Source organism: Prinia subflava, chromosome 4, assembly GCF_021018805.1.
Source record: "Prinia subflava isolate CZ2003 ecotype Zambia chromosome 4, Cam_Psub_1.2, whole genome shotgun sequence".
Lineage (NCBI taxonomy): Eukaryota > Metazoa > Chordata > Aves > Passeriformes > Cisticolidae > Prinia > Prinia subflava.
The window spans coordinates 25,808,333-25,943,600 of NC_086250.1; the positions used below are offsets into that span (position 1 = coordinate 25,808,333).

The 135,268-nt window shown below is 44.7% G+C and overlaps 20 protein-coding genes, 1 long non-coding RNA gene and 1 pseudogene across 26 annotated transcripts; 6 read left to right on the plus strand and 16 right to left on the minus strand.

Moving 5' to 3' along the window:
* Positions 1–2,856: 2,856 nt before the first annotated feature.
* Positions 2,857–3,789, plus strand: LOC134549973 (histone H1.10). The gene has a single exon (XM_063396157.1). It carries the CDS (start codon positions 2,895–2,897, stop codon positions 3,558–3,560), a length of 666 nt encoding a protein of 221 aa, XP_063252227.1. The 5' UTR covers positions 2,857–2,894; the 3' UTR covers positions 3,561–3,789.
* Positions 3,498–5,611, minus strand: LOC134549988 (histone H2B 1/2/3/4/6). The gene has a single exon (XM_063396176.1). The coding sequence runs from the start codon at positions 5,574–5,576 to the stop codon at positions 5,196–5,198; it is 381 nt and encodes a 126-aa protein (XP_063252246.1). The 5' UTR covers positions 5,577–5,611; the 3' UTR covers positions 3,498–5,195.
* Positions 5,612–5,806: 195 nt separating this feature from the next.
* Positions 5,807–6,590, plus strand: LOC134549975 (histone H2A type 2-C-like). The gene is made up of 2 exons (XM_063396159.1): positions 5,807–5,927; positions 6,015–6,590. Exons 1-2 carry the CDS (start codon positions 5,903–5,905, stop codon positions 6,290–6,292), a joined length of 303 nt encoding a protein of 100 aa, XP_063252229.1. The 5' UTR covers positions 5,807–5,902; the 3' UTR covers positions 6,293–6,590.
* A 5,199-nt stretch (positions 6,591–11,789) lies between these two features.
* Positions 11,790–12,333, plus strand: LOC134549996 (histone H4). The gene has a single exon (XM_063396186.1). It carries the CDS (start codon positions 11,960–11,962, stop codon positions 12,269–12,271), a length of 312 nt encoding a protein of 103 aa, XP_063252256.1. The 5' UTR covers positions 11,790–11,959; the 3' UTR covers positions 12,272–12,333.
* Positions 12,041–13,741, minus strand: LOC134549979 (histone H3). 2 transcript variants are annotated; one of them, XM_063396163.1, is made up of 2 exons: positions 12,524–13,741; positions 12,041–12,174 (listed from the first exon to the last, which is right to left on the minus strand). In XM_063396163.1, the coding sequence occupies exon 1, from the start codon at positions 13,495–13,497 to the stop codon at positions 13,087–13,089; it is 411 nt and encodes a 136-aa protein (XP_063252233.1). In that variant the 5' UTR covers positions 13,498–13,741; the 3' UTR covers positions 12,041–12,174; positions 12,524–13,086. The 2 variants fall into 2 exon arrangements, with proteins under 2 accessions (XP_063252233.1, XP_063252234.1); XM_063396164.1 differs by lacking the exon at positions 12,041–12,174 and having other exon boundaries at positions 12,406–12,637; positions 12,955–13,741.
* Positions 13,742–15,554: 1,813 nt separating this feature from the next.
* On the minus strand, positions 15,555–17,169 carry LOC134549994 (histone H4). Its single transcript, XM_063396183.1, has one exon. The coding sequence runs from the start codon at positions 15,956–15,958 to the stop codon at positions 15,647–15,649; it is 312 nt and encodes a 103-aa protein (XP_063252253.1). The 5' UTR covers positions 15,959–17,169; the 3' UTR covers positions 15,555–15,646.
* Positions 17,170–18,955: 1,786 nt separating this feature from the next.
* Positions 18,956–27,372, minus strand: LOC134550001 (uncharacterized). 4 transcript variants are annotated; one of them, XR_010080228.1, is made up of 5 exons: positions 26,755–27,372; positions 26,148–26,223; positions 24,208–24,255; positions 22,636–22,850; positions 18,956–20,800 (listed from the first exon to the last, which is right to left on the minus strand). It is a non-coding gene; the product is annotated as an uncharacterized LOC134550001 (long non-coding RNA). The 4 variants fall into 4 exon arrangements; XR_010080227.1 differs by having other exon boundaries at positions 26,148–26,226; XR_010080229.1 differs by lacking the exon at positions 26,755–27,372 and adding an exon at positions 26,708–26,723 and having other exon boundaries at positions 26,148–26,226.
* A 348-nt stretch (positions 27,373–27,720) lies between these two features.
* Positions 27,721–28,485, minus strand: LOC134549983 (histone H2A-IV). Its single transcript, XM_063396171.1, has one exon. It carries the CDS (start codon positions 28,385–28,387, stop codon positions 27,998–28,000), a length of 390 nt encoding a protein of 129 aa, XP_063252241.1. The 5' UTR covers positions 28,388–28,485; the 3' UTR covers positions 27,721–27,997.
* Positions 28,486–28,622: 137 nt separating this feature from the next.
* Positions 28,623–29,229, plus strand: LOC134549987 (histone H2B 8). Its single transcript, XM_063396175.1, has one exon. It carries the CDS (start codon positions 28,746–28,748, stop codon positions 29,124–29,126), a length of 381 nt encoding a protein of 126 aa, XP_063252245.1. The 5' UTR covers positions 28,623–28,745; the 3' UTR covers positions 29,127–29,229.
* Positions 29,230–39,105: 9,876 nt separating this feature from the next.
* LOC134549999 (histone H4) lies at positions 39,106–39,908 on the plus strand. The gene has a single exon (XM_063396189.1). It carries the CDS (start codon positions 39,531–39,533, stop codon positions 39,840–39,842), a length of 312 nt encoding a protein of 103 aa, XP_063252259.1. The 5' UTR covers positions 39,106–39,530; the 3' UTR covers positions 39,843–39,908.
* LOC134549992 (histone H2B 7) lies at positions 39,909–40,506 on the minus strand. The gene has a single exon (XM_063396181.1). It carries the CDS (start codon positions 40,501–40,503, stop codon positions 40,123–40,125), a length of 381 nt encoding a protein of 126 aa, XP_063252251.1. The 5' UTR covers positions 40,504–40,506; the 3' UTR covers positions 39,909–40,122.
* An 85-nt stretch (positions 40,507–40,591) lies between these two features.
* On the minus strand, positions 40,592–41,981 carry LOC134549998 (histone H4). The gene has a single exon (XM_063396188.1). The coding sequence runs from the start codon at positions 41,271–41,273 to the stop codon at positions 40,962–40,964; it is 312 nt and encodes a 103-aa protein (XP_063252258.1). The 5' UTR covers positions 41,274–41,981; the 3' UTR covers positions 40,592–40,961.
* Positions 41,982–43,971: 1,990 nt separating this feature from the next.
* LOC134549978 (histone H2B 1/2/3/4/6-like) lies at positions 43,972–44,529 on the plus strand (annotated as a pseudogene).
* Positions 44,530–45,934: 1,405 nt separating this feature from the next.
* Positions 45,935–48,024, minus strand: LOC134549971 (histone H1). The gene has a single exon (XM_063396155.1). It carries the CDS (start codon positions 46,719–46,721, stop codon positions 46,002–46,004), a length of 720 nt encoding a protein of 239 aa, XP_063252225.1. The 5' UTR covers positions 46,722–48,024; the 3' UTR covers positions 45,935–46,001.
* Positions 48,025–48,483: 459 nt separating this feature from the next.
* LOC134549986 (histone H2A) lies at positions 48,484–49,262 on the minus strand. The gene has a single exon (XM_063396174.1). The coding sequence runs from the start codon at positions 49,195–49,197 to the stop codon at positions 48,808–48,810; it is 390 nt and encodes a 129-aa protein (XP_063252244.1). The 5' UTR covers positions 49,198–49,262; the 3' UTR covers positions 48,484–48,807.
* A 1,353-nt stretch (positions 49,263–50,615) lies between these two features.
* Positions 50,616–61,896, minus strand: WBP11 (WW domain binding protein 11). The gene is made up of 12 exons (XM_063396153.1): positions 61,767–61,896; positions 60,654–60,771; positions 59,828–59,859; positions 59,132–59,225; positions 58,542–58,738; positions 57,568–57,701; positions 56,654–56,853; positions 55,662–55,856; positions 55,055–55,156; positions 53,113–53,427; positions 52,347–52,529; positions 50,616–51,704 (listed from the first exon to the last, which is right to left on the minus strand). The coding sequence occupies exons 2-12, from the start codon at positions 60,715–60,717 to the stop codon at positions 51,271–51,273; spliced, it is 1,950 nt and encodes a 649-aa protein (XP_063252223.1). The 5' UTR covers positions 60,718–60,771; positions 61,767–61,896; the 3' UTR covers positions 50,616–51,270.
* A 3,068-nt stretch (positions 61,897–64,964) lies between these two features.
* On the minus strand, positions 64,965–66,591 carry SMCO3 (single-pass membrane protein with coiled-coil domains 3). Its single transcript, XM_063394897.1, has one exon. The coding sequence runs from the start codon at positions 66,494–66,496 to the stop codon at positions 65,819–65,821; it is 678 nt and encodes a 225-aa protein (XP_063250967.1). The 5' UTR covers positions 66,497–66,591; the 3' UTR covers positions 64,965–65,818.
* A 4,570-nt stretch (positions 66,592–71,161) lies between these two features.
* Positions 71,162–73,747, minus strand: ART4 (ADP-ribosyltransferase 4 (inactive) (Dombrock blood group)). Its single transcript, XM_063394989.1, is given in 6 exon segments — positions 71,162–71,199; positions 71,392–71,466; positions 72,315–72,370; positions 72,372–72,549; positions 72,552–73,032; positions 73,556–73,747. Coding segments are annotated over 6 exon segments (921 nt in total). The 5' UTR covers positions 73,649–73,747.
* Positions 73,748–75,980: 2,233 nt separating this feature from the next.
* On the minus strand, positions 75,981–81,277 carry LOC134550004 (osteocalcin-like). The gene is made up of 4 exons (XM_063396192.1): positions 81,120–81,277; positions 80,578–80,613; positions 78,659–78,728; positions 75,981–77,462 (listed from the first exon to the last, which is right to left on the minus strand). The coding sequence occupies exons 1-4, from the start codon at positions 81,184–81,186 to the stop codon at positions 77,333–77,335; spliced, it is 303 nt and encodes a 100-aa protein (XP_063252262.1). The 5' UTR covers positions 81,187–81,277; the 3' UTR covers positions 75,981–77,332.
* A 3,524-nt stretch (positions 81,278–84,801) lies between these two features.
* Positions 84,802–91,029, minus strand: MGP (matrix Gla protein). Its single transcript, XM_063396191.1, has 5 exons — positions 90,872–91,029; positions 88,103–88,254; positions 87,305–87,340; positions 86,063–86,138; positions 84,802–85,187 (listed from the first exon to the last, which is right to left on the minus strand). The coding sequence occupies exons 2-5, from the start codon at positions 88,161–88,163 to the stop codon at positions 85,049–85,051; spliced, it is 312 nt and encodes a 103-aa protein (XP_063252261.1). The 5' UTR covers positions 88,164–88,254; positions 90,872–91,029; the 3' UTR covers positions 84,802–85,048.
* Positions 91,030–105,890: 14,861 nt separating this feature from the next.
* ERP27 (endoplasmic reticulum protein 27) lies at positions 105,891–124,046 on the minus strand. Its single transcript, XM_063394898.1, has 7 exons — positions 123,806–124,046; positions 123,488–123,588; positions 120,751–120,888; positions 117,201–117,314; positions 114,047–114,172; positions 107,060–107,257; positions 105,891–106,399 (listed from the first exon to the last, which is right to left on the minus strand). Exons 1-7 carry the CDS (start codon positions 123,924–123,926, stop codon positions 106,355–106,357), a joined length of 843 nt encoding a protein of 280 aa, XP_063250968.1. The 5' UTR covers positions 123,927–124,046; the 3' UTR covers positions 105,891–106,354.
* Positions 124,047–124,624: 578 nt separating this feature from the next.
* Positions 124,625–134,207, minus strand: ARHGDIB (Rho GDP dissociation inhibitor beta). Of its 2 annotated transcripts, none has more exons than XM_063396193.1 (6): positions 133,937–134,207; positions 130,239–130,427; positions 129,568–129,651; positions 127,889–127,965; positions 126,360–126,423; positions 124,625–125,412 (listed from the first exon to the last, which is right to left on the minus strand). In XM_063396193.1, exons 2-6 carry the CDS (start codon positions 130,414–130,416, stop codon positions 125,213–125,215), a joined length of 603 nt encoding a protein of 200 aa, XP_063252263.1. In that variant the 5' UTR covers positions 130,417–130,427; positions 133,937–134,207; the 3' UTR covers positions 124,625–125,212. The 2 variants fall into 2 exon arrangements, with proteins under 2 accessions (XP_063252263.1, XP_063252264.1); XM_063396194.1 differs by lacking the exon at positions 133,937–134,207 and adding an exon at positions 130,543–130,696.
* Positions 134,208–135,268: the final 1,061 nt, after the last annotated feature.

The window sequence follows — 135,268 nt, forward strand, 5'->3', positions numbered from 1 at the left end:
TGCCAAGACTTCCAGTGTCTCAGGCTACTAGGAAGAAGCAAAGGACTTCAGAAGTGTAACTCAAAATAGGGGACAGGGCACACGAGGATTTACAGGGACACACCCACAACAAAAAGTGAGAGAAGTCCGACATTTTACTCTTGAAATACTTTAGATGACAACCCTCACAATCTTTTTCATATGCTTTCCGTACGAAAACAAAACAGAAGCAAAAAATCAAAGAAACCACAAAACCATCCAGAAGCGTTCCTGTGCCTTTAAAACTTATCGTAGAATACAGACAGCAATTCCTTACCTGCTGCATGTGGAATTCTAAGGACCGCGCTACTTAGGGGGCAAGATCTAAGATCTCCCATAACTTTCTATCTTGTGTCTTTATCTCTAACCTCGGTCTGTTCATGGAGGAAGGGAAGGAAACCTCTCCTCCTGTGATGGGCTGAGAACAGGTTTACTAAAAGCAAACTTGCCCAAATGTGTGAATGTGAGGGAGGTGCAAAGAGGATGCACCCCTGGGGCAACAGCTGCATTCTTGTAGGAGTGGCTACTCTCCACTGACAGTTGTTCCCAGTTTCTTGACCAGTTTCAAGTGTAATAAACCAACCACAGAGCTCTAACACCAAACTGTAAAAGCTTGCAGGTATTAAAGCACATTAACCATCGAGCAGTCTTTCATCTCCGAAGAATTTACATCACATTAAACAAACCTGGATAGATAACATTTCCCGGCTCCCTTCTCTATCATTTGCAGTCAGATTCTGCTTTATCTTTGTTCATTTAGACTGGAAAAGAGGCATAAAGCCCTCATCCTATCACAACCAACTACTCTTTTACCTCTCAAACATATTCATACTGTTCATACGACTTGCCACACAAAACTTCAAAATCTATGGCTACAGTGCACTTGGTCTAGTTGTTTATGTGGGATCAATATCATGTTCACGAGAAGTATGGCAGATTTCACAGCCCACTTCAATATGCCTTTCAGTCTCTTTTTTACTTGGGAGTACTGACAAGCCTAATTTTTTCCAATCTCTGATTTCCACTCCTCTCCTTCAAAGTATTTATTACGTCACCTGAATGCAAGCACAACTAAATAAAAATTGAAATAACAAAATAAAAATAGAAATAAAGGAGAATATGGAAGAGTCACAGTTTATTCTTTTCACTTGTAATTTTCATGTGTCTAATGTATCATCATCATCATTTTTATCATCATCGTCTGTCTCATTTAAATTAAAACTGCTGGCTATCAAGTATAACTTTTTTGTGCCTTCAACATTCACTGTATCAAAATACACATCAGGCCCTTTGTAACATATCTTATGTCATCTTAAATCTCAAATTTATCCAGTCTAGAAAAGATGTTCCTTTGTTGAAACAGCCCGCTGACATTTTGCATGACAAATTTTTACAGAGTACAATGTAGTAAAATATTAGGTTTGATCTTAACTTGTTCTTTAGAACCAAGGGGAAAAAAGCTGGCTGCTTTTTAATTAGAAACCAATCGAGGTTTTGTCTTCTGTTTTAATAAAAAAACTAACCCAAACTATTCATTGCAGTCCTTAAAAAATTAATTAATTTCTATTGTCACTTTACCAGAGTCTGTAATTAAGTGGCATTCTGATAATTAAAACTGATTCTGATTTATGAGGACTGTCTGAAAATTATTTCAATATTCTTAGGCTTGGGATAGAAACCTCAATAGCAAGTTTTTTCCTTTTCCTGTAAAGAAAAGAATTGAAACCTATGAAAAAAAAAAAAGAAAAAAAAAACAAAAAAACCATCCAAACCAACAAACAAAACACAAACCCACAACAGTCAGTGTCCAAGTATTTGTAAGGTATATTGAAACTGAAGCATTCTATTCATGAAGGCAAGATTTCCACAGTATTTAATTTATTGGATGATAACTGATGCTTCAGCTGGCTCCATAATTGTTTAAATAGCACATGATACATCCTAGTGCATACCTGTTAAACATTTTTCATCTCCAAGTTTGCCTCTGATGTTTGTAAGTCACAAATAATAGCATCCACAATTGTAACCGAGAAGGTGTTAAATTAACAGTTTATCTGGGATTTCTAGGCATTAACTAGGCATTAACAGCTTCATTTTAAAGACAAACTATTTGTAAAAATGTCAAAATCTTTCTATCCACTTATAGAACACCACACAAAAACCAAAACAAAACAACACAAAAAAAGCCAACAAAAAGAAGCATAGCACTAGCAAGTTCCAATCACTTTTCAATAGTATATATATTCCTCTGAAGGTCTCCTCCTTTCCCTAAACAAGAAAATATGTTGAAATACTGTATCCTTAATAGTTAAAGATATGGTTAAGAGAGCCGAATCTTTATCCATATTCAAAGCTCAGCCATGAAATTGTGTTACTTCCTTGTCTTTGAAATCAATTTACGACAAAAATACTCAAGCTGCTCACTCGATTTCTGTCCTAATCTGAAGAAAACCCCCCAAAGAGTAAGCCTGCATTATGGGGGAGACTTTTTACCTACGTGTTTTATTTTAATTTAGAAGGAAAAACAAAAGTTTGCCGTTCCCGGGGTCTCTCTGGCTTCACAACGCGGGGTTAAAAAGAGCTTTTCTCTCCCATCTGTGGTCCAAACAGCAAGAAACTTGCCCGAATGAAAGTCCACCGTCTTCTCCTCACTCTCCGAAGAAACTGGGGTGATTTTGCGGCCCTCGTTTTACGAAAAATATGAATTTATAACTCCGAAGAAACACAGACTCGGAGGAGGAAAAGCTCTTCCTGGCTAACAGTTAGGCGGGCTCTGCAAAGCACCAATCACAGATCACCGCTTCGCTATAAATTCAGGCATCGGGGTTACTGTAGCCCAATTACTTTCTTTTGATTAGGAAGAAGTCTCTGCAGCGATGTCGGAGACCGCTCCCGCCGCCGCTCCCGCCGTCGCGGCCCCTGGCGCCAAGGCCGCCGCCAAGAAGCCGAAGAAGGCGGCGAGCGGCTCCAAAGCCCGCAAGCCCGCGGGGCCCAGCGTCACCGAGCTGATCACCAAGGCCGTGTCCGCCTCCAAGGAGCGCAAGGGGCTCTCCCTGGCCGCGCTCAAGAAGGCGCTGGCCGCCGGCGGCTACGATGTGGAGAAGAACAACAGCCGCATCAAGCTGGGGCTCAAGAGCCTCGTCAGCAAGGGCACCCTGGTGCAGACCAAGGGCACCGGCGCCTCCGGCTCTTTCCGCCTCAGTAAGAAGCCCGGAGAAGTGAAGGAAAAAGCCCCCAAGAAGAGAACAGCTGCAGCTAAGCCCAAGAAGCCGGCGGCTAAGAAGCCCGCCAGCGCCGCCAAGAAGCCGAAGAAGGCAGCAGCGGTTAAGAAGAGCCCCAAGAAGGCGAAGAAGCCGGCAGCCACAGCGGCCAAGAAAGCGGCCAAGAGCCCAAAGAAGGCGACAAAGACTGCCAAGCCCAAAAAAGCGGCGGCAGCAGCCAAGAGCCCGGCTAAGGCGAAAGCGGTGAAGCCGAAAGCAGCCAAGCCCAAGGTCGCCAAGCCGAAAGCAGCCAAGGCAAAGAAGGCAGCTCCCAAGAAATGAAGTCTTGAAGTGGAAATACTTTTAAACCCAACGGCTCTTTTAAGAGCCACCCACTATTGTCCCCAAAAGGGCTGATACACTCCGTCACTGAGCTCCGTGCCTGCAACAGAGCCAATTGTTTACCCAGCTGTGTGGGACGTTCATCTGTGGAGTGGATGGGACGCTAAACTTCCGGCCGTGGTTTTACCTTCAGACTTGAAAAAATAAAAGTTTACCTTCCCTGCGAAAACGCTTGCTAAAGGCTGCTGGGGGTTTTTTGGTGATTTTTTTTTTGGTGGTTTTTGGGTTTTTTTGGTTTTTTGTTTTGTTTTTTTTTTGGGGGGGGGGGTGTTTTTTGGGGGTTTTTTGGGTTTGTTTGGGTTTTTTTTGGTGTGTTTTTTTTTGGTGGTGGTTGGGTTTTGTGTGGGTTTGTTTTGTTTTTTTTTTCTTTTTTTTTGAGTACCGCAAGTGGGCGTATATGTTAAAGGGACTGCTTAAGGGCGGGTACATTTCTGGGGCGCGGAGGTTCTTTTTGTTGCTCTAAATCTGTGCGATTCCTAACCGCACGGATGCGACTTGCCGCACCTCCTAGTGACCGTAGCAGGGCACTGTCAGCACGGCTCCGCTGCTTCCTTGGCAATGACCTTTCCGCTTGCCAGCGCTGTCGTGGGGCAGGTCTTGATTTCTGCGTGATTTGACCGACCTACTTTTTCGAGGAGGCGATTGCCGGGGCAGGAGGCGGATAGAAGTCTCCAGCGTTCCTCTTCCGCACCCTGCCGGGCTGGTGGCGGCGCGGCGGGAGCTCGGCCGGGCAGTTGTCCCGCACCCCGCGGGGGGAGCGCAGAGGCGGAGCGGCGCAGAGCTCCGCGCAGCACCGGGGCTGCCCGGCGCCGCCGGGGCCTGCCTGATGGGAGAAGCCGCAGCCGCTCATTGGGCCGCCGGGAAATTTAGAAAAGCCCGCGCTTCAGGGAAAGGAGGGGGAAGGGAAGGGGAGGGGAAAAGGGGGGAGCGGAAGGGGTGGAAAAAGGGAGAAACAGAGAGGAACACGGAGTGCAACCGGCGCTGGCTCGGAGCTTACCCGTGCTCCTGGGTCCCCGCGTTCCGTGAGATCTCATCACCTTAAAGCGTCTACCACATCTCAGGAGAGTTTTCCCTTCCCCTAGTCCTGCAGTCCCTGCCTTCTCATACAAGGCAGAATTTTTCAGCCTTAAGACAATTCCGAAACATACAAAAAGTAAAGAGAGTCGATTATTTTTTCCTCTGGCTTTTTAAAAAATATTAAATGTTTTTATTTTCTTGAAGCATGTTTGCTAATTACACTGTGAAACTCCTAACTTGGATGGAACAAATTAGCAAGTATTGTCTCGCATTTCTCCTGTAAAAAGACTCAATACTGTTTCCATTTATTGAAAACATATTTAAACGTTTAGATTTATGAATAGTGAGTGCATTTGAATTACCTTTAAGTAGTAAAATACTTAAGGATTTATTGCAACATGAAGTAGCCGATTAAATGTTTAAAATTCTATCTACTGTTTCCTAAATAAATTTTCATACCAAAGAAGACCGAGGCACTACCGTGTAAAAGCTCTTTTATAGAGTATGTGGGTGGCTCTTAAAAGAGCCTTTGGGTTAAAAGTGACGATCCGAGACGCCCTACTTGGAGCTGGTGTACTTGGTGACCGCCTTGGTGCCCTCGGACACGGCGTGCTTGGCCAGCTCGCCGGGCAGCAGCAGGCGCACGGCCGTCTGGATCTCCCGCGACGTGATGGTGGAGCGCTTGTTGTAGTGCGCCAGGCGCGACGCCTCGCCGGCGATGCGCTCGAAGATGTCGTTGACGAAGGAGTTCATGATGCCCATGGCCTTGGACGAGATGCCCGTGTCGGGGTGCACCTGCTTCAGCACCTTGTACACGTAGATGGAGTAGCTCTCCTTGCGGCTCTTCTTGCGCTTCTTGTCGCCCTTCTTCTGCGTCTTGGTGACCGCCTTCTTGGAGCCCTTCTTAGGCGCGGGGGCGGACTTGGCCGGTTCGGGCATTTTTGGAACACTTCTTCCGGCTGGGGAAAGTTCAGTGCACTGCACAGCGGCAGCGCTCGCTCTTTACAGAGACTCGTATGCAAATTTCAGGTATCAGCAGTGTACAATGCGATTGGGCCTCCCTGCAATGGGCGAGTCCTTGTCACCGATTGGTTCCAATACGATCCGTCTGCTCATTGGTTGTTTCCGCTGAGACTGGGTACAGCCAATCGGCGCCGGCGCATCCCGCCCAGGGAAGGGATAAAAGGGGAGGAGTGGTTGCGTCAGGGTGTTTGACTGGGCTCTCGGCTTTGTTTCGAAGTTGTGTATCGTCCAGTGCTTCCAGCATGTCCGGCCGCGGGAAACAGGGAGGTAAAGTCCGAGCTAAGGCCAAGTCGCGCTCGTCGCGGGCCGGGCTGCAGTTCCCTGTCGGTCGCGTTCATCGGCTTCTCCGAAAAGGTAACTACGCCGAGCGGGTGGGCGCCGGAGCTCCTGTCTACATGGCGGCCGTGCTGGAGTACCTGACGGCCGAGATCCTGGAGCTGGCGGGCAACGCCGCCCGCGACAACAAGAAGACGCGCATCATCCCCCGCCACCTGCAGCTCGCCATCCGCAACGACGAGGAGCTCAACAAGCTGCTGGGCAAGGTGACGATCGCGCAGGGCGGCGTGCTGCCCAACATCCAGGCCGTGCTGCTGCCCAAGAAGACTGAGAGCCATAAGGCTAAAAGCAAGTAAACTTGGCCGGCAAAGATGCTCTTTGTGCGACGTTACAAACCAAAGGCTCTTTTCAGAGCCACCCATTTCCTCAGAAAAGAGTTGTATTGCTTTCTTTACAAAGGGCTCTGGTGCTGATTTTTCAACAGTACTAGCTTGAACTGAAACTTGTGTTGCTGTGTTTTAAAACCTGGTTTCTACTCGAAACGACTTGATACATTTGTTTTCTAGTCCGTGCTTTTAAATCAGCGCTAATATTTTCGAACTTATTCGTTTAACTTTTCATTGTAACACTTAGTAAAGGATTGGTTCTTCGAGATTCTGCTCACCTTTTGATTTCACAGCTTACTTAGAGTGTTGAAGACGGGATGATGGCTAAAGCATAGGTGGGAGTGGCAAAAGCTGTGCAGCCTGAAGATAAACAGACCATCCTAAACCTCAGATGTACCTATATGCAACAATGAAAAAATGATTTTTTCATTCCCTTTAAAGGTCTTTACTTAAAAGATGGTGCGTTCCCTATGTGTCAAATTTATGTAGAAATAAAATGAGGAATGCCTTAGGGAAAAAAAGGATTTGATCTACATCTCTAGTTAGTCAGACCTACACTCTAAAGCAACAGTGTAACACTTTCATTCAGGAGCACCTTGTAGTGATAGTGTGTTCCCATTTTAAGTGCCATTTTCAAACTGTATAATTCTCTCACTATTCATTGCTACTCCTCTTGTTACATCAGTTAACACCGGACAATGTTGAGTCTTCTATATTATTGGCACAAATATCACCCAAGAGCACAACCTTAAATCTCTTCATATTAATTTTTAGAAATTGTGAGAAAAACTGGCTGGTTCCTCTTGCTAGGATATTCCCAGGAGCCTCATCTGATGGTCTGTAGCACACTGCATGGAGGTGATTGGCCTTATCTTTGCTGCACCTCTGCTCTTTCAGTTCCCTGGGGAGAAGAAGGAGTGCTCTGGGCTTGGGGTAATGCAATATTCCCACTGTGTCTCCTTGCCATCCCCAAGCCGTAGCTGAGGCTTTTTAGGCAGCATTGTGCCGTGCCTAAAGCGGGGCATCAGTGATCATTTGTGGAGAGAAACATAAAGAGAGCTGCTGGAGCACCACACTGATCTTTTATAGCAATGATATCTGTTTCTAAGGTTTTGTTTGTAAGTGGACACGTTTAGGGTTTTAGTGGTTTTATGATGCTGTTTTACTGTTCATCATTTGCTACAGCTAATTATCTCTTGGCCCTTACACTTCTATTTAAAAACTGCAATGGTAATTAAGATTTTATTTTAACATGCATGAGCCTTTTATACTTAGTCTCCAGAAGGGATTTCTACATATGTGTTTGTCAGGAAATTTCTCAGAAAAAAAATCTCAGAATGGTTGGGGTTGGAAGGGACCATTAAAGATCATCTGGTCTAAAGCCCCTGCTGTGGGCAGGGTCACATTTCACTAGCCCAGGCTGCTTAAAGCCCCATCCTGCCTGACTCTAGGGATGACATCCTCGAGAGATGGGACATCCACATTTTCTCAGGTCAGCCTTGTTTAATGTCGCACAAGCCTCCTTGCAAAAAATTATTTATGTCCAATCTAAGTGCAGCCTCTCTCAGTATAAAATCACTGTGCTTCCTCCTGTCCCTACAGGTCTGAAAAGAAGTCTTTCTGTATTCAAAGGCTGCTATAGTTTTTTCTCAGAATCTGCTTTTCCCTTGGCCAAACAACCACAACTCTCTCAGCCTTTCTTCATGGGAGAGGTGACCTAGCCTTCCAATAATTTTTGTGGCCCTCTCTGGACCTGCTCTGACAGATTCATGTCTTACACCAGAAGACCACAGAGTTGCATGCAGTGCTCCAGGTCAGTCTCAGGAGGACTGAGCAGAGCAGAAAAATGACCTTCCTCAATCTACTGTTCAGGATGCTTTGGATGCAGCCCACGTGAGGATGGGCTTTCTGGGCCCCAAGTGTGTATCTCTAGATCAAAGCTCTGGAATTCCAGAGAAAGGCCACGGGATAGAGGTATCTAAGTGGGAGTTGGCCTTCTCTGTGGACAACTCTTGTATGTGGATGTCATAGTTGGTAGCACAAGAGACCCCCATCCTCTGACTGTGGAGCTAAGTCCAGTATATCCCTCTAAATTCCTCTTGTCATCTGACCAGGAATTCATTATTTGCTTCAGAATTTCATTCCAAACAGTTATTAATTACACTCATTTGTCTTCTCACCTCAGTATCTGGAGTTTTGTCCTCTGTGATACTTAGATCCACTCCCTAACGCTCCCTAGATTTGTCTTAGCCAGTAGAGGTTTCATCAGTTGCTAACCTGGTGTTGCCATCAACAGAGATGAAGTGTCAAATGTAGAAGTCTGGTAAGTCAGATAATTATGTGGTAGGAGCGCTGGAAAATCTCCCAGTGTTAAAGACAGCTTTTAAGCAAATTCCAGTGGATGAAGAAATGCAGCTAAACAAGTTTTAAAAAGTGAATTTGTCTCATTTGCCTGCGCAAAAAGCAGTAGGAAAGAGGAAATCCATATCACATGGTACTTTAGTTGTGTCATTGGGTTCCAATGGACCTTCACTTTCTAAAGAATTGGTGACAAAAAAAAAAAAAAACCAAACAAAAACAAACAACAACAAAAAAACCCTGCAACTAAGGTCCCTCAAACACAGATCACAGTTATGCTTGGGGATAACTCAGTAGTGTCAGCCTATATATCAAAAGACTTAAAACTGCACAGTTAAAAATTCAAGAAGGTTTTCTATGGATTTTCATCTATATTGCTTGCAATGCTAAGAAAAATGTACCTATCAAACAGCTCTTATTGTAGTTTGCATATTTTACACCTATTATGACAGTTGTTGCAGATACAGATATCAATTTAAATTGCCACTTAAGCTCTCAAGAAAATTATGAGCAGCTTTGAAGTTGGTTATAATACACTGATACAAAGGGTTTTTTTACTAATTATGTACACTTGTGCAGTCATAGTGAGATATTTCCTTATTGTAATAAACAAATGCAATTTCCTTGTTATAGTTTAATGTGGAAGTGGGGCAACAGTCCTAATTAATGCACACTTGAAAAGCTACAGATTTTTATTTTAATTTTTTAACAGAGCTGAGTTTTGCAAAGATTTCCTTTCTCATTTAATCCCTAGTGCTGTGTTCAAATTCATGAGGGAAATGTAACTATAACATGTGGGTTGGACAATAAACTTTGATCCAAAAAAATGATCTCCAATAAACAATAGAAACAACTTTATTAGGGATTATATTCAGCAGCAAAATTTTCTTTCTTCTCTTTTCAAAATTATATTTTTGCCTAAGAAAATGCTCTGATCCATGAAAGAACTGAATATATCCCTAACAGACACACCTGTGAAACGTGTCTGTGCATTGTAGCAACACATAGGCAAGGCAGCCTTCTAGAAGTCATGATGTTAAATTATATCTAATATACTACACTTATTGAGGAAAGTGGTTTGCAGATGTTTTACTTACCTTAAACTACTGATCTCAGCCTCTCCAGCACCTATCTCTGGCAGAATGGAAAGGGATTTTCCCAGCCTTGCAGTGTTTATACCGCTGGAAGGAAAAGTTATACGGGGATCCTCACTCTACATTTAGTAAGTCTTGGGAATAAATTATTATTTTGACATACCAAAAGGTTTTGTATAATTTCTTTCAGCTTTCTTAAATAATCAGAATGTTGTTTATAACTGCCTCAGGAAACATAGCTAGATTCAGATTTTCAGATATAAAGAACAAAGCAGACTTTGTGGAGCCAAATGGGAATGTTAGGCACCAGCCTGGCAGGTCCACTAGTGACAAATCTTCCAGTTAGTCTATAAGTAGTCTTAGTTCATTCTGTACAATCAAAAAAGCAAACCTAATCTAAATTAAATATATATTTTCCTTCTTATACTCTACATATGAGTAGTAATTCTTTTAATTTGAAAGTAAAAGGAATTCACAGTGATACTTATACCAGATTTGTACCTTTTTGATGCCTGTAACTGGATACATGACTATCTCAATTGCATTTCCCCCTGAATTTAGGGAATATTTTATTCCCAGAAATATTTTTGAGATGTTGTCAAGGTTCATGACATCTGAACAATGAACACTAGCGAGACAGTTTTTATTCCAATAAGGAATCCAGAAAATTGAAGGCTACATGATATTAAGGAATAAACTTAAATAAATAACTGCACAAATTTTACAGGATATTAAAAAATTTATAGCAGTACGCATGTTTAAAAGACATAATATACTAATAATATAAAAATTGGCAACAGCCTTAGGCATATCAGTTTTATTCCATGCAAGTAATATTTAAAATCTTAAGAGAGTCAGTTTAGAAATACAGTCTCATGACTCTCCCAGTATTTATTCATTCACTTCACAAGTACAATCCAACATAATGTAAGCAGCATGTATGAGATGTTTCTCCAAAACTGTGAAAAACACGGCGAATTTTCTGGATTCCTTATTGGAATAAAAATTGTCTCGCTAGTGTTCATTGTTCAGATGTCATACAGGCAGTTGTTTGTGATATCCGTAGTGCTTTCTTTCGCTAGCTGGATCTCAGTGTACGGCAGCGGACGCTTCTTTCTGAAGCCGGGAGTGAGCCCAGGGCCCTGCGGCCAGCGCTGCCCCCGAGACCGCTCCGCGGGGCTGGGCCTGGCTGGACAGATGGTCCCTTCCGCCCTCAGACAGCCCCTCCGAACTGCCTTCTTGCAGGCTCCGGTCTTTCCCACCGGGGCGCGTCAGTGACGATTTTCTCTGACGGTCAGGGCCTCGCTCCCTGATCCCCTCTCACCGAGCCGCCGCAGCTCCGTGCGAACCCGAAAGCGCGGAATGCTCGGTGCCCAGACCCCAGGAGCACAAGGAGGAGGGGGCAGCTGTGGGAGTGTCCAGGTAGACAAAGAAAACGGGAAGGCGCCATGACCGAATTAAACAAAGACGGCGCTGCCTGGGAAAGGCCGGCTCGCCGCCAGCGGGAGGGGGAAGAGCGGCGGGGCGGGGCAGGAGCCCCAAGCGAGGCCCCACGTTGGCCAGATTTTGCCGCAGACCCGCGGGGAGGGGCGAGGAAGGGCGCCGCAGACCGAAAAGCGGGCTGAGGGGCGCAGGTTTCGCTCATGCTACTGATGGAGACTTAGCGCTGCCGTGGAACTGTCTCCAGCACAGACAGCAACGGTGGGGGCCCGCTAAAGCAGCAAAGGAACGCGTGGGCTGACAGCGGGCAAGGACAGCGTAGTGCAGCCTGACATTAACTGGGTTACAACCCGGTGCTTAAAAGACCAAGATTGTACATTCAATCCCTGTATGAGCCAGCCACTTAAGAATCGCGTTTGATGATCCTTCTGGGTCCTTTCCCGTCTCTCAGAATATTCTGTGATTCCATGACTGCGAGAAGGGCGGCACGAGCCCGGCCCCGCTCGGGAGAGGCGGAGCCGCCGCGCGCGTCCCAGAGACACGGCCGGGAAAGCGCCTCGGCAGCGTCTCGCGGGGAGCCCGTGAGGAGCCGCGCGGCAGGAGGGGGGGGTGGGGGAGCCGGGCGGAGACAGGGCGCGAGACCTCGCCTTTTGCTGCAGTCCTCAACCAGGTCGGACCGCCGGCAATATAGGGAGGCGCGCCAGAGCTGTTGAAGCATTGTGCTGCTTGTTGCGAAAGCGACAGTATGTCTGGTCGGGGCAAGGGCGGCAAGGGGCTAGGCAAGGGCGGCGCCAAGCGCCACCGCAAAGTGTTGCGCGACAACATCCAGGGCATCACCAAGCCGGCCATTCGCCGTCTGGCTCGGCGCGGCGGCGTTAAGCGCATCTCGGGGCTCATCTACGAGGAGACGCGCGGCGTGCTCAAGGTGTTCCTGGAGAACGTGATCCGCGACGCCGTCACCTACACGGAGCACGCCAAGAGGAAGACGGTTACGGCCATGGACGTGGTCTACGCGCTCAAGCGCCAGGGTCGCACCCTCTACGGCTTCGGCGGTTAAGCTTGGTTCCTGCTTCAGGTTAACATCTTTTGCAACACAAAGGCTCTTTTCAGAGCCACCCACCAATCTCAGATCAAGAGCTTGAAATTGTTGCTACTCTTAATATTACTTTGTCTTTGGGGTGGGAGGCACGCGGGAAGGGTTTTTGTTTTCCCTGGCTTCCTTAAAGGCTACAGCTGCTTAGCCCACGCATCCCGCCTTCCTTATTTCCCCATTCTCCTCCACACGGAGCACGACCCGCTCAATCCAGACCTTCTCTCCAAAAGGCTCTAAAAGGGACCGACGGGCGAGAAAAGGGGGGCGGTAGATCCGGGCCAGCTGCGATTGCCGTAGCCTCTCTCGCGGCACCGGTTTTACCACGGCAGCCTGGAAGTGGAAGGAAGCTCCTGAAATGGCGGCGCTCCTCTCTGCCACTCGGTGGGCGGGACAGAGCGGCAAGAAGAAACAACGAAGGGCACCCGTCAGCGCCCTGGCAACAGCACAGCAAAGACGCTGCGAGCCCTGTGCTCCACAGCCCGCCCGCCCCCGCCCTGTTTCTGAGGCTGCCTCTTAGCTAGGTACCGCTCTCACCCACGCTCCCCACAGCCCCTTACACCCTCCCAGCACCGGCACCTTTTAGACAGTGAACCCTCAGAGGGCGGCAGAGCTGGACAGCACGGAAGCCCCGCACTCCTCCCACTTACCCAGAGCTGGCACTGCCTCGGGCACGGGCTGCCCGTGCCTGCTACGTTAACACAGAGACAACAGCTCTCTCCGGTGGCCTTGTGGTGGCTCTTAAAAGAGCCTTTCGGTTTGAAGTTAGAAGGGCAAGAAACTCAGGCACGCTCGCCGCGGATGCGGCGGGCCAGCTGGATGTCTTTGGGCATGATGGTGACGCGCTTGGCGTGGATGGCACACAGGTTGGTGTCCTCGAAGAGCCCCACCAGGTAGGCCTCGCTGGCCTCCTGCAGCGCCATGACGGCCGAGCTCTGGAAGCGCAGGTCGGTCTTGAAGTCCTGCGCGATCTCGCGCACCAGGCGCTGGAAGGGCAGCTTGCGGATCAGCAGCTCCGTGGACTTCTGGTAGCGCCGGATCTCGCGCAGCGCCACCGTGCCGGGCCGGTAGCGGTGCGGCTTCTTGACGCCGCCCGTGGCCGGCGCGCTCTTGCGGGCAGCCTTGGTGGCCAGCTGCTTGCGGGGCGCCTTCCCGCCCGTCGACTTCCGCGCCGTCTGCTTCGTGCGCGCCATCCACACAAGCCTTGTAGCCCACAACACACGAGACTCAATAATTCACAACCTGCGCGAAAACAGCTCGCAGCTCGCTTTTATATCCGAGCGCTGCCTGCTGATTGGCTGATGGGAACGGCCGCGTTCAGGGAGGCGGATTGAAAATTCCGCGTTAACCCCGTCTTGCACTGAGCCATGCTTAAATATCTTACCCAAACCAGCCTTATTTTTTACTCCTCGCTTTCGTTCGAGCCGACATTTCTGCCACTTAACAACTTGCCTTAATTAATTAAATTACTGTACTACTTCAGGTGGGTGAAAATAAAACATAATTTTCATAGGACCACAGATAAGATATGGTGTTGGTAATGAGATTTACTTGCTGATAGCTTATTCTGTATATAACTGGGACCTTATATTACATCATCCTATATTCTTATGGAAGTAGTTTATAAAGAAATCGAGAGCTTTGTATGCATTCCGAAACGAAGACGCGAGTGGTGGGGTTTATTTCTGCTTTTTTATTGTTGTTGTTTTTGTTGTTGTTTTATTTTCTTTTGGTTTTGTTTTGCTTTGTTTTTCGTTTGTTTTGTTTGGTGTGGGTTTTGGAGGGATTGTCGTTTTCTTCACTTAAGGCTTGATATGTAATCACATCTCTTAAAAGACAAAGCCGTAAGTACCATTCGGAAACAACTTCGAAAAAATGAAATAGAAGAAATAGAATACAAGAAAAACTTCGGCAGATGTTGTTTCTCGTCTAACAAAAATGAAACAGTATAAGATTTATTTAGAAATATTTGGACTCGGAGAGGCTTCAGTTTTAACCCAATTAAATTCTCCGCTTTTTGGCCAATCGGCGGCGGGGAGGCGGGACCACCGTGCAAGATAAATGTGGCTCCCAGACGCAACTTGTAGCGTGCGCAACGCTGGTTGCAGTTAGGGTGTGCCATGGCGCGCACGAAGCAGACGGCGCGGAAGTCGACGGGCGGGAAGGCGCCCCGCAAGCAGCTGGCCACCAAGGCTGCCCGCAAGAGCGCGCCGGCCACGGGCGGCGTCAAGAAGCCGCACCGCTACCGGCCCGGCACGGTGGCGCTGCGCGAGATCCGGCGCTACCAGAAGTCCACGGAGCTGCTGATCCGCAAGCTGCCCTTCCAGCGCCTGGTGCGCGAGATCGCGCAGGACTTCAAGACCGACCTGCGCTTCCAGAGCTCGGCCGTCATGGCGCTGCAGGAGGCCAGCGAGGCCTACCTGGTGGGGCTCTTCGAGGACACCAACCTGTGTGCCATCCACGCCAAGCGCGTCACCATCATGCCCAAAGACATCCAGCTGGCCCGCCGCATCCGCGGTGAGCGTGCCTGAGTTTCTTGCCCTTCTAACTTCAAACCGAAAGGCTCTTTTAAGAGCCACCACAAGGCCACCGGAGAGAGCTGTTGTCTCTGTGTTAACGTAGCAGGCACGGGCAGCCCGTGCCCGAGGCAGTGCCAGCTCTGGGTAAGTGGGAGGAGTGCGGGGCTTCCGTGCTGTCCAGCTCTGCCGCCCTCTGAGGGTTCACTGTCTAAAAGGTGCCGGTGCTGGGAGGGTGTAAGGGGCTGTGGGGAGCGTGGGTGAGAGCGGTACCTAGCTAAGAGGCAGCCTCAGAAACAGGGCGGGGGCGGGCGGGCTGTGGAGCACAGGGCTCGCAGCGTCTTTGCTGTGCTGTTGCCAGGGCGCTGACGGGTGCCCTTCGTTGTTTCTTCTTGCCGCTCTGTCCCGCCCACCGAGTGGCAGAGAGGAGAGCGCCGCCATTTCAGGAGCTTCCTTCCCCTTCTAGGCTGCCGTGGTAAAACCGGTGCCGCGAGAGAGGCTACGGCAATCGCAGCTGGCCCGGATCTACCGCCCCCCTTTTCTCGCCCGTCGGTCCCTTTTAGAGCCTTTTGGAGAGAAGGTCTGGATTGAGCGGGTCGTGCTCCGTGTGGAGGAGAATGGGGAAATAAGGAAGGCGGGATGCGTGGGCTAAGCAGCTGTAGCCTTCAAGGAAGCCAGGGAAAACAAACCCTTCCCGCGTGCCTCCCACCCCAACGACAAATATTAAGAGTAGCAACAATTTCAAGCTCTTGATCTGAGATTGGTGGGTGGCTCTGAAAAGAGCCTTTGTGTTGCAAAAAATGTTAACCTGAAGCAGGAACCAAGCTTAACCGCCGAAGCCGTAGAGGGTGCGACCCTGGCGCTTGAGCGCGTAGACCACGTCCATGGCCGTAACCGTCTTCCTCTTGGCGTGCTCCGTGTAGGTGACGGCGTCGCGGATCACGTTCTCCAGGAACACCTTGAGCACGCCACGCGTCTCCTCGTAGATGAGCCCCGAGATGCGCTTGACGCCGCCGCGCCGAGCCAGACGGCGAATGGCCGGCTTGGTGATGCCCTGGATGTTGTCGCGCAACACTTTGCGGTGGCGCTTGGCGCCGCCCTTGCCTAGCCCCTTGCCGCCCTTACCCCGACCAGACATACTGTCGCTTTCGCAACAAGCAGCACAATGCTTCAAAAGCTCTGGCGCGCCTCCCTATATTGCCGGCGGTCCGACCTGGTTGAGGACTGCGCCGCGCCCTCGCCGGGGCGGGCTCGTTGCGCGCCCTTCCCCCCGCGGCCGGGTCTTGCGTGCTTTTGCTCCTATCGGGGCCGGCCCCGCTCCTGAGAGGCCAAACCCGGGTGGGGCCCGGGAGCGGACCCCGGGCGGGGTCATCCCGTGCCCGCCGTGCTCGGCCCGGCTGCCCGGCCCTGCCCGCGGGACTCTCGGTGCCGATAGGGAGCGGGACCCCAGCGGCCGCGGAGCTGCAGCAAAACCCGCCCTATGGTGGCGGCGGGGCCGGGAGAGCCGCGTTCCCCCCGCGCTCCGCCGGCCTGCCGCGCTGCAGCGCAGCCATCGAGCTGCGCCCCCACAGAGGCAGGGCAGGGGAGAGAGTGGGCGCCGCGGTCCCGCTTCTACGGTAAATGCACCCTTTTCTACTGAAGGCTGAGAAAGGGGGTAATGTCCTGGGATTTTTATTTTCCCCTTTGAAAAAGTTCCTTTGTTTTTGTTTTTTTTTTTTACTTTATTTTCCACTGTGAAGTGAAGTCTTGTTTGTCCCACATCGCTGACTTAATGATCACGTGGCTTCGTTGTGTTTATGGGACTGACTAATGAACTGATTTGTGTCTCTTACCGATGAACCCATGAAAAAATCTGCAGTACGTCTGTGCTTTTACAGATGTTGCAAGTGTTTGATCATTTTCATGGTCCTATTCTTTACTGAAACATAATAAAGCATTACTTTAGCCGTTTCTTTATTCACATTATGTTTCTTTTGCAACACAGAAATGGTGTGGACGTGTTATTTTCTGCTGGGTTGCCTATTGGCTCCATGAGTCCATGCTGCAGCAGTGAATCCTGAAAGCCTTCAAGCTTTACATGTGCACACCTACTTTAACTTTTTCTGTCTGAGTTATTCTTTAATTCATTACCATGAATTTGAAGGTATTTTTAATTTGTTCTGGAAGGATTGTCAAATAAATGCTATCCCATCCAGTTGCTATGTACCAACTTTCTTGGCAAGAGTTTTCCTCTGGTTATTTATACCTGTGTGCAGTGCACAGGTTTGGGGTTTTTTTGCTGGTCAGGTATTTCTCAGTTTGTTTGGTCCTCCCCATCTCTTTCCTATTTCCAGTGGGTGCCTATTGCTACATAATGCTTGAATGTGAAAAGGTTTTGCTTGGTAATTTTGCACACTTTTGCATCTGAGCTATCACAGTTTTGTTGTTGTTTTTGTTTGTCCTTTTTCACCACCTCTTCTCAAAAGTTCTCTTTCTCAGGGGAGATGATAATGGGGACTTTGAGATTTACTTTTCTCTCTCTGTAGACATTTTGCATCTATGTCAATACAGGTTATGCTTGGCCACCACTGTGATAGGTATTTTCATGTGTAGGCAGCCAGCCAGTGTTTACATCAGTTTATACCTATTGATATCAAATTATAAATAATTATAAAATTATTTATATTATTTATATCAAAGGTGTAGGAAATACATATTTATCTTTGCATATCAGCATTAATCATGCTTGTAGGACAGATGAAATTCTTCCAGTTGTTGTTGTCTAACCCCAGCCAGCAACCAAGAACCATGCAAACACTTGCTCATTCCTACACCAGTAGGACTGGGAAAGAATCAGAGGGTAAAAAGACAACTCGTGGGTTGAGATGAAGACAGTTTAATAGTAAAGAAAATCAAAACAAAGCATTCATTTACCACTTTTCATGGGCAGGCAGGTGTTCAGCCATCTCTGGGAGAGCAAGGCCCGAACACTGTCACACTTACTCAGGAAGACAAATGCCATCATTTCAAATGTCTTGCCCTTCCTCCTCCTTCCCCCCAGCTTTACACACTGAGCATCAAGTGATAAGGTCTGGAATATCGCTTTGAACAATTGTGGTTACCTGTCCTGTCTGTCTTCTCACAACCTCCCAGGCACCCCCAACTTCCTGAACCTGTTGTGGCAGCTCAAAAAGCAGAAAAGGCCTGGGCTCTGTGTTGAGCCCTGCTCAGCAATAACAGAAACATCACTGTTATCAAGTTATCAACCCTGTGCTCAGCACAAGTTCTAAACATAACCCCATACAAACCACTGCGAAGAAAATTAACTCCAACCCAGCCAAAACCAACACATTTAGAATTGTTGTCTTTGCACAGTATTCATCAGTACACTTACTCAAGGGAAAAACCCCAAATATTTATGTGCAGTCTTTTCCCTGCCATCACCACATTTATGGGTTACAATAAAGAAGTCAGTAAAATTTCAGCATAACTATAAAACATATTCTTCCCTGCTTCTTACTGCTCTCAGTATTTGATATCACACATCTTTTCCTTGGCAGTGGTGAGTGTGGCTTTCTCTCTATATATATTCAGATGACCTTTCTTGGTCTCTTCAGGACTCCTGTAAAAATTATTTTTCGCTTTTCATGTGGCACATTTGGGTTTATTTAGGTTATTTTTGGCACATCTTCTCTATACCTTTGCTTTAATTTCACCTCAAATGTATAGGTGCTAATTGCAGATTATTCAATTAAACAATTTAATTTTATTTATGACATTTAATGAGAATGCTTATCTGGGCTTGCAAAATGCCCGGTTCATCTCCTTCTCCCAGTGTTAACTGGTATTTTGTCAAAAAGTTGCAGTCTTTGAGAATCCCTTTCTTGATGCTTTTTAGTCCACTAGATCTCTTTATGTGGTGCTTATTGTGTAGTAAGTATTTTTTCCATTAAATTTAGCCTTTGCTTACTTGTCATATTTTCTCGATCTTCTCTGTATTAGATAATAAATAATTTTAACATAATCAAGTTTTTATCATTATCCAGGGTCCGTTACTTCTTAAGTATTCTTAAGACAAACTCCTATGAAGAACTACACCAGGTATCAGTGTTTTTTCTTCCTCAGCAATACCTTAGCTTCAAAGGAATAAACCCCACAGATTATTTAGAGTAAAATTTTATTGTGGTAAATTTTACATAGAATCATTGTAGATATGACAGCAATATACAAGTTCATAGAATAGATTCATGCATTACAGTGTGCTTGAGGAAATATTCTTTATTTCCTCTCATTTGTGGAAATATTCTGTATTCCATGGTTTTTGAAGTAATGCTTACCCAAATTTATCTTTTCCACACCAAGTAGCTAATATTCTTGTTCTAATTTTATCATACTTTTATTGTGTGTTACTTTTCTAACATCTGTGGGTATAAAGTAACAGTGTGTATATTACTGAAGTATTAGGACACTTCTAAAGATAGACAAAATTAAACCAAAAGGAAGACCAAACAACCCGTTTACAGGAACTCAAGCCTTTAAATGTTATGGCAAAGAAAAAAAGGAGTTCTAACAATCTGAATTCACTGAATTCTGAAATAACACTGAATTTCCTACATGATATCTTTTATTTTATGGCCAGTTTCATGTTTAATGGCCAATGTTCATCCTTTGCTCCTAGTGGTTCATCTACATGGATTATTTTTTTAATCAAAACCAACAAGTGAGTATAGGGACTACAAATTATCCATCTATCTATCCATCTGTATTTTTCTGTTAAGTAAGACGATAGGAGAAGAGCAAGGGCAAAGGCTTTTCCTGATCAGGCAGCATCAGCTGGAGAGGCCCTGAGCTATGTCTGTGGTGTGGGCAGGTAGTCAGGGCACACTGCAGGGCAGGAACGGGTTGCGTGATGGCAGGAATGAGTGAGAGAATGACTCCACTTCTTTGCTCACTCTAGGAGGGTCAGCAGATTTTAGCACTTCTCTTCCCCTCTGTATCTGCTTTCAATCTCTCACCCTGACATTCTTCTCAACACTCCTGTCCTTCCCAAAAGACAGCCTGGAGGAGGCTGTTGAAATAATGTGATTTTCAAATTTGTTTTCTCTTTAATGATCTGCTTTCCTTTTCAAGAAAGCTGTTAGCTGAGCTGAAGGAGTTACTGATCTCTCAGTGGATCTGCCAGCACATGTAATTTCACATCCTTAGGAGAATGAATATTAATTTCGAAAGTCTCAGTGGTATATTTTTAAAATCAGCTAAAAGCATCCTGATGGAAATAGTGAAAATTGGAGATAGATTTGGTTCATCTCCTAAAGCAAAAGCTTATGATAGTGCTACTTTATTTAGATTAAATATTTATGAGGGAAAGGAATATTTTTTTTCATCATCTCCCTAGGGAGATGAGCATCCCAGACACTGTCATATGAAATGTACAGCCCAGCTAAAAATAGAGATGGATTGTTGCCAAGAGTGATGATCAACATGACTAGGCATTACAGAAGTTGTCTAATTCCACGAAGAGGAAAAGAGAATATTTTTCAAAGTTGCATCACAAGCAAAATTAAGGCTTTGTGCGGCCTACTGACATGGAGACTCCAAGCTGTCAATCCCTGCACAGCCCACGATCCAAGATACCTAAGACAGGCTTGTCAGCATGGGCAGTGCTTATCCCCACACAATAAAGGAGAATCACACCTTTGGCACCTCAATATGCACCTAAATTACTGCCAGACTCTCTGAAGTTTGGTCATCTCGGTCCCAATTTTCATTCTTATTCACCTGGACTAATGTGATGACCCTGGGCCAGGGACTGACTGCCCCTGTGGGTCTGTCTGCCCCAGGGCACGGCAGGATTCCTTCCTGGCAGTGCGTCTGCCTCGAGGCTGGACCTGCAACAGCGCGCTCAAGGCCAGAGCAGGGACACTTAAGAGCTGCAGTCCTCCAGGTGGAAGTGGGACACCAGCATGGATCACCGAGGCTCCTGTCCAGTCACAGTCCATCCCTGACAGAGCATTAAAAAAATCGCATTAAAATAATATATGTACTTTTTACCTATGGTGCTTAAAGTGTTCCCTCTTTATGCATGGATGTATTTACGCAGAAATCCTCAGTAGTTCTTGCTGGTTATCCCCAAATTCAGAGACACAGACAGGGGACAACTTAGGGTCGAAATTAACAAACAAAAACCCCAAAACAAGACCACACAGGAGAAAGAAAGTTACCAAGTCATTTACAAGGTATTAACATTTTTTCACCCTTCTTCATTTTTCCGTGTAAGCATAGTAATTAAATATTAATCTTATTAACACTATCTGCTGCTGCTTCTATTCTGTATGAAAAACTTGTGGCTACCAGGTCCTTCAGCAATTAGCAGTCTACCCACACACACACACACACACACACACACACAGGATTAGAAACTAATGGGATCTTCACTGCCTATAGACATGTGGATTTGGACTTCTGGATTATAATGATTTGGGTGACCAAGTGGCAAATCCAACCCTCCTTTTGGTGAGGAACAAAATAAATCTTTGTTTTCCTGATATGCAACAGAGAACTTGCCATGACCTGTATAGCATAAACATCTTGGGCTCTCTGTCTCTAAGTGGTTTGGGTGTCATTAAATAACAGTAGACTTCAAATTTTTCATTTATTTAATTTTTTTGAACCATAGTTTTCAATTTCACTGCCTGTCCTCCCCTTGTACCTGATTCCTAACTCACTCTTCAGAACTCTTACCACCATTTTCCACTTTTACTGCACCTTCCAGTAGTTTGATGCTAATAAAAAAAATCTTCCCACATTTGAAAACCACAAATAAATAAACATGTTCAATGCTCAGAAGCACTACAAGGGAAATTAATTGAATGTCTAGAATCATCATCAGAAGAACATAGAATAAAACAGGATTTTGTATCTTTGTACCATTGTAGCATTGTGTGAAATAGTTCCACCCAGTACAGTGTGCACATTTCTGACCTCTAAATAAATAAACCATTGCAAGAGGTAAAGAAATTTCTGATAAAAGTGATAAAGGTGATTTCAAGCTTAAAATGGCTTTTCTACTAAGCACACTTTCAGAACAATGACCACTATTGATTGAAGATGTTCTTGCTTACCTTTACTACTTAGAAGGTCAGTGGTTAAATCTATCAAACTTAGTGAAGTCTGATCTAATCATAAAATTAGTTACAACCAAAAGGTTACTGATATCAGAAATGCTGTCTAAATTTCAAAGGCAGTTTTCTTAAATAAATGGATCCTTATTCCATAGGCTTTTTTCAAACCAGAGAGACGAAAGATGATGAAAGAAGAAATTGGTGCCACCCCTCTCCTCACAGAAATCAATTCTGGACTACACAGCTGCTTGCACAAGTCCTAACACTGGTGGTAAATAGTTCCTAAACTGATCCATTTAATTACAAGGATCAAGTTTTGCTTTCCATAGGATAAAAACAAACAAACCAACCATACAAATCCCATCCCCAAAAAACACCAGTCCCAAACAAAAAACTCACTCTACCCTTCCACCCACACACACATCCCCGACAAAACACAAAGCCAACAAAAAAAATATTTGCACTCAAAAAAGCTCCTATTTGAGTGCTTAATCACTGCTTTTTCCCTGGGTTTCCAAGTTGCTAGCATCCTGGTTTGTACTGGTATTCTCACGATTCTCTCAGAAACTACTATTGAAAGCCATAGAGGAATCCCATGACAGGAAAAACGGGTAGCTTCTACAGAGAGAGGACTTGTTTTCTATTTGAAAGCCCTCCCTACACAAGAAAAGATGTATCATTTGTATGCAGAGTGTAGAGGCCTGAAACAATCAACCTCTCAAAGATGTGATACACAGAGGTGCCTCCTGGAGAGGAAAGGATGTTTGCGTGTGCCTCGTTACAGTGGCGAGGCCGTTTCTGTACCGCGCAGCCATGCATCGCTTTCTAGGACACAACGGACAACGGCAGGGGAGGCGTGTAATGATCACGGGCTCCTGAGAGAAGTATTTTGTCATGTAGGATGGTCCACTGCTCTCTCAGCTTTGAAGCCTGCAGAACCAAAAGAATATTTTTCTAAGCAAGCTGGAACATCTCAAGTGCTCCTTGGGTTGTTTTGGTTTTGTAGAGGGTTGTTTAGGGTTTCATTTGTTGTTTTTGTTTGGCTGTTGGGGTTTTTTTTCCCCTTAGCCTAGGCAGCAGCCACAGTATAAAAATAAACGACAGTCAAAAATCACAAACAAGCAGTTGGTAAGAGGAACACTACAAGCATGCAAACCACACGCTGGTTGTAAGAGCAGTCAGAGCGAGATGCTCGCGGCGTCGTCCAGCAGATTAATCTTCTCTGACTGCGGATTAAGGAAAGGAAAATGACTCGGGAGCGCGGGTGGTGGGGGACGGAAAGCGGTGGTAGGGAAGGGAACCACAGCGAGACAGAGGAAGGCCGGGGGAGGGAGAAGAAGAAGGAGAGAGAGAGGGAGGGAGCTCTTTCCCGGGCAGGATTGGTTGGAAATTGCTGCAGCCCAGGCGGGTGGTGCCTCGGGCCCCGCTCCCCGCCGGGCTATGGAGCCAGGCGCGTTACGGCCTGGCGGGGAATGCTCCCGGGCCATGGAGCCTCCCCCTCGCTCCGCTGGGCCACGGGAATGACAGGGATGGCACAAAGGGAAAGACACACAAGGGTTTAGCTACGGTTCATGGCAATCCGCTTTTTTGTTTGTATCAGACACGCTCAAAGCATTTTTTGTGACCCGCAAACAAACGCAGTTTTCTGCTGCGTTTCCATAGCTGTAGAAGCTGCAATTGGCTTCCACTTTCACATAAATTACCTGAGCGTCAACATCAATGCCTTCAAAACTGAATGGAGACAAGCGAATTTCTTACCTGTTTATCAAAGTCTAAACTGATCTTGTGCTATGTATTTTAGAGAAATAAACAGTAACTTTTTATTTTAAAAGTACTTCTGGTGTCTAAGCAGATCTGGCTTTAAGTGTTTAAGAAAAATAAATTACTAATGGTATTATTCAAATTCTTTAGTATAGAATAACACCATAACTCTAAGATGTTTCAACTGTATTTTTTTCTGGTATGCTATGTAAGGTCGCAGAAAGATACTAAAGAAAATAAAAATTTGAGTGAAAGAATTTGAGAGTAATTCAATAAAAGGTCTGTAAAAGCTTAACCTTTGCCTAGACTATGTGATGCAAATTTTCATTTAAGTTTTACAAGGAAGAGCCTGGAGCATCGTGGGGATAGAACTAGTAAATTCAAGTCACATTTGGTCTAGGTAAATACTCTAGCTTGCCTACGTTATTGATAAAATTTCTAACCTAAAGCGAATTCTCATGAAACAACAATGAAAAAAAAGAAATTAAAATCACATCTTCCTCTAAGACTTTGGAAGGCTGCTTACTACCAAGAAAGTTGGAACAGTATTTCTCTCCTATCCTCAATCAGGTCACTAGAGAAAAATCAAGCATAGATAGTAGTTTTATAAAACAGACTAAAAACTCAAACAAAAAAAACCCTCAAAACCAAACCAGCAAAAACACTAAACCAAAACAACATGAATAAGATTTTTGGAAGGAAATGAATATCCAAAATTTTTTTTTTTTTTTTTTTTTTTTTTTTTTTTTTTTTTTTTTTTTTTTCATTCTATGGTTACTAAGACAAAGCCTAATAGCAATGTTCTTTTATAACGTCACTTTTTTAAAAACTTGATTCTCGGCAGCCTTCAGAATTTTTCTGCAACTGAGCATAGTTTGATTTTGGTTTTGTTTGGGGGTTGTTTTGTTGTTGTTGTTTTTTAATATTTTCTTGCACATTATCTCTCTTGGATTTATAGATAAACAAAAAGTGATCTTAGGAGGAAGCATTCTGAGAGACTGCACTGCCTATGCTATGGTTAGTACTTTACAGCATAGGGATATATTTTGTGTGGACTTCAACGTTCAAAAGTAAATTAGGGTCACATGATATTAAATTTTTATTTCATGACCAAAAGCACCTGTGATGTCCTTAAATCTAAAGCCTTCTTCCTTTTTGAGAATTTAGGTTGGCTGGAGAGATGAAATTAAATTTGGGAAAGGAAATTCCACATCTGCAAGAAAATAAAATATTGTGTTTTCTAAAAACCACCACTTTTAACTCTCATTTGTCTCATACTTAAAGAAGTCATATAATACATTTCTCTCTTCAATGTCAATATATAAAATCCTTTTATTTAACTGTGGTACGCAGACAGAGAATGTGTTCATTTACAATAAACAGTTACTCAAGGTAAAAGGACATACTGCCTCTCTACATTTAATTGTGAATGACTGGTCAGGAGAAACACGGATATGCAGCAATTGTACAAAAACGTTCCAGGCATAATATAGCTGAAGAAAAAGAGGATTTAAAATACAGAATTCATCAATTCTCCTGTACAAACAAAAATATACTTAAACCTATCATGAAAATCCTGTTGGTGGTATAGAGAAGGCAACAATATTTAAAAATCTCTATATAAGGAAACTGAGCTCATTACATCAGCTGTCTTAAGGAGGAAACATGGCTAGAAAGGAAGAGAATGAAATTGTGAACTTAATGAATTACAATACCGAACTTAACGAGTTTTTAGTGAGGAACATAATAGAAAAACAAACCAAACACTAGATTGCAATCTACCTATATATTATTTGAAAACTGTTAAAATACGTGTTTTCAAATGATTTTTGAAACATCAGCAAGGGAGAAAATAAGAAAAAAAAAAAGCAACAAAACCAAAACAAGCAATTTCCAAGAGAAGCAGAAATTAAGTGCTGAAGTGCCTGAGAAAAAAGTATGAACATTACTCTTCAGAAGAAATGTTCTCTCCTCACACCGTGTTTTCAAGGGCAAAAATGAAACCCGGGAGGCCTCTGCTTCAGGATTTTCGAGTGGCCCAATCAGAACCTTGTACAAATCAATTACCTTCTCCAGGCCCACGTAATCTCGTCCTTCTCTACTAAATATACACCAATAGAAGGTTATTTTGCCAAATATGCAAATTACAGCAAAATTGAGATTATGAAACAACCGAAAAAAAATCCTGAAATGTTTTAAACCTAATTCTAGCCTCAAATTTCAGAATGGTTACTAATAAAGTCCTACAGCTACTGCTGTTTCAAAGTCCAGCTCTGAATGGTAGATGATTAATATCTAATGCAAATTCTTGTAGCAGAACAGAAATTATCTTCAAAAGGAGAAAAAAATAAGTCCTCTGCCTATTTAGGGAAAGAAAAGGAAAATAAAAGGTAAATAAAAGCCAAAATAACAAACAAACAAACAAGGAAAAGAACTCATCCTGAAAATTTTTTAAGAATCATATACCGCTTAGAAACAGACCGGCGACTCTCATCTTGTTTCCAAGCCAGATTTCAGCCAGGCACTCCCACGTTATCTCCCTCTGCTTGAAAAACATTTCCCATTAACACAACGCCCCAGTGACTCACTCACCGCCTCATGAGGCGGAATAGCAAGGAAAAAAAAAAGAAAGAGAGAGAAAGAGAGAGCGAGAAAGAGAGAGAAAGAGAGAGAAAGAGAGAGAAAGAGAGAGAGAGAGAGAGAGAGAGAGAAAGAGAAAGAGAGAGAGAGAGAAAGAGAGAGAAAGAGAGAGAGAGAGAGAGAAAGAGAGAAAGAGAGAAAGAGAGAAAGAGAGAAAGAGAGAAAGAGAGAAAGAGAATATAATAAAGGGGAAAAAAAAAAAAAACCGGGTTTTCCTCGCCTTAGTTCTCAAGGGACGGTTTTAAAGAACAAAGAAAACACCCTCCCCAGCCCTTAGGCAGCCTCATTCGGAGGCTCCACGCGTTGCAGTCCTGCCTTCCCTTCGGGCAGTTTCTTCTTCCGTATAAAACATTACTGAGCGAAAAACAAACTAAAGTGTCATTTACCTACATCTGTTCTAACAAAGGAGGGAACGCGGCCCCCCAAAATTAACCTGTTCAGAGGAGAGGAGAGAGGAGCTGTCGCTGTCTCCCATCACTGCGGCCACCACGAGGCACCAATGGCCTGGAAGCTCCTCCCTGTAAATCCCGGTCCCTCGTATGTTGTCGTGATTTACAAGCCCCTGACAACCCAAGAAGAGGGCTGCAGTGCCTGGCGTTTCCAAAGACCACAACTTTCATATCACCGCGGCCATGCTCCCCTTCTCAGGGTGCAAGGGGTTCCTACAGTTAAGCAGGCCCAGGCAGTCGTAGGGACCAAGGGCCCCAAAAACCACAACTAAGGCTACCAAATCCAAAAAAGTGGTACCGAAGAGCTCAGCGAAGCCAAAGGCAACAGGAGACCACACTGTATAAATAAAGGAAACTGCTAGAAAAACGCCAAGAGCACTTTTAAACACCACCCATTCTGCCAGGATCAATGAGAAAGAATGAAAACATCATTCCAAGGCCGGACTAGTACATCATGACTCCCTTCCCCATGTATATGTGACTTTCCCTAGTGCTTCTGCATGAACTCACACCCGAGCCAGTTCTGCAACCAACATCACCATCACCCATCACTCAATTCAGAACACCTTTTAGAAATCCTTCTAAACTGCACTCCAGGGAAGTACTTACGGTTTTCTCACTATTCCATGACAGCTCTAAATTGCAAATAAGGAAAAAAAAGCAGAGAAAGCAGCAAACCGCAGCAACCACTATGCACAAGGCAGTGGGATCCTCCTCACAGCCGCAGCGCAGGCACAGCCACGGCGCGCAGGGAGGGGGGCCCCGATCCCCCGCCGCTCGACAGCCCCGCGCTCCAGCCCCATTGGCCGCCGGCGGCCCCGAGCCCGCCCCGTCCTTCCTCGCCTGGGGCGAGCGGCGTCTCACCCCCGCGGAACCCACCGGGAGGGAGGCAGCGAGCGCACCCTTGCACAGTTCGCATCTCTTAAACCATACTGCGGTGACCGAGTGAGTTAGTTGCAACCGCTACCTTTTATTTTTTTTTCAAAAGGGAAAACTGACGCATTCTTACATAAGTACTATGACTTTCAAGGTTAAGAAAATAGGCAGAAAGCTACAGATCAGGAAAGTAGACTCTAGAGACATAACATTTTGGACGCTTCTCCGGAAGATTTCAAGTTTCTGGGTATATTAACATAGCATGTATTCCAAAGGTCAAGCGTTCCGGCTCTTTCTAGGAAGATGTGGGTGGCTCTGAAAAGAGCCTTTAGGTTGTTTGTCGGAAGATATTTACTTGGCTTTAGCCTTGTGGCTGTCGGTCTTCTTGGGCAGCAACACGGCCTGGATGTTGGGCAGCACGCCGCCCTGCGCGATCGTCACCTTGCCCAGCAGCTTGTTGAGCTCCTCGTCGTTGCGGATGGCGAGCTGCAGGTGGCGGGGGATGATGCGCGTCTTCTTGTTGTCGCGGGCGGCGTTGCCCGCCAGCTCCAGGATCTCGGCCGTCAGGTACTCCAGCACGGCCGCCAGGTACACGGGCGCGCCGGCGCCCACGCGCTCCGCGTAGTTGCCCTTGCGCAGCAGGCGGTGCACGCGGCCCACGGGGAACTGCAGCCCGGCCCGCGACGAGCGCGACTTGGCCTTGGCACGCGCCTTCCCGCCCTGCTTCCCGCGCCCGGACATGGCTCAGAATGCAAAGGAATGGAGCCAAGCAAGTCAAAAAGCTACGTAACTTTAAATTTGGCGCAGTAAGAATAAATGTACCTAAACCTTTAACTCTCCCTTTTTATACCTTCCTGTAGAGGTTGGCTTGGACTTCTGATTGGTAGAGGCAAGGATTGTGAACTTACCCAATGGGAATGCAGATGAGGAAGTTGACCAATGGAAGACGCAGAGTGTTTGACGTCACGGAGCCGATTTCTCCAATAGACAAGGACAGTGTTGAGTCATCTTATTTGCATACCGTCCCTATAAATACGGGGGACTGCGCTTCGGTCACACCGTTGCTCCTGCGGTAACCAGGTGGTGGTAGACCCGTAAAATGCCGGAACCGGCTAAATCCGCTCCCGCTCCCAAGAAAGGCTCCAAGAAAGCTGTCACTAAGACCCAAAAAAAAGGTGACAAGAAGCGTAGAAAGACTAGGAAAGAAAGCTACTCCATCTACGTGTACAAGGTGCTGAAGCAGGTGCACCCCGACACGGGCATCTCGTCCAAGGCCATGGGCATCATGAACTCCTTCGTCAACGACATCTTCGAGCGCATCGCCGGCGAGGCGTCGCGCCTGGCGCACTACAACAAGCGCTCCACCATCACGTCGCGGGAGATCCAGACGGCCGTGCGCCTGCTGCTGCCCGGCGAGCTGGCCAAGCACGCCGTGTCCGAGGGCACCAAGGCGGTCACCAAGTACACCAGCTCCAAGTAGGGCGTCTCGGATCGTCACTTTAACCCAAAGGCTCTTTTAAGAGCCACCCACATACTCAGTAAAAGAGTCGATCACGCTGGTTTTTTTCGGTGAGTGGTACTTAGCATTTGGTACTGCTTTAGTCTCTAGGTTGGAATATGCTATTACAAAACCAGAAACATGTTAATCCTGTTAAAGTGTCCAGACATATTTGGGTCGTCTTGTGATAGTTGGTCCCACAGGTCGGTAAGAAGCATGTCTAGCTCCTAATGAGTTTTAGAGCTAATGAAGTTTTTTTTCGTTTTAGTGTGTTAATTCGTTCTAGTTATTCAAAGTGATGGTTTGTTGTCCCCTTTAAATATTAGATGCCATTCTGAAGTGACTTGGCCTTAAGCCAAAGTAGGTTGTTTACCCGGAAAACTAGGGATTAGTCTATAATAATCGAAAGACGAGGTTAAATGAAACCTATAGCGGCTAGCACAGGAGATGCATAATGGTATAGAGAACATCATAATTTTATTAGTCCTAGAGATTTCATAAGGAAGTGGTGTACTTAATGTCTCCGACGGAGTGGAACCGCGGCAGAATTAAGGAATACCTAAGTTGTAACAAAATAAAAAAGTATGAGTAAATATAAGAGACTCGGGGGGGGGGGCGGCCGGGGAAGGTGAATATGAGCGCTTTAATGAGCCTCAGGTAGCTTGGGATCCCCAGGGAAGACTGTATTTGGGTAAACGCCTTTTATAAGGGGGTTAAATCCTGGTTACGCAGGGTAGAGGCCACTAGAAAACTGCTGCAGAGACAGAGTAAAAATTCCGCGTCTGCTGGCGGGCTGCAGCTGTGGGAGCGCTCCGGGCCGTCGCCAGTCCCGCTCGGCAGCACGGTGCTGAGGGATAAGAGATAAGGGAGCACAGCTGCTACCCGGGAGAGAGGGAGGTGCGGAGCGGGAAGCGGCGGTGGTGGCTCCTGCCCGCCTCCTCCGCCCCCCTGAACGCGCGGGATTTTCAAACTCTGCCCCTGGTCCAATGGCAGCCGTCTCTTGGCGCTGGCCAATCACAGCGCGCTGGTGGCCATAAATAGCGGCCCCTGTGGCCGCTACTCCATCAGCGTCCTTTCGCTCGGCTGCGGGGGCTCCTTTGGGCGATGGCGCGCACAAAGCAGACGGCGCGGAAGTCGACGGGCGGGAAGGCGCCCCGCAAGCAGCTGGCCACCAAGGCTGCCCGCAAGAGCGCGCCGGCCACGGGCGGCGTCAAGAAGCCGCACCGCTACCGGCCCGGCACGGTGGCGCTGCGCGAGATCCGGCGCTACCAGAAGTCCACGGAGCTGCTGATCCGCAAGCTGCCCTTCCAGCGCCTGGTGCGCGAGATCGCGCAGGACTTCAAGACCGACCTGCGCTTCCAGAGCTCGGCCGTCATGGCGCTGCAGGAGGCCAGCGAGGCCTACCTGGTGGGGCTCTTCGAGGACACCAACCTGTGTGCCATCCACGCCAAGCGCGTCACCATCATGCCCAAAGACATCCAGCTGGCCCGCCGCATCCGCGGTGAGCGTGCCTAAGCTGTTGGCAAACAAACCTCAGATCATTAAAAACCCAAAGGCTCTTTTAAGAGCCGCCACAACATCGCTGAAGAGCTGTAAATTTCTGGTTACTGGTGGGAAGTGATGGGTGTAGCTTATGGTCAGTCGGACTTCTCTTGTCACGTAAGTACCAAACAGAACGTGTAAATAGTAATTCGTAGGGATTTGGCTCTGTCTTTCACAAAACTGCAGTGCAGATACTTTTTAAAAGTGATTTCGCTGATCCAAGTTTACTTTTGGGGTGAAAAGGTGCTTTCTATATATTTTATCCCTACATCATTTAGGTATTTAAGAAACATAGTCTTAACTGTTCTGGAGGGGAAGATACCCACTTAAGTGGGTTTTATCTGTTAGCATGCATCTTTAAATCATTTGTTCATTTTGTTTAAATTCGTAAAAGAAACTTCTGTAGAATCCCATTTTCATGATTAGAGACGTACACTAAGTGCCTCCTGTGTTTTGTAAATTTTGTCTTTACTGTGTGTCCCTCATTAAATTTCACTGTTTTTCAATTTACTGCTTTATTCTGCCCGCAGCAATGTATCTTCCCCCCCCTCGCTGCCCCCTTTGTTTTTGGGAGGGCTCACGGGACTCGCTATGTTTCTGAAGGCGCAAAACTTCTTTCCCGCCTTCCCTGGAAGAACTCTCCGTCCGTAGTTTTCTCAGTGCTTTATCACTTCTGGTCGTGGGTGACGTCCCGCTGGCCTTTTCAGCCCATCTCAAGCATTGTTTATTCTCAAGATGTTTTTTCCAGTAGTGGGAGGGGGTGTATGTGGAATGTAGCGTGGAAGCAAGGATGTTTTCTGAGTCCTTTTTCCAAGTGGTGTGCTCCTTGCTGGCGTCTTGTCTAGGACCACACGCGTGACAACTTTAATAGTTAGAGATTTTAGGTTGCATCAATTTTCTCTGTCGTTATTGAGGCCCTTAAAAAGAATTGATGAAGTTACCACAGACGAAGTGCTTTCCAAGAAGTATGTGTGCTTGAAAACTTAGCAAGTCTAGAATCATTTTTAAACGGATCCTCTTCCCTATTTGTGTTCAGTGATTTTCGTGAACCTACCTGGAAAACGGATTTCTCCCTGACTGTAAATTCAGTCACACACACACCCCTTGCTCTCCTGGTAAGTATATCTGGAGTTGCCTGAAAAATGTACATTTCTAAAATTATTTCGGACTTTATGTCACCTTTATATATATTAATAGAACACGTAATTTCATTGCTTGAGGAGCTTGCTGTTCCATTGAATTATTGGAAAATATGTCCCTTTGGCTTTTCGATGCTACAAATAAGTACTCGCGGTTTTAAGAAGCAGTTGGATTGAGTTAGACACAGCCTTCATTTAAACTAGGAAATAAGGCGCCACTGAGGAGTGTTTAGAGGAAATATTTCTCCTGGAAAGCCTAAGATTTGCAAGACGCTTGGTTTACTCTTAACTGCTGATAGCCTCATTTTAGGAATATTTTTCTCTGTGTCAGAAACCTGGACTCTGCAGCAAAATCTGACCAATCAACTGCCTCGACACCATTTTCTTTCCTCTGCTTTTCTCACTTTCAGCCATTTTCTGTTTCTGAACCTCGGAGGGTTAAAAGGGAGGGGGAAAGGCGTCAGGAGTAATGCTTTCGGAATTAAGAAGTCTCTGCTGTGATTTATTCATCCCCCGGATTTGTTCACTGACATGAGACCTGTGTTTTTCTGAACAGGTTTGGTTTTGGGTTTTTGTTGTTTTTTGTTTTTTTTCCTTCCTGTAGATTACCACCGGCATTGCAAAAATTAGTTTTAGGGAAAGCTAACTCATTTCATTTTACTGAGATGGCCAAAGATATGTTTACCAGGATCTGTTTGCATATGCTTATAAAAAAAAAATAAATCAAGTAAAATATATTTTTCTAATAGTTTGTGTAGAAGACATTTGATATATTTTATATAAGGTATTGGTCAGAGTAGTTACATTTCAGCTAAGTGTAGCATCAGACATGATTTTTTTTTTCCACGTTCAAGAAACAAATAATTTTTGAGCAGTGAGACAGGGAAACAGGTTTTCTATGCCTTAATCTCTTGTCATTTATCTCTAGGCTTTTGAAAACCTCATCCTGTTTTACTAAATTAAATATTATTTGGATTCATTCACTGAGTTGCATACTCGAATTGTAAAAAACCACTAACACTTCACCAGCTAAGAAAGAAAGATGTGCAATGCTTTTCATTTTTTCAGGGGTCATATAAACTATAAATTATAATTCCTGAGTCTGAAGTAGTTTTGGGGTGTAATACACAGCAACCGGGTGTCGTGTAGACACAGGTGACTTAGTGCAAGATTCCCTAAGTCCAAGTGAGAAAAAAAGTGGAGGTTCCTCTGGTGCCAGCAAGCTTCAGCTGCATTTCTTTGCTTTTTTCAGGGGAGCCTGAGATAAAAGAATGCTGCCAAGTCAAAGCCAGATGTGAGCAAGACTTCTGTGCTGAGCAGCCGAGGATTGGCTTGTGAGTTGCTGTTGCTAATCAAAGTGCTTTTGCAGGTGATTTTAGATGCTCAGCAAGATATTTGGCTAAAAGTGTTCCTGGTCCTTTGGCCATTTTCCATGGATGAACTGGCTCAAATTAAAATCGTGGCTTGGAAGAATGTTCTTATCAGTCCGATGGGTAAAATAGAGCATAGCTACTGGCATCCTGGTGAAATGCTTCATTTCATACAAATACATAAAAGGTCATATGTCAGCATCTTTCTAGAATAAAAGTATTTGAATCGGTCCTATTTGACAGCTATTAACTTCTGAAAAAATCTGAACAGATATATATCCGTATGAAAGGAGGGTTCTCATTTGAATTAACTATTGTTATGTAAGTATTTTGTAAAGGTGGTTGCAAGCCAGTATGCAATGATAGGTCCTAAACTTGTTTTGATTTGCAAGTCCCTCTTGTGGACTTCTTCACAATCCGAATCACCTCTTGGTTACAGCCTTCAGTAACCACCAACAGTGAAGTTTGGACTTAGCCAACTGCAGCCCTGCTGCAGGCCTGGCCAGTACTGCCCTGCTGCATCATTGCCTCTCTCTTTACTCTCCCAAGTCACATTGCATCTTCAAGCTGGGTATCAGCCTGTTTCAGATTGTAGATGTGCAAACAACATTGCTACAACAGTATGAACATTTATTAAGAATTTATACTGTGTTTTAGAAAGTGCTTTGTCAGCTACTGGCCACAAACACAGGGTCGGACCCTAGGATCCTGCTCATTAATGCACTTTTCCAAGTGAAGGTTTCCAATTTGTCTTTTATTAGTTCTCAGGTTACAGCTTGAGCTGGGTGGATTTATACAGTGACCAATACACCAAAAATAAACTTTCTATCGCATACAGGCCAGCCGACACTGAACTCCTAAGCCCATCAGTTGCTTCTGGTCAGTTGTCTCTTCTGTTGGTTTTTCTTTGTGGGTTTATTTTTCACCTGACATTACCTCAATTCTTGGAGTTGTTTCCTTGGTCCTTCCTAACCCTTTTTGTTCTGCTTTGGGCTAGTTGTATGCTAGCAGCATTAGCTTTTAACAAAACCTTTTATTTTGGTCAGCTCTTGTGGCCTAATGCTACACCCACTCCAGCCACTAATGCTAAAGTACTTAATACATGACGAGAATATGGAGAATACAGTGAATGAAAATTTCCTGTATAATACTGTGAAGTAACACAAGATGGAAAGCTCTGTTCTCTGTGGAGCTGTTAGGGCAATACCAGGGTTTAGTAATAAAAAGAAACAAACAAAAGGAACATTAATATATGATGTAAAAATAATGCAAACCGAGTTTGAATTAAATCCATTTGTACATAAAAAATGTAAACCCTTCTGGCTGGGGACATCAGCCCCAGTCTGTGATGACTGATAGAGATCAGAGAAACAAATCCTGCAGCTCCAGGGATTCTGGGGTGGCAAAAGACATGCCCCAACCTTTCTCACTCCACACTGTTTTCATCTGTGCCACCCATGGGGCCTTGCATCTCAGTCTAAAGGTGCTTTTAGGTTTGGCTTCAGGTTCAAAGAGCCCCAAAGTTTAGAGCTCCAGGGGCACTGGTGCCACCAATGACATGCCAAGGCGAGTATGGCATTGCCCCAACACTGCTTTCTCCACAACTTTCTCTTCCAGGCCATCCATGGTGCTGGGCACCTCAGCCCCAGCCTGCTCTTAGGGTAAGGTGTCAGAGTCACACCTACAGGGACACTGGGGCAGCAAAGAGCAGGTCAAGGACAAATGTGGCCCTACCCCAACACTGTTCCCTCCTTGCCTTTCTCATCTGGCTCACCTGTCGTGCTTTCTCAAGTTTACATGCATTGGCAATGTTCAGTTCCATATCTGCTTCCCCATCCTTCATGTTCTTTTACCCTTAAGCACTGTGAGGTTTTGCTAGTCCATTAATGTGAAGATGCTTTTCTAGTGGGCTTGATCACTTTGTCTTTACATATCAGCCAAGTCTGCACTCTGCTATGCTGTTATCTGTTCTCGCGTAGAGGTTAAATGTAGTTAATATATTAATAAACCTGTTCATATATTGTCTGTGTCCTTATTGCTTCTCTCTCTACATTTTATTCTTGCTCATCACTATCTATTTCTGAAGATCTTCCATTTCATTGCATGCTGTCCTCATGGCATGAATATTTGACATATTTATGAGTATCCCCTTTCTCTCTGCATTTGGATTTTTTTATGCTATCCCAAGCATGTTACTGATCCATCAGGATGGATCAATAAAGCTATACAAAACTTTGGCCTGTAAGATGTTCAACTTGTGATGCCATCAATAGGAAAGTAATTGATCCAGAGGGCACATAGTATACTTTTCCATAAGTGTTCCATATAATCTCATGGGTTTTAAGGCAGTATGCCAATTTTGTAATGAACATAAAGATCGGGAGCCTCAGGCATGATGTAAGAAGCATGACAAAAAAAAAAACAAACAACAAAAAAGGCACATAAATGAAAAAAAACAAAACAAGTGTTTCTGAGACATAGGCTTTTCAGGAACAGCCAAAAGTCAAATGTAAATCTTTGTGTGTTTTAGATGCCAGACCAATGAGGTCTGAACATTTCCTGAATTATTTAAGTCTACTGGTAGTATATGAAAAACAGGTAAGATCTCCACTGCACCAATGCAATGATAAGCAGCAGTTGAAAAATTCTGAATGCTTTGCTGCAGTCAACTAGTTCTGTCAGAGTCATTGTCATACTGAGATTGAGGAACTTCTAAGCAACAAACAGCCAGCTGCAATTCAAGTTACATTGTGAAACAGAACATCAAGGAAGGGTTTCTTCCCCTCCTTTTTCCTAAATGAAGTATGCTGTTGCCTGCTGAAATTGAATATTATTTTCCTTATTTGGGCCAATTTTGCTCTTCCCATCAGTTCTCTCAGGCAGACTCATCTGACAGGTTGTTGTTGGTTTTTAATAGGAAAAAGGAGCATGTTTGGAAAAAATTAAGATCATTACATGGATATAGACTAGTCCACTTCCAGGGGAGATGTATTTAAAAGTCTAAGAGTGATAACTATGCAGACACAAAAGAAAAATGGAGGGGTTGCCAACCTTTGTCACTCTCAGGCTCCTTTAGTATTCTCAGTCTAGGCCCATATAACACAGAAATTTTTCCAGAACAGAGGTATCACTCCACCTTTGCATCCAATGCTTGAAAACTGTAACAGAGTCAGCAGCATTTCCAGGCCAGTCCTTGCTGTTTTGCTGGTTGCTTAGGTAGGTGCATGCCGAGTTTGAATTCACCTTACAGCAGCAGCATGAGTGTAGCCTACACAGAAATAAAATGAAAATACTGAATACATGCTGTGAGGACTGAATTACAATTGTTATATGTGTGTGTATGCATGTGTACATGCAGTCATTATACTTTTTCAAAGATCTGTAACTGGGATTTTTAAATGGGAAGAATAGGAAGTTCTTAACATCCTGATAAAATTTATCTTATTCAATGGCCCTGAAATGCATGGCTCTAAGACTACATTAGAGGTATTTCCTAATACATAGTATTTTACAAGCACCTGTATATGTTGTATTTTAAGAACACTTTCAAGTACTAAAACTTTTTATCCTCAAGAATTTAGGGAGTGGGGCTGGTTTGGTTTTTAAACACATTATAAATAATGTTCAAAAGTTACTTTTTATCTTCAATTTAACTAAAAGTACAGTATGAAGTTCACACTTATCCACCCAGCTGTCTCAGGATAGGTTCAGAACTCAACTATACAGGAGACACCCTCACTCCTGTCCTCAGAAACACAAAGCAGGGCTCCCAGAGCCTCCCTGAGACCCTCCATGAGCCTCCACCGGGTATTTACTGTTGCAAAAGGGCTGGTATTCTACTCCTCCTTCTCTTGGATGTCTTTCCACAACTCTTTCATTTATCAAATCAGTGCTAATGATGTTTTTATTTAACATTCTGGTTTTGGAGTTGCTGATTGCTTTTGCTGTTTAAGTGTAAGAGGCTCTTGTGACTGGAGGTGTCACACACGTGCTGATGGATCACTCACTTTCCCACAGAAGACCCCAGTTTAAATTCAGGAGTCAAACAGAAGGTTGGCTGGTGGTGCTTATAGGAAGGTGACCAACCAGGAAAGCCAAGACAGCCTCATGTTAGGGAAGAATAAAAAACAAATGCACTGTGATACATCCATAGATGCTGGAGTCACAATTCTGAAACAGGCAGTTTCCTAAATTATAAGATAGAATCTATCAGTAAATTTACATCTTCATAAAAGAAGGGTGAAGAGTTTTGAACAAAATTGTCTGCTGCAGAGTGAAATAGAAAAGAGCTAAAAGATGATAACCACAGACATTAAAACAAGCAAGCAAACAAACAAATGAACCCCAGAAAAACCAACCAAACCCAGAATTTTTTCCATATGTTCCAGTGTTCGGAAACAGTAATTTGGATAAATCTGTCTATCTTAGAAAAAGACAGCAAATTCCTTTTTGAATATGCATCTACTACACTTTTGAGGGGATAAGTGAGATCTCCTCAAAATCTTTCTTTACCTAAAGGTAAAGAAAAAGAGAAATTTCTTATCCTAAAATGTGTGAGTCAATAAGAAAGAAGGATGCTGGGGTATGAGGGTATTGTTACAGCAGCACTTTCCTTTTCTTCTCTTTTTCAAAGAAATTACACAAAATTATGCCAGTGAAAATGTTTCATAATGCTATGAGTTCTCAGAATATGAAGACTAAATGAAAATAAAACAAAAACCACACCAAAATAAAATCCCTAGAAGGTGCTTTGGGAAAATCTTTTTTCACAGTTCTTGAAGACTTATTTATGTTTCTGTCAATATTCCTCTAGTAGCTGTAAAGATTTTTTTATTATTATTACCCAAAATCAATAGAAATTTATGAAAATTTTTGCTGTTAAAAATTAGAAAGGGAAATTACCAAGCGACCGCAAATGTTTTTGATTGTGAAATTCAGTTTAATGCCAATATAAATCAGCATAAATCAGCATCTGTGTCAGGAAGGAAAAATTTAGTATTTTATGCAATTCTGCATTAATCCAGGAAACTTAGTAGTACTAGAAAATTGACCTGTATTTTAGTGTTTATGGTTAAAAAATTGAGCAGCATTCCTGTTTTAAATGGCTCATGTTTTAGCAAGGAGATTACCCAAACATTATATGAGAAACTTGAAACAGTCTCTAATTTTCTTTACGGTCTGGACCAAGAACAAGTCTCCTACTTCCCTAGTAGGAAGCATTCCCAGAAAAATGTTGCTTCTTCCTTACGGTCTTTTATTATTCTCTAGGCTCTCACATCTCCTAGAAATGGTCAAAAATACTCTAGATAGGTAAAGGTATGACAGATATGTTCATGTTAGCACGTGTGCACTTGTGTTTCCAGGAAAACAACCAAACAAAAAAAGCCCAGTAAAACAAACATAGGCTATAGAACTGTTCACGCTTTAATCCTCGGTAAATAGAAACGACATTACATTAAAAACGAAAAGAAAAGAAAAGAAAAGAAAAGAAAAGAAAAGAAAAGAAAAGAAAAGAAAAGAAAAGAAAAGAAAAGAAAAGAAAAGAAAAGAAAAGAAAAGAAAAGAAAAGAAAAGAAAAGAAAAGAAAAGAAAAGAAAAGAAAAGGAAAAGAAAAGAGGTAAAAATCCCCTAGGCATGGCATGGCTTGAGCGTTTCCTTCCTCTCCTATTTTAAACAAAAAGAACTTAGTAACAGAAAGAAGATGTAGGTCGCAGAGGACAAGGTTCACAATGATTATATACATATTCCCGAGGAAGGTGTCTATGCAGGCAAATGCTTACAACCAAAAAATTAAAAAGGAACACTTGAAGCGTCCAAAACAACAGCAGAAGCCGGGATGGGCGAGCAGAGACCAGCGGAGGGGCGGGGCGGGAGCTCCGGGCGGGGGCCCGCATTGGTAGGATTTTGCCGCAGACCCGCGGGCAGCGGGAAAGGAACGGGAAGGAGGTGCCGGAAAAGGGTGCCGCAGTCCCGGCTCCTGCTACAGGCGGAGACTCAGTGCTCATGAGGAACTGTCACCGCGCAGGAGGGCGCGGCCGGAGCGGGACCGGACGCGAAAGCCGCAAAGAGAGGCGCGGACTGAGGGGGGGGGGCGAGCCCGGCCCCGCTCGGGAGAGGCGGAGCCGCCGCGCGCGTCCCAGAGACACGGCCGGGAAAGCGCCTCGGCAGCGTCTCGCGGCCGAGCCCGTGCGGGGGGAGAGGAGAGGCCGCTGGGCGGGGACAGGGCGCGAGACTCCGCCTGCTGCAGAAGTCCTCAACCAGGTCGGCTCCAGAGAAATAAAGGGCCACCGGGGGCGGTTGATGGCGTGGACAGGACAGCAGCAGATAGAGGCGCGATGTCTGGCCGGGGCAAGGGCGGCAAGGGGCTCGGCAAGGGCGGCGCCAAGCGCCACCGTAAAGTGCTGCGCGACAACATCCAGGGCATCACCAAGCCGGCCATTCGCCGTCTGGCTCGGCGCGGTGGCGTCAAGCGCATCTCGGGGCTCATCTACGAGGAGACGCGCGGCGTGCTCAAGGTGTTCCTGGAGAACGTGATTCGCGACGCCGTCACCTACACGGAGCACGCCAAGAGGAAGACGGTTACGGCCATGGACGTGGTCTACGCGCTCAAGCGCCAGGGTCGCACCCTCTACGGCTTCGGCGGCTAAAGCCTTGCGCTCCCTCCCACCGGCCCATCGCCACCAAAACCCAAAGGCTCTTTTAAGAGCCACATACAGGTTTCACAACTAGAGCTTGTAATTGCTAAAGTACAAAGAACAAGTAACCTGAAAAGTTACACAGTATTTTGTAGCTACAAGAGTGTAGTTCTCATTTTGCATTGCATAATCCACATGAAAAAAAAACCCGCATCGTATTTGCAATCACAGCTCTATCAGGAATGTGGGGTGGCTCTTAAAAGAGCCGTTTGGTTTATAATATTAAATCATTTTACTTGGAGCTGGTGTACTTGGTGACCGCCTTGGTGCCCTCGGACACGGCGTGCTTGGCCAGCTCGCCGGGCAGCAGCAGGCGCACGGCCGTCTGGATCTCCCGCGACGTGATGGTGGAGCGCTTGTTGTAGTGCGCCAGGCGCGACGCCTCGCCGGCGATGCGCTCGAAGATGTCGTTGACGAAGGAGTTCATGATGCTCATGGCCTTGGACGAGATGCCCGTGTCGGGGTGCACCTGCTTCAGCACCTTGTACACGTAGATGGAGTAGCTCTCCTTCCTTGCTCTCTTGCGCTTCTTGTCACCTTTCTTTTGAGTCTTAGTGACCGCTTTCTTAGAGCCTTTCTTCGGTGCTGGAGCAGATTTAGCCGGCTCAGGCATTCTTAACGTTTCCCTTCAAAGGTCTTCACTGTGTCACAGCAATATCGAAAATGGCGTCTGCACCCCAGTTATAAGGGCGCTATGCAAATTAGAGGATTATAGAAGTTTAATTCTTATTGGAGTAAAAAGTATCGACGTAATTTCAGACACTTCCGTCCTGTAACCGACAGAGCTCTGAACTGCCATTTACACAATCTTAGCTGCATTCAAGACTCCTGGATCTAATGAGAAAAATCAGTGCAAAATACACGGGGTAGATAGTTACTAGAGCATTTACAATTCCCGGTTACGGCTTCACCCTTTTAAACACTTCAACGTTTGTGACTACTTTTACGTCTTTTAAAATCCTAATCAGCAAATGGACACACAAATCAGTGACAAACAACTCTTATCATGAAACTTGTAGGTGGCTCTGAAAAGAGCCTTTGTAATACAAAACAACGTCAGTTTTAAAGTATTTAGCCGCCGAAGCCGTAGAGGGTGCGACCCTGGCGCTTGAGCGCGTAGACCACGTCCATGGCCGTAACCGTCTTCCTCTTGGCGTGCTCCGTGTAGGTGACGGCGTCGCGGATCACGTTCTCCAGGAACACCTTGAGCACGCCGCGCGTCTCCTCGTAGATGAGCCCCGAGATGCGCTTGACGCCGCCGCGCCGAGCCAGACGGCGAATGGCCGGCTTGGTGATGCCCTGGATGTTGTCGCGCAACACTTTGCGGTGGCGCTTGGCGCCGCCCTTGCCGAGCCCCTTGCCACCCTTGCCCCGACCAGACATACCGTCGCTTTCGCAACAAGCAGCACAATGCTTCAACAGCTCTGGCGCGCCTCCCTATATTGCCGGCGGTCCGACCTGGTTGAAGACTGCGCCGCGCCCTCGCCGGGGCGGGCTCGTTGCGCGCCCTTCCCCCCGCGGCCGGGTCTTGCGTGCTTTTGCTCCCATCGGGGCCGGCCCCGCTCCTGAGAGGCCAAACCCGGGTGGGGCCCGGGAGCGGACCCCGGGCGGGGTCATCCCGTGCCCGCCGTGCTCGGCCCGGCTGCCCGGCCCTGCCCGCGGGACTCTCGGTGCCGATAGGGAGCGGGACCCCAGCGGCCGCGGAGCTGCAGCAAAACCCGGCCTATGGCGGCGGCGGGGCTGGGAGAGCCGCGTTCCCCCCGCGCTCCGCCGGCCTGCCGCGCTGCAGCGCAGCCATCGAGCTGCGCCCCCACAGAGGCAGGGCAGGGGAGAGAGTGGGCGCCGCGGTCCCGCTTCTACGGTAAATGCACCCTTTTCTACTGAAGGCTGAGAAAGGGGGTAATGTGCTGCGAGGGTTTTTTTGTTTGTTTGTTTTATTCCCTGTGATGGCGACACTTTAAATTTTTTCCATGGGGGATTTTTTTTGTCCCATGTCCTTTACTTAATTATCACGCAGCTTTGTTCTGTTTATGGGACTGATGTCTTGATGAAGGAGCTGATTTATGTCTCTTGCAGCTATACCTGTGATAAAAACCTTTACCACTTCCTGTGCTTTTAAAAAATGACAAGTGTTTGGTCATTTTCATGGTCTCACTTTTCATTGATTGCTATTTATCTATTTCTTTCACTGGTATTTTTCTTCACTTCATATTACTTTTTGAACACAAACCAGGGTTTTTTTATTTACTGTAATTCTACAGACACATTTATTTTAATGGGGTCCACCATCTTAATTACCTTTAGTAGTTTCAAGTGTCCATATGTGGGGAGGGTTAAAAATACATGGTTGACTTCTTCCCCTTCTTTATTCTTTTCTTACACCTTGGTCTTTTTAGTCTTTATTTTCTGCTGTTTGAAATGTGACATATTTAATGTTTTTCAAGGAAGTTTTAGGGTCTTCTGATTATAACAACACTCAAAAATTTACAAAACTATAAAACATGCAGCTACAGGTGACAAAGTATGGAGCAAATCATATAATTATGCTTAAAGTTTCAGTCTCAACGACTAAAATATCTACAATAGCTATCCACAGCCTTGTAACCCAGCTTGTCAAATGTGATTTTAAGGTTCATCATGCACGTTAAAAATTTTTCCAAATAATCACAACTACAAGACAAATGTGTCTCATCATCAGTAAATTTCTCTAATTCTCTCTATTTCTCTGTGATTCTCTCTATTTCTATGTGCTGTCTCCTCTTGATTGCCAAGCTGTTATTTAACTTTTGCTGGGACTTCTTTTCTCCGTGTTCCCCATAGAAAATGACACCGCACTAAAATGAAGTTATGTCGAGAAAGTAATCTAAATCTCCAACATACATCCCTGTTCTGGATGAGAGGCAGCAGGGCTGCAGAGCAGATATTAAAACAGAGCAGCAGGATAATCGAGGTAGCACTAAGCTGCTCTTTTCAATATTGCTTTGCCTCCCCAGTTTAGGAGAAACGTACAGCAGAAGCACTTTAAAGCAAGCCTCTCTCACTAAGAAGGAAAAATATCCCACACTTTCTTTTCTGCGTCCCTTCAGACACCACTGTTTTGCATACAGCTGGAGATATTTGTGGATCTATGCTTCTGCTTAGCATGGTAAAAACAAACAAACAAACAAACAAAAAAAAACAAACCACATACACACACAAAAAAAAACAAACCAGAAGCAAGACCAGCTGGCTAAGATCTCTTTTTTCACACATTCCAGATAGGTAGCATGGATCTATACAAGAAACCTTTTTCTTCTGATACCAGGTAAGTCCAGTCTTTGAATAGTCCTTAAGGTTTCCAAAAGGAAATAACATCATGCTTTCTTCTTGCACAATGAAGTTATATTAACAAGAAAAAAGCTTTATTTTCTGGTTCATGATAATTTCAAACAGGAGAATAAAATTCACATTTAATTTTTAGGATTGTCGTGGTTTTGACTTAAACACATATTTCCAATATTTATTGCGTCTTAGGAGAAATCCAATCATTTAATGTTACAAATTAAGTCACAGCTTCCATCTCATTTAAAGTGGTGAAAAAGAAGCCACGTTCTACAGACCAAAAAGATTAATTCTAAACATGATTCACAGTGTTTGTATTCCCGACTCTCTATATCTTTCCTGGTTGCATCTCTTCCCTTTTACATTTATCTTGTGACTGTTACAAATGTAGACTATTCTATAAAGCATACAGGTATGCTCCTTTCTGTAGGAAAAAAAAAAAAGGAAAATAAAAGACTATCAGAACCCCTCACAAGTTGTTGGTTTCTGGCTTCGTTTTTTTATTTTTCCTTAGAAATGCCCATAACTGTATTTTGTTGTTTTAAACCCGCCGGCTGCTGTGAGGGACACACGAGCCGGGTGCTTCGGGGTGACCCCGGGCCGGGGAGCGGCGGCGCCGCCGAGGACGAGCTTCGGCACCGAACGGTGGGATTGAAAGAGCTCATTCTGATTGGCTGCTGGCATTCGAATATAGACCAATCCTAGCGTGGTGTTTAAAAAAGACCAATAGCAAAGCTCTTCGTGACGTAAATTACGTCTTTTCGCCTGTTGTCCAATGGGAGCTCTGCTTTCTGACACCATAGATTTGCATAAGGGCCCTATAAATACAGGAGAAATCGCGAGTTCCGATACTCCGCTGTGACTGAGCAGTAGTAGAGGTGCAGCCATGCCTGAGCCGGCCAAGTCCGCCCCCGCGCCCAAGAAGGGTTCCAAGAAGGCGGTCACCAAGACGCAGAAGAAGGGCGACAAGAAGCGCAAGAAGAGCCGCAAGGAGAGCTACTCCATCTACGTGTACAAGGTGCTGAAGCAGGTGCACCCCGACACGGGCATCTCGTCCAAGGCCATGGGCATCATGAACTCCTTCGTCAACGACATCTTCGAGCGCATCGCCGGCGAGGCGTCGCGCCTGGCGCACTACAACAAGCGCTCCACCATCACGTCGCGGGAGATCCAGACGGCCGTGCGCCTGCTGCTGCCCGGCGAGCTGGCCAAGCACGCCGTGTCCGAGGGCACCAAGGCGGTCACCAAGTACACCAGCTCCAAGTAGGGCGTCTCGGATCGTCACTTTTAACCCAAAGGCTCTTTTAAGAGCCACCAACTTTTCAAGTAAAAAGGCTGAATCAGTGCTTGTGGTGGGGAGGTATGTAAACAGCTGAACATTTGCATGTTAATTAGTAAATCAGGGGAGCCTCTCGGTAGCAAGCTTAAATGTAACCAGTACATTTTTTAAAAGTTGGTAACCCCATGTGCGTGTTATATAAACTTGCCTGTTCAAAATTTGTGGTCGGTCGGCTCACATCTCTAAAGGGATTTAAAGCAGCAATTTGTCCACTTGCACGTCCCGTGTGAAAGGTAAAACAGTTAAAAATTATCTGCGGGTTAAATGCCTTTTAATTAAAAGATCTAGCATTTACTTTCAGTGCACTATAGCAGTAAAATTAAAGGTTTTCTCCTGCCTTGGCGGCTTGATTTTTGAGCCGGGTTTATATGTTTTTATATGTTTTTATCATAATACTCGCATATACCCATAACCTGCCATAACCCTTGTCAGTGCAGGCTCGTGGAGGGGTTCTGTTTGTTTTTTGGTTTGGTTTGGTTTTTTGTTCCTTTTTGGAAGTAGGTATCCTTACTCGATTAGGTAATACGGTAATATATTCTTAATGAAGGGTTTTCGGGCTTAAAATACCAATGTCCCAAAACTTTGCAGGAGATGGTTCTTTCTTGAAGGAAAAATAAAACAAAACAAAACAGAAAAGAAAAAGAAAAACAACAACAAAAAACCACCCCCAAAACCTGGCGAAAAAAGTGGGCGATCAGTGATTTACACTGCAAGGTTTAGTGGGAGCCGGGGAGAATCGGACCCTGGGGCTGGAGCCCTTCCTGCTTCGCCGCACCGCTGCGGGCGCGGGGTTCCGCAGCAGCCGCTGCCAGACAGGGCCGTGGCACAGCCCGCACGTTTCGCCATGCCTGCTCCATGCTCCCCCCTCGCCTCCCCCAGCCACCGCTCGAAGGCGGTGAGACGGGGAAGGGCGGGCCGATGCGGCTCGGCGCGTTACCGACCAGCCAGCGCTGGCTGCCTGCTCGGGGCTGGCACCGGCACGGCCGCGGCGGATGAGGGGGCTTCACCGCCCTGGGAGGGCGGAGCCTGGCGGGAAGGCGGTGCGGGGCTAATCACGGTCCAACGCGGCACTTTCAAACTCCCCCGGGCACCGGAGCGGAGGGCGCTCACCGCTCCGCGAGGCCGCCGACACCGCCTCGCTGCGCTCTGGGCTGCGCCGGTCACTGAACCGGGGGCGGAGCGGGCGCAGCTGCTATCGCGGGGCTCCCGAACTACATGTAGGGACACACTTCCATCTAAAGAAGCCGATTTCCCACGCAGGAGCTACCGAACGCACACGTAACCAAGATCTGAACTTTATTAATGCCGTGTGAACTCCTACCGAAATCTGTGATTTTGGTTTGCTGATAAGTAACTGTAGTGTTTCAGCTCTTTTGAGAGTAAGTGGGTGGCTCTTAAAAGAGCCTTTGGGTTTATTTAAATGAGTAGACTCTTAATTTCCCTCAATCAACTTACTTCTTTTTTGGCGCCGCCTTCTTTGCCTTGGCCGCTTTGGGTTTGGCCGCTTTAGGCTTGGCTGCTTTGGGCTTCACCGCTTTCGCCTTAGCCGGGCTCTTGGCTGCCTTCTTGGGGCGGCCTGCCTTTGCAGCTTTCTTTGGGCTCTTGGCCGCTTTCTTGGCCGCTGCGGCTGCCGGCTTCTTCGCCTTCTTGGGGCTCTTCTTCACTGCTGCCGCTTTCTTAGGCTTCTTGGCGGCGCTGGCGGGCTTCTTAGCCGCCGGCTTCTTGGGCTTGGCAGCCAACTTTTTCTTCGTTGCCTTTTCTTTTGTCTCACTCGGCTTCTTGTTCAGCTTGAAAGAGCCGGAGGCGCCGGTGCCCTTGGTCTGCACCAGGGTGCCCTTGCTGACGAGGCTCTTGAGCCCCAGCTTGATGCGGCTGTTGTTCTTCTCCACATCGTAGCCGCCGGCGGCCAGCGCCTTCTTGAGCGCGGCCAGGGAGAGCCCCTTGCGCTCCTTGGAGGCGGACACGGCCTTGGTGATCAGCTCGGTGACGCTGGGCCCCGCGGGCTTGCGGGCTTTGGAGCCGCTCGCCGCCTTCTTCGGCTTCTTGGCGGCGGCCTTGGCGCCGGGCGCAGAGACAGCAGGAGCGGCAACAGGCGCGGTCTCCGACATTGTGCCGACCTCCGTACACGAACCAGGGAAACCACTGGGCCTGGAGCAACTCGGCGGCCTCATATTTATAGAGCGGAGCAGCGCGGTGATTGGTGCGTTGCAGATCCCGCCCCGCTGCACGGCAGAAAGGTCCCTTCTCCCCGCTCATTTTGTGTTTCTTAGGAGTCAAAAACGGCTGTTTTTATCAGAATTTCCGCCACCGACCTCCCCCCAGTTCGCAGCAGCGTGGAAAAGGAAGACTCTTGTTCCCCTCGGCCAAGTTTCCTTTCGAAGAGGCAACGGGTGAGCTAAAAAAGAGGCGATAAACACTGAGTCCTGGAGCTGAACAGACCTCGGGAGACAGAAACTTTTGTTTTTCCTTCTAAATAAAATCTGCGATGTGGGGAATTAGATTTCCAAAGTAATTAATTAATATTCTTTAAAGGGTCTTCTCTTAATCTGAACTGAAAATCAGGGATTTAAATCGATATTTTTGTCGCAATTTGATTTCAAAGAGGAGGAAGTAACACAGGCTCATCTTGAGCACTGAATATGGAATAGAAATTAGCTCCTTTGTCCAAAATCTTTTACCTCTTTCAAAATAATTAAGAGAAATTAAATTAGTGCATTATGCAGCAAGACAAGAAGCATGTTAAAGTCCTGTGAAGGGCTTTTTGTCTCACCAAAGGAGGTGACTTTTTACAGCATAGCAATTTGTGCTGTGTTGCTCGGTGTACACAATGCAGATATGGTTCCCTCGTCCTCTGCTACAGAAATAGTAACTTTATTAATGAATTAGGTGACATAAAACTTAACAAGGCCAGTTCGTGTTAATAATGATAACCAGTGCCCTGACATTTGATAATATGTCAGTGTTTTTATTTTGATACAGCTGGATTGGCAAAAATCTGAGTCATCATTGTCCAAGGAGACACTGCTCCAGCTGATTTTCCCACTACTTGAACTTAAAGAAATTTGCTCAAGTGATCAGTTAGGATTCCTCTTTCACAGCAGTTTCCTAAATGTTCCATTTTCTTACTGTCCTGTGACTGATCCCTACTTTGGAATTAATACTAAAAATGGCATATCTTGATGTATCTGCTACACTGAAACAGCTCACTGCTAAGCAAGAAGGGGACAGTCTTCAGATGTACTTTTCCAAGACCCAGTGTCAATTAGAAATAAATGCACATTGTTTTTCAGATTACAAAGAATTAAAATAAGCATTCTGTAAGACGTTTATTAATGCCTACAACACATTGTTTTGACAAAGGCCTGTAAACTCCTTTTTACCTCCTGCTATTGTAACTGTTGGTGACACTAAAATTCTGGACAATGTTATGATTCAAGTACTTTATGTTTTCAAATGGGTAATTATTAAAGTCTGGGTTTTGACCAATAATAGCAGATTTTCTGTTTCTATTTCAGCATATTTATGGTTTGTATTTAGCATTATGTATAAGATAGAATCAAAACTGGCAACAGTCCTTTTCACCTCAGATTGCCTGTGTGTTGTGAGTAACAATTATTCTCAAACTCCTTCATATTAGAGGCAGAAAATGGCCTCAACAGCTTAAAGATTTGTAATCAGAAGTAAGGATTAGTAACTCAGAATGCCTTTTAATACAAAACAACAAACAAACAAACAAAAAGAAACAAAAAACCTCCAACAGTATCTGTAGCTCTAGAAGTGGTTTAAAGGGGTCAGGGCTGTTTTTAGACATATCGGTGAATTACCTTAACTTTACGTAGTGCCAAGCTGAAAAAGGAGAGGCATAACGGGCCTGTGGGTTCTTTCCTACAGTTTTTAAAAACTGTCTTTCCCACCCCAACCAGTGCAAAGTGATTTATTTCACATTAAATAAACCACGTTAATTTAAGTAGGCCACGTCTTAGTATATAATAGGTTTTTCAAATTTTTTATACTAATTTCAGAGCTATAATACAAAGTGCTTAGGAATACTTTAATTTTTTAAAGCTAAAATAAAAAGGATTTATGGTCTTTGGGGGGAGGGGTGTTTATTTTCTCTATTAGCTTTAGATATGACGGTGGGCGGGCGTCTTTCGTTTGTTTTTTCGCTAGGATGTACAGCTCCTTTTATGAGCAAGTGGGTGGCTCTGAAAAGAGCCTTTGTGTTACTTTTTGAGGGGAGAGACGTCCTCGGCTATTTCACTTGCTTTTTGCCTTGTGGCTGTCGGTCTTCTTGGGCAGCAGCACGGCCTGGATGTTGGGCAACACGCCGCCCTGCGCGATCGTCACCTTGCCCAGCAGCTTGTTGAGCTCCTCGTCGTTGCGGATGGCGAGCTGCAGGTGGCGGGGGATGATGCGCGTCTTCTTGTTGTCGCGGGCCGCGTTGCCCGCCAGCTCCAGGATCTCGGCCGTCAGGTACTCCAGCACGGCCGCCAGGTACACGGGCGCGCCGGCGCCCACGCGCTCCGCGTAGTTGCCCTTGCGCAGCAGGCGGTGCACGCGGCCCACGGGGAACTGCAGCCCGGCCCGCGACGAGCGCGACTTGGCCTTGGCGCGCGCCTTCCCGCCCTGCTTCCCGCGCCCGGACATCTCTCCCGACGCTGCCGCTCCAAGCCGCCCGAACTGACGCTGTCACGTGTCTTTGCGCCCGCGCGCGGCGGCTTTTATAGCTCCTGCGCGCGCCCCGCTGGCTCTCTGATTGGCTGCAGCGCTCTCCGGCTCGCTCCGACCAATGGAGCCGCGGATCCAAATCTGACCAATGGGAGCCGCCGGCGGCCGCTCCCGCCTCCGGCCCGCGCCGCGCGCTCCGAGCCCGGCCCCGCTCCGCGCCCGCCCCGAGCCGCGTTCCGTAAGCGAGGACGGCGTCGGGGAAAAGGGCTACCCGCCCCCCGAGGAGAGCAGAGAAGCACAGCTGCCGCCCCGAACGCTAAATGCCATCGCTGTATGTTCAGAAATAATCCTCTGTTTTTAACCTCAGAAACGCTATTGCAGGGCTATTTCAAAAATGTGTTATTGCTATGATAAAAGAGAAGGTTTATTTTCAGTAGGAGCATTTACACCCCAGCACTATTGATATGTGTAAAAACGAGGCAGGAACACGTAATACAAGATGTTTCTCTGATTCTAGAGACAAATTACTTCAGTATTCCTGTAATCATACTCATACTGGTGTTTTCAAGCTGCATTGTCTGTCTCCAGGCTGAATCTTCTCAACTTTTATAAACATAACTGATGTCATCATATACTACAGAAGTTGCTCGATAAAGAAATAACTTAGTGTTTCAAGAATCGTGTAGTTACATCACACAATATGTATTAGGAAGGCAGAGAACATGCATCAGGTGGGCGGGTTCATGTAAATATTAGTGTAGAGAGAACTGCTCTTCTGTTAGAGAACAAATGTTTTTGATTGTGTCCAGAATTTGTGAAAATAGATTAGAAGTTTTCACGTGTAAGTTCAGTTGGTTAGGTAATAACTTTTGTCTCCTTAAAGCAGATTTAACCTCAAAACATGGTACATTCAGCTAAGCCTGAAAGTTACAGCCAACTAAATGTATTGTTTGAGGTATCTGCTACTCTGGTATCTTAATAATTTTACTTGTGGCTAATATTATCTGTCAGTCAATCTTTTATCTTTAAAGTTGTTTACTAATTTTTACTTAAGGTAGCCTGTCCATGACACCCAGTGGTTATCTGAGGCTTGATATGAAGCAAACCTTCCAATCAGAGTATATAAATACACAAAAGATTTGTAATTATTAGTAGTATTTCAGGACTTAAGTTTTTACTAGCTACCAGTAAAGGTTATAAGGTATGTTTAGGAACTTAAAAACAAGAATATAGCAGAAGTTTAGTGGGAAAAAGTAAATATATGTTATTTACAAAGTGATTATCATTTTTCTTTTCTGAGGTTCTGAACGCCTCTATCATCTTCCAAGGCAAGCAAAGAATGCTGCCCCCTTCTTCACCTGCCTGCTAATTTGACACAAATCACAGGGAAAGCTGTATTTTGATACACTGAACATTTATTGTTTGTCTTTCACAAGACAAAATGAAGTTTCCCCAGCCAACAAAAATTCATCAAGATGACCATGAAGGGGATAGGGTGAAAAATTCCAGTGTACAGTACTATGCAACAAATTACCTTCCTGACTACCCTGGAAGAAAGATGATTGATCAACCTCACTGCAACTGAAAAACATGATTATAAAATATTTACAGAAACAAATAAAACAGTACAGAAAATAAAAACTGCACAACCATTTGTGTATTAAATGCTGCTAACACTTTTCTGGCTCCTAAAAACCTGTTCCCTTACCCTCACCAGAGCACTCAGGGTGTGTAAAGACTTAGGCAGAGAATAGTCACCCCTGTCCCCAGAGTATCATTCCTCCAGGGAAGGGGGAAGACTTGAGGGGACCAGCATCGGCTTCTCAATTCCCTTTCACCAAGTGGACATGGTGGCTCTGAAAGGAGGTCCCCAGGCACACCTCAGCTGAAGCAGTCTCTATTCACAGCACACTGGCAAGTTAACCTGTGGGTAGGGAACTATTTCCCGTCATGCCCTTTCATTGCTTGCAGGAGGACTTTCCCTTCTTCTCCCTCCACAGTGATCTGATCCGTGTTCAGAGGGGCAGGAAAGCTGACTAGGACCACAACAGGTCACAGGAGACCTTCCATTTCTTTCATGAAGGCTTCGTACACATCATCCTTTGTCTGTACAGAGATAGGGGCAGCCGATCCAGCCTTAGGGGCAGCTTTGGTTAATGGGAGGGCAGGCTCCTCATCCTGTTTTCTCTGGGAGGCAGCGGACGCCCCTTTATTCTCGCGGCGCACCCGCAGGGCCGTGGGCACAAAGCGCGTGATCTCTGCCTTGGGGTTGGTGATCTGCGGCTTGGCACTGATGGTGGCCGTGGCTTTCTTTTCAATGGTGGCCGCACTGGTGTCATCCGCCTTGGGCCGCTGAATCAGGCTGGGCGGGGCGCTCAGCACCCCAGGATTTGGAATGGGAGCTGGTGGAAAGAGCCCTGGCGGGGCAGGTCCTAAGGGAGGCACCAGAGGTGGCCGTAACATCCCTGGGCGAGGAGGAGGGATGCCTGTAAGAAGACAAAAAGCATGAGCTGTCTCCACATCTGGGAATTTCAAAATATTTGAGCAAGAAAGTGCACAGGCTCAAAATGCCAAGAACAAAAAGCAAAACAAAACCTCCAACAAGATGCAGTAGCACTGGCTTAAAAAAAACGTTTTCAAATCTGCACTAAACGCTGGGTTGAAAATACTGCTCTTCAGACTCTGAAAGCCACAGGAGCTTGTTTATTGCTCCCTTTTAAATTTGAAGTTATAATCTGACAATTAAGTTTCTTGACAATCGATCCCACTGGAATTTCAGAGTCATCAGAAATGTCTAACCCAGGCACAAAAAATTAATATTCAGATCTCCAACTCTTTTCATGGAGCACCATTACAGCACCCAGAGGCTGTTCAGAAAGAGTCCAGCAGAGCGAGAGTTTAAACTCTGAAATTCCCTTTCTGAGGCCAGATTTCTTGCTACCAAACAATGCCCAGCACTTACTTGTTATTGTACAGAATAATGTAATAGCACATAGCACAATGCAGACACAGACTGGAACAAAGGCAATTTGGCAGCCAATTGTACCTCACTGGCTTGATCACCGCAGCCAAGACTGCAAAAATAAAGCAAGAAGGGACTTGGCACTGAAAAAAGCAGAACCTCTTACCTGGTGGGGCAGGAGGGGGCAGACGAGGAGGAGGACCACGTGGAGGAGGACCTGGGGGCAGACCTGGTGGAGGGCCTGGGGGAGGACCAGGTGGTCGCCCTGGGGGAGGACCTGGTGGCAGCAGTCGAGGCAAAGGCCCACGTAACCCTGGTAACCCAGGAGGTCTCAGGAATGGAGGAGCTCCTGAAAGCATTCATGCAACAAGAGAAATTTAACTCACAGTCAAAAAATATATCCCAGCAACTAACTCATCAGCTAAGAGTAAAGATCTTCAACATATGAATAAAAGCTGTATTAGCTAGCTGCCAGATTAAATAGAATTTCTAAAAATCTCAAGCAGAGGCAGCAGTTACAGTTAAAGCATCTTTATGAAAGTCCCAGTGTATCATGGAAAAAGGGTTCCTCTCCATACAAGTAGTAACTGGTAACAGCTTCTGATCGGAGTTTGTCAGAACTTAAACAACTAAAAACCTTTCTCTGTGACATTTGATTTTTCTTCTGGCCTAAAAATAAGTATCTTTGCTCTTTTAGTTCATATACTGTCTCCACTGCTGTCTGCCAGTGTTAACTCTAACAAAGAGAATCATCAGGAAGGCTACAGGAGCCTGATGCCACAAAATCAAGGTACAGCAACTTGATGTAGACTGATGACAGACAGGTCTCAGTAACTGGGTATATATGCTCCATCAGCAGCTTGCAAACTCCTGAGCTGATACCACTGCCTGAGAGCCTGCATCCCTAAGAGCAGAATAAATTAAGAATTCACCTGGTGGAGGGCCAGGAGGAAGGCCGGTGGGTGGGCCTGGGGGCCTCAGTGGAGGGGCTGGAGGCGGTCCCAGCGGAGGAGGCCCAGGCATGGGAGGTGCCTGTATCTGAGTTGGAGGCACGGCCTGGGCACTCTGTTGCTGCTGCTGTCCCTGGGAAGTCGCAGTAGATGACCCGGTCTCTGCAAGGGCTTCCTCACTGAGTTGTTGCTGCTGCTGTTGCTGTGATGTCTCTTCAGACTCTGAGTCCTCTTCCTCCTCCTCTTCTTCTTCTGAATATTCCTCCACTTCTCTCCCTTCCTCTGGAATTTCTTGACCTGGACATGGAGATACTCTTATAAAATCTGTCTACGCATGGCATCTTTATGAACATCAGAGAAAACTGAGTACACAGAATAAAATAAAAAGAAGCAAGAGAAAGATAAACCTTACTTCAAAGAGAAACAATCTTACCACTTCTTACCGTTGAACATAAAATAGGAAAATAAATAATAATATATATAATAAAAATAATAGGAAAAAATAATAATAGGAAAATCATTGCTGTTCTAGAGAGAGCTCTGACAACAAGAGTTATGTGTTCCTCTGGGACCTGAAACTTGTACTGCCAAACTAAACTGCTGCTATTTAATCTCTGCTTTACGGGAGTTTGTGGGAAGGTGAAGCAACAGGGGGTTGGGGACATAATGTTAAAATAAACATAATCCCCATGTCCAAGAAACTTCTACACCTTTGAAGAATACTGGAGTTTCTTTCTAAAACAAACTAAGTTTTTTTGTTTGTTTGTTTGGTTAACTTATGTCTTAGGTTGCAAATGTAACCAAATATAAAATGTAACCAAAAGTATTTGTTATTCTATTCCCAGGTGGGGCAGTGTTCTTTATCTCTTCCATGACCCATCCTCCCTTGGGGAAAGGGGGGAGGTATCTTCTGTTAATGCGTCATTAAGGCTCACTGCATGACTGATAAAATTACATCATCCCATTGTGAGATGCTCCACATATGTGATATGCAGTGGGAGTAGCAAAGCATTCCTACCTGGATGTAATCTGAGATGCAGAACACCAGGACAGCCTGTTTCCACTGGATTCCTAGAGGTAGACCAGACCCATCTCACCACAGCTGGACCTTCAGAGGAAAACTACACCCTTCTACAGGATCATCTCTACTCCAACAGAACCATGTCTGTCACTCCAGGAAGACTTAACTGGACTGCTACCAACACCCTGACCGACAGGGTGTCAGGTTGTATTCTGGCTCTGTGTTTTCTTTTTTTGTTTGTTTGCTTTTTTTGTACTACTACATTTTTATTTTAATTTTCCTAGTAAAGAACTGTTATTCCTACTCCCATATCTTTGCCTGAAAGCCTCTTAATTTCAAAATTATAATAATTTGGAGGGAGGGGGTTTGCAATCTCCATTTCAAGGGAGGCCCCTGCCTTCCTCAGCAGACACCTGTCTTTCCAAAACAAGACAACTTATCTCAGCAGAAGGTTGTTTTTAAGGAGTACAAATCCTTATAGGTTACATGCTGAGAACATAGACAGTGTTACTCTTTTACCAAGGGATTCCCATTTCTTTTGAACAACTGCTTAAAAGTTAAGCAAGAAAAGGCTTAGAAGAAAAAAACTCCAGTAAATTGCTACTCTTCAACTCCACTATGCTAAACATAGACATTACTTAAACAAAAATAAACTTCAAAAAGTTTACAAAACAAAACAAGACAAAAAAATCCTACACAAACAAAAGAAAAAAAAAAAAAAAAAAGCAAAAACCAAACTATAACTCCAATACCTAATGAGAGCTGGTACTCTCAGCAGAGCCTACATTATGACAGTAAAGTATTTACTCTACAAAATAAAACCTGTGCAAAGTAAGCTGCTCACAGAAACCTTAACTGGAAGCCTAATGACATATCACCACATATTATATCCACCTTACTCACCTGCCATTCGTAACATCATGGCCTGGAGTGGAGTCAGTTCTTTCATGTTCTTTTTCTTTTTTCGTGACTTTCCAGGCATGTCTGCAAACCGGACACTGTGACCTGGAAAAGCAAGGTACCGATGAGGGTGACAGCAGGTGGGAAGAAAGTAAGAAAAATCAGATAGTTACCTTGATACCTGGTATAGACAGCCTATCAGTTTAAAATAAGGATGCTCCTTAGAGAAGAGTTAACATTGGTGTCTCTGATAGTTTGAAGTTTTGCTGACCTAGTATTCTCTACCAATTGGTCTTCCCCAAGCAAGTGGGCATATTTTACACTGAGGTTTAATTTTGTAGGGTATCTTACCAATGCAATGATTCAGGTGAAAAATGGCTTGTGAGCTACAAGCTAACACACCTTTTAAGAAAACAGGTTTATTTGAAAGTTGCTTCACTTCTAGATAGCCTCCTCCTGACTCATTTATTAATAAAAATCCTTTAACTGGAATTTAGGTGGTCAGAACATTGTTACTTGACCAAATAAATTATACACATGCCCTCAACTCTATCAAGTAGTGTTTTTCTTTAGAAAAATCAACTCCCAGTCTCTCATTTCCCCTTCATACCCGATTTCTTTTCTTCACCACCTTCCCTCTCCTTGTCATTATCACGATGCAGGAAGTCCTCTCCTTCACTGTCTGCATCTGACCTATCGCTGTCACTGTCATCGCTGCTCTCATCGTGCTTATCTTGATCCATATCCTCAGGATAACCTTCATCTTCACTAGTGCTGGACATGTCGTCATCGTGGCCTCGCTGTCCTGCAGAAAGCAAAGTATTAGGAAATGCATGAACTCCAAATATTATTCTTTCACACCAGGGTATGTTTACAGTCACAACATTCCCCTCAGCAACAGCATGGACAAACTGTCAACCCTTTACTTTTCAGCATATGTTCTTAAAGGATATTTTGGAAAATCTGTAAGATTTTGTATTAACCTGCCGATTCATTTGCACAGCAAAAAAGTGAAGGCAACTGCTACTGCAACTCATTAATAATTTTTATTCAGCAATTATCCACCACTGAAATATTTTGATGCCTTTTCGCAAGAAATAAAGCTAATCCATCTAGTCACAAAAGTTTCTAGGGATGATACAGCAGCTGTACGAAAAAGAGGACCTATGCTCTCCTAGCAAATGCACACTCAGGGGTGGTTGTGGATTTTGTTGAGGTTTTAGTTGGGGGGTGTTTATTTGATGGGCTCTTTAAGTAGAAGATTTCTCTGAGAGTGACTGGGTTTTTAAAGGGATTATATGAACAATGTTTCAGCACTGTTAAGGGTTCATCCAAAAAAATCTGATCTGTGAAAAAGAAGTATCTGAGACACGTAATTAAAAGTTTCAACATTTAAAAATACAGCTGGTAGCAAAACTGCAGATATTATTAATATATCTGAATTGCCTCAGAGGAGCAATCATTTAAGAGTCCTTGAAGTAGTGTTAACATTCATATTGCCTAGAGAACACTTTGTCTAGGGCATACTGTACTCACAGCAGTACCACTCATAGCAAAACAGAGATCAAGGAAAACCCCAGAGAGGATCAGGGAAGTCCTTACCTGCTTCAGAACTGTAAGAAATCTCCTCGTCTCGCCTTCGAGGAGTCGCATCCAAGGTGAAACCCACTTTACGGCCATACATCTGTAGGACCTGAGGGGGGGGTGGCCCTGGTGGAGGTCCAGGGGGTTTCCTGCCTGGAGGTAAACGTGGAACACCAAGTCCCGGAGGAGGAAGCACAGAAATGGACCGAACTGGTGGTCTGGAAATAAGAAAGGAAATGAGAAATGTAAGAACACAATTAAAGCAAACATGCCTTTAGTAGAATTATTTAGCCTTCTCTTACCACAGCATACCCAGACTTCTAAAAAGAAACGTGAACATTTAAAAAGTATAGATTTGACACAAGGAGTTTACAACCTCAAACAAAGACATGACTGCAGAAGATCAGACAAAAGCTTCTCAAAAAGCAACTAAAGACAATACTGAAAAACATCAACTATTGAATCCTATGACAGAAAATAAATGAAATAATCACAGAGTTGGTGAAGCCAGAAGGCTATTCAGAAAGAAATAGAAAAAAACTAGCACTAGAATGAAAAAAAAAACAAACCCAAGCAAACTAGGAGTTTATATGAACTATTCATATACACTGAATATGCCAGCAGGACAAAAGAACACACATATGGCAATTTAAGGGGCATTTATGTTCAAAACAGTAGGGTTTTAAGTTTTCCTGACATGAAAAAGACAAAAACTAGAAGGCATAATGCGTTACTCAAAGAAATTTAAACAAAAAGCTGTAATAGTGTGGAAAGATTAAAACCAGCTTTGGTTAAAAGAAAGCACAATTCACTTGCACAGAACTCCTGACTTCTACGAGTCAATATTACCTTTGCTTCTATCTCTAGCTCCAACCCCGTAATATGAGTGCTTCCTTTTTACTTCCCCTTTAAGTTTTTTTTTTTTCACTTACCCATAGGCTGATGTCTTCTTGAGGATAGAAGGTGGCTGAGCCCCTGGAAGGGGAATGTCCTGTATGAGGATGTTGGATGGAGCATGAGGCATATCTGGCAAGGGGATACTTTCCACTTCAACATGCTGAGCATTCTAGAAGGGAGGGAAAAAAAAGATAATAGGTTACTCCCACAGAAGCTACTGCACAAACTCATTATTTCTTTTAAGTACAGAACACACAGAACCTGCCACCACTTGTCAAACATGTCTGTTCTTAGAATGTGTTATCTTGCAGCAGTCCATGAAAGAAATTTGGGAAAGTGTTAACAGTAAAAGCTTTCAATGCAAACCAAAGCTCTTGCAATGCACCCATGAAAAGCTTTAGTATTCCAGTCAAAACTCAGTCAGGTTTCCATCTTCTTTTAGACCTTGAGTCTGCAAAATGAAGATGATGTAGACAAGTATGGTTGTGTTTTTGTGGTTTTTAAGTATTCAAGTCACAGACTGCTGCATGTTCCAAAGGAAAGAGAAAAAAAAGGTCTTACAGATCCTTGCACTTGCACAACACTATGTTCTCCAGCACACCTCCAGGTAGGGATGAATATTAGAGAAAGATCTTTAAAAGGAATGCCAAAGGATTCTCATTGTTTCCAGCAAGAGATTTAGCAGAAACTCACGGAAATATCAATTGCACACTCACAGACCTGCTCTCTCTTTAACACAGAAAACAAAAGGCTGATATTATTGATTTGAAACATGAATTTCCCCCTCCTCCTTTCATGTTGAATGAGATCAGCGTATTAGAGACAGACAGTGACCTGACAACTACCACTCACTGAAATGCTCTAATTCGAGGTACTATGCAAATTAGTATTCATATGGGCCACAGGATGCTGAACTCACATACATCTCCCTTTCTCTGTAACTGTCACACCTAATGAGCAAAGAGAATACATTACCACAGTTACAAGACTGAAGTACAGTAAGGATTACCTTGACAGCATCAAAATACTGGCTGAGTTGTGCTCTCTTCTGCTCGTACTCCACTTCCAACTTGCGCAGCTCTTTATAGATGTCAGGATTTTCCTTCTCATAGAGCCGCAGGATACGCTCAAAAGTCTCACGAAGCTTTTTGCGTTTATCCTTCAGCACTTTTTCATTAAGTTGTGGCTGCTGTACTGGGTTAAACTCTGATCCAAGACAGCAAAAAAATTGACAAAACATTTGCAAATTACTCTACTGCACAACTATGATGAATGAAACTATTTCAAAACAAGTTCCAATCCCTGTTTTTAAGAAGTCTTCAGCCTTATGACAATCTCCTCCTTGAACTCTACATTAGCAGCACACACACACATTACTCATTCTTCTTATCAATCAACTTCTGGGAAAAAAAGTCCTCTTTGATGGCACCACAACATTTCAAATTATAATCAATCCCCAGATATTCACAGAATCCCCCTTCTAACAGAAAAGGAAAAAAAGATTACTCATATTTCAGTCTCCCCTGCTGGCTGTTAAATCTACACTATGCATCTACATAAACGACTGCCTAAGTCCAACACCTGGTACCTTTCACTCACCCATCTCATCCAGTTTTTCCATGTCCCGGATAATCTGCTTTGGATCTTTCATCTTCAGTACCGCTGCTCGTACCATCATCCGTTGCTTTTTGTTCTGAGATCAGAGATCAAGCAGATAGAAAAGTTTCACAGTAGAAAGACACAAAATATCTGTTACTCCTTTCCCAGTATTTTCAGTCTGAAGAAACAAATCACATCTCAAAATGTCCTGAAAATGCTCACCGTGGCACAAATCAGCAGCAAATGTAATTAAAATTTCTGGTCATTTTAATTCCGCTATCTTGGTAATTGCAAATGCTACTACCATTCCTTCACTCCATCTAAACACACATAATCACACAATAACCAAGTGACAAAATACAGTAAAACACACTAAGAAGTGTGTGAGTTTTGGATGCTTTGTTTGGATTTTTTAAAATTTGGTTTGTTGCTCTCTTCTTTGCTTTGTTGTTTTGGGATTTTTTAAATTACTAAGTACTTCCAGCAATGTTTTAAAAATAATTACAAGTTTAAAAACAGCTGGGGATATGTTTACTGCAAACAAGACTTCTATAGTTTTTAAACTATGTGTTTGGATAATATTTTCAAAGTCAGTCTCAGGATATCAAGCAAAATATCCACAGTCTGTTCATGGCCCTTTACATGATACATAGTATAGGAAATGCCAACTAAATGTCCCCTAATCTCTTAATTTACCTTCTTTAGTTCCCTTTTCCGAGCTTCCTTACCTAGGGGGGAAAAGAAAAAGAAAATAACAACTTGAAAGACAAAATCAAATTAACGAAAAACCTTTCCTTCTTCAAGACTAGGGCTGTTTCTCAACACCTCATTCATTTTACAAAGACTTACTCAGCTTCCCAGCAAAAGAGAAATACAGCATGAAATAGATTCCTATTTCTTGTCTTTTATACAGAAAAAAGAGATATTGCAGTCTTCATGTCTCCAGAAGCAGGGCTTTTTCAATACAAAAAAGAACAACAGGCAACCCTATTCACAGTGATAGGCGCAATTATGAAAAGATTGTTGCACAGAAGCTGAAATAGAGTCATCGGGTAACACACTTTAAAAATATGTAGGCTTTAAGAACACCTCTGAAATAAAGCACATCTATTGTGGGAGTCTGGATTTTCTTTATTCACTGAGCATTGATAACACCTGGCATGTTACCAAAACCAGAAAAAACCAGTAAGACAATTTGCCCATCTAATCAGAGCACCTGCAAAATTTGACATGTTCCTCAAATTCCTCAGATTAACTCTGTCTCAGGAAGCAGCCTGCAGTTTATCTAACAGCTAAGTACAAAGGCCTTTCAACACTGATAACCAGCTGAAAACCAAGAGGTAAATACTTAAGAGAAGCAAGAGTATGAAAACAAGCAGCCTTCCCAGACAAAACTGAGATAATATTTTTCAAGTTAGAGAAACTCAGTTCTGATCCACAAGTGAGGATTCTATCCTCAGAGAAAGTTTTTTATCTGCTCTTCTAGGCACTACCTACCTGCTTAGTTTTTATGGATACTTACGGGCCTGATCTGTGGGATTCATGAACTTCCCACTCTTGGTGGATGATGTAGATCTCCGCCCCATTTTGATCTTTCTTCTTCTGCCTCAAAAAACAAAACTAAAAAAAGAGGGAGGGACCTGGAAAAGATGACATGGTTTCAGGTCTTACACACTGGTAGTCTGAGGATGCTTGTTTCTCCTCTTTCTATCAGCAAGTTACTCCCTCAAAGAGCTCAAATAAGGTCCTCAAACCTATGAGCTCCTAGTCCAACAAAGTACTGCTATTTAACTAAGTACCTACTGACTACCACTTCAGTAAGCTAAAATTTTAAACTAATTGATGATTTTTTATTATTCACGCTACAACTCAAACCAAGAAGCTTTGTGCTTACACTATGGAGGGGTGCAGGGCAGGGAGAAACACATATTCTATTTTTCTGAGAGTTTGTCAGATTTTAGCTTCTCATTCATTCTCATAAATGCTCTCCAGTTCTTACCTTTCTGTTTCAAATGTTTCCCCACAAGACCTCCCTTCCTCAGACTTCTAACTGCCCCTGATATCTCTCCCCAGCACCTACTGCATCAACATGTGTAGGATTATTCTGCAAAAAATTATTTCCTGTTTTTACACATTTCTTCAGCTTACAGCTGGCTATGTAAGTGTCCAAACTACAGCCAGAGATGTTACTTCTCTGCCTCCCCTTCCAAACCTACTTCCCTGCCAAAACACTGGGGTGGGTTTGCTTTTTCCTTTTGCAAGACACTATCGCTTCTGTAGGTGGGAAGCTCACCAAACAGAGGCAGGAGTTACAATTACACCCCGTATTTCCCATATTTATATATTTAAAGGCTAAAGGGAAAGAAAACAAACTTCTGAAACCTCGAACTTCACATATTCTAAGAACCCAGACTATAGTTTCAACGCAACAAGTTAACGGCAGAAGGTGAAAAAAAATATATATAACAAATCATGCACTTAATTCATTATTCTTTTGGCCACAGGGGAACGGGGCAGAAAGCCCCCCCTCCTACTCCCACCCGATGGAAAGACGACGAAAATGAGGCAGGGCGAACTGCCGCCTTGTCGTCGCCTCTCTTCTCCTCGCAGCCCAGCACCGTCGCGCCCCTCTCACCCCTCGGGCCGGCCAGGCCCGGCTGCCTCCGGCTGCAGCGGCCTCGCTCAGCCCCGCGCCCGCCACCGCCGCCCCGCCGCCATCTTGCAGCGGCGCCGAGTGGTGGCGCGGAGCCGCGCTCCGGAAGCGACGACCCCAGCTCGGTGGTTCCGGCGCCCCTCGCTCCTGCTCGGAGGCTGCAACTCTATGGTTCGACCCGAGGGGGCGGGAAGTCGGGGCGGAAACGGGGCCAGGCCGAGGCAGAGAGAGGGACAGGGATAGGGACAGGGATAGGGATAGGGATGGGGATGGGGATGGGGATGGGGATGGGGACAGGGATGATAGATCAGCGCCCACCCGGCCCCGGCAGGCTCTGGGAGCGGGTGGTGGACACACGCGGTGCAGGAGGGGTGCGCCCGTACGGCCCCTGCTGGAAATAGGGCTGCGAACGCGGCCGACGCGGCTTCTGCTGTCCCAAGCTCTCCCGGGGAGATCCCCCAAAGTGGCCCCCGTGCCCTGAAACAAGGTAGAGCCGAGAGGCGTGTGGGAAGCCTCTGTCTATGGGGAATAAACGCAAAGCGCTGCGGGAGCAGGGGCTGCCCACAGCCCCAAGTCTGTTCCGTGGTTTACTGCAGGCTTGGCCTTGCTGCAGCGCTGCTTCCCCGTGAGCGGGGCTGGGATCCCTCTTTGGGCTCCTGCGCCGGCTGCTCTTCAGGGATCTACTGGAAAAAAAGTTGACTGGATGATGTTCTTCGGGCAGCTCAGATGTACAAAGACAACAGAAGAGATAATTTGATCCCATTGGGACCAGAGAAGCTGCTGTGTTACTTGTCTTTTCCTACAGCCGCCGCTGTAGTGAATGGGCGAGGCTGGTGAACAGCTGGTGGGAGCTGGTTTATGTCATTGTGCAAAGTACAGTTTCCAGCCAAAGTCCACAGCACATGAAGAACCAGGATGAAGATGCACAATGCATCAATGTGCAAGCAATAAAATATGGGTGCAGACTTAAAGAACCAGCATGTTGGGGAGGAGATGTAGGAAGAAAATTTTTCTCTGCACAGGTGGCACCTAAGAGCAGAGGTGATCAGATCTGTGGGCAGGGTTTCTAGACTCCCTGCTCCTGGTGAACATACCATGCAACACTATGTTGTTATAATTTTTAAAGTAATGGAGATTCAGTTGGCTTATTTGTAAGGATCACTGCAGGAATGGGTAAGACTATAAACTATGCATCACATTAATGCCAGCATTAGTCACAAACTGCACAAAGTCAAAATCAAGGAGCATCCTCAGAGCCAAGGCTTCAGGAGCTCTCAGTGCCTAGGGAGTCTTGCTAACTACATGCAGAGCCTGGTCATCCCCACCCTGTGCCTCTGACATGTTCTCTTTGTATTACTCCTGTCATCAGAAAGAATGTTCAGCTGGGCAGATTTTGTTTACAACCGTATTGTGTTTCCACATAGATTTGGAAGCAGCTTAGGCTGGTTTGCAGTTTTTTTGAGGTTGTTCTTATTTGGAACAAGTATATTGCAGTTTTAATTCTTAATCCTTTGTCCAGAACAACAGCTTGAGCAAAGGCAGAATGCTCAAGAGGGTGCGATGGAAAGCTGTGGTCATACACACCCCAGTCAGGTGCCATGTCACTGTAGAGGGGGATGGCTGCGTCTTCAAAGATTAGCTGCACCTCACAAGGCTTGGGCTCTTCTGTCCCGGCAATGCTGGGCTCAGTGGGGATAGTGGTACTGCCTCAGCCCTGACTGCTTTCTCAGCAGTGGCTGCTGATTTGGAGGACAATAGTCCTCTCACATTTTTCACTTGCTACTTCTGTCACACTGAGAGACAGCTTGAAGGAGTCTAAAGGGGAAACATCAATACACTAGTTTGACATCTTACCAAATGTAAGACTGGCCAGGGGATTAGAGAGAGCAGGGAATTAAATCTATTTTGGGGAAACCATCTTTCTTTTAAATCCACCAGGAACAAGGATATACCTAGAGGTGAGTAGCAATTGCATATCTCTGTGTTCTTCATTGCGTACCTCACTTCCCCTGACACTGCTTAGCATTTGCATTCAAGAACATGTGGGCAAATTGCTTGAAAAATACAACAGGTTTGGTTTTATTTGACTCCACTATTCTCATACATCAGTGATTGGCAATCTCTGATTTTAATTCCTAGTTTAGAGTGTACATTTGGACATAGAAAACTAGAGCCAGGAACTCCTACCTCTCCAACACATAGATATTGCTGTTCTACTGATTGACAGTCTCTTGCCTCTACACAAGTATCTCTAAACCAAGTGCCTCTTATGTCAGGAGACAACAGATGTTACATCTTGGAGAAAGGATGCCTCAGGTCACCAAGTCATCCACCACAATACCTCGTGTAGGCAAGGCAGTACTTTTTGCCACCACTGAAGTGCCTTTCCTGACTTGCATAGCCCAGTCTGCAGCTGGTCCCAGTTTCTCAGTCCCTGCACCCATCTATGCTTCTGAACCCTGGGCTTTCTCCCTGCTGACTTGGCTGAGCTGTTGAGTACCAGCGGTTTCATTGCCATCTAGTGGCTTTTGTGCATAAAAGGGAAGAGGAGTCAGAAAACATTGAAGTGAGAACAGAAGTGGAGGAGAATAAAAACCCGAAAGAACAAACAAACAAATCCCCCAAACCCCAGGATGGAAGTGTTTTGAATCTCACCCCTCTCTTTGTTTCATAGGCACTATTAACAAATTAAGATTGCTAATTTTAAATATTAGCAAACATGTATAAATTTGGACACGGTTTTACTATGGGGGAAGTGAGTACTAAAAAAGGAACCTATGCAGAACCCTACTAGATTGGTCTATCATGTATTTAAAAAAATTATGAATTGCATATATAATTAAGCTTTTAGCACTATTTTGTTATTTGGTTTAAGATTGATTTTCAGACAAAAAAAACCACAAACAAACAAACCCAAAACCAAAACCCAACCAAACCAAACCAAAACAGACCCAAAACACAAGTACAGAAAAGAGGGGTCTTCCAATACTTGTGTACATTTTTATTAATTCTTAAATTACCTTTTTTTCTAAGATCAAGAATAAACAATCCACAGCAAATCAGGGGAAGAGAGTACAAATAATGTTCTTGCTTCCAGCTTTGGTTTTAAAATCTGAAAAATAAGGACAATTGGTAGCATATTGTGAAATGCAGAATCTGAGCACGTTCTTGGCAGTCCCACACTGGTGGGATCAGGTTAAGCACTTGAAAGTAACTTTAGTACATTAATAGGGCTGCAATCCTAAAGGCACTTGTACATGTGCATAATCCCACTTCAATCAACAAAAGAGCAACTTTGCACAGAAATTTTTACAATGAGGGTTGGCAGGAGCAGAGCATTACCAGCATAACAGGTTATTCATGGCCAGGCACACCCGGAGCACAGCAGATGATTTCTCTCCATTGTGGAGCAAGGTTGTGTGTGTTTGTGTGCAGGCCCAGGCTTCTCTTACCTGCCAAACTACTGGGATTAGAGTTTATTTAAAGTAGATCTCTGGCTGGCTCCTTAGGAGGGCAGAAAATAGCAGCTAAATATGCTTCAGCTAGTCTTTGTAATGAACAGGGAATTCAGTTTACCAGGTTTAGCCCTAATCCACACTAAGAGTTTAGCAACCACAGATGTCTTTATAAAGCCTCCAGATTCTGGCATGAATTGCCTTGTTGAAATTGTTTTCTTCCACTGTGTTGTCATCTATGATATAGAAACACTCTTTCTTACCACTACTGGTCCAGTAGTCTGTATTATTGTCTCTAGTATGAATTACAATTCAAGGTTACCTATAATGCTTCCCAGAAAATAAGCTTAAAGAGAGATGCAAACTATTTGAAACACTGCTCCCCCCGAAACCCTTGTAAACCAGTTTTCTATTCATATTCAGTGCCAGTTTCCTGAATTCACTTTTCTTGTTCTGCTGCCACAAATAAGAAAATAAAAAGCCATCAGTAGTTTCATTTATCGTAATAAATCAAAAAGGTTTCTGCAGGCATAGCTGCTGCAGCTACTGTCACAGCAGAAAAGAGAACTCCAGCTTCATTTACTGAACTTGCTGTCTCACCAAAGTAGTTACTTCATGTATGGCTTGCTGGTACTTTTCTGAGGCTGCTTTAAACTCAGCCAGGTGCTCCTCATAGCTTCTCACAGCTGTCAGAAGCTGACTCCTCTCCATGGCTCCCAGGATGGCATGGAGAATCATTTCAAGGCCAAGCCCAATAATGGTAATACTAACTCCCCCGAGAACAGATGCCCCAATTTGCGCAAGGAGACCAATGAGCTTGCTCACACTGAGAGTTAAATGATTGGAGCTAAGAAGTTTGATAGCTACCATTGCAGCTGTTGAAGTTGCTTCTCCAAAAATAATGGAAAAAACTCTCTGGGCTATTGCAATTTTCTCCAGCTCGGGCTCTTTGATGTCATATAACTTTTGGTACAGCACTGGCTCCAGCTTTTCCTTCATGTCACTATCAATCTTCTGCACTTGATGCTGAATCTCACTCATGACTTGAATGATAGTTTCACAGTTTTCCTTGACTGTACTGCTCTCTCGCATCTCGATGGGGGTAATAGTACAGCCCAGGTGTTCATTCAGCACTCCAACCAGCTCGTTTGTTGCATGGAAATTTGTGGACATACAGTCAAGCAATTGCTGATGCAGCTGGATCAGTTCTTGCTTTCTCTTGGGATTATCTGGATAAAGGAGGTCACTCAATGCCATTCTTCAGAAACAGGCTGCTTCAAGAGAGAGAAAAAAATTGTACTCCATTTAACACCCATAACCATAGCCCTTAAAGTGCATTGAAATGTGTTTTGTCTCTGCCCCAATTGTTCTTTTCATACTGAGTAGGTCAAATCCCAAGGCATAGCTTGTAAATGTAGAAATCTTAATTCTTGTTTTGGATCTTTGCCAAATGATTGGAAAAGGACCTTATAAGACATTGGGTAACTCTGAGTTATGCTCAGAGTAACAAAAATAGCTAACAAATATGTAATGAGCAGATTGGTAAAATGGATGTGGGTCATTGGCAACTGAAGATTGAAATTGAAACTGAACCTTGGAAACTGAAGATGGTAGAAGCTGAACTAGTTCACTGAAAAATGGAACAATCTCACATAATCAGCAAAATTGAAGATAGCTTAAAGATTAAAGACCTGTTCCAGGCACTCTTTTGTATCTGCCTATTTTTTCCATTGGGTGGCATCCAATTTTTCAGCAACCATGATGATTTGTTTTGTGTCACAATAAGGGTATTTTATGCCAGTATAGCTTTTTCTTCTAACATTCAAGAGAAAATGTAACTATATAAGCATTCTGTGCTTATACTAAGAAACTTACCATTGGGAATTCATAGTGAATAGTAAAATTGTCCATAATAACCCCCTCCTGACCTATATCACCTTACACACATCTCTCGCTGTATTTCCTTTTGATAGTTATTTCTTCATAAACTGCATGCCAACACAGATAGTCCAAAGAGACCGAGTTAACAGTGATCATGGAGTTATTCCTCATCACTAAGATTCTGTAATCAACACTGCCACTTTCCTTTTAACCTATCACCAGCTGCAAAGCAAAAAATGCTTTAGCATGATTTGAGCTTAAATGCAAACATCCTTGCTATGGGGGCAAATTATGAATGAGTAGGATGACTCATTTCTTTGTTGGTACTTTTTATGTTCTCAGCCCTCTTACTGCAAATCTAGGCCACTTTTGTGCAGTGCTTTGCATTTTTCTAAGATAAACTCTTCTTGCTGTTGGTGCCTACATATCACAGTTTGGGCTACAAATGGTTATGTGTAGGGGACTACCCAGATTTTTCTTCTTAAAAAGATACCTTTGTGATATTTTGGTCCTTCATAGTTCTTGCACTATCTGTTAGCTGCAAATCATCTGACACTGACCCAGCTGTATTTTAGTACACACACCCTCCCCCCACAAGGTCACAGCAGAAAACCAGAATGATTTCCACCATCCCGTGCCAACTTTTAATCTCAGTGTTGAAATACAAGCCAGTCTGAAAAGGGTTTTTTCCCCAGTATTTTACACAGCACTGTGTATTTCTTTCAGCCACTTACCTTGTATCTCTGCCAAGAAAATAAACTCTTTAACACATCTTCTTATACAAGCTGTAGGGAGCAAAATACATATACAATAAAGGTTTGTGGTTTTCAGGAAACAGAAAGCCATGATAATGCCGACTATGATTTCATATCAATCCTGCCTCGGGGGCAATGCTGGCTTGCTCTCTGACTCAATGTGATACTAAAACCTTTCCACTGCAGTGGTGTTTTGTTGTAAGGTTTTCCCTTCTTGGGAGAAACTGAGAAAAATGGTTTTAGAAGGAATAGCACTTCAACAAACATTTTACATACTAGAAAGGAGTGGAGATGACTTCTGGAATCTGTTCTTTACATATGATTATTTCAGCTTCTTATAGCTGCTCTAGATTTTGTATCTCCTAATGCTAAAATTACTTCTTACTCTTCACATTAACACTTTCATTAGCTTTTATATTTACTTCTAGAATTAGGAAGGCCATATATATTTCTGTATTTCTATTTCTCCAGCTCCAGGGAGATTTACCACAGAAACTTTTCTAATTAAACATTTACACTGCCTACCTCATTTGGTCTGAGTGCTCCTGTTGCAGAGTGTATAGGATAGTAACTTCAGCCTCTTTCCCTTCTGCTCGCCTGGTGCTTTCCAGCAGCATGTGATGAGTCAGGGATACAGAGGCTGGGCTTCTGCTCCATCCTGTGCCTGCCTGCCTGTCATTAATTCTATTGTGTAATGTTTACCCAGATTCATCTCATTTTCTTCCTCTTTTCACCTTCTTTCTAATGTTAAGAGAATTCAGTTTACTTAATGCTAGTTCCCAATTTCTGGATCATCCAAAGGCCTTCTGTTCCTGGAGAGAATGGGTACGGCACAAATCCCTCCTGCCTGCAGCAGAGGTGCCATCACAGGCATCTACAGGCATGGCTGAAAGGGGAGGGTGTTACTTGAACATAATAGGCGTAGGACAGCACTTCTAATTCAAATAAATACAAGATTATGTTTTTTATTGGTATTTATAAATTTCCAATTTTTTTAATAAATATAAACATTAATGCTTGCACCTCTGCCTCGAAATAATGAATTTTTGCAATTACTGCTTTTGTACACCTTGTAATTACAGAAGACAAATTGAATGGTCCCACATAAACAGAAAAGTAGATACTACAGACAGTGAAAACAGGCTTTGTTTGTTCCAGTAAGGCAAGCTTTTACATATGCCTTCAACAAAGCTGGACATCTTTCATGCTCTTATCCTTAGAAAGGTGGAATTGCAGCCCACCAGTGTCTCACTGGGAATACTGCCTCCACTGTAGAGGATGGCTGAGTTCTCAGATGAAAATATAAGCTGAAGCATAAAATGAGCACTCTGCAATTGCTAACGTTTTCACCTGAAAGCTGAGCTGCTGTATTCAATCCCAATGAATACAATCAGAGTGCCAAATTCTCTTGTTGTCAGAGCTGTGGGCATGAGAACATAAGCTGAAAGAGAACAGTAAATTATTTAACTGCTATATTTCCGAAAATGTCAATTAATTGTGACTGCTGAGTGTTTTCCACTGAGAATGACATGTTGTCCTGAAATACTTTGTGAGATATTGAACTTAATTGAATTGATCAGGCTGGCAACTGCCTGTGTGTCACATTCTGGAAACTGATTCCAGGTCTTCGGTGTTTGCAGTGGATGCAAATTCTTTTCTTTTAGAGCCCTCATCATTTGGAACATGACGGAAAATAATTTGAACAATATGAAGGTAGTTTTGTTCCTGCTTTACTCTGGGTCTTTTGGGAAGATTAATAGCTATTATTTCAGCCTATTAAGCTGGAGGAAAAGGCTTGATCTGGAGTGTCTGTCATCCTTCCTTGCTGCAATTTGCCAGCAGCAATGCCATGAGAGTAGAAGAAGTGATGTGGAGGCCCAGATTCAGCTCTGAACAGCAGTGAAGGCTAAAATCAATTTTGCCATTTCGTACCATTTCTGACCCCTTTTGCCATGGGAAAGAAATGGAGGAAAAGGCAGATGGTTGAACTGAGTTCTGAAAAAAATGTCTTTAAAAGTATACTGTGGGACAGGAAGTTGAAATTGCTTGAACACTTCTGACTACATGTCTAACAACAGGAACAGCTGATGAAACATGTCTGCTGCAATCAGTCTAGCTTTACAGGGCTCTTGCACAAGCAAAGGCAACATCAAGCAAAGGAGCAGTCTCTGAGTCGCACACTATACCCGGACTGTGCCTCTAGTTGGCCGTGTGAAAACTTGTAGGTGCAAGCAGAAGGACGTAACTTTCTTTAAGTCAAAATGGTGACTTTAAATCAAAATTGGGTGCCAATCGATGATGGGCACCCAAGCAGGGAGAATGTTTTGTTTCCACCTATCAAGGGATGCTTGCACCATCTAGGCAGTGTAATAACTGACTAATATAAATCACTTTTAAGGGAACTGTAGCCTGACAAAATGTGTCATCACTCAGTCTTCAGTTGCTTTGTCCTTTGAATGTAGATGTCATGCATTTGGCTTTGCTGTGTCTATTCCCCTCTCCTAAAAATGAGAGTTTAATTATGTGTAGACCCACCAGTATATACAAACAGAAGGATTATAGTTCTAGGATGATGTAAAGCCATTGTTTTCTAGGATGTACATAAATTTACCAAAGAACACCAGAATGTAAGAATAATTAATTTACAGCACTTCCCTTGTTTGAAGATTGCAGGTCAAAGCCGTAGCTCCTGCAGCCATCAGAGTAACAATACTTGCAGCTGTTTGCGCCATATTTTCCTGTCTGCTTGCTAAGGTCTCAGGAAAGGTTGTCAAGAAATTTCTTTATGTTTTCTTCCAGCTAATGTCTTGAGGGAGAATGGGTCATTTTGGATAATTGATTTCAGAAATGTAACAATCTATTCAAAAATATATCCACCTTTATTCCTCTGTAATTCCCCTCTAATAACGCCTTCTGGATTTCCTCTGTTTGCTTTTCAGAGTCAGACAGCACTCCAGAAATGTTAGTCCATCTTGGTTTTAAGAGTGGCAAAGAAGGGCTGTTCAGGGTCTGCCAGAATCTGCATGACTTAATGTACTTCAACCAACACAGGATCTGACTCCTCGATGCACATTTGGCACCACCTTTCCCTGCACTCAAAGGAGGTATGTACAGCTGCACAGTTACCCACTTGACTTTACTGCCATGGTGCCTTCCACATGTCACAGACAGACTCTTTCTCACTAAAAATAAAGATATTAAGAGATCTGTAAGGAGTCCAAAATCCCTGTGTGTCTTTCCTGAATGCCTCAGGACAAAGCTATCTACGGTGAAGGTTATTCCTGATCTAGTCTTCAGAAAGGCCATAGATAACTTTCTTCCTACCTGAATGGGTCCAGGGAATGTCTGTTTGGATGAACCAGGCTTAATGCTCCAGTCTTGGCTGGAGAGTTACAACTGAAAGCAAAGGGAAGATTGAACCTTCTGTAGCAGTAGGAACTCCAGAAGCTTTTTGCCTGCTATTCAAGGGCACATATCTGGCCACAGCCAGAGAATCAGAGATTGAGGGGCAAGCACAGGGAAACTCTCCAAGCACACTAGGGAGAATGGTAGAGGTGAGTGCAGTATAACCATTGCACCTGCTTCTTGAAGCTGGAAAAAAGTAAAGAGAGAAATAATTTAGACCTCTATTCACTGCCTTAAGCTTGTTCCTTTTGCTTAAGACAATCTTTGGCCACAAAGGCCATTTTCTCAGCTTTATTATTTTGGCTTTGGAGCCACAAACCCTCATTCATAAATTATTGTTTTGAGCTCAAAGAATGCATTGACACACTACTGTACAAAGAGACAAAAGCAAGAGTCCTGGACTGGTGGTAGACTCACAGAAAGGCAGGGATATGAAACAGGCCCCATGAGGCATTCCAGCATAGAGTTCTCTCTATAACCAGGAAATTCAGTGTGTTCTTTGCCAAAGGATACCTTTTCTCCCTTCTGCCTCAGGAGAGAGGTCACTGCTAAAGTGACAGTAGCTTTGTTTTCATTTCTCTCTGCTTGTCAGAGATAAGTGTAGAAGTATTAGCTTGCCAGAGTAATAGTAGACCGAAGCCTAAAGTAGTCCTGAGGCTTGAAGTGTGGCAGCATTGCAAGACACCAGTGTAGATCACTTGTTTCAAGCAAATCTCACCCACTCTTGAAACAGGAATGCTAGAGACCCAAAGGCATGAGTCCTACAACAGTCTTGCAATGATACACGGGATAAATGGGGCCTGCAAAGAGCCTTGAGACCTGCTGTTGATTCATCTTTAGTGAGCTGTGGAGCTGTCCCAGGTTTCACAGCAAACAGGTAAAAGCTGGGTGTTGTGGTTCTCATAGGTAAACACAGCAGGCCAGGTACAGGTACGGCCCAGAGTGTGGCCCTGTGTAGGTGCAGCTGGTAGGGGCTGCCTGGGGCAGTGCAGACCAGACTGTGCCCCCCTTGCATGAGAGCCTGTATAAAATACCTTCTACCAGCTGGCACTGGTACTTGCTGTCGCTCCCCACAGAATGCAGATGCAGCCTGCTGGGTCTGAAAGAAGCTTTTGACAAGAAATATCTCATAAGGGAGAATGAGCACTTCCTTCTCAGATGTGTGGTAAGAAAAGCCTTGCATAGCTGCTCCCAGGCAAGTGGTCACTGTTTCTTTCCCAAAACTTCAAAAAGTTTCATTCCCAAACTTCCAGGCTTCATTCCTGAGGGAGAAGTGAAATGGCCAAATCACCCCCTGCTGCATACCTTGGCCTCCATTTGTAAGTCCTTTACACCCCTGTGTACCTGGTAGCACTTATGTTCCCCCGTGCTGCTCTGCCATTCCTTCAATATCTGGATAGCAGTTGTTAGGTAGAAGTGAAAATATTTAAAACTGAACTTGTGTCTATAGTGCTCTGGAGAGATTCCTGCTGTAGATGTAGCCCAGTTGAGCTGCGAGTGCAGGGGGGAGTTCATGGTGCAAGCCATGAGGACTGTGGCATGGCTGTCACACATTGCCCTCAGGAGACCTACAGAGCTCTTTAGCAAAGCCTCCTGAGCCTTCTTCCAGAGATGCAAGTGGTCTTTGTTAGCAGCTATTTCCTTTTGAAAATAGTCTCCTTGCTCCAGTTCTTCCATCATCTCCCCTCTGCACCCCAGATACTGGTCATCAAAGGAATGCAGAGACATATCCATCAGGGTGGGGGACATAGTCTGCAACATAAAAGCAAATGGAGATTAGCATCAGAAGTGTGAATGTCCTGTGTGTCTTTGTGGATGCAAGCCAAGTTTTTCTCTATCCTTTCCTTGCCTCTTTGTCATTATTGGCAGAATAATCGAGGCAGGTAGCAAATCTTTAGCAAGGCCTTCCTAAGCAACCTCAGGTTATTGTCTATACACCACCACAGGCAAATAGTAGTCAGGATGACAGAGTTTTTATTTGATATGGATGTGCTACATTAGAATCTCCATGAGCGTTGGTCAATGTAGACAGGCTGGAAAAGGAAAGATTCCATGAGATCTACTCACAAACATTCTATGAAATCATCTGGCTGCCAACAAGAGGAAAATTCCAACTAAACTGAAACAAGTTAGGACAGGTAAGAAATGGAACAGAACCGAAAGCAGAAAAGTTAAAATGGAACCCCAAACTCCTTAAAGATTGTGTTTCAAATGGAAAAAATATATTTTAGTGGTATAAGCATTTTCATTATTTCAAATAAAGAGCAGTATATACCTCTTTTACCAGTATTTGTGAGAAGATCAGCAACAGGAGGCTTCCCAGTGTCACCAGCTTCCCAGAGTCTACCCATGACACTGTAAAGAACATTTTTTTAAAGGAATGGTAATTTGCACCTGGTTTTTTTTCTGTTTTCCTTTGAACAGGAAAGTTCTGCAGTTTGTAATTTGCACTCAGGTTTTGGTGGCTGTTCATCAACCAGACATCAGTCGCCAAATTATCACTGCAATTCAGAAGTCATTAATCAATCCAAGCAGACAATTTGCTGGTAGAAATGTGCCCAAAAAATCCATAAGGAAGTGTCTGGTTCCACCAGTTGGTTCTGCACCAACTTCAGCTTGCATGAGTGTCCGTCACCTTGATAGTTCTTTTAATTCCAAGGAATTTGGTATTCTTGCAAAAAGGAAGAAAACTGTGACTTGGAAAAGTTTGAGGCACTTCTCCTGAGGAGTGATGTGTCAGGGTGACTACTCCCTGATTAAGAGTTTAGAAAGCCCTTCTAAAGAAGTTGGCACTGATAAAGCCAACACAGAAATGCAGGGTGGGTTGAGATCCCATCTGGAAACAGTGATAACCTAACTCTCCTTCTCCTCTTTATCACCTCCTGGTTTCTACTCATGTGCTGCAAATCCTACTCTTACACCACTGCAGAGAGGCACCTCGTTGGAGCGTTTACATTTGGCACAGCCAAAATGAGTGTGTAAATGCAGATTCTGTGCTGAGACAAACCTTTCTGTAGCAGCTGCTTTCTAGACACCCTTCCAAATACTGGCAGTGGGTTATTCATCCACAGAGCCCCCTGGCCTCTGATAATTCTTCTACATGAAAAGAGCCAAGAACTGTCAAGGCTTTGGTTCTGACTACAGAAAAGTGAAGCCCATTTTCCATGGCCTGATAATGATAGGCTGAGTGAGGGGGGCATTCCAAACATGGAGTGATTCCCTGAGATAAGGGACATTTGTGAAGCTGCTTGGGTTCTTTGGACAGAGCATCTGCGAAATAGTGCTGAGATAGGGTGGGAAAGGACATAAAGGTCTCATAATGGGCTCTTTTCAAAGCAGTTGCTGCTGCTGACAACATCTGCAGTCCCTGATGACATGAGATGATGCCATGAAATGCCGTACAAAGTGATGGATGCAGACCACCTACTTCTCCCTCCTAGAATGTCTCTGTTATCTTGGGCTGTATTTCAGAAAGTGGTTGTTTGACTGCTAGAAGTGAGTCCACAGGAGGGCTCACGAGTTTATTCAGACGCAACTCCACCTCTGTTTGTGTAGAGATAAAACAGACCTAAACTGAGACAGGCTCCCGTGGGAGCTTGGCGATCATGATAAACATCCCTGGTAAAGTGACCATTCAGCTGCACATAATCCATTTGTAAATTATGTCCCTGGTTTTTCCCTCTGACCTGTAAGTGAATATTTAGTATGAAGGGAATCAGGAGGAAGGAATTTGAATTTTCAAACGCTTCAGAAGCAACTCATTATTATTAAATACAACAAATGCGACGGCCGTAAGATGGCAGCAGAGGATTTGTGGCGGTGCTGAGCGCTGCATTAACCAAGCGAAAATCGAATTCCTCCATTTCAGCAGTAAATTTGTAACGTGATCTGAGTGCTCAGATCCCAAAGGTCATAATGACTTCAGCCCATGAAGAGATCTGATGACACAGAGCAAATGACATAATGGAGGCCTCCGGGTGTAACGATTTTTGCCTGAAAAAATATTTACTGAACGGGAGAGAAAAAACATAAAAATAACAGAAAGATGCAAACACAAACAGGAAACTTTTTGTGCTAACAAAACCGTGCAACAGTACCCTCCCCATGTTATTAGTACACTGGACATTAGGGGGTCTGCTAACTCTCTGGTATTCTCCAAGAAAAAATTTCACTGTTTTCAATGAAGTACTGTGTTAATTTTTACTAGGTGGCCTTCAGAGGAGAGTTTTACGGTGAGCAGGGAAACCCCATCAGTTTATGCCAATAGAGAAACCAGTCACAGGTGTTTGAGCAAGACATGCAGAAATATTTACTAAGTGTCTTCTCCTTGGTCAAGATCAGCATCGCCAGTGCAAGCCATAGCAGCTTGCCAAACAAAGCTCACTCTGGGAGCCATCTCTGCAGCCTTATCCTTTGTCCTTACTTCAGGACAAGGCTTTTCAGAGAAATGCTGATCTGGGTACATGGTGAGTCAAGTAAAGCCAGGCCCTCCTCTCCCTCAGTGTCACAGAGTGCTGAACATGTGATCTAAATTTCAGTGTCATCATTTCTGAATCACACTGGAGCCTGAGGGGAGAAGGAAGCCTCATGCACTGGGTTCCTGCTCCACAGGGTTCATAAAAGCAGGCTGTGTCTTCCGGGCATCTCTCTTACCACAGGTAAAAGCTGTACAGAGGAACAGAAAGAAGCAGCATACCCGCTTTACATAAGTAGTATTTATTGCAATTAGCAGCTGAGGTTGCACCAGCTTACATGTAACCAGAGAGATTTGGTCTCTGCCAGTTTCCTAAGCATCAGCAGTCCCTGTTCTTGGAGATGTGATCTGCCATCCACCTCTCAGGGAAGGAAAGCTGACAGAGTACATTAGGAAGGTTATGCAGAAAGTTACTAAGATATAATATTAATACCAGAAGACAGAATGAAGTAGTGCAGAGGGAAGACTATATATATATATAAATACACATACATTTTAATATATTCATATTTAGCTACCAATTGTCTTGAATAAACAAAACACTGCCCCAATTTCATTCCATCTTTGAATTAGTTTTCTTTTTTTTAATTTCATTATGTTTATAGCTTTCTTCTTTTTTTAAATTTTTTTTAGCTGTTTAGATACTTTTAGTTTCAAACATAAATGCAAAAGCAGCAGAGAAGGTTATTTTTTTGTTCTGCTGGACATTTTTAGTTTCACTAGAAGCTTGTTGGAAAAAAAATCAAAACCAAAAAACCAGAAAAACCAACAGAATTTGAGATCTTTTTATACAGTCACGAAATGCAGAACACAAATGCAAAGGCTCATCTAAAAGGACTCCTTAAACACACCATTTGGGATTTATTTATTGTTGCTACACAGGCAAATTTTATGACAGAGTAATCAGAAGATTGTACCAGAAGCTGATTGCTCTCTATGGAAGAGTATTTGCACACTTCTATCTTTACAAAATGATCCTACAGTGATGCATATTTAATGTGATTATGCTACATGAAAATACTGAACTTTCCCACTAATTGGAACAAGAGCTAGGCATTCTTCCTTCTTTGCAGTAAGCATCCCAGGATCAGATCCATCACATTTACACACATTGTGACATTCTTATTCCATAATTCTCCTGTGTTTTGCAGAAGAGGATAAGAGATCTAGTGATGTTTCTAAGACATGCAGTGGTTTTCTTGAAACTAATCACCATTTTTCACCTATTGTGCACTGGAGATTCAGGTAGAAGGAAGTAAGACAGAGTAAGAAGAAGACTAGAAGTCTTCTAGTGTCTAGAGTCTTCTTCACTAGAAGACTCTAGACACTAGAGTCTTCTAGTGAAGCTCAAAATACCACAAAAGATGTCTGAAGAGAGACTTTGTTGATGAAAGGAGGGAAGTTAATGGAAGCTCAACAAGTGGGATAATGCCTGCCTTGGTGTTCCAGCTGGTTAGGGAGACAATGGAAGAAGATGCCAACCCAGATGCTTTCCTTCCCTCCTTCCCAACCACAACCTTCTTTCTCTGTGAGGTTTGGAGTGTTACAAGCCAAATGGATGGAGAGACCTTCCCATCCTCAGTATCTCCCAAAGAAGCGATTGTAGGCCAAGGCAAATCCCACTTGGTCAGAGAGATAGTCACAGGGCGGGTAGTTTTCACAGCGCTCGTGCATCTGCTCCATTGGACTTTTGTAATACTCGAAGTACCTAGAGAAGACAGAGACAGAGATGCCATTCTCCAGTTTCAGCCAATGCAGCTGGAGACAGTTCACACACCTGACACTGACATGAAAGAAGTGATCCTCCAAGGTGACCCAACAGAGGGTCACACAAAGTTAAACATCTGTTTACACAGGGATAGGCTCCTTGATCAATGCTGGGAAATATGGGATTGAACCCAACTTAAATTAATTGCTCTTGAGGTTTTATTAGCAAAGGATACCACAGAAGCTGTAAGGATTTGGGTTTGGGTTTTTTGTCTTCAGTCTCATTCCCCAACTACTCAGGATTTTTGTTGTTGTTGTTGTTATTTATTTAATTATACACTTGTTTTATTATTTCCTGCTTAGCTTTATTTTTGCCCACTAGACATTATTTTCCTTTATCTTAAACACTTTTCTCTATCTTCACTTCAGTTGTAGACAGGAGCACTATCCCCATGGAGCTTTTTTTCTTTTCTTTTCTGCTAGGCTAAGAAAGCCCAATCTTTTTAGTCTCAGCTGTACACTTTGGATGTCATTCTCAGTTCCTCTTCTAGGTTTGGTTAATCTTTCCTGAAGACTGTACACACTACCGCAGAAATCCCACCAGCATCTCATGAATTTTTACTTTATTTCTGGATTGGAAAGAGTAGCTTAACAACCTCTTCCAGCAATATATGAAGACCATTCTTGCATTACCTGAAATTTCTCAAATAGCTAGGACTTCTCCAAATCTTTGTGTCTACTTTCGGCACAAGTGAATGCATGTTCTAAAGCTTCAGAAAGAACAGCCAATCTGATCTAGCCTTATTCCTACAACAAAGCTGTGCTTCCTTTGTAGGAAATCAGAGGCAATGACCAAGGCTTCATGATTCTTATTATCCTAAAAATTAATTCTGATGACCCAGTAGGTTGGAGCAGCTTCCAAGTTGTACCCTGCCACCTTCATGGCTAGCACAGTTCGTGCTGTCTTTCTCCCTGGGAGGAATACGAGAGTCCATCTCTGAGCCTTCAAATGAATTTTAATGAAAAAAGAACCATTTTTCCATTACTGAATATCTCCTACAGCATTTTTCCTTCAAAACATGAAGGTAATAACATAGCTGTATGACAAAATAATGCCTTGTCATGCCCTGTGGCCTTCCCTCCCTTCTTCAGAAGAGATCCATAGTCCAGCTCTCAGCCCAGCTCCTGAGTTGTTACCATTCATAAGGGCTGGATCTCTTCTTTCTCTTCACAAAGGCATTGGCAACTTCTTTTTTAATCTTTATGCCTGCCAAGAGAAAATACAGCAGGTTAGAGATGCAGTACTGATACACACAGACCAGTCTAACCTCTGAAAATCAGAATCTGCTTTCTTCACAAATGACTGTCACAAGTGATCCTAATGGTCCATTCATCTCTCCCCACTGTCCTCTCAAAATTCCCTCCTCACTTCAGCCTTCACATCTCCATGAAGCAAGGGCATTTTCTGTCATAAACTCCATTTCTTTATCATACAGCATAATCTGAGTCTGCAGCAAATGTGCAGAAGGCATAAAATATGAATAAGCAGAAAATTAGGAGAATGGCACCCTCTCTTCCTCACCTACTTAATTTTAGAGTCTTGGCTTCCTTTCTGTGTCTGGACTCAAAATGAGAATGATACCAACCAGAAGACCTTAAAGCACCTCCAATGAGCCACGAGCAACAGGCAGCACACAGAAATACCGATGCTCACATGTACAGAGTTCTGTGAAAGGTGACGAGTATAAAATAGAGACAGTAAACCTCACCCAGTGAGAAATACACCCAAGATGTGCAAAGATCCCAGCATTCAGGACCTGGAGAGTATAAGAGGTGTTTCAGCCATGAGAGCTTTTGCCCCTGCTCTCCACTAACATGGGATGCAGACGTGTTGTGTCTGCACAGTTGCTCCTTTGCTGCCTTGATTTGTCGTTGTGCAAACACCTTGATGCTATGAAGGACCCCACAAACACCGGGTACAGCCACTTCCCAGCCCGAGCCAGGACTCAGCACAGCACAACCTCGCTCCATGGGATGGTCCCACAACAGCAGAGGTGTGCACAGGTGGCAGCACAGCAGCAACACACGCAGCTGCACACAGATACACATTTCAGCCTGGAAAATGGCAAATTGTTGCAGTCTCTGGGGGAAAAAAGATTCTAACACCTCTGCCTGTGGGGAGATAGTGGGGTTTGTCCCTTCCCTCATCATCATGGAATGTTTGGCTGTGTTTCTCTTCAGAGCTGAGAGGTATCCTGTCTCTAGCAAACTGAGGTTAATCTGGATCAAAATACTGACTACACAGAAACTGCCAGTTAATGAGTTGTCAGAAACTACCACCTTTCCCTGAACAGTCTTCACATCTTTTTTTCTCTCTCCCAATCAGTGTTTGTATTGGCTCGCTGGAAAAATACCAGCTTTCATGTTTCTCAGCAGCAATGTTATACTTTAAAGTGTGAGAAAGGAAAGACATGAGAGAACAAAAAGGATTTTCCATACAGATTTCTGCCAGGATCAACTTGATGCAAAAGCTGTGAACAACCCAAGGTGTGCAAATCCCAGCATCCCAGGTGACCTGACAGGAGGGACTGTGGCCCTCAGGAGCAGCCAGGGAAGCCCATCTCTTTCAGGGTTTCCTTGTTGCAGGATTTGGCAGGGATGTCACAACCCATCGGCGTGGGCAGCTTCTGCTCTCAGAACAGCCTGGGGATGCAGCAGTCACTCTGGGCAGGTCTCTGGTCAGAAGCCAGGTCAGAGCAAGGAGACTACACCAACACAACCCTGTTTCACAGAAGGCAGATGCATCCAGCTGCTAACAACCTGCATCACTTATGCCTTGCCAGGGCACTGCTCAGCCTGTGGCAGCAGCACACTCCAAGCAATGCTAGCCTTGCTGGTGCAGGGACACTGGCTGTCCTCATGTCACCTGCTCACCTGTGAAGGGCTCTGATCGCTGCACATGCTCCTGCACCTCAGGGACTGCAGACTTAGGGAAAAGGGAAGAGTTAGAGAGGGACTCAGCATGGTTCTTGTTCAGGCCTTGAACCTATCAAAGGGAAGAAAGAAGGAAGATGCAGGAGAATGGAGCTGAGCATCAGTCAGAATGATATACTCACTGTCAGCACTGAGAGATCCTGAGGGTTCTTTGGGGTCTGGAAGACAGACAGACAGACAGTCTGCTTGTGAGTCTTTCTATGCTTGTGAGTCATCCTCCTCTGTAACTGAATCCCACCACTGACTGGCCAGATCCAGCTCCCCCCACTTACATAGAGGGTCTGTTTCTCCCAAATTTGTTTTATTAACACCTACCATTTAGAGAGAAACATAATGATAAACCAGTTGAAATCTTAAACATATTAAATTGTTCAAATTCAATGCAGAATGCAACTGAGGTAGGGGGAGTGGGTATTGACTAGTGGAAGAAAATGCCTAGCAAAAGATGGGGGTCTCTCTCTCATCCATGACTCTCATCCAAGCCCTCTCTCATCCATGACTCTCTCTCTGACAGAGATCTGGAGTCATGCAATCACTGGTAGTGCATCTCCTCCCCGCCAAAGCTCTGTCCCTCCTCAGTCCCTCCCAGACTGGAGGGAGGCTGACAGCAAGCTGCAGGGTTCAGCAGCACTCTGAGAGCTTTCCTGGGACGATGTCCCCTTACCTTTCTCACAAAAGCAGAGTGCTGCCAGGGCCAGAGTCACAATCAGTAGTGCCAGTGCACTCCTCATGTCTTCTTTGGCTGCACTAGTCTCCCTAACCTCAGAGCTTTCTTGGAGGTTATTGAAGTTCTCTGAGGCTTGTTTTTGGGCAGCAGTTTATATCCTGTGATTTCTTGGAGCGATCAAGGATCTGGCTTTTGTTCCTGTGTCTGCGCTCCAAAACAAAACCTGTCCTTAGGGCCAGAAGATACTGGGTCCTGGCAGTCATTTTGGCATCTATCTCATGACTTGTGGCATTTCCAGATGATTTTATCTGATGTTTGGAATGGGGCTGTTGAAGAAAAACAACTGGATTTTAAAAATCATTTTTCTTACAAACTTGAAAGTCATTCAGTCATGCTGGAAAGCCAGGGGAGAGACCAGCACACACTGAAGTAGATCAATTCTTTTCATGTGATGAGACTCTCTCATGTGGAGTTTCTCAAATGAGACTGAACACAATGGTGACCTTTTCCTCCACCCAACCTTGACTCATTACCCTGGGGGTAAAGAAACCTGTAAATCAGTTTGCATAGGGCAAACACAATAGTTTTTCAGAAAGTTTCACCAAATCACTTGGGAGAGATGAGATTTTTATACTTTTAGGAACTTTGGAAGTTAGTTTGAGGGAAGATCTTTATATTTTCCTCCTGGAAATCTTGATCATTTAGAAGTTTTATTTTGACTTCTCTTGTCTAAAAGTCAAATAAACATATAGACTCCAAAAGTATTTTATTCTTCAGGACCCAAGTGGCTAAAGTTTCTTGGTACTACAAGAGCTTTGCATGGGCTATGTGTCAGTAATCCCACACTCCCCAAACTCACTATCCAAAGTTACCAAAGGCACATCCCACAAACAGCACAGGAACCACAGAATCACAGAATAAGCCGAGTTGGAAGGGTGTTGCCATGATTCTTCCTAGTTTCCTGAGCGTTCTATACTAAAGCAGAAGTGTGCAGCTTCTCACGCTCCTTACTATAAACACTGGCCATGTTTTGCTGTCTTTCATTGTTTACATATTTCTAGGTGGGCGGAGAAAGGTGATTGACAGTTGGCTTGGCCAATGTGGATTGAGAGGTGGGATTCCATCCTCCAATCTACAGACCCCATAGGAAATGTATAAAACTGAGTTTTGTAAATAAACTCGGGCTCTGGCTCTCCTGCCCTGATGCTCTCATGAACCCAGACCTCTGTCTCCTGAGTGTGTTCTTATCAGCTAGGCTCGCGGTGATAGAAGGGACCCACAAGGATCATCAACGCCAGCTCCTGACCCTGCACAGGACACCTCAAGAGTCACACCATGTGCCTGAGTGCATTGTGCAAATGCTTCTTGAGCTCTGTCTGGCTGGTGCTGAGATCACTGCTGTGGGGAGCCCGTGGCAGTGCCCAAACACCCTCTAGGTGAAGAACCTTTCCTGATATCCTGAACCTTTCCAAACCTAAACCTCCCCTGACACAGTTCTAGCTCTTCCCTTGGGTACTATCGCTGTCACCAGAGAGCAGAGATTGGTGCTGCCCTCCACTGCCCCTTAGGAGGGTGTTGTATACTGCAATGAGGTCTCCTCCTGGATGAACAGACCAAGTGGACCAAGTGACCAAGTTTGGGTAGTTGTTGCTTTTTTGCCTTTTTTTTTTTTTTTTTTTTTTTTTTAATCATTCTTTCTGGTAGCTGAGACATAATCTTCCTTAATCTTCCTCCACCTCATATCCAGTCCTCCTCACACCCATGTGCAGAGTTACAGAAGTGAAGTTTAGGAGTCTCCCAGGAAAATCAGAGCTATTAGGGATTTTTCCCAATTCTTAGAAACAGTCTTTTAGGTTAGAGAATTTTCAGGATTAAAATAAAGCCCAACTTTTGTCCCTGTTAACTTTTCTACAGTCCAGGAAAGCTGACTATACTTATGACGTCCTGCAAAAGGTCTTGTATATGTATCATTCCAGCAAAAGAGCAACAGCTAAAAAATAAATAAACATCTAAAAATAATAGATATTCTTGGAAAGTTATGGTTCCAGATGAATACTTGAAATAATATAAATATATAAATGTACAGTTCTAGTAATCCAAACAGCTTTATTTATCCTCCCATCTTTTCCCAAGCTTTCTAACCAGCACGTAGTCTCTTAAATCTGTTTGGTTGTTGTCTACACTAATGAAATCCCACAGAAATCTCTGGTATTATTTATTATTCGTTATTTATACTGGTTAACTGGGGATTGGAATCACTGGATATTTCTGGACACAGACCCAGACCGCACTAGACTTTGTGCCTTCTGTTGTGGTGGTGCATAGTGTCAAGTCAAACCCAGACACTGCAGACTTGTTGATTTTAGCACGTGTGAGTTTGCTCTGGTTGGTGATCACAAGATTTACCTACTTGAAAACATAGAGAACAAGTGTGTGTGAATATACCTAATCTGTACAGGTTTTTTCCTTAAAAATATTTCTCTCTCACTTTTTCGTCTGGACTTTAGCAACTGTCAGGGTGGAGTTTCCTATCAGAAGTTTTTTCAATAAATAAATCACATTTCTTTCCAAAATTCAGTTTCAAAGCTGGCGAGACCTTGAAGCATGTTTTGGAAGGAGATGTATGTTTCTAATGGGCCAGGTAGATTTGGCTCCAGACTTAATTTCACAGAGTAGTCAACAATTTGATACTTTATACATCATAGACTTTGACTGCATGCCATGAATCTTTCCAACTTCTATAATTTGCAGGTGCCTGTGTAAGCCTAGAGATGTCAATGTTGAAACCATCTGTGTTGAACTGAGATAGATGTTATGTCTCCTACATGAATCACACCAAGGAGTATCCCAGCTGCAGGGGCTGCTGTCAAGCCCAGAGCAGCATTGAATTCTTGGATGTGTCAGCACTGGTGCCTTTTGGCCGGGGTCAGGCCTCAGTGATGGTGAGCAGAATGCAGCCATGCTCACTCCTCAGAAGTCCAGGAGGTGCTCAGTAACTTGTGCACAGGGTCAAGTCACATCATAATTTCAAATAATTTGTGAACAGTAAAATGAAACTGCTCTATGTGAACAAAGCCAGGCCTGACCCCAAACACTGGATTTCTTTTTTTCTGTTTATTTACCACCAGGAGCCCCTCTCCAGCTTTGATTTCTGCAGCTTTCAAGTGCTACCAGAGTAGTTTCAAGTGGAAGGGGTTTGAAAGGGGATTGCAAAAGGAAACAAGTTAAGTCTGGACCACACACTCCTTTCTAAAGGAGCACCTAACATCAGGACCTGATGGTAGCTGGATAAAGAGGCAATTTACAGCCTGATTTTCTGTCACCAAGTCTCACCCTAACTTTGTTTTAAGATTAAATGGGTGCCTTCAGGATTTTGTTTCCCCAGCTGAGGAAAGATTTGATTTTCAAAAAGTGCTTCTGTATTCTTAACACCCTGCTGTTTTTAGATTGTTTTTAGATTGTTTTTAGATTGGGAGCTGAAACCGTCCAGGGATCTCTGAAACAAGCCACTTTTAGAACCTGGAACAAGAACATCATAGATTCTTCCAAAGCCATATGCTTGCAAGGTAATGATGTTTTACCCCCTAATCTGCAACTGAATGCATGATAAGCAAATTCAGTTCATTCATGGAAAATTGCATACCCCCCTTCCAAAATACTGTGAGCCATGAGACGATAGTATCAAACCAGCAATTTATTTTGTAGTAAGCACCCACATCCTGAACTCCCTGTGATCTCTGCTACATCAGCTCAGTGCTAATTAACACAGTGTAGAATACATGGCTACATGGGAGAGAAGCAGTAGGATGTAGTAGGATAACATACAGGGATACAAGCAACTGAATATGTTTCAGAGCTATTGCGATTTTTGGGAGGATACCCTGGACTCCAGGCCCCAGGGTGGGAAGGGTGGGACAGGTCATCCTTTACTTAGTCCTCCTCCTCCCAAAATAGTGCTTGTAAGCAGCAGCGTAGCCATGGCGAAAAGCATACATTTCACAAGGGTAGTAGTCCTCGCAGAGCTCCCTCTGATGCTCCTGGGGTGCCTTACTACGCTCCCTTATCCTGTAATGGTAGGAGAAAAGACAGATAAGTGTTGTCATCTTAAATATCTGTCTACAGCCCTTTCCTGACATGAAACTCCCCACTGGGATTAAGGATCCACCATCAGAGTCCTCCATCCAGCTACAGAGTTCTAGCACACCAGCTTCTGTATTTACCACACCCAGGGAGCGACATGACTACAGGAATATTTTGCCTCCTCAGGCAACTTTTTATTTAGGGGCTAAGTAAGCTGGTGGGGAGAGGGGAATGGCTCCTGCCTCAGTTTGAGGAAGGGTCCTCCCTTTGCAGCCTTCCTCAGCCTACTCTCTTCAGCTCTTCTGGCCATTCCCAAACATATACATAGAAAAAAGACCTGAAATATTCTGCAAAGGAGTCACCTGGTACTGAGGAGGTTTGCCTTATGCCTCACTAAGAGGTGATTTCTGTGCTTCAGTTTTTATTTTCACAAGCTTTGAATAAGGCATGAAACTGGTATATCTGTATTTTATAAATGAGGCAAGGAGGCCCTCAAACGGCCCTTTGGTTTAGAAAAGGTCCTGCAAATTCTGCATGAGATCTGAGGACAAGAATCAGATCTCAAACTGAGCTTTCTTTTGGACCATCCCACACTCATTCTCTCTCCTTCTGTTGGTGATTCCTTCAGAAAAATTAATCAGTCTGCTCAGCATAGGACATGTGTCCAATCAAAGGACCCGCTCTCCGTTATCTGAATTTTTGCTTTTCCTGGGACTGGGGACTTAAATGTTACCTCACATTAAAAGAGGGACTGAGGCTTCTCAAAAGTCACCATGGCTGTCACCCCTGCTACAGCCTGTGCTTGGCGAGGAGGAATCTCTTCCCACTCTCAACCTCAGCGTCCTGAGGCCCTGACATACCTCTCCTGAGTGATGGCTCTTAGTCTCGTGTCAGCCTGTATGAAGTCATTGGCCCTTCGCCTGTTCAGGAAGGGATCTGAGAAGGCAAGGGGTTATTCAGAATGGTACTTTTCCAGTGCCAGATTTCAACAAAAGCTGGTTTCCCCCTTTATAACAGCCACCTTGTCTGCCTTCCCACATACAGTGAAATCCAGGACCTTTGAATAGTCCCTCCTGTCCCCTGGCTGGTTGTTCATATATAGAGTCTCTCAGTGGCTGGTGCAGCCTCTACAGAAGTGCCCATGCTGTTCTTGTTCTGTTCTTATTCAAATCTCCCAGGGCAATGTTACTGTCTTTTTGCTGCCATGGCCCCTCTGAGTGAGTGGAGCTTGGCCCAGAAGAGGCAGGCACCAAGCTACATGGACCATGGGACATCTGAGCACTCTCAGAAGAACTACAAGAACTGTGAAATTGGGTGCAGGAAGGGCCTGAATAAGTCTGTGCCTCCAAAGTTAGTCATTGAGAAAGTCTGTGTGGCAGTTTTGGACTGAGGGGCCTGAAAGCCTCTTCTGATTTTTTAAAGAAATATCACAGTCCTGTTGCAGCTTTCAGGAATCTGTGGATCTCATTGATACTGGTTTCCACATGTGCCTTTGTGTTGCTGACTCTCTGCTCTATTCTTCTTCCAGATGTCCTAATTTCTTTTTAGCTTCAACTCACCTGTTCTCTAACCTCTCCAGGATATTGCTTGTTCCAAAGTAAGACTCTCCACCCTTTTCATGCTTTTACTGTTACACTCCCTCTTCCAGCCAAAGGATCCCTCCTATTCACATACTCTGCCTGCTTTCAACGTCCTTAGAGTAAGGCTCTCCTTGTTCTTGGGGGAGAGTAAATTCTGTAAGTGGCTTCTACAGAACCTCCTTCCATGCTCATCCCAGAGTTTTTTGAGAAATGTCATTTTCTAGTGTCAGTTAACCTGGTTTTGGTATATGTAACAGAGACCTGAACTCTACTCTCAAGTTTTGTTTTCCAATTCTCATTGTATTCTGTGCAAAATAGTGGTATGAGCTCATGCCAAAACACGTGAAGTCTTCTTTTAACTCTCTCTCTTTTCATTCTGAATGAATTCATCACTCCTTAAATTCAATTTCCCTGGGCTCAGTGATTCTACCTATTTTATCCCTACTAGGAGCACAAGTAAATGATCTTGGACATGCCTGTAGTACTCTTCAAACTCAATAACATAATAAAGCAGTCTCTTACTGAGATACTCGTGGGACTCCATGCTCTCATGGGACTCTGTGGAAAGAAAGAATGAAATGTGTATTATGACCCTGTATTGATGGGATTCAGTATTTCATATACCACAGATTAATAGATCACACACAGAAATCAGAGAAGCCAAGTTTTAAGGCACATGTTTAAAAGGAAGAGAAAGCGATCAGTGGTGTGACCTAGAATTCAAATGAGGAGTTTAAAGTGCTCAGGAGTTTAATACAGAGCTACCTGGTGATTTAGTCAGTGCTTCCAGACTCATGCTTGGTCATCCAGCCTGATTTCCAGCACAGTTCCTCACCTTCTGCTCCTGACACTACAGTGGATATGATAGCAATTTACCTTCAAAGCTTGCATGTGTTCTTAGAGGATGGATTAGCACAGTGAAATGCACTTGACTCTTGCATGAAGCAGCATCTTAATTCCACCAAAATGGAACTGTGTGCCTCATAGGTAAAAGGGAAATCTTTCCATTAGCAAGGAATAATTAAGAATTAGCACTCTTATCATAACCCAGACAACAAAAGGATAAACAGAGGAGTAATCTTCTGAGGTGAGCTGGAACAGAGAGGAAGGGGTTGAAGCATTCTGGACCGTGAATTCCAATGTTTGGAGATAACAGCTCTGGATCAGGGCTAGGAGGATCTGATACAAGGGCAGGAAAGCAGGCAAGAGATCAAGTTAAGGGAAAAGAAGACACAAAGTTAAATAACAAACATCCGAACACACCCACAAATGTCTGCAGGTCTGGAGTTTTCATTCTACCTGGTAATAAAGGTCACCTACCATAGCAAGTGGCAGCAATTACCAAGGCAGCCAGGAGCGTAAGGATGACGAGAGCGCGCATTGTGCCAGTGCAGGGAGGAATCTCTCACTCTGTCTTTCCCACTGTGTTTTGGCTCTCTTCTCACCGAGGGTAGCTGGAGATCCTGGGCTGACTGCAAAATTAGCAGTGGAATGTTTATTATGAAAACAGAGCTAGGAGGGAGCCTGTGAAAGAGCCTGGGCAAGGTGACAGCTAGCTGGTACACACTCTTCTTGGAGCTATTACAAATCACCCTCTATTAGCAGACTGGATTAGGTTTTGGGAAGGAAGGGGCATGCCCCCTTCTTGTCATAGTTCAGGGCTGGAGGACATCATCCAGAGGCAAACATGTCACTAGCACTCCACACTCAGAAAAGCTGGCCTAGGCAAGTGGAAGGAATTTCACGGGCTGCCAGAGGCCCAAAGACAGAGGTGTGAGTTGATCCTAAATATAAATGTTTGTTTTTCTGACTTTTCCTCTGATCTGCTTTATTTGCTCTCATCATATTCTTCCTGGATACAATCAGCCCAAATTCTTCTGTCAGCTTTACTGATGGAGACACGGAGCACAAGGCTTCAAACATTCCTGTCCCACTCAGTCCCCCTCTCTTCAGCTTGCTTCTGCTGCAATGCCAGCCTGCCAGCTATCAGAGGAGAAATACAACCCTGCTGTCCCATTTCATTTCCTACTTCATTGCTTCAGGAGTGACAAGCAGCAACCTGAAAGAATCCCTCTGCTGCTAGGATCATGATTTTTGCATTGAAATAAAGCAGCACCCAGAACTCTTAGAAGGCTCTCACAATGGTGTTGACCCTAGACTCCTCTTGCAGCCCAAAGGACAGCATCTTGGTGCAGTCAGAGGAAAACATTTCCCTCTCTGGTCTAGCACTAGCAGTCCTTGACTCACTGGGCACCAATCACATGTCAATGGCTTTTCATCTGGGATGAATCTCCAAGGCCAGCAGTCTCAGGGAGAATTTCATTGCCTTTGACACCTGAAAGAGTTTGACTGGATCCAATATCATGGGCAGCAGAGATGGACAAAACATCAGGTGTTCCACTCTCCAACTCTTGGATTAGTAGAAATGAGTGAAAAAGAAAAGTATTTACAGAGATGGCTATCTGTGCTGGATGAGAAGGAAGGAGTTTGCTGGAGTAAAGGTAGGGAGAGAGGGTGGTGCCTCTCTGCCTACCTGCCAGCCCTTCCCCAGTGGCAGTGATGGAGCTGGGACCCCACACACTCCCTGGGGATGAATCTAGGGCACAGGAACCATTCTTGTGTCTCATCCAAGCTGTGACTTGGACTGCCTGTTTTGTCTGTGTGTATACGCAGGTAACAGGATTTCTCACTGAGAGGATACAAAGTGAATGCACTCTGGGTGCAGACCATTCTCCCCAAAACACGGTGCTGTTGTCACTGCTATCACCTTCAGAGGCCAAACCGTGAAGCCATACTGAAGGTAATACAACCAAGAACTCCAGGGACATATAGCCAGAGCCAACACCTCATCAGTGAGGAGTGAAATTAAGTGGAAAAAGATTACTCTGGGCTTTGCAATTTACCCTTCCAATGCCAAACTCACGACTCTTTCCTGAAGCCTCCTGTTTCAGGAAGAAAAACTGACCAGGGACTTTAGATTAAAGAGAAAGAATTGCTCATCATCCCCATTATCCCACCCCATAGGGAGAATAGCTCAGTCCTGCACCCTGACGCCCCCCCCCCATACACATCCACTTCTTGCCTGTTCAGTGTTTAGCCTGAAATGAGGAGGAAAACTTGGGGAAAAGCCATAAGTTTATCCTGAACACACGGTCAAAGGCGAACTGAGACTTTGCTGCTGCTGGCCTATGTCCTGCCACTCCAGTGTCTTTAAAGGAAGTTCTCTACTCTGGGATTCTTTTAATTTCTTAGAATTTTCGGACTTGTTGTTGAAGGTGGATTTTATAGGACTAACATCTTGTACAGTAGCTGCTAAGAAAGAAAAACATGATGGAGGGGCTGGAGGACACACTCCAGTGGGAAAGCAGTGGGACACAGAGAGGAAGATGCTGGGTGTACTTTGGAATGAAAGTGAGGCTGCCCAGTGGGAAACTCCAAAATGCTTTCGAGCCAAACCCTCTTTGTTTGTCTTCACTCAGGGCAGAGCTTTCTGCTCCCTAGAAGACTCTGCTCCCATTTCATAGGACTCTGATCCCAGAATGCCTGGAGCATACCCTGCCATCAACCACAGGAGAATAACCACAAGCACCACTTTAACCCAAATGTTTCATTTCTCACCACAGAGGCAATACATTTTTCAAGGGATGAATGAACATGCCAGCTACACAGCCCTATACCAACAAATCTCCTTCAGGGAATGCTTCTTCTTGCAAAAGTACTCCTTTCTACTCCCCCGGCACTCTGTGCTTTCCCAGCACATATCTCCCCTACTCAACAACAGTGGGCTGCCCTGGGGGTAACGTACCATGCAGCACACTGAGACCAATCCCTCTGCTTTCTTGCAGTATGCACTAGTTAGAAATACAGAAAGGAGCTGAGGCAAATCTGCATATGCCAGGGAAATTTCTGTAGACTCACAAATAAAGGAGAGATCAGAAAAGCAGCCCTGATGTGTCTGCTGCTGGAGTGGAAAATCACAACACTATACATGCTGTAGCAAACACTCCTAACACTTTACAGCAGTAAAGCACCAGCAAGGCAATAATAAGCAGCTGTCCAGGAAAAGCAAGGCAGTCCCTGCATACTCACTAAGCTGTCGCTTCCCTGCCAGTCTGTAGCTCTTGTCTCAGGGGGCAGCTCTCCAGGCGTCTTGTACCCTGGACAGAAGAAGAGGGACCTTTTATTTATTAGCATCGATCAGTAACTCCTCCCCTCTCTCACTCTTGATCCACTCCCAGGCTACCACCAGAAGCACTTTCTGTCCACAGCCAGGAAGCCAGCAACATCAAAGAACTGAGCCAAAAGGGAGAGAGCCAGAGCTCACACCAGCAGCTAGTGGGGATACAGCCACCTCCAGGCTCCCTTTCTGTGGCTGGGAGCAGTGAGTGGATAGAGATATGAGAAAAAGCTCCATTCTTCTTCTTTGTTTTAAGAACTCCTCCACCTTTCACCCCCTCCTTTTCTGGCTGTGCTCTATCTCAAGCTAGCCAGGGCACCTGTTTTTCCACAGGGAGCAGTAGGCCAGGAGTCTTCTCCCATCTCATTTCATGCTGCTTTTACAACTGATCCCCCCTCTTAATGGCAGGCTAATATCAGACTGAAAACGCTCATAACTAAGGGGTCAGCTCTGAAACCCCCAAAAGTGACACATGCTATGAGGCAAAGAGTTGGCTTACACAAACCCAAATCCTTGAGATGCACCCTCTGCTCTCATCAGACTCACAGCAGTGCTGGGCAGCCCAGGACATGTGACTTCTGCACTGGGCTTTGGGCTTCTGGCCCAAAATGAAAATGATAGCGTATTCATGGATCTAAAGAACCACCAGTGTTTGGACAGAGAACAGTAAGCAGCTCCTGTCCAAGGGTTTTATCTTTAGCTCCTAAAGTGCTCTATGAGTTTGGAGAAGGTCCAGACTTCACTGTGGCAACAAGGTACCATGTTACTTGTGTCCTTGTACAAGCAGCAGTTGGTCCTCAGAGGCTGAGAACAGGAATTTTGAACTGTCCTCGAGGCAAAGGGCACATGATAGGAACCACCTTTGAAAAGTAGTGCAAACAGAAGGACATTTCTTGCCCTTGTCTACCACCCTTCAGGATCATCTAAGTTTTCAGCCCTATGACATGCTGAACCCTGAAAGAAATCAGGACTCAGAAGATCTGGTCACCCTCATCTACCTAGATACTGACAAATCATTGGCTCCAGTCCCATCTGGCAAACTCTTAGCTACGTAGGAGAAAATGGGCATTAAAACCAAAACAGCAAAATAGTAAGGAACCAGAAAAATGGGGTAAAAGCTTAAGCAGTGGAAAGGAGAAATTATGAGAAATTTCTAATTGAATTTCTCTTGGGACTACCTTTACTTTACTTCACTTTACTTTACTTTACTTTACTTTTCTTAATGACTGTCTTTAAAAATGAATACTTGTTGAGGAATTTTGTCAATAACAGAAAGCAAGAAGGCAACAGCAGTGAAAAGGAAGTCTGAGAGCTCATACGGGATGAAAAGGATGACGTTTAAATCTTCATTAACAGGAACAGAATAATACGCAATACAGCAAAGGAGAGGTCTGCCATCAGGATTAGCAGTAAGAATCCTGCTGTAAATTAAAAGTTCATAAGCTAGAAGTAAATGGGGAACAAAAGGAAGAGCTATGGACCAACAATTATAGCAGCCAGGACAGAATACTGATTCTCAGATGTCCACTGAGAATGTGCCAGCAGACATGGGCATCTGTCGGTGCCACTGGATGAGTTACCAGGGAGCCCTCAGCAAGATTCCTCTGCATAGCTTGGGTCACCACTTCATGGAATAATTCTGATGGGAAGTGCTGTAGATGAGGGCTAAAAAGACAATATGATTTGCACTCACACCCAAAATTACAGACCTTTTCCCCATAGCCTGTGGGAGGTGTTAAGCCTCTCCCATCCCTGCATTGACCTCACAGCTTTTCCAGCAGGACAATGGACTAGCAGTCAGGTTTTGTTTCCAGTACCACCCAGGGGTTCTTTCACAGTCCACAGCTGTCATGACTAGGAGAAGACCAAATTCCAGCCTCTGTCTTTAAAGCCATGATCCACATCTATGTCTCCCTCACTGAGTACCCAGCTCATGCTAGGAAGGGTTCAGCGAGTTGCTGAGCACTCCAGTAAGGGAATAAACCCTATCACCTCTGCAACAGAGCAGGGTTTCGAAACCCAGGCTGCCCAGAGTATCAAGTGACTGGACTTACCAATCTAGACAGTCCTTTTCAAATTTGAACCACCATGTTCACCACGTGGTCTATGGCTTATGAAGAGATTTCTCAACATGATAAACAAGTGCTTCTTAGAACAACTAGTTCTACAGCACATGAGAAAACAAGACTTTATTTTTACTTTTCCATTTAGTCCTAAGTAATACCTAGGAACTGATCCAAAAAGCAAGAATAATTGAACCACTAAGTAAGAGTGTTTGAGTATCCACAATATAATTAAAGTCAACAAACTCATGGAATAAATTGTGCTGGAAACTAACGTACTGACACTAAGCTTTAGAAACTGAGATTTTTTTAAACACAGAAGCTAGTCAAAAGACTATGAAATAAAAATAAACAACACATTTCAGACATTTAAATAACTTGATATACATATCTGAATGTGTGTTAGCTCTGGCAGCCAACTCGCGCAGCTACTCAAAATTAAAACTAAAATTTGTTCAAATGCTAGTTGAACCTGGGAAAGAAATGTTTCAAAATTAGATTTAAAAATGTCCAAAGATTAAAAGAAAAAGGGAGCACATAAACAGGAAAATCTAGTTTCATATCAATCAAACATTTTTTTTTTCAAAATAACTGCAATGACTAATTTCCACTTTCATGATGGAATGGGGAAAAAAGAGTAATTTCATAACAAGTAAGTGAGGGGGCTTTTTTTTCTGCAAAAATATTTAAATACATGTCTTTGAATTCTGTCTTGACCTTTCCCCTGAGGAAAATTTTGTCCCCAGCATTACAACTTTCTGCAAAAATAAAAGTTCCCAGTGTGAGAGTACATATTGTTTCTAGCAATGTGGATCTATGTGTAGTCTTAGGACTGTAAAAACCACCATCTGAAGCTCACACGTAGTGTCAGCCTTCTGTGGATGGGGAAGGTTCCCACACCATCTTACAGCTATTTTCTTTCATGCTTCCTCCAACATTTTGGGCAGTTTAGAAGCTGCCCTTTCCATCTTATGTAATAACTTCCAGTAACTTTCTCCTGCCCATGGATGTGGAGTACCTCTGCATGTCCAACCTGAAGGATATCACTCTGGGACAAGTGGTTCCTCAGTATCCCAGGGTTAAGGAGCAGGACTGAAAATAAACACCACTAAAAGGCCCAGATCCTTCTTCCCTGAACAAATTCAGAGGATGAGAGGATCATTCTTCTTCGACTTGCTCTGACTTACAGAATTCGGGTCTCTACATTAACCATGACCATAAAGAGAAGTTTATAATTGGTGAGCGGTAGGGGTTGGCTGGTTGGTTGGTTGGTTAACTGGGGAAGTTTTTATCCACTCTATTATGTTAGTGGTAGCAAATTTAAATTTCATTTAATCTACTGAAATTCAGAGATTAGTGTCCAGACACAACCTCTATGCAGCTGTGATCCTCAAAGTTACTCACTGTAATCCATCAAGCTTCAAAATGAAGCCCATTGTCCCAGAAAAATCTCCCTGTGGCTGTGAATACAGGAGCATTTGGAGTCAGCAGTGCAACCTAATGGAATATCACTGCTCTCCAGCTCTCCTTGTTGGAAAAAAGTGCCTGGCTCAAGCCTTCAACTCCAATGCTCAGCACAATCCATGGGATATCTCGAAGACTGACAATCTGTGTTTGGCCAGGACTTCTCAGAACAGCTGTATTTGGCTGGTAATGAGCAGAGAAGAATAAAATTTCACAGAAGTCAGACCAAGGTTATTCAGTTCACTGAATAAAGCAACCAAAACATTTCAGAGCTAAGAGCTAACTTTGTTGCTTCCTTTGGCTTCACCCCCACCCACCCACACATGTCCACACACACTGATCAGCATATTTCTCTTTCAGTCCGGGAAGGAAGGAAGAGACAGGGTAATATTAACATTATTTGGATATTGAAAAAATTGGCAGAGGCTCCTGTGTAGAGATTAAATAACCCATATAAGAAACTTGCATTTCTTGTACTTCAAGAATCCTATGAAAAACAGGGCAAGCAAAATGTTCAGAGTTTGTCTATATAAACAGAGCATGCTTCTAGGCTGCAATCTTATGGGAAAAGGGAACAGAAATCTCTCTCCTTTTTCCACACCCATCCCCCTTGCTTCACCACATGAGCACAAAAATGTCCATACCAGATTAATTCTTTGGGATCAGATGAGATTTACTGCCTTATTTCCTGTACAGACATGGGAAGAGATAAGAAAGCAGCTGTGGTTTCACTCTTCTCATCCATCTGATAAATAAAAAAATAACAATGCTTTTTTTTTTTTTTTAACCAACATACTTAGGATAGCATCTTTGATCCCAAATCTGCCAACCCTTGTGAAGCTGAGTTTGGTTTGAAACATTTATGTTCTCTCTGTCTTGGATGCAGGAGGCCACTGAAACATTTACAAGCATCCCTGCAGTATTATATCCGTTTCTTTGTTCTATCTTAGTTCAGTATCTACAGGATCATAAATGTTGTCTTTAGTAAGCAAATAACTTTTTCTATGACACATCATGCCTGTGGTCTTGGCCTCTGTTGTTAATATCAGATAGAGTACAAAGGAAGGCTAGGGTGTGAAGAGAAATACACAATACACAGCTAATTGTGAAATGCTGTTTGTGGCAAGAAGAAAGGCATTCTTATTTATTGAAGCATGAAATCTGATTTCTCTTATCTTCTTGTGCATAACTACAAATTATATTAATGTTCCTAACATCACGTGATAGTCAAGTCATTTGATTTGATGACCTTCCTTAGTATTAATTGCACACTGTTTATATGCTTTTTGGATACATATTTATCATTTATTTGTATTAAACTTGGCAACTGATTATTTTTATAAAGAAATCTTATGCTTACATAAAGCAGGAAAGACTTGTAAAAGGAGAAGGAAAGATAAAAGGTATTCAAGAAACATTTGGACAATGTTCTCAGACTTATGGTGTGATTCCTGGGGTTTTCTGCTCAAGGCCACGACTTGGACTCAGTGATCCTGATGGGTCTCTTCTGACTCAGTATACTCTATGATTCTGTGATAAATCAGGTCTTTTAGATTAGTTTTTCCTTCTTCCTAAAATGGCACTGGACTCCAAAAGCCACCACTCTGCCAGAGGTGTCTTTGTCATTAGTGGTCCCAGTTTTCTTTAAATTATAAAAGAAACAATAAAATAATATAAATGGAGAACAAAAGAGGTCTGGGTGTGGAAGCACTGGGAAGAAAGTCATAAGAAGGGCCACAAGAATAGCCCATATTGATGGCAGCTGGATTAGCAGGTCATTAAGATCCCAACAGATCCTCTAGATACACAGACTGGGAGGAAAAAAAAATCACAGTTTAAAACCAGGTAAGTCCTAAAACAAGGGGCAGAGTACACCTAAGACTTAATAAAAGAAAAGAAAAGAAAGATCTCTGGACATGATGGTGCTAAGATAAAGAACAAGACTGAGCTCTAAGATACCTAGATGAGGAGACAAAGGAAGATGAGTTCTAATGATACTCAGAGATGGGAAAGGATGGAGGCAAAAAAGACAACAGTTACTGCCAACTCCCGCTGGATGCACAAATACATCTAAAATGAGCATATGGTGGCCAAACTAAGAGAAACACTAGAGACAATGAGAACTCCAGAGCCCATGAATTGAATCTTCTGTGTGACTGCAAGAAAATGGAAGAGTATGAACAAATGCCTTCTGATCCCTATGAATATGTGGTTATGAGGGTGTTAGTCTGAGTGAATAAAATCAGTGTGGTTTGAAATAAAATAATCTTTCCTTTCTATATTGTCTTGCATTGCCCTATTACTTCAATATTGAAACAATAATCACTGCAAAATGAAGTATCAGAAGGCAGTATAAAGATCTCTTATGATGTCCTCAGTATGGAAAACTCTTTATCCAAACCCATCTCAAGATGTTCTGCAGCTTTGGAAGTCATCTACTTGGTAATAAGTTTCTTTCAGAACTCTTTCCATTTTGTCTCATGATCCTTTTAGCCAGGTACTGGGAGGAAAACCAGGACAGGTGAACAAGAAAAAGAGCAAGACTCCAGAGCTGCAGGCATGAGGTGACAGTTTTGGATTCAACATTCTCACTCATTTGTTAAGAAAAAGCTCACTGGGGTCTCCTCTGCTGAAATTATGTCCTTTTTGGTCTACCTACACAATAAGGGTGTAATTTTAAGATTCAATACAGATGTCAAAAATCACATAAGAACACAAATATGACTTACAACACGTATCAGTCATAGAAGTTGCACTGTACTATTTTCCACAGTAGAATCTTCTTTTAAAGGCTTTTGTCAACAAAGACACTTTTGTCCCTCCTGGGTTTTAACTAATTTTTTTTTTTTTCTCTTCTGTTCCAGTAATAGCATCTACTTACAATACTTCCTGGCACCAATTGGATTGTATTATTTGGGATTTCTTTTCACTGTCTCCCACCAAAAGCCATGGCTTCACTGGAAAATGTTACCGTACATTTATCAGGAAAATACACTGTATGAGTCACATATTGGGTACACTGAAGTTACAGCCCTACTGGCTGGCTAAGCCTAATATTAGTGACAATGTTGTTTACTAGCATACATTTTCATACAGCAGACACTGAATGAGGGTCTCTGCTGTGCAAGTATTATATACCAACCATCTGTACACGTCTGTTGGACACACCTTCCCCTGTGTCACTTGGCCAAGCATCTGTCTGTCACTTCAGCTCTTTGAGGTGGGTGATTGACTTTCCTGATGTCATTTCATTGGTGAACTGGAGAAGGAACCAAAGCACCTGCTGGAGGATCCATTAAATAAAATAGCAATACTACACAATAAATAAGACATACGATTTCCTAAATAGACTCTTGTCTATTTTGAGACCTGAGTTTACAACTGAAATGAACAGTAATGACTGCAGTCAGGACAGTCATTTCACTAGAGTTGCCCAGGGATCTCATTAGGATTAAGGTCCTGTTTGTGCCAAGTGCTGTACAAGCTGCAGAAGGGAGAGATTTGTGGTTATGTGCCTGTCCTCAGCCCTCCACAGAACAAGAGGCCTGTCTGGCAGGAGCACCTCCCTCAGCCAAGGACCCTCTTATCACTGCCTGGCCTTCCTAAGCCTGGGGCTTGGTGATGACAAATGATACACATCCTCACAGGTTCACTCCCTTTTTCAGCCCCTGGAGCTCTTCTGCATTCTGATCTCTGGGCTCTCTGTGCTATCACTCTAACCATGGTCTGTTACTGCCCCCGTCCTCTATTGCAGGCACTGGATTGCTAAACAGAAATCTCTGTCATTACCTTATCTGGGAAGATCTTGAGTAAGAACACAAGAAAATAATTTACCACCACTTTGCACTTCCAGAAAGGGACACTATCAGTAAAATAGCAGCAGGAGTGCTCCGTACTGCCACTGAAAAGAGATCTGCAAGGCTGGCATGATAGCTGAGAGCTTGGCTTTAGCTCCTTCTCTCCTGCCTGACAGCAACCACCTGAAATCTCAGGTCAGGTTTCTGCCCTCTCCATGCAAAACTTGGCACTGAGGCACAAAGTTTACCTGAAGCTGCTCCTGAGAAAAAGTTTCTTGATGTCTTCCTGCTGAAGCTTTTTCCTGCCTAGCCCTGCCTGCCTGGTGGCTGTCCTTCCTTTTGCCAAATTGTGTGAGCTCCCTGAAAAGATACTGGGTCCCAGGAACGTCTCTCATCCTTGTTCTCACTGGGAGCTTTTGCTACTTTTGTCAGTGATCTGGAGAGTGGGTTCCCTGGGACTTCTCTAAGTGGGTGGTAGAGCTTGGGGAGAAGCAGAGGAGGAGGGTGCTTGTCCAGAAACAGAGTCCCCTCCCACACATGTTGCCCATCTGCGACATCTCTGTCTGTCACAGAGACAGATTTAATAGATTAAACATAAATAAAGCAGTGCCAAGTCCTTGGCTGATTGTCATGACTAGAAATAGAAGCCAGCTACTTCAGGAGCTTTGGGTTTGCATGCTTGATGGATTCCCAGCATAAGGACAGACATTTGGATAAACCCATACCAAACTGAAGTGAACAATCCTGCATGAATTTTCGAGAAGATGGCACTGAAGTGAGTTGGAGAACATCAGTATTATTGAGGGCGATGTGCAAGGAGCAAGGATCAGCTCCCAGGCAGTTTGTCCTGAGGGACTTGCGGGTCCCAGCAAGGATGTGAGGGCATGTTACAAGCAAGACTATGTATCCCAACATGAAAAAGCTAATCATGCAGTTTTGGGACTTTCTACTTCTGCCCAACACATAGTCACACAAAACCAGTAACACCCTAATGCCTTAGGGACCACTGCCCTACTGTCAGGTGTGTCTGATCATTTGAAAGTCAGAACAGGACAAGCAGACACACAGGCCACCTCATTTCCATAGGAACAGCCAAAGAAAGAATCCCACCCTGTTTGTAAAATGCTGGTAAAGCAGTTATTTAAGTTTAAAATGTTGTGGATGCAGTTATCTTTATTGTTAAAAGAAGGGGTTTACTGTCCTAAATCACAAAGCCAGACTTGCCAAGGATCCACTGAAATTTCAGTCTCAAGACTGAAAGACCAGAAACCTTCGAACAGGCCGCCAGGCAAAGTGCTAATCCATTTGTTTGTGTTCTTAAGTCTTTCTTCATCACCACTCTGACAGAGGGTGCCTGGTGGGTTCTCTCTGTTCTCCTTTTGTACAGGATATTTGTTCTTTTTAAAAGGGAGTGCCTGGGGCACAAGTGATAAGGCGGGCACTTTTCCCTTGGAGCAGCAGTGTTATGCTTAAGGCAGAGATCCCTCCAGGGCATGGGTATGGGCAAAAAAAGAAATAAAATCATACCAGGGTCAGAAGACCAGTCACTCACTCAGAGACTAGGAGCCAGCAGGGAGGAGGAGGGTGCAGTGAGAGCCAGCCCTGTCTTGGAGACTGAGAAGGAACCTGTGGAATGCCTTGTACTCTCAAATCTCCATGATGCTTGCAGATAGCATGGCAGAGAGGCCCTGGTTTGGGATCCTGAGAACAACCTTAACAGGGTGATTCTCAGGTCACCCTCCCTCTGCCTGCTGCTCTGTGGGAGCATTGTATCTCTCCAGAGTGGTTTGTGTCCTGTGGCAGCAAGCAATCTGGTCACAACAGAGACACCAAAGATGTGCCATTCCCATGTTAGAGACCCACAAGATGGAAGCACCTGTAAAACCCATTAACCATGGCAGCATCCAGACTCAAGGATGACAGCTCTGTGGAAAGAATATTGATAAACATTTAAAGACTGTTGATCATTTGATATAGGCATTACTACCTCACTTACCGCATAAGAAACTGCCTTTCACTTTAACAATACCTTCCCTTCTGCTAGTGTCTCGTTATGACTACAATGTACCAAGCAAGGGCTCATTCACATTTTCTTCTCACCTGCCACTTCTACTTCTTGATTATGCAAATATACCTTCTTAATATCTTTGTAATAAAATATTTTAAATACAATAATATTTAAATATTTGCTAATTATTCAAAATAATATTAAAATATTGATGACACAAATATATCTTCTTAATATCTGCTTAACATAATATTTTCTCTTACTGCTAGTATCTCAACAGAGCAAAAAACCTGGAAATGTTGCTACAAGATGGGGTCTGAAGCCCAGGATGCCCAAGGATCCAAGGAAGCATGGCAACTGCTTGAAGAAAGCAATGCAGCAAGGAACCACATTCACCATCAGACCCCAAAAGCATAAAGCAGTTCATCCAGGAGGAAAGATCTCACTGGCAAGGAGTGAGAGATGGAGGGAAAACAACAATCCAGATCTGTTCAGCTTCAGCTGTGCCAAACAAGCAACCAGACAAGACAGCCTTTTACTCATGGGGAAATATTGCCATTTCAACTTAAGAAAATAGCCATTGGGAGTCACGGGGAGAGGGAAGGTGAAGAGGAAATGTGGCCATAGGGCTTACATTCAGGAGAACTGCAGAAGATCTGGGCTCTGTCTCCAGTTCTGTCTACGTGCTTCATCAACAGTCTGGGGCAAGTTACTGTCTGTCTCTTCCATTTCTCAGCCAAAAAAACAGAAAAAATTGGCCAAGGAAAATAAAGTCTTGATTGCAATGGGAAGTCATAATATATCCAGGATCAACACCCACATTGAATTTCAAGAATGCCAAAGAATATTCTGAGCACAACAGATTTATATTGAAAATATCACCTCTGTATTTTAAAACACAGTCTTTCAGGCGTACAGCCCTCTATTATTTAGTGGAGAAGAAAACAGATGAACATTTTTTCTTGAGGTGATTATTCTATTCCTTCCAGCAATCAACGGCAACAGAGAAAAAAACCAGGAAAACTGCAACGTCCCATCCTGCTTTTCTGATAGCTGATTAGAATATCCAAGGACTTGACATTTGTCAGCATTTGCCCACACAAATAAAGGAACTAGAATGGACTGCACCCATGCTATGTCTTCTGGCAGCTATGGAACTGTTATGTGTGTATAAGTATATATAAGTATGTGTGTAAGTATATATGTGCTGTATTAAGAGGGACTGAGAAAGTTACGGATAGCAATACCACCAATGCATCCTCTACTAGGTAAAAGGCAAGAAATAATGGTGGTGATGTAGACATACAAAGCACATGGCATGGGTGACATAGATTTACACTAATCTCTAACAAGATAATGAAATGTGGGCTCTAGCCTAGGAAGAGAGGAAGGTAGGAGACATGAAGAATATATAATACTCATAACCTAGGGATAGGGAGAAACCTGGAGTGCCCCCACATCCCATGTATTTAGGCTGGAGACTGAATGGGGCTGGCATTTCAACCTTCATATGGACAGGATGTGGGGCTCTCCAGGGGCTGTTGTGATCCATGGAGGATTTAATGGTTTGAGCCTTGGTGGACATGTGGGGAGGAGGACACAGCGCTGTTTGCAGCTGTGGTAAAGAGGACACCTCTGCATAGCTGCCATACATGGAGGCCTGGTGCAGGCAGGGATGCAGTTATCCATGGGGCTCTCCTCTATCCGGGAAAAAAATTGCTGCTTTGCAGATCAGGCAACCAGCTTGCCTGCCTGTCTGGATTTACAAGTACTTTAGCAGAGAAGAGAGAAGGTCAAATGAGAGAACAAGTATGCTCTTATTCAATGTGCCTCTTGTGGTTTTGCAGGTTTTTCCACTGAAAATGTTCCTCTGAAGTTTCCTTAGTGACTAAGCCAAAAAGGGTCAAAGAGGTATTTGATTCACAGCCTTAGAAAAAACACTTCTGTGTAGTCTTCTCCACCATTATCAGTTCTCTGTGGTGTCCACCCAGCACCTTGCCTCACTGACCCTTACTGTTGCTGGCCACATCATTCCTTGGGCAAGTCCTCTCCTTCTCTCAAAACAGCCTTTGGCTCTTCCTTTCCCCCCTCTTTCACAGTCGTGCAAACCACTGTCCCAGTTGTATCCTTCAGACAATATTTCCTCCTCCTGTGTCAACTGTCCCCACCTCTTTGCCAGCCCGTGGGCTGCCCTTTGTGGTACTGAGAGGAAGCCATCCTGTGTGGAGGTGACTAAGAGTGACTAAATTCTGTGATATGTCCACCAGCAGGAGAGAGTTTGTTTCTAATATTTCTGCCCAGAGTTATTGGTTTAGTTTCCTTCCAGATGAAGTCCATTGGCCCCTCAGCACAAGAGAGACATGGAGTTCCTGGAGTGAGTCCAGCAGAGAACAAAGATGATTAAGGGACTGGAGCATCTCTCTTATGAGGAAAGGCTGAGGGAGCAGGGCCTGTTAAGGCTGAAGAAGAGATGGCTGAAAGAGGACCTTATCAAGGTCTGTAATCTTAAGGGTGTGTGCCAGGAGGATGGATTCAGGCTCTTCTCAGTGGTGCCAAGCAACAAGACAAGAGACAATGAGCAGAAACTGAGGCACAGGAAGTTTTATCAGAATATAAGGAAGAATTTATTTATGGTGCAGGTGACTGAGCACTGGAACAGATTGCCCAGAGAGGTTGTGGAATCTCCCTCACTGGAGATACTCAAGAACCATCTGGACAGAATCCTGTGCCATGTGCTCTGGGATGACCCTGTCTGAGCAGGGAGGACCAGATGACCCCACTGAGGTCCCTTCCACCAGACCCGTTCTATGATTCTGTGAATAGAGGTGTCAGACAGCCATGCCCTTTTTCCATTTATGAGAAAGAGAATGATGGTTTCTACCATATGTTGTTCTAAATCATCACTATTCCCCGTCCTGGGAACTCAGGCTCAGCTCACTACTGCACTTCTGTGCATGAGATGGGATCTGACTTAGGCATCATAAAGTTCATCCTGTGACAGCTATTCTGGAAAATATCTGAGAGATTAAAAAAAATATTATTCAAAGTTGGCAGGATCCCCAGAAGAAAGGAAGGAGTTTGGTCCTGCCTTGCTCTGCTGGTGGTTGACCTCTGCATGCATAAGACACCAGGGCTGCATGGCCTGGGATATGTTGCTTCCCTTTGTGCTGGCAGTCAGAGGCCTCTCAGCACCTCCCAGCCACTGCCAAGAGCAGGAGCAATGCTGACAAGCCAGACTCATATGCACTCACATGTAGTGCCTGCTCCTCTCCTTCACAGTAAGTGCAAAGGTTGTTCAGTCCTCCTGCAGTCAGATTCTCTGCAGCTCAGCAGTCCCTCACAGCCAGATCCATAACTCCATGTGCAGTGGGACTGAAGTGACAAAGCTGAGGCACTGATTTTCATATACAAATCTTGGTTCAACCTGCAGCAGATGGGGGCTCGTTTACCTCTAAGCAACTCTTCATTGTTTAGTGTCACACACAAGAGTTCAGGGGAATAAAATAAAAAAATGTTAGTCCCCTTGCTGAACCTCCAGGTCTCTGTAACTTTCTGCTTCTGGAGATGTTCAAATTCGTTCTCAGCAAAGATGGATATGAAATTGCATCTTCCACAACACAACCCAATTCCCAATTTCCTGGGGTAAAAACAGCAGCTCTGATACACCTCTGCAGCCTCACTTTCTTGCTAGGTAAACTGAGTTTTCATCTTAGATATTTTGAATGTCCTTTGAGTTCAGATGCTGCCACAGAGCAGGGGTTCTCATACCACAGTATGTCTGCAGTGCTGAGGTGAAAGAGAACCTCTTCATCCTGCCCTCTGTCAATTTGCATCTAGCACTTCCTCCATTTTCAAACCAAACCAGCCTTCCCAGGCAGCTCAAAATATCTGAGCCACATACATCACAAGTTCAGGTCGGAGATGACACAACAGGGTACAGAACCCGAAAATTAAACGAACAAGAGATTGACCCATGCACATAATTCTGCCTCTGGTTTCTACCTCAAATGCTCTATCGCAGTGACTAAGCCCACCAAAGGTGCACTGCAGAAGCCTTTGAGCACAGGGATTAAGACAGACCCCCTTATTCCACTGCCATCACATCTGTGCATAGGGCATCCTGTGTGCAGCCCCCCAGGGCTGCTTGTGCTGTGTAAGTCCTGCAAAGTACTGCAGAGCAGCCAGAGGAGGCTTTTCCTGTGACATGCTTGTGGTTACCAAGTTTGTTGGTTAGATGCAGAGGCCTGTAAGGTGCAGAGGGAATTAAATTCCCCAGTGTACATAATGAAGCTCCTGAAAAGTTATTGCTATAATTAGCTGTGTACACAGGGAGCACAGTCACTAGGGACACTACTTTTACTCCCAGGCTTGTTTGCAGAACCAGAGCTTTATTCATGTCCTGTTTTATTTCCCTGCAGCACTGAGAAAGAGTCACGTTGCTGTGCCCAGTTTCTGCAGCTGGCCAAGACACAGACTTCAGGCACTCGTGCAGCAGGTCAGGGCCTCTACACTTTTTGGTCTGGACCGCAGACAAATGTGCATGACACTGGAGACACCTACAATGCAAAGACTCCTTACAGATGTCTCCCCAGGAAACCTTCCCTCTCTACCATATTGCAGAGAAAGAAATAAAACTTTCCTAGGGAGGAGCAAGCTATTGCCATAAAAAGGAATAGTTTTCCAGCTAAGGGAAAGTGAGCAGGGTTCTTGCAGAAGATACAGCCCTGAACGTTCTAGGACTGGCAGGAAACTGGGAGTTCAAAACCATCACACATCACTGACATGAGGATTCTGGAAGGCAGGTGTGAGTTTGCTCTGCCTGGGTTTTGGGCCATTGGGAGGTGAGCAATCTCTTATCCTCAAAGCTGTAGTGTGACAGGATGCAGGAGGGGACCCTCTGGCTCCCCAGTGCTTCAGAGGGGCTGACCCCTGCGCTCATGCCTTCGTAAGATCAACACCAAAGTTGCTTCATTCACAAGTCATTTCAGTCCAGTGCTACAGTTTCTGCCCATACCCAGGGCAAAAGCAGCAAGGTATTCTGACAACTTACACCCTTCCCCTCTCTCTGGGACTCAGCCTTTAGCTCTTGGCATCTATCCTGTACTTCTACAGTCATTTTTAAATGCACAAAGCCACAAGGACATCCAGCAGAATTCAGGCATGTATTTTTATATTTTACCCCTGTACACACACCCACTCAAGAGGTCATCTAGTGCACACAGTTCTCTTCCCTGGCCATACAGATGGTGAGAGCATGCCTTGCTCTGATCAACAACAACCTCTCCTGGGTAAGATTACTGACTGCAACATCTTAGGCTCATTCATTTTTGCTGCACCATCTCAGGCCTGCTTACCTAGTGCTGTTCTGATCCAAACACTTCACAGATATCTCCTATCCTGGTAGAAATATTTATTCACAATGGATCCGTTTCCACAGTGAATGATTCTTAGCAACCAGCCTGACTGGTTAGGCACTGTATTGGTTAAACTCAGAGAAAGTAGGTTTTTTGAGCTTACCCACTCATAAATACTTTGGCTTTGTCCTTGAGTGAAAGAAAAAGGGAGTAGGAAATAACACTTGGATAAAAAATCAGGCCATTCACTTACTGCTTTATTTAGTAAAATAAATGGAAAATTTCATGTGATATCAAGCAACAATTCTGTTTGTAGTATCAGGAAAGGCTGACAGTGGATCCCAGTATGGCACCAAAACCCAAAAGAATGAGGGAAACAGATCCCTGGGAATTACTAGCTTTACCTCTGATATTGCCACTTCACTTTTCCACCCTTTGCTCCAACAGAGTGGCATGGAAAGACATATTGTAGGGCAACACCAGAGGTCCTGAAGTACTGAAAAAAACCCAAAAGATCTGGAGCCAACAAATGAGAAGAGATAAGAGACAAGAGATTCCTGTAGAGGACAGACAGCATGTATGTACATAGAATGATGATGGGAATCCATGACTGACTTGGCTCAGGAATTGCTGAGCTGTAGGGCAGAGTGAACCCTTAATACATCAGAAACAGGCTCTGGCTACAATCATCCTCTTGGCTGAGAAAGAATCAAAGTTCTTCATTGAGGGGCTTCTCCTCAGACTTGTCTTCTTTCTAAAACACATTAGAGGCATGAAATCAGTTTTGACATTACTTGGTTTCTCAGCATAGGGATAAAGAAAACAACTCAACTACCTCCCTCTGCTGCCTATGCCACTGCCATCTCATTTTCATCACATAACACAAAGACCCTGTGTTACAGGAGGATGAATTTTGACAGAGAGACTACTTTTAACACTGAATGAGCATAGAGATTTAATTGTGCCTCTCCCAGCAGAGACTTGTCATAGAGTCCTAAGGCTCTACCTGTGCACTCTGTTCTGTAGTCTTCCTGATAGATTTAACTCCTATCCATGCCACTGTTTCTCTGACCTGCTCTCATATGCTGCCATCCACCACCTCCTTTCTCAGCATACAAAAGCACCCTTAATTTTGTCTCCCTAGCTGCTGTTCCCAAAAGATAGATGCTTCACAGAGACCTTTGTACAGCTGCAGAGATCAGTGAACTCTTATTGCTGTAGACTACACGGCAGAAGTCAATGAAGAAAGAGGATCTGCAAAGATATCCACTTCTGCTCTGCCCTAAATCTAACCTTCTCTGATATTCAGGTGGAAATGTACATTAAAGAGAAAGTGACAGGGATGGGGAGGAGTTCAAGGAACTGAAGTCATCTTCAAGAGCTTGGTAAACAACAGCACCAGGACCCCCTTTACCTTTTGCATTCTTTGTAGGAAACGATTACAGAAGTCCTGTACATGCTCAATGGAGATTTCATCCACAGTCAACACGTCGTGCTCATCATCTGGTGTGTGGAATATAGCCAGAGCTGGCAGCTGGGATTTCTTCAATTGGAAGTACGACAGTACTCGTTCATTGCTCTTCAAATTGCTGTCTAACAGGATAAAGAGAATCTGTGATGGAAACAGGAAAGAAAATGTGAGAAAAACTGAAGCTAAGACAGAGAACAGGTCCCCAGACAGTGATCATATGAAGACTAAAAGTGATATTTTTATAAAGAATTTGAGAAAAAACATCCATACTCCATTAGGACAACACTTTTCTTTTATTGGGCTAGATAGGCCACTATCTAGCAGCTCCATGCAGTACATTTGTCTGTATTTTATCAAGTCCAGACTTACACTGCCAAACAAAATGCCTTCTTTCATATTCTTTAAAAATCTATCTACAAAATGACAGGAAGGCAGTCTCCACTTCTATTCCCTTAATAGATAAGGAAAAAAGTATGTATTTTATCTTAACACATGTCAAAGAGGCTGAATCCTTTACTTCCATGTTATTTGGATAAGATGCTTACATCTACGCAAGACCTAGTGTAAAAAGGAGGTTTGGTGTGGGAAGAATCAAATTCAATGGCAAGAATGTGGAAATGAAGTACAGAGCATCAGGAGCCTGCAAGGATAAGAACATGAGAGTACCAAAACCAAAGGACGTATTGAAGTGAGCTGCAGTGAGCACAAATGAGGATGCAATGATTTGGGAAACAGAAGTTGTTGGCAAGACACCAATGTCCATACAGCCCAGCTCAATGGAACATTCAGACCTGGGAAGAGAAGCTCAACATGAATAAGCCAGGATGAGAATTACCTACAGTCATTATTATAAAATTTATAAAAGAAAATAAATATAATAGTGAAACAGTTTAATCAGTGACCTGATTAAATGGAATCTCTCAGCAGATGAGATCCAAGTCAATGAAATAAACACCCAGATAACATGTAATTTTATCTTCTTTTTACCCTGTGCAATCTGCTGCGTCTAGCATATTCAATATACCTATGGACAAGGCTAAGGCTTTGCTTACACAAGTAAAGAAGAGTTTTAAAAAAAAGAAGCAATGTAATGTGAAGGTTATGTGCCCAGTTCCCAGACTATGACTCATATTTTTCTTTCTTTTAAATGAAGAACACCCAAGATAGTTCCAAACTTATTTTCTTCTCTAAAAATAAACTTCATGAACCCTAAATTCTTTACTTATTAAATTTACTTTCTATAAAATATTATAGAATTATATTCTATAATTTACATTCTATAGAGCTATTCTATAAAAAACAAATATATCTGAAAACTTTTCTAGGCAACAGCCTATGAGAAGGAGGGATAATTAGGCTTCTGTAAGGTTTAACTTCAGTTTTATAGTGAAATACAGAAACAGGAACTTTCACTGGATATGTGATATTCACCATTTGTAACTTTTTCTTTCAAAAGTCAACTGTGTTCCAAGAGCAAAAAGTTAGTGAGCAGACAAGTTGTGGGATACTACTCCCAGAGTGTTTAATTTATCTTTTTGCAGGATAAAACACCAAACTAGAAAAGGGTCATATATTTAAGGTTCACAGGTCTAGGGACATGATCTCAGGGACTTTCACAGCAGTATATAATGTTTTAGAGCTGTCTTTTCAAAAAGAAAAAAGCTAGGAATAGAGGCCAGTGTTGGAGGGCAGTACTTTCAGTGTCAGTACAGTAAATGGTACTGCATTTTCATGGTGCATTTAATGGTTTTTGGCTTTCTCTATAAGAGATTGACTAGACAACAATATTTTTTAATCAAAGGTTAAAGAAGAAGCTATTAAAAGTTTAAAAAAAGTATTGTTGCATCACTTCTTATACAAAATCTCCACCACCTTAAAAACAGACGAATAGCATTTTAAAATTGTAATATGAATAAATGTTAGTCAATATTCTTCACTTCATAAAGTTTCCAGACTGTTAAAACACCCAAATCTTAAAAGCTGTACATATTTTATCCATGAGTACCAAGAACAGAGTAAGAATAAAAGAGTAAAAATGTTGACATTTAGAACTCCAAATGCCATCTTCTTCACAGGAGCAAACAGAAACACACAAACTGGCCCCTCAGCTAGAAAGGCTGAGATATTGTCATTCAGAGTTACTGACTTGGATGTCTCTAATGACTCCCATTTGGCTCACAGAGTTACAGCATGCCAAAGTACAGTAAAGTTTCCTTCTCTGCCTATATTCAAAAAATAGAGGAAAGAGAGTAATTGCATTTGGCCACTGTAGCTCAGAAGACAACACCTTAATGCCTATGGGAATGATGCATCCCTGAGAGGTCTGTGACATGGGATGGGTCCTCTTTTAACAGAAGAGCTCCCCATGCACCCTGTGCTGCTTGTGCTCCAGAAGTCCTCCCAGGGCCTGTGTGGTCTCAAGGTCAGGCCTGTGGGGCAGAAGGTAGGATGTGTTGGCCCAGAGGCCACAAGCACTGGAAGCCTAATCTCCACAGCAGCTGAAATCCAAGAAGGTTTCTCAGTTGGCACATTTCTGTGACAGATACCATCTTGTGGAACTGACATTTTCTCATGAGGAATTAGTTTTGTTCTGAGATTCCCAGTCATCTCCAGTCATAAAGAATGAATGCAGTAATGGAAAATTATATTGACCATGATGCAGGATTCACACTGCCTAACCTCTGCCATCCAGGTCCTAATCTTGTCTCAGCCAGTTACCTACGTAACCTCTACAATAAACAGTGACTGGCACTTTATTCCACCTATTTTGAAAGGGAAGGGAACATACACCTGTCCTTCTCTTTCAGTGCTGAAAAGAGACTAAAACCTTTACTCAGATGACCTACCAAAGCTACAATTCACCAGAACCAAATCCCATTTCTAATGGCAACTCTAATATCACTGTTAGAGATCAGTTAGTTCCATCCCAAACAGAAAGTTTACTTTCCATTCCATACTATCTTGCACAATAGCTGGTTGGGTGTTTTAAATTCCAAGATTATTTCCATGATTTTTTTCATTTTGTGGCAATCTTCTTGCCTGTGTTCGGAGATCTGCTGCTTCAGGCAGTGAAGGATATCCTGCATGAATGAGAAACCCCGGACACAAAATGCCCCCTTCACACATGTGTGCACTGCCACTTGCATTAAACCGCCTTTCATAAGTTTTGTACACCGGTGCTTTCTTGGTGTCCTAACAACTTGATTCCTAGCCCAGTGCTTTTAGAACATGGAGTTCCTGGTAGATACTAAGATATGGAATGATATTATTGCTCAAGGAATTAAAGTTAATTGGAAGTAGCACTGCAATGATAGAAACCAATTTGACATTGTTTAGTTTTTCCTCCAACAAAGACAAACAGAAAGGATGGTCAAGCCTTACATCCAGTGTTTGATTTTGAACTTCAGAGAGCTTCAGTTCACTTCAGTTTTGTATAAGCAAAAACATCAAATTCTGATGTTTGAGTAATTTCTTACATGATAGTACATCAAAACAAAACAAACACATCCATCAGTCATGATTAAAAAAAAAAAAAAAAACAGCTATAAAAACAGCTACTCCAGATATCTATTACGTGACATTAAAAGTCCATATTTACAGGGTCCCTGTTTATGGCTAAAAGAGACATCTCTAAATATTATCTCTCTCAGTTCTGGAGCCATCAGTGTCTGACAAGAAAATAAAAATCGTACAAATGACTCTCTGCAAGAGAAAGGGCATCATCTTTTCATTTCCATGGAAGAACTCCTGAAGGACACCAGGAGTTTCTCAGAATGCATACTTAAATGGACCCACATTTAAATTAAAAGGGAATTTATAAACATCCCCACCCAAATAATTTTGACATTGGAAACCAATTGTCAGCTGCTACAAAAGCTGTTTTTGTTATTCCCAACATCACCCTATTGAGACTTCTGCAAACACCCATGAGTTATACCAGCTGTAATTATCATGTTATACTCTGATATTGTGGAAAGAAAACTGAATATGACTATTTTAGTTTGGCTCAGCAATGCAGACCCTGACATCTCCTTTCCAGTGCATTTCCTTTCCTTGCCTGGACTCTTGGCAGTACTTTCTCAAATAAGCACATATTTGATTAAAGATCCAAGAAGGCTGGTGGATTTCCTCCTGCAGCTGCAGTGCTTTGAACTCTGTTCACTGTTATCCACCCACAATTGTTTCTCAAAATGTGCTAGAAAACGACCATATTTTTTCTTATTGCTGTCAGCTTCTGCTGGTTTAGCATCATCTACCATTTGCATTTTCTTCTCCAACATTTTATAGTGCTCAGGTTACACAATAAAATCTAGAAAAATCTAGACTGCCTCCAGGCACTCATTGTTGATCCAGGTGCAATTCAGACTGTTTTCAAAATATAGGTCCTCACCATCCTGTCTCATGGATCCTCCAGCTGCCTCTCAGGCAAAAGTGAAAATATCATAAACCAGAGGTGAAAGGACCATAATCTAGAAACTGGCAGGTGAATCACTTCCTCATTATCCATTAACAATTGGATTCAACCACCTTAGGGGTGTTTTTCAACCTAAGTTATTTCACAATTCTATGATTTTTCTTCACACTTTGGGGTCAGTCACTCAGCAGCAGCAGTTGCTCTTCATTCCTCCATCCAAGCAACAAGTTTCTCCTTTCCCTCTCACTAGTGGTGACAATGACAACGACTGCTCTTCCATCAGCGTGCAGCACAGACGTGTGACAGGGTCTGTACCCCTTCTCCTGCTTGGGAACCCTTTTCAGGCTCTGTATTTGTTCTGCACTGGCTTGTAGAAATGCTGCTACACACACCAAGGATCCCCACTCTGTTCTGGCACTCTGCAGCCACAGTAAAGCAGTGCTGGATGCAGTGGTACGTGCTCACAAAGAGCCTGAACATCTCTCTACTGCACAGCAACGATTCCTTGTTCAAACCACTGGTAGCACTAACCCCTCGGCACAAACAAGCCTTTCACAACTATCCCACAGGACAGTAATTATCCACTGGTAATCCTGAACAAAATCCAAGTCAAGAATCTTGCCGATTCAGACAAACCTGCAAGCCGCTAAAAGGCAAAATCTAATCAATTCTTATTTTGAAGCAAACCTCAATTAAGTTGGTAGTTTCAACACCTAACTTCACATAGGAAAATTTTCCAGCAGCGATTTTCATGGTATTGTGCAATGGCTGCCACTGCACGATACCATGAACTACCCAAACTAACTCAGGTCTTTCTATATGACAGACCAATGGAGACAAACCTAAGTGAGCATACCATTCTGCTTACTCCTTACTATCCAGATCTAAAATTCAAACAAAGGGATCCTAGCACTCTCTCGTTGCTTTCTAGGAGAGCAGTCCTAAACACAATTTACTCCTCAGAGTGTCACTCCTTCAGGAAAAAGAACTTATTAGACTCTAAGTCACTTCATCTCTGTGTCCTCAAATTGCACAGCAGTAAAGTGGAAATAAATAGTCAAATCCCCACATCTTTAATGTTTATATTTTACTCTGGCAAACTTGTAGAGTGATTTGGTTGGAAACTTGCCTGGACAAATAAAAAACCCTAGATTTGGCTTCCTGAGAATTCATAAATTGTCTGAACTTCAGTACAACATTTTATCCAATGTTTTGTGAAGTATTTCTAGGAAAATTATAGCCATTTTCTTAGATCTAGGCAAGTCACATGAAAACTAGATGCAGCTGCATCAGCAAAGGATAATGATGCTAAACAGGATTGTGTTAGAAGAAAGCTGCTAGATGGAGACCTGTATCAGACTCTGCTTCTCATGGAGAACAGCAGTAATGGTGTCACTTTAAGACACATCTCACAATAGATAAATGGAATTCTATAGATAAATGAGTTTTCTTTTTTAACTACATATTCACCAAAGCAAAACTTTTTTTGAATAGATGTTTTGATTTTGATGCATATTTTCTGCCTAGTCTCTTGCCAGTGGTTAGGAAAAATGGAAAGATTCCAAAACAGTCCTGCCATAAGCAAATCTCAAGAGTTTTGAGATTACATGGCTCTGAGATGGTCCCTGAATTCAGAGGTGAGGGTATACTTGATTTCTAATCTGTTCCTTCAATACCAACACCAGATGCATACAGACACATCTAGTTATCAGATCCCAAATCTTTCCAGCTCCACAATTCTCAGAGGAAGACCTCTTTTATGCCTCTAAACTCATCCTTCCTCGCTTCTGTGATATTCTGCCCCCTCCCATCTGCTGTTGTCCCTTGCCACATGTGCCTTCCTGCTGCTCTCAATCCTCCTTTGCTTGCAAGTTTATTCCTCTGTTCCTTGGACACAAATTCCACTGTAATCCAGCTGCTGGCAAAGAAGTGGACATAGGATGATTTACTGGGAGCTCTGTTCCCAAAAGAATGGGATTCAGACAAAATTCCTCTGAAACGCCTCATCTATCTCATCACCTTAGTGTGGGAAATCTAAGCAATAAATTTTCGGCCCCTTTAAAATAGCCATTTTCAGAAGTCTAAGGGTTAAGAAGTACTGACATTATTTCCTATCTGGTCACTTATGCAAGGCTCCTTGGTGTCCTGCAGGCTCTAGATACAAATTCACCTCTCACGTCAGTGGAGCGCAATTGTTGCTAGACTGAAGCACAGCAGCTGTGTGTCATCTCCCAGTACAAGGGAACAAAACTGGACGAAAAGCAACAAAGTATACAGCGTTTCACCAAGAGAGCAGACCAGCAGACTACAGAGGGTATTTTCCCTGCGAGGTATCAAACTGGCAAAAGGTGAACAGAACCAACCCCTCCATTTAATTACGCAGATAATCCTCTTTTCCTGCTACTTGACCTTTGCTCAAATAATTCTCAGAGGAGATTATGCCCTCCCCATTCACACAAAAATCACTGGGGATGTTTCCCCCCCAACAGCCCCTCTTTCTCTCTGTTTGTTCTTACCTTCCCCTTGTAGAGCTCTGCTGTTGCCTGAAACTTGCGCATCCGCTCAGGGTGATTTGGAGACATCTTGTCTGTGATCAGGAGGAGGTTAAACTGGAGTGAACTCTGCATCACACCTATTGATGTCTGCCCAGCACAGAGGGAGAAACATGAGCAAGGAGATTGAGAACACTCAACTGGCATTGAAGGCAGTGTCAGACGGACATAAGTCCCCATGGCTCAGCTGCGCTTTCTTTGTAAATGAGCAGCACAAGCAGGACAGATTTCTTAAAACAGGGGGATCAAAAGTGGGTTCTTTGCAGAAGCTCTTAACCTCCTGGCTTTGCTTATTCCCCAGGCAAGAGTCTGAAGACCACAAAGGTTTGTCATTGTCCTTAAGATAGTTAGTGACTAGGCAAGAAGAATATGATTAGGGCAGAATACAGGAAGCTGAAGACTAGAGGAAGGACATGAAGAGCAAGGCCAGCAAACACTGAATGTAAGGGTGTCCTAAATCGCTGAGGTCCAGCATCTGTCTGAAATATGAGCAAGAAAGTAGGAAAGATTGGTGGTGTCAAGGCTGGTGTTTTTCCTTATTTTCTTTCTTTGTTGTTACACTGTATGTAGGATGGGGATCAGTCCACAGTTTCAGCAACTTTCTGGCCTGGACAACCCTGTGTCCTGAGGGTTAAAATTGGCTCTGCTGTCCCACAGTGAGAGAAAACCCTGGGCAAGGGCCAAGCAGGCAATACACACTGGGCCTCTGTGAGGAGCCAGGGTTGGCACTGCCCAAGAAGCCACAGCACCATCTCCATGAACTTACTCACTCGTCATCTCACTTCTCCTTCTGCCTGTTTGCTGAGGGCCTGCAGCCTCTCCCTCAAATTAAACAGTAGTGGGGCCAGACCTGCTGCCTCCCTAGTGCCACCAAAACCACAGAGGCACAGACTGTGCAGCTCCCCACCTGGAAAGTTTCCACATGCTCCAGGAGTAACAAGAAGGGATCAGGGAGTGCATGCTGGCAAGGGCCCTGAATAACAGAGCATCTATCCTTTGGCAGGCGGGACTGTGCTGTTAGCTTAATGTTTATCAGATATTTTGTATCCCTTCACTTTTCTGATGATGTCCAGCTGAGGTAGAGAGGTTGCAAGCTAAGCTGGAAAACATTAGAGAAGCTCATGGGAGAGGACGAAGCTGAAGAGGAGGGTGAAGCCAGCCAGCACCAAGCCCCTTGAGAAGGCTGGGGTGAGAGCAGACAAGGCGGGAGCAGCAGTTCCTTCAGCAGCTCCACACAAAGGTGTGCTTGTCTACACAACCTTGTGTAAGAGCAATCAGCAGAGCTCATCAGCAGGGCTGGATCACATCTGACTCTCCTGAAAAGTCCACAGGGTAAACATTGACTAAAAGTTCCTTAAGTATGTGGGAGAAACAGTAAGGGCCCCAGGATAGGGAGAGAAACTCTTGGCAGTACTTGGTGTGAGCCATGTGACCCCATTATTTGCTGACCTGCAGCATTTTTGGATGCAAACAGCATATGCACTGGGAATAAATATTTATGAAAAACCAAGCTACCTTAGGGAAGCTGGGAGGGCTTTGGGCCAGGGACTGCAGGAGGCACTGTTAATTGCAGCACCTTGATAGAGCTCCAGAGCGTCTGGAAAAAAAAACCTGTAACAACATCTGTACTGACAGTCAGGGTGGATGGGGCCAGCTGAACAGCTGAGGAATTCTCAGTCAGGGAGACAGCCTGGGCACCAAACAGGACACCATGCACTGAGAACACAAAGCATCAACAGAAATGCATAAAGAAAAAGACACTGTCCCATAAATTGCAAAAGTATCTAATAGGGCCTCCAAGGTTTCAGACGGTCTGGGAAATTACAAAGATGAGACCTGAGATCAGCCCTGCTGATGTGACTTGGATGTTCTTAAAGGGCTGTTAGGCCAGTGGGGCAGGACATAGCAGTCCCCAGAAATATTTTGTTATTTCAATATATGTTTTTCCCTTTTGAAGATGAAAAAACAAAAACGGTTTTTTGGGTTGGTTTTTTTTGCTGTTGTTGTTTGGTTGGTTGATTGGTTGGGGTGGGTTTTTTTGGGGGGGGGTGTTGTTACAGAAAAAAAACTACTACCACATTTCATTGTGGGAAAGAAAAATGTTAAATTTCAAAACAGAGTTTAATACTCTCCTTCTGGTGGGTTGCAACTGAACCAACTGAATGCATAGGTTTTCTTAGAAGATCCTTGAGTTTATCTTGAAAATGTATAGCTCTGAAACAGGTTGAGCCATTATTCTTTGATATAAGCTGAACCTGTTATAGCTATCCAGAAGGCCACAAAATACCCCATCAGCAGTGATAAAGTGTCAGCCTTGCAGCAACTAGGGCTTCTAAGACCTACTGAATCCACAGCAATGAGACCAGGGAACTGATGAGATTTCAGAGGAAGCGCTGAGATTTCAGAGGAACCTAAATCCTTGGTCAGTCTCTACAGCAGGGATGAGAGCAGGGACCCTGCCACTGACAGTCAGATGGGTGAACCACTGGAGATGGCCAACGTGGAAGCATTCTAAGCCTGATTCTGTGTGTGGTTTGTTTCTTTGTTTGTTTTATTGGTGGTGGTTGTTGTTGAAATGAGGAATTCTGGAGGAATGATGGAAGGAATGGGAAAGATTTTGCTTGGGAAGTTTCCAACTCAATCTTGAATATGCATTCAAATATCTGGGCTTATATCAAGCCCTATGTGCTGAGGCAGAAAAGCCTGCCTTCTGAGAGCAGGTCGTTTGAGCTTCCATGTTTTTCAAGGCTTGTCAAAGAGAGAGCATTCTGGCTGAGATGGCTCTGCAGGCATGGCACAACAAGGCAAATGTCCACAGGAGGAAGCAGCACCACATGCAGAGTAGCAAGAAATGGAGTTCTCTGCCCCTCAACATCCCAAATTTACAGGAAAACCAAAGGAACTGTGATGAGTCCCTTCCTCTCCCATCACACTCATGCCCCAGCAAATCTGCTTCCAGTCTACGTGTGGAGCAGCAGTGAAGAGCTGTGTGGCCTCCTCAATCCCATCTACGCCATTGCTCCAACTCTCACACAGGCCTGGATATGCAAACTGGGCCTCGGTGATACCATGAGAAGGCCAAGCTCAGGCATGAGGACTGCAGGGAGTTGTTAATTACCACAGGGTTGTACTCCGTCACCAGGCGCAGCTCGTTCATTCGAACGAAGCGAGTCAGCTTCTTGGCATCCACCTCTCTGTTGTTCATATCCAGATCCCGCCGGTCATTGTCTACCTGGAGACAGGCAAAGACACCTACAGTCACAGCTGTCCTCTCCTCTCAGCGCCTCCTCCAGAGGCACTGAATGCAGTCACTCACAGAGACACCCACTCTCTGGGACACCACCATCCTCTCTCCCCCACTACGCAATCCCCACCTCTTCCCATCAGCACTTCTGGAGGTCTGGAACCTACAGGGACCAGCCTGCACTTTGGGATAAGGATCTCCCACCTTCTCCAGCCTCCCAAGGACAAGGCAAACTCATGGTATAACAGAAATCTCTTAGGACTCCAGGCATCCCTACACTACCAACTCTTGATGCACTGGAGACAGGGAGAATTGGCTGACAAACTAGTCTAAGCATTTTGGAGAGAGGTCATTAAAATCGTCTATCTCCTCACATCAATATTTTACATCCCTTTTAAAAATCTTCATCTGCTTATTCTGTTTCTTCTACAAGTCATAAACATTGGCATGGCCCGGTATGGAATTCCTGGAAACATTGTGCAAACAAGAAATCTCTCCAATAAAAAGAGAATTTTTCTTCCAGTACAGCAGGAAAGAAAAAAAAGGAAAAAGAAAAAAGAAAAAAGAAAAAAGAAAAAAGAAAAAAGAAAAAAGAAAAAAGAAAAAAGAAAAAAGAAAAAAGAAAAAAGAAAAAAGAAAAAAGAAAAAAGAAAAAAGAAAAAAGAAAAAAGAAAAAAGAAAAAAGAAAAAAGAAAAAAGAAAAAAATAAGCCCAGCATATTTCAGCTTTAGAGGAAAATCCATCTTGCCACACATCTCCCTTCACTTCATCCCCTCAAAATGATGCGATTTTATTGAGATTTTCATGACCTAATAAACAGAAAAAAAGCAGGCAACCACAGAATGATAGCAGTACACCAGAGTTCAAGGGCAAAGGTCCTGTGCAATACCATCATAGGATGTGACTGAGTTAAGCCATGGGGACAGCAGTCTCTGACATGAAGTCAGATCAAAGTTTGGGCTTTGAAAACCATTGATACACATGTTGAATGAGGTTCTTGGGGCTGAGGAGCAGTCCACATGCACACCCCAGATTTTATTCTCTGTGTCTGGGCAACATCTGAAAGTTCTTGTGTAAGTTTTTCCAGTGATGTGCAGACATCTAAAGTCATTTTTGCTGTTCTGTGGTCATTGGCAAGGTCACCCACCCCGTCTGACAGCACAAGCTGGTGCTTTTCAGACTGTGTGGCCTGATTCCTCTCACAGATTTTCCTCCTGCATAACATGAAAGGGCCACTCTGCTCAAGTAAATAAGATCAGGACAGTGCAACACCTGGGTGGGTAAGATCAGACAGGCCTTGGGAACCAGTCTAAGGCAGCCTGGACTCTACAGAAAGTCCTCTCTTGACTTTCATGGGTTTCTGGAAACATCTGATTTCCATTTGTGGATAATAACATCTTGAATCTGCACTCAACATTTATGTTTTTAAGAAAATAAGGCAGTAAAATAGCCTGCATTTAATAGTTGAAGCTCTAGTCAAAATGTCTTTATCATTCCATATAATTAGGTTGTTAGCATCTGTTAATTATGGTCCTTTTAGGCCTATCAGGATTTCTTACTAGAATAAATCAGTTTCTTTCCCCTATATACAAAGAAGTCTCACCAGCTGACATGGTCCCTCCTGCTACTGTAATTATGGTTTAAACTTCTAAGCATTGTAAGTGTTTCATATACTCAAAGGCAAAGAAAAAATTAAGTTATGCCTCTGATTCACTTCTATCCTGGTGACGCATCTTTGTATCCTTCAAATGAGTATTTGATTCCAAGTTCCTGTATTTGTTCTTTTAAAATTCCTTTTTATTTCTGACCTCTTACTCCTACACATTATTCTGCACTGGATAAAAGGAAAAAATAATGTGTCTGAAAAGAAAAACTGACAATCAGACAAGTGAATTGTCAACCATATTTGAACCTGACTAGTGCATTATTTCCTTGGCTGTTTTTTTCATATTAAACAAGAGTTCAGCTGCAAACAAGTTGACTCCAAACAAAGACTATTCAATATAATACAAATTTCAACAATCCAAATACTTTCTTTTATCAAATTCTCTCCCAGTGCAGTCATCCTCACTATGTGCCACAGAGCAAAAACAAAGGATCTTTTTAATATTTTTGGAAGAAAACCACAATGACTAAGAATCAAAATTGAAATGGGTGTTGCTTAAAATTGCAACATCTAGCAAACAAAAGGTTAAATAAATGGACCTGCCTACCTATTGCTCACTCTTAGATCATTCTTTTTTAAATTATTTGGATAATATCAGTGGTAAACATGGCACAGGAATGATGAGAGGAAAAACAAGAACAAACTGTCTTTGTCTTTGAACAAGCTGGATCTAGAACTTGCCCAAGCTGCCATATTTTGTTTCCCTAGACCATCTAGTGTGTATTCATTTGTCCCCACCTCAAGCACTTAGAGGTCTGGTGTCACAACAGTTCACTGGCTTTTAGGACATCTTGTGCTGCCTGGGGCCCTGTTCCTTTTCAGAAACATCTACCTCTGCAGTTCTCAACTGCCATGCTTGTGTGAGAAGGGGCAACATGGGGAAATAAATGTAAATAGTAGAATACTTGCTTTTAGCTTGGTACTTTTGCAGCAAGTACATGGCTCTTCCCAGTATCATCATCTTAAATTTCAGTAAATATAGCTTCATTGAGGCTACATTGAGCTACCTGCACTTAGAGTCAACAGAGATTTGACCTGGCATCCATCCCTAATAAACTCCAAGGCATGATTTTTAATGCCTAAAGCATATTTAGGAAATGAGTCTGCAAACCACAGTGTATGGTGGCACAACATCTCATAACTGCAGAGACCTAGTCTGGATCTGTTTTCTGTCATGATGGAAAAGTTTTGTACCCTGCAAGACAGCTTTGCTCACCTAAAGTGGCACTTGACAAGTTTTGATATCAAGTCTGCTCTGTTGATCCATTGTAACACGGACTCTAGATGCTCTCCAAAACCACAGAAACCCCATCCAAGTCAATGCCGGGCTCCGGGCAGGTCACGTAGAACACACAGGCATTGCTCTTTGCAGAGCACTTGGTGCTGAACCAGATCCATAGGGCAAACACCTAAATGGGAGAATCTTACCAGGTGTAATTAGCGCTCCATGTCTCAGTGACAGGCACTCTGCAATTGAAACGCAAAAGCCCTCTTTGGGGCAGGAAGAGTGCTGTACTTTGAGGTGGACAGGCAGCCTGACTGCCAATGACAACCCTGTTTTTTGCTTGCCCTAAGGAGAGATGAGTTTTATGCTTTTTACCGCTGTATGCACTCGTCCAAGACCCTCTCCCACCCACACCAGCGCGCTGGGGGACCCGGCACAGAGCCTTATCCTGGAGACGCAGGCTTTTGCCCGCAGCGTGTTCCGGGAGGGAGCTGCTGGCGATGCCGCCCACGCCCCGCCGCGGGCCCACGCACCCTGCGGAACAGCGCGACGGTGTTCGCCGAGGCGCCGAGGTGGGACAGCACGGCGGCGCTGCTGCTGAGGCCGAAGGGCACCTCCGGGATTTGTGCGGCCGCCAGGCGAAACTGCTCCGCTTCGGGGCTCTGCGGGTCCTGCGGAGGCAGAGGAGGAAGATGAGGGGCCAAGCGGATGAGGGGCCAAGCGGATGAGGGGCCGAGCCCGAACGGGGCCCTGGGGGCCGGCCCCGGCCCCGGCCCCGGCCCCGGCCCCGGCCCCGGCCCCGGCCCCGGCCCCGGCCCCGGCCCCGGCCCCGGCCTCGGCCCCGGCCCCGGCCGCGGGCGGCGCAAGAGCGACACCTGCCGGCCGCTGGGCTCCCGCGGGAGCGGCCGCCGCCACCCCCTGCGCGGGCGGGCTGCTCCGGGACCGGGAACCCGCCAGCATGGTGCTGAGCCCTTGGGCACTCAGAAGGGAGGGGACAAACCCAGAACATAGGTGTAGCACGTTCAAATATATATATGCGTGTGCGTGTGTGTGTGTGTGCGTGTACATGTAAATGTGTGTTTATAAAATATAAATGTAAACATCACCATTTTAAAGCTATTCTTGATTCTAGAGTCAGGGGGTTACCATTTTGAACACCTTGCATTATCCACAGCTCCTTTTAAAAGCATATCTTAGGTACATTCTGTAAAAGGTAGCTAATTCGGGTATATTAAAGGACAGAAATATGCAATTTCTCAGTATTTTGAGGTCCATTCTATTTCCTGCAGAGAGCATTAACTACTACTAGCCTTTGCCTGTATTAAAGCCTTCCTTTGTATTCCCATTCCCAACTTTTCAGTGATGTATTTTTGATACTTCTATTTATTGGATATAAATTCTCAGGACATGGTCTCTGCTTGGAATTGGTTTGTTTTTCTTTTTTGTTTGAACTGTCAGCTCAGCTGTTTGTGAGCCCAGAGAGAATGGAAAACAATTTTTTTTTTTTTTTTGTTCTCTCCAAAGAAAAACATCTCTCATGACCTGTTTTGGAAATGCCAGTGCATCAACATTGTTCTGGTGAGAGCGCTAAAGCCTAGGGTGGGAATAATCTTGCTGAGTTTTGGAGCATTCCTGGAAAACCTGGGGTTTAATCAGGCTGAGCATGGCCCTTTCTCTGAGACACGTGGGGTTTCTGGAGCAGTGTGCTGTTTCCATCACGGCATGCTGTTCCCAGTCAGGGAGGCTGTGCTCATTATACGGGAAGCTTGCCGAGCCACATACTGCAGTGAACTGAAGGGCTGCAGCAGGGAAATAATTTATGGTGAGCAGAGAACATGGGCTTTATTTGGATAAATATACTTCCAGGCCGAGAGCCAAACCTTCATGGCACATGTACGTCTTTACTGTTCAAATGTTAGCCCTGTCATGCCTCGGGCACTGAATGCCCGAGATATTGCTGGCTGCTGCCTCGTGCTCCTGGCAGCTGGGGCTGCACGGCAGCAGCCTTCTTTCTGTCTGGCTCTGAAGAATGTAGTCCTGCAGAGGGAGGACCCTGTGGCACAAGACAAAAGGAGCTGTGTCCCTGCTGTAGCTCAGGAGGAGCTCTGGGTACAGCTCTGCCGCAAGCCCAGTCAGCTACCCTCGGGGAAGGAGGCACTTTCGTTCTGCGTGTGCAGATTGCCTGGCTGCTTTGCACAGCTTTAGCGCTGCAAGGAGCTCCAGCTGCCTGCAGGCACAGAAGTCAAGGCAGCTGGTGCTCTGTCATCAGTGCTTACAAGGCCCCTGGAGCATAAGACTCCTGCGCTTACAGACTTGTTGCTGCCCTCACTGCACAGGTAGCACCATCAGTCCCCACTGTGGTGGGCTGTGAGATGCCACTGCTCTATACCAGGAGCATGATGCCCTCCCTAGACTGCCCTCCAGCCCCAGGCACGGGGCAGAAGGAGGAAGGTGCTTGCAGAAGGACCTGCTTTTGAAAGCCTGAAGCCTTCTCTGACATGAGGCAGTGTGTGGACAGCGGAAGAGCAGAACAGAGTTCAAAGAAAACACAGAAAAAGGTGCAACTTGGGGACCTTAAAAGTAATAAGAATCCTGTTAAAGAGGCCTGTGTTTTACAGTGCTGTATCTCAATAAATATTTTCCTTTTATTTTCTGAGGAAAAATACTCATGCCATTTGAGGGAGGGATAAGGGACTCATATCTGTCACTCATGTTTGAATTCAGTGGAATTTAGATAAAAAGAGATCTTCAAGGATATCTACTCTGGGGAACAAGGAAGTGAGACAGAGACCATGCCTACATCCTCCCTACAAAGAGGCTGCAGCCTGAGCCCAAATGCTCTTGGACTTCAGTGGACCTGCACTATCACTTCTCCCTGAGACTTGGCTTCCTCATCCCTATCACACAGGCAGTGCCTTACTCTGTCTTTGCTGACTACAGCAAGTTACTTACCTTCCCACTCACCCCTCACCAACACTGCTTCCCTTCTATGCACATTTTTTGTTTCTTCTTCTGCAGCATTTCCCTCTCTCCTGCTCCAGGGCTCCTACAACCTCCTTCATCTTCCTCCCTTGCTCCATCTCATGTTCTATACACATGGAATTTGGTCTGTGTGACCCATCATCTAATCCCTCCACATGCCTGTCACAACCCCAGCACCTTTTGGGACAACAGCTGCCTTTGGCAGGTGTTTGCACCACATCCAGCCTCATGCTGTCATTGTGTCAGATAGAGCTCACAACTGGCAGAGAAGAGGTGCTGTGAACACACCTGGAAGAATCCAATGACTGCCACCTCTGTACCACTGATGAAGGCTTCGGCATCTGCGATGCTGTTTAACAGGATAGGTTTCTCCGTGGTGCTGGCTGTGCCTGCAGAGCAAAGGTCGGGGTTGAGCAGAGTGTGCACAAGGAGCAGCTCAAAGAGGATCCCCCCAACACACACAAAAGCATCCTAACCTTACAAACTCACCCAAACACCTTTCCTGCAAGCTCAACACGTTTGTGCAGCATACCTTGGATAAGGAGGACCCCCTGCAGCAGACCCAGACTCTCTCCAGGCAGAAAGGCAGAAAGAAAGCTCACTTACTGTGGGATGCAGAGTCACTCCCTCCAGCACACCCTGCTGGGGAGCATCTGGTAAGCAGGATAACAAAGAGGCACAGGAGGACAGATGTGCCCATGGTACCAGCTTGCCTTCTCCTCGCCATGCCACCCTGCTCCAGTCCTCTCCTCGGCAAAAGACACGTCAGCTGCTGTGGAGACCCACAGCCTCCTCTGGGGCCGTGGGAAGGGAGCAGCTGGCCCAGGACAAAGCCTTCAGCTCCTGAGATAAATCCCTGGCTGGAGAAAGCCCCTCCCTGCTGTGCAGGAATCAGCCTCGGAGAGCTGCACCAACACTGCCAGCGGTGTGCCCCCACCCACAGCACTGGACATCACAGCTGCCCCGCACCTCTGTGACCAGACACCCCAGCTGGGTTAAGAACATCCCTCTCCAGGTGCTGGATCCCAGAGGTTGACGTTCCCTTGTGCTTGGCCAGCAGGCTAGCCACAGGGGCATGCAACTCTTGCATTAGCTCTGGGGAGCAGCTGCTACAGCAAGTGTACATACACGAGAAGGGTATGTTATAGCTCCCTGGCTCATTCAGTTGCCATCTGGTATGAGAGATGGGGCTGTCTACCCCTGGAGTTTACCCCCATCACAGCCCAGACTTTGGGCTTCAAAGGATTCATGAAATCCCCAGAGGAAATAGTTCTGAAATAACTGCGTCTAGAGTAAGGCTGATGTTTGGAAGGAGGAGGGCTATTTCCCTGCTGAAATATGCTCTTAAGTCTTCCCACAATGCATTCTTCACATACACATCACTGAGAAACATGCTCTAGAAAAGAATGTGACACATACAGAAAAGAAGAAAGAAACTGGTTTTATTCTCAGACACTGAAGTCTTGTTACGGCATCTAGCTGCATTCCCCCTGACTGGCTTTGCCTGCACAAGGATAGATTTTAACAGGGTAGGGCACCAGATACAGACCAGGAGACCATCATGGGAGGTAAGTAACCCTTTACAATGAGTCAGAGCACACAGCAAATGTAACTCAAGACAGGGATTTTCCAGGGACCAGTCCGCCCCTGCCAGGTGATCTTGTTTCCTCGAAAAGGCACTTCCAGGACTGGAATTGGTATGGGAGAGATGGGGACAACAGATGTACTGGGGGAGAGGGAGGGAGGTGCTTCCCAATTTAACCTATCATGGTGGCATGATGGGGTGGTGGCAAAAACGGTTGGGTTGTTTTCAGTGTATCAGAAGAAGCAGCAAAGACCTCCTGCAGGGCCGTGCATCGACCAAGGCTGGCACAGAGCCCCAGCACCCCTGGGAAGGACTGCCAGGGCTGTGGCCAGCCACACTGGCAGGAAGGAGCAGCGATGGGCATGGCCCACCTGGAGACTGGTGCAGGAGGCAAGGGGATCGGAGGGGGAAAGGCAAACTGGGTGAACTCATTCTGTCCATTCCTTCTTGATGGCCAGGTTCCATTCCCAGGTGAGATGGTCATGCTTGTCATCATCCGTGAAGAAGGATTTGTTGTGATAGGTGCCTCGAGCCAGCATACCCTTAGGAGCCTCTTCAATAGGTGTCAGGAACTCATACTCCTCTGGCCGTGGCCCATAGCTGCCAACCATGAACGTGGCTTTGTCCACTAGGAGAAAACAATCCACAGGGAATAAGCCCCTCAGATGGGGAATGCTAAGGGAGAGAGGAAGCCATGAGCAAAAGAGCAGAAAGGGGATGGGGGAGAAAGGAACAGTCCATGTCAGCAAAGGAGAGCAGAATCAGTGGGAAAAGTGGGTTAGTGAAGCGTAAGAACAGCTGGAAGGATAACATGGATGAATGGGCAGGTGAACAGGCAACTCAGTTTGTACACTCTCACATGCATGTGCTTGTCCCGGTTTGAGATAAAGTTGGGAGGAAACTGAACATTCTGGCTGCTAGAAGGGTGTGAGTACATGCAGCATATGGCTCAAGGTCTACTTTGATTTCCCACTACTTCTCTTTACCGGTGAGAAGACACCAGTTATGTGTGCTGAACAGGATGCTGAAGGATTAGAGGTGGTTTCACAAAAATGCATGTGGGGTGTGTGCTTGTGCAAAGTAAGGCTTTTCTCTGCCTTGTCCAAGCAGAGCAGCACTGAGGAGAACCCACGGGCAAATACAGAGCCCTGCATACAATGGGAAGTTTCATAGAGCAGGTCTGAATTTTACCAAGTACTTCCGAAAAGCTTCCAGAGGGTGGGAAGCTCCACACACACTGAGCCACTGCACAGGGGGTGGAGGGGAGGAGAAGAGCTCTGTATGGAGTCAGTCTGTGGCAAGCACTGTCTAAGCAGAGTCTCTGTGGACTTTGCTGCTGCAGACAGTGGTGTAGCATAGAGGTACCAGAGCTGGCTCATACAGAGTTCACACAAAACAAGAAACCGCTGTTCTGGGTGAAGCAGGCTTATGCACTCTGCTGAGAAGTCACCTCCTGAGTGTTGGCATGGGGGGGACTTGGGACCAAGGGAGCCTCTGTCCCAGTACACTTCTTCGAGAAGAGGGAACACACAGGTAGGAGCAGTGTTGTGCAGGGCATGCAGGGCTCTTACTTACCCTTCACGCCTGTCCGGTAGGTGTGCTGCACATATTTCAGTCCTGACACAATGTCCCTGTTTACCTGCAGGAAGTAACAGAAGTGACTTGCAAGGGAAGAGTTTTGATTCTGTACCTGATGACTTTCCCCCTCCTTAGGGACATACCCATACACAAGGAAGCCTCAGCACAGGGCATGTTGTACAGGTCCCTAAAACAACTTCTCCACAGGTACCTGGAGACCTTCAGCATCCTCTGTGCATATCCTGCACTTCCCCATCCCTTGCCCAACTTTGAAGCTGACTGAAGCATATCAGTAAGGTTCTCAAGACATGCTGATGAGGACAAAGAAAAGTCAAGCAGGAAATTCCTGTTTAATAATTTTCATATCGGAAACCATACAAGGGTAACTAGAGTCATCCCTTCAGCCCCAGTGAGTGGATAGCTTCCAGGTGCTCTCTAAGCTCCATGGGGAGCTGGCAAGTTTCTTCTCAAAAGAGAGACAATCTTCATAATCTTTTCTCAAATTCCCCGTGGAAGCTTGGATGTATCCACTGGTCTCCTCCAGCATACACTGCCTTCCCAGTGTACACTACTCAATCTGAAAACAAGATGGACAGATCCTTTTACATCCCAGAGTTGAATTCACACAGTACGAGCCCTTAGCAGCCATGGAACTGATGGAGGGAGTTAGAATAACCTGTCTGACTTCAGGTATCTCCAGTCAACAAGGCACAGATACAGATGAAAATATTTCACAGCCCAAAAGAGAGCTGGAGGTGTCTTGGGGGAGAGCATCAGGGGACATTCATCTTCAAGACAGCAAGCATCAGGGAAAAAGGGAAATCTGCCCTACAGAATCCACAATATTAACACCTTCCCTCATCTGTCTCAGAAGAATTATCTTTCTTCCCCTTTTGCCTTCTCTTCCAAGCCCGGCTTTGAAGCAAGCACTTGCAGAGATATCAGATCAGTGCTGGATGCCACACTGCAGCGTGGCCAAGCTTCATTTTCAGCTGTAAACAGAAGAAATGGCTGACATACTGATTAATGGGACTGAGGGAGAAATGAGCCCATTTGGGTATATCATGACCTGAAGAATTCAGGTATCTTCAGCCAATAGCTACATTATTACATCTTTTTAAAGAGTACATGAAGGCCAGTAATACTGACTGAATCAGTACTTCATGAATAACTATTCTCTCTTCTCTTCTTTTCTCCTCCCTGTTCATTTCCACTTAGTGTGAAGTAAAGATTTTCCAGTGGCTAAAAAGCAAAACCAAACCCACCCAAAACTACCCATCTGGCTTTTAAACCACTTGTTGTTTATCAGTATGAGCAAACAGAAACCAAATTCCTCCAAGTGGTGAGCAAGCAGAAACTATTTCCTGGAAATCTCTTGTCCCTTGTTGGGTAGAACAACACCTGAAGCTAGGGGAACTTTGCAAATGTTCAGCTTTTGGCATGCTGCCTGGCTCTAGTTAAATGATAGACTGCCACTGACTGGGCTTAGCAACTGATAAGAAGCAACTGGAAGGAAAACAACTCACTTTGAAGTGGATCTTAACTCTGTATTCCACCCCTTCCTTTAATATGAAGGTCTCTTTCTTGAGTGCTTCAAGGTCACCTGCAAGGAGAAGATCAAGCTATCAGCTAGAGATGTCACAGCGAGGAGAGATCAGGTACAGAAGGGAAGATGGGAATGGGGCTGCTGTCAGAGGTGAGCATCCCTTCAAAGGATGACACCTGTAAAACGAGTACACAGACGTCTGTATAAGAATGTGTTGTGCAACCAAAATACACAGAAATTCCTGGGTGTTTGTCTGTATCTGTGCCCACAGAAGATAATTCTCAGGGTTATTGATTCCCTGAGATTCTCCTTGGGGTTGCTGTTCCCCAAGGTACTAAGGGTTCCCCCAAGGTTGCTGTTCCCTGAGAGTTTCCTCTGGATTGCTGTTCCCAGAGGTAATAAGGTTTTCAGTCTTCTCTTCGCCCTGGGTGTTTCACACCGAAGCCAGAGACGACAAGTTGAGTCCAGCAGTTCGTGTTATCAAGCTGTTTATTCCTAATTATCTATCAGTTCTTGTCCAGCTTTGCAAGGCGTCCCCAGCAAAGCAAGACACGTGGCTGGACTTGGGCGGATCAGAGAGCCCCGCACCTTAAGTACGGTACCCTTGACCCAACCACTGTCCGAGACGTATTTTTTATTTACAAAATTTTACCTACTACCTATGCTAACATGTCAGTTCTACTCTAAGCCAATCTCTAAAACCCAACTCAGCACAAGATGGGGGACGAGAGCAAGAACAAGGAGGACAGGGGCCGCTCCCCAATTCCTCCATCTTGTCTCCTCAGCCCCATATACTAAGAATCCTAATTTCTATATTTATATTCTATAATAAACCAGCTACTACTTATTTTAAATTCTTAGGGTTTGTGATTCTTCCTGCATGTGAGTGTTCACTCCCATGGACAGGAATCAGAGTCAGTGTCCTCCTGGGATCTGTGTGGGTCTAACTGACCCCCCTGTACAGATCCCAGACCCCCCTGTCTGGTCTCCAAACCCTGCTGTACAGTCTTCAAACCCTCCAGGGTGGCCAGAGGGATATCCTGGACTCCAACAGTAATGCCTAAACAAACACAGGTCTGAGCACATATACATAAAGATGTTTATGCACAGACTTGTTTCTGAGCATATGCAGGAGTGTGAGTATGCCCCATCCATGCCATGAGAGAAGCATTTTTCACAGCTCCTGCCCAGCTTGGAAGGCTGCCTGGGCCCCACAGGGCTCTGCATGGTTTTGGGCAAACAGGAAGCCTCTCTGCCTCTCCAGGCCCAGCTTCCTCTCTCCACAGAAAAGCCCATATAAGGTTGTCTCCCCGTGTCCCCAGGGGCCGGAACTGCAGTATTGCTTGATTCTGAAGTTTCAGTACAGCCTGTCAGCCAAATGCATGCACATCCCTTGTGCTCATGATGTCTCATTGAAAGAAAGCAAGTAGAGATAGCTCCTATAGCAGTCTAGATGAAGAAAAAGACCCTCAGTGTTTTCCTCTGTTACATCTCCTTCTTTTTTATTCATATGTGTATACCTTAAAATACGAAACAGGGCTAAGATGACTTCAGAGTTCCTCTAAAACCCACTGTAGCATCCCAAGGACAAACTCTCTCTTAACTTGGAGCATGACAGCCTTGTTCCCCTTTGTGACCAAGGGCAGAGCCTGTGCCTACCTGTAAGGTCCATAGTGATCGGTCCTGGAGCAGAGTCACACACCAGAGTGAGTCGGGTGACCACCACATTGGGAGCTGTTGGGTCTGCAGGTAGGAAAAGTCACGGGGAAGCTGTCAGCTTGTAAAATTAAATGCAACCAGCAGGGAATGACATTGAAGAAACAGAGATGCCTTGCCACAAAGAAACTGCATTTCATGAAACACCCAGTAATGCCAGGCTTCCTTAGCACAATAGGACCCCATTTCTACCCAGTCCTTCCACATGGATCCCTCTGACCTCCATCACAATACCTAGAGGTGGTCTTTCCACCACAGAAAACCTCCTTCTTAAGATTATTCTGAGTAAAAAAGACCACCTTTCAGCATACGCTGACCCCTTCATGTTCCTAACCCCTCAAAACTCCTCCAAGACCCGTACATCACCCACCATGAGTCCTTTTCTGATGCCAGCCCTCCCCAATAATCTTCCTAATTCCTAACACTCAGAGCATGTTCCATGTTTCCTTTATGTGCAACTTTCCACCTGCTCAGTCCACAGTCCTCCAGCACAAGCAGTGCATGTCCCCGGTCAAACAAGATCCCTCTTCTTTGAAGCAACCTTGTCTCATCCCCATAGCACACTGTTGCAGTACATCTCCCCAGTCCCTCCCTGTCAGTGTGCCCCAGCCTACCTACTACCACAGGTCCATCTCCCAGCAGGGACTTCTTGTATTTAGCAAGGCTTTCATCATCCTTGTCCAACTCTTGCAGCTCCTGCAGTGTTTTCTGGGGAGGAGGTTTGTAATTGAGTTTCCCATCCAGCTCATCATCGTCATCCTCCACATGAGGTTCTTGTGTCTTCTCAGTCATGGTCACTTGGTCTGGGTGACAGAGGAGGGGGCAATCAATGAGATTGCTGTGGGTGGGAGTAGTGTCCCCAGGGACACTCACTCTGGGCACAGCGTGGCTCAGTCTCCCTGACAGGCAGGAACCCACCCAGTACTGAAGGCAGCAGGATTCCTGCTGCAAATGGCGACGGCGATCGGCTGCAATCCAGACGCTGCTGTGCTGATATTCTGGCTCAAACACAACCCCCCTCTACCCCCGCTCCTCTCTCCCTGCAGACACCACGCGCACACGCAGACCTACACCATTCTTCCCTCCCAGGAAGGAGGTGCAGGAGCAGAGGCTGAAACCAGAGTGATTTACAGCCACTCTGCAGCACAGTTGTGGCCAGCAACCCTGCAATTACAAACCATCGTACAAGGCTTCAGTGCTCACTGGCTATCTCACACAAAGAGCCATCGCCACATGCTGGTGCACAGAGAAACACGAATAAAGACAAGGACAGATGTTTTGTTCACCCTCTCATAATGGGTTAAAACCCACATTTCACAGAAAGATCAAATACCTGAGAGCCACTTCCTTAGATTAGTAAGTCAGCTGAAGCTCTCAAGGAAGGCGCAGGATAGTCTATCTGCTGGCATTCCATGTGCTCCCAATACCAGCTTGCTTCAGGCTCCCATTGGGACTCCTTCCCACTGAGGAGGGAAGCATGATGGTGACCCCAGAACAGCCACGCATAACCACGCTGCTCCAGTGTGCTTCCCGGAGTGAAGAGGCAGGACAGCTGGAGCCACAGTCAGCAGGGCTGGGTCACACACCACCGAATGGCAGAAGGGCAGCAAAACTGCTTGGGGGGCATCCCAAATGGGAGCCAGAGGGGGGAAATACCGACCAATGGGCAGCCACAGCATGGGATGCAGGAACAGGAGACAGGCAGAAGAGATAAGCAATGCTGTGCCAGGTGCCCCTTAGTCAGCTGCCCACCTCAAGGAGCCAGCCACATGGTCCTAGCCACCTACCCACTCTTCAAAGAAAGGCTGAAAAACAGAGCAGTGCCCTGGTACAGTGGCAGTTGTCACAAATGGCCAAACCATTCCTTGTTCTTTGGCAAAAAGAGGATTTGGTCAAGCTACACATCATTCAGTTCATTTCCACTTGTTTCTTTGAGATTGTCCCTACTAAAAAGTCCCCTTCTGCTTGCTTATTTGCAATTTTCCAAACAAATCATTTGTCTTTTTCTGCAGTTGTGGCCTTTACATTTGCCCCTGCTCCCAAAAGTTAAAGTGGGAGCCAATGGGATAGTTTTTTCATTCATTAAAATAGAAAAGAAACACACCAAAAAAAGACCAAACCAAACCAAAAAAAAAAAAAAAAAAAAAAAACAAAACCAACCCCACAATTGTTCAAGGTGAATCAGCAAGTGGTGTCAGGCAACTCTGAGCAATATGCAGACCTCTCAAAGCAATTCCAGTATAGGGAAGAAAAATAATCAAGGAGGGGTACATTGACATGTTGCAAAGGGACAGAGAAGGACTGAGCAGCACACAAAGAAGAAGATTCAGTCAAGTATTCTAATGGGAAATGGCCATTGAAAGATGACTTAGCAATTTAGTGGTGAGTGAGGAACTAGTACAGAATGGGCAGATGGGAAATAAAAGGGAATCTCAACCCAAACAAACAGGAAAAAAACAGCAGCTGAATAACCCTGGCTCAGTTCATGCCCACATCTGTGTGAAGTACCCAAATACCACAGGAAAGGCCCTTGAGTTTGTGCTCACGAGAAAGAAAAGCAAAAGCTCCCTCCTGAAAGCAGCAATTGCACCACTCTGTGGCCCCAGCATAGTCACCTTAGAAGGCCTCACAATCCCCTCAGTGCCACTCCATATTCAGCAAGGAGGCTGTGATTAGCCATGACAGCCACCGCCAAGCCTTGCCTTCCACTTGGGCTCCAGCTGCAGATCTGAGCACTGACCTGAGCTCTCTCACTGACCATTCTGCATCCCACACCAATACAAGCACAGAGCAGAGGTGCCTGCCTGCCCCCATCCTCCCACATCCGCCTCTTGTAGTTTATCACAGGAGAGGGTCAGACACAGGAGAGGGAAAGAGGCATCTCTGCCCACACGCAGAGAAAAGGCAGTCAGGACTGGATCAGCTGGTTGCTCCTCATGCCTCAGACCTTCCCTCTGCATCACACATGCTGCAGAGACTGTCCCTGCCAGCCTGTGGGGGTGGCTCCCTTGAGAAGGAATGCTTTCAGGTTCTGAAAACATCCCGGAAAGGTGGACAGACAACCTGCCATGCCAGCAACAAGATCCTGCAGGGAACAGGACCAGCCAGGCTGTCTGGGATGAACAATCTCTGGCTCACAGGCGTTTCAGGATGGCACTGATCAGACCAAGTTCTGGCATTTTTCCCCTAGCCATGGACCTGACCCTGCCTTCCCGTCAAACTCCAAGGCAGGCGGTGACCCAGAGAAAGCTCGCATCTCAGCAGCTCCTGTGCCTACTTGCCCCAGCTCCAGAGCTGGTCCCCTCTGCAAGCTCAGACACATTCCTGAGCTCAGGTACGACTGCTTCCCCAGAAACACCATGCTGCTTTTGGGGTTCCCGAGCTTCTGTGCCACTGCCGGGCCAAGGGTTAATAGGCAGCCCCATATCCAGACTAAGAGCCTCACTAAAACTAACCCAATATTGTTACACGCAAGGAGACATCTGTGTGGTTGTTGTCTTTCCCTGCCACATTTTTCTTGTGTTTCTGCAGCCTCAGCAAACAGTCCTGCAACACCCGCACCCCTGAGGCCTGGCAGCAACCATGAAACAGCAGGAAGAGGGCAAGGGCAGGGTGAGGGATCCCTGTTAGAGAGAGATGGCTGCAGAGGCAAAGAAGGAGTCACACTCTGGCGAGAGGTGCGAGTGTCTCGCAGCTGGGCTCCACCTGTGCCGTGGATAGACAGCTGGCCTCGCACCTGCAGCAGGAGGAGGCAGTTACAAGGTGGAGGGTAGGCACCTCCTCGGTCCCCCCAGGCCTCCACGGGGCACAAAACGGGGTGTCAGAGGGGAGCATTTTACTTGCCCTCCATCTGCTCATCACTTCTCCAAACCAACCCCTGCCCGAGAGCTTATCTCCAGGAAGCGGGTTTAGCAGGGAGGAAGTAATTTTCCGCGACGGGGGAGAAACACACCGGACTCAGCAGCGCCCCCAGCCCTGGCCTCCCCATCCCAAGCCCCGGGGTACGGGGACAGAAGGGCAGCCTGTTTCCCGGGGAGCGCCGGGCACCGCGCCGCAGGGATACAGCCGCCGCCAGCCGGGGACCGCGGGCCCCTCTTCCCGTCCTCTGCGCCTTCGCCCCGCCGCAGCGCGGACCCTGAGCTCCCCCTCGGGTGCAGGCAGGGCTCTGCCCGTCTCCCCGGGCAAGACCGGGCACCCCGGGCGCAAAGGCGCGAAGTTGCGCGGCGCAGAGCAGCGGGGAGCGAGGCGGGGCGGGGGCTGTGTCCGCTCCGCGGTCCCTGCCCGGCGCCCCCCGCCCGCCCCCCGCACTCACCGGCGGAGCGGCGCCTGCGGCCGGGGTCCTCCTCTGCTGTCAGCGCTCAGCCTCGAGCTTTGGCAGTTGGAGCAGGAAGGAAGTTGGTGAAGAGAGGAAAAAAAAATAACACACGCAGCGAAAAAAAAAAAAATCGCGGCGGCAGCAGCCCACCCGCAGAGGAAGCCCTGCGCGGCCCCGCATGCTGCGGCGCTCCGCCGCCTGCCCCGCTTTGTGTGCGCCCGCCCGGCGCCGCGCTGCGCTCTTTTTGCGCAGAGGGGCACAGGGCTTTGTCTGCCAAGCCGAGCTCGGCCAGGACGCCGGAGTGCTCGCCGTGCGCCGTGTGGGCCTCTCGGTGAGGGCTGCTGTGCCTAAGAGCCAGGGGGGTGATAGCTTTGTTTTTCTCCCCAGGCTTTTATTTTATTTTCCTGGTGTAATTAAGGTCGATTTCAAAAACTGGCGCTGATTTATACCGATTAAAATATGCGGAGAATCGGGTTATGTATTCCTGCATATGTGGGAAGATAAGGAGTATTGCAAATGGAGGTCCTTATGAACCTCATTTATCCTGCTACCTGCTGCACTTAATCAGCTTATTGTTCCCAGCTTCCAGCCGTTCTCACACAAGCGGTTTCAAAGATCAGCCACCTCAGGAAGAAAAAAGCTCTCATTTCCTAGGGTTGCTTAAATGATCCAAAAGATTTTATACCGCCTGCTTTCTGAACTATCAGCAGGTTTCCTCTTTCTTTGCCCCTCATGGAATGCCTACTTAGTTCATCAGTCACAAATCCTTCATGTACATAGTCCTCAGTGCACAACAAATTAGATCATTGGTCTGCAAACAACAAATCTGAGCCTGCAATGACTGATAGACTGCTGTTAATGCATTTACAGCAGCAAAATAAGCAAAGCGTATCTATTGCCAATGGGCTTATATTCACTGCCCCGGATCCACATACCCATTTAAAGGGTTTACTGTACACAAATTTTTAAAGGTTGTAAACAACTGAGGAAAAGGGCTCTTCTTCAGGGGTGAACAGATCTCAGAAGAGAGGCACTGATTTTTCCAGCCAGATATTTCTTTCATTTAGGTTATGGGTAGCAAAATGATCCTTACCTCATGAATTTCAAGGGAAAAACAAAGCATGTGTCTGTCTGACAATGGATTCCCATTTATCAGGAGCTATACCTCAGAAACATTTCAAACTTCCATTAATTAGTTTCAGCATCAAGAAAAACTATTTTGTTCTTTGGCAGTCTTTTTCACTGCTACACTTCCCTTGGGCCAGCACAAGGGACCTGACTTGAGTACAGTACTGAGATGAATTCCAATGGTACCAGGGAAAAAACGTA

Bases quoted from the DNA above. Each gene is read 5' to 3' on its own strand.
- LOC134549973 (XM_063396157.1), top strand. From the start codon at position 2,895: ATGTCGGAGACCGCTCCCGCCGCCGCTCCCGCCGTCGCGGCCCCTGGC.
- LOC134549988 (XM_063396176.1), bottom strand. From the start codon at position 5,576: ATGCCCGAACCGGCCAAGTCCGCCCCCGCGCCTAAGAAGGGCTCCAAG.
- LOC134549975 (XM_063396159.1), top strand. From the start codon at position 5,903: ATGTCCGGCCGCGGGAAACAGGGAG. The intron at 5,928-6,014 runs GTAAAGTCCGAG...TTCTCCGAAAAG, and splicing joins CGGCCGCGGGAAACAGGGAG to GTAACTACGCCGAGCGGGTG.
- LOC134549996 (XM_063396186.1), top strand. From the start codon at position 11,960: ATGTCTGGTCGGGGCAAGGGCGGCAAGGGGCTAGGCAAGGGCGGCGCC.
- LOC134549979 (XM_063396163.1), bottom strand. From the start codon at position 13,497: ATGGCGCGCACGAAGCAGACGGCGCGGAAGTCGACGGGCGGGAAGGCG.
- LOC134549994 (XM_063396183.1), bottom strand. From the start codon at position 15,958: ATGTCTGGTCGGGGTAAGGGCGGCAAGGGGCTAGGCAAGGGCGGCGCC.
- LOC134549983 (XM_063396171.1), bottom strand. From the start codon at position 28,387: ATGTCCGGGCGCGGGAAGCAGGGCGGGAAGGCGCGTGCCAAGGCCAAG.
- LOC134549987 (XM_063396175.1), top strand. From the start codon at position 28,746: ATGCCGGAACCGGCTAAATCCGCTCCCGCTCCCAAGAAAGGCTCCAAG.
- LOC134549999 (XM_063396189.1), top strand. From the start codon at position 39,531: ATGTCTGGCCGGGGCAAGGGCGGCAAGGGGCTCGGCAAGGGCGGCGCC.
- LOC134549992 (XM_063396181.1), bottom strand. From the start codon at position 40,503: ATGCCTGAGCCGGCTAAATCTGCTCCAGCACCGAAGAAAGGCTCTAAG.
- LOC134549998 (XM_063396188.1), bottom strand. From the start codon at position 41,273: ATGTCTGGTCGGGGCAAGGGTGGCAAGGGGCTCGGCAAGGGCGGCGCC.
- LOC134549971 (XM_063396155.1), bottom strand. From the start codon at position 46,721: ATGAGGCCGCCGAGTTGCTCCAGGCCCAGTGGTTTCCCTGGTTCGTGT.
- LOC134549986 (XM_063396174.1), bottom strand. From the start codon at position 49,197: ATGTCCGGGCGCGGGAAGCAGGGCGGGAAGGCGCGCGCCAAGGCCAAG.
- WBP11 (XM_063396153.1), bottom strand. From the start codon at position 60,717: ATGGGGCGGAGATCTACATCATCCACCAAGAGTGGGAAGTTCATGAAT. The intron at 57,702-58,541 runs GTAATCCTTACT...CCTCCCTTCTAG, and splicing joins AGTATTTTGATGCTGTCAAG to AATGCTCAGCATGTTGAAGT. The intron at 55,157-55,661 runs GTATGAAGGGGA...TTGCTTTTCCAG, and splicing joins TGGTGAAGAAAAGAAATCGG to GTCACAGTGTCCGGTTTGCA.
- SMCO3 (XM_063394897.1), bottom strand. From the start codon at position 66,496: ATGGCATTGAGTGACCTCCTTTATCCAGATAATCCCAAGAGAAAGCAA.
- LOC134550004 (XM_063396192.1), bottom strand. From the start codon at position 81,186: ATGAGGAGTGCACTGGCACTACTGATTGTGACTCTGGCCCTGGCAGCA. The intron at 80,614-81,119 runs GTAAGGGGACAT...TCTGTCTTCCAG, and splicing joins ACTCTGCTTTTGTGAGAAAG to ACCCCAAAGAACCCTCAGGA. The intron at 78,729-80,577 runs GTGAGTATATCA...TTCTCTTGGCAG, and splicing joins AGGATCTCTCAGTGCTGACA to GCATAAAGATTAAAAAAGAA.
- MGP (XM_063396191.1), bottom strand. From the start codon at position 88,163: ATGCGCGCTCTCGTCATCCTTACGCTCCTGGCTGCCTTGGTAATTGCT. The intron at 87,341-88,102 runs GTAGGTGACCTT...TTCTTTCCACAG, and splicing joins AATTGCTGCCACTTGCTATG to AGTCCCATGAGAGCATGGAG. The intron at 85,188-86,062 runs GTATGTCAGGGC...CTACCATTACAG, and splicing joins AGAGCCATCACTCAGGAGAG to GATAAGGGAGCGTAGTAAGG.
- ERP27 (XM_063394898.1), bottom strand. From the start codon at position 123,926: ATGGCGAGGAGAAGGCAAGCTGGTACCATGGGCACATCTGTCCTCCTG. The intron at 117,315-120,750 runs GTGCGTGGGCCC...GCCTGTCTCCAG, and splicing joins CCGTCGCGCTGTTCCGCAGG to GTAGACAATGACCGGCGGGA. The intron at 114,173-117,200 runs GTAATTAACAAC...TGTGCTGGGCAG, and splicing joins TGACGGAGTACAACCCTGTG to ACATCAATAGGTGTGATGCA.
- ARHGDIB (XM_063396193.1), bottom strand. From the start codon at position 130,416: ATGACTGAGAAGACACAAGAACCTCATGTGGAGGATGACGATGATGAG. The intron at 126,424-127,888 runs GTGAGTTGTTTT...TACTTCCTGCAG, and splicing joins GAGTTAAGATCCACTTCAAA to GTAAACAGGGACATTGTGTC. The intron at 125,413-126,359 runs GTAAGTAAGAGC...GTTTTCTCCTAG, and splicing joins CTACCGGACAGGCGTGAAGG to TGGACAAAGCCACGTTCATG.